Source organism: Suncus etruscus, chromosome 6, assembly GCF_024139225.1.
Source record: "Suncus etruscus isolate mSunEtr1 chromosome 6, mSunEtr1.pri.cur, whole genome shotgun sequence".
In the NCBI taxonomy this organism is placed as follows: Eukaryota; Metazoa; Chordata; class Mammalia; order Eulipotyphla; family Soricidae; genus Suncus; species Suncus etruscus.
The window spans coordinates 68,334,084-68,478,262 of NC_064853.1; the positions used below are offsets into that span (position 1 = coordinate 68,334,084).

At 35.9% G+C, this 144,179-nt stretch overlaps 1 non-coding gene across 1 annotated transcript; it reads left to right on the plus strand.

Moving 5' to 3' along the window:
- The first annotated feature begins 43,196 nt into the window (after positions 1-43,196).
- Positions 43,197-43,329, plus strand: LOC126012605 (small nucleolar RNA SNORA51). Its single transcript, XR_007497057.1, has one exon. It is a non-coding gene; the product is annotated as a small nucleolar RNA SNORA51 (small nucleolar RNA).
- The last annotated feature ends 100,850 nt before the right edge of the window (positions 43,330-144,179 follow it).

Here is a 144,179-nt window from a genome sequence, read left to right on the forward strand (position 1 = left end):
AATTCACTTTATTGAGCTTTAGGTAACCTAAGGATATAGATATATATAGTTATTTATATATTTATATCAGTGTGTGTTATTAAAATTAAATTTTTATCTTCTTTAGCAGTGGTTCAATTTTCACATTGATGCTTTGGTGAAAAGTTTCTTTTCTTTTGCCTTTTAACTATGAAATATTATCAAGATGCCTATTGTTTGCTCCAGTTTGCTTCATGGAAAGATAGGACATTTCCTGTCACTTAACACTTTCCCAATTGACTTCTTTGTAACAGCTGCCATATACTTGCTGCTTGTCTCTCAAATGCAGCAAGCTAGGCCAATCTCTTCTTTTTATATACATAGCAGCTTTATATTCTCAGGATAGTTTCTCTTCCTACATTCCTATTCCTATCTCATTGTCACTTACTTTTGATTAAATCTTGATCAGCTGAAAATTTTCAGTAATTTTTTTGTCTTAAATTTAAAATGGCACTTAAATCCAATTTATTTTTTTTTTTTTTTTTTTTTTTTTTTTTTTTTTGGTTTTTGGGCCACACCCGGTAACGCTCAGGGGTTACTCCTGGCTATGCGCTCAGAAGTCGCTCCTGGCTTGGGGGACCATATGGGACGCCGGGGGATCGAACCGCGGTCCGTCTCCTAGGCTAGCGCAGGTAAGGCAGGCACCTTACCTCCAGCGCCACCGCCCGGCCCCTAAATCCAATTTATTTATGCTGGGAAATACCATGCTCTCTGAAGCCAACTCCAGTAGGAGAAGAAAGATGTTTTTCATTTTTGTTCAATTATACAAAACTAATTATTATTTTAACTCATCTATGAATATGTTATTAAGGCATCAAATATGATTACAAGGCCAGAGTAATAGTGTAGTGGGTTAAATGCTTATTCTGCATGTGACCAAATAGATTGGGTCACTGGCATCTGCCTGGTCTGAAGTAATTCCTGAGTGCAGAGGCAGGAGTATTCTATGACTATCTATTCCTTGACTCTGACTTTGTGCACCTATCAGAGCACCTACGAGAGAAAAGTCATGAATACACTCCAGTTTACAGGAGGAATTGATATATCAGAATACTTGAGTCCAAAACTTTTGAACTCACTAGAAGCTGGAGACATTGATGGACCCTTGTGTCAAATTATCATAGAAAATGGACATTGATTCTATTCATCACTCATATGATAATGGGCTTGTTGTGGGAAATGAACATGTCTGTATAAATGTAGTCCTTTTTTAAAGTAAGGGTCGCTTGACCACAGTCAAATATTAGAAATCATATTAGACATGAGGATGCAAGCTTTGAGGACTTGTCATTTAGACTAGTAACCACATTATGTCTATGTGTTCTCTATGACTCACCTGCAAATTAAATCTAAGCAAAAAGAGTTAGGTAAAGAAAATTAGAAAGAAAATTCAAACTTCCTGGGGCTGGAGAGGTGGTGCTAGAGGTAAGGTGTCTGCCTTGCAAGCACTAGCGTAGGATGGACCACGGTTCGAACCCCCGGCGTCCCATATGGTCCCCCAAGCCAGGGGCAATTTCTGAGCGCTTAACCAGGAGTAACCCCTGAGCATCAAATGAGTGTAGCCCGAAAAACCAAAAAAGAAAGAAAGAAAGAAGAAAGAAAGAAAGAAAGAAAGAAAGAAGAAGAAAGAAGAAGAAAGAAAGAAAGAAAGAAAGAAAGAAGAAAGAAAGAAAGAAAGAAAGAAGAAAGAAAGGAAAGGAAAGAGAAAGAAAGAAGGAAGGAAGAAGGAAGAAGGAAGAAGAAAGAAAGAAAGAAAGAAAGAAAGAAAGAAAGAAAGAAAGAAAGAAAGAAAGAAAGAAAGAAAGAAAGAAAGAAAGAAAGAAAATTCAAACTTTCTATTTGTTAAGAAATCTCTATATTTCAATGAAGATGGGTTTTAAAACAAAAATAGGTGAAAAAAATTTTTATAAGTAGTTTATTATTACAGATTTGAAGCAATTTTTCTGTTCACCTGACTTACTAGCTTCCTGTTCCAGTACTCTGAGAAGTAGAAGTTGACACTGCAGATATACCTTTCATTTGGTCTTGTTTCAAGTTCCAGGATACATCACCTCTTTGGGGGTGGAGTCCAATTAGGGCTTGTCAGACATGTAAATTTTTTGACTTATTTTTTTAATTTTTTATTGAAACCATTGATTTTAAGGTGTCAATTTTAGAACATTCTTTTTCTTACAACTGTGACTGGTTTTTATTCTAATCCCAGGTTTGGATCATCTTCATCACACTTGTCATTTAACACATATAACACTAGCAGCTGAAGGGAAGTTATTAATAAGCATCCCTGCATCATTTTTAACTCAATTTCCAAAATGAACTTGACATATTTTCTTCTGATAAGATAATGTTTGTATAGAACAGAAGAAGCTTATTAAGCAAAGTATACTCTTTTTTGGGGGGTGGGTCACGCCTGGCAGCATTCAGGGCTTACTCCTGGCTCTGTGCTCAGAAATCTTTCCTGGCAGGCTTGGGGGACCATATGGGATGCTGGGATTCGAACCACTATCCTTCTGCATGAAAGGCAAATGCCCTACCTCAATGCTATCTCTCCAGCCCCCAAAAGTATACTCTTTTGTGTTAATTCATTACTTTCAATTTTATTTATGTACTTTCAGATAGTTTAATAGAAAAATTTAAGTAACTGTCAATTTAAAGAAAGAATATTTGAAAAGCATTAGAAAAACTTCATTGGATTAAAATTTTGTTTTAGATAATGTATGCCAGTATAAAATATTGTTAATTTTCTGTAAAGTGGAAACTCACTCTGACCAGATATTAACATGATCAAATATATGATACATGAGTTTGACTCTAGAAAAACACCTTTGAAAATATGAAGTAAAACTCGGGAATTTTACTTGGGTACATACAATGTGCCAAAGACTTTTTTCTTGTGGACAGAGTGGTTGAGTGCTTTAAATATAGGAGTCTGTTCATCTCTATGATAGTCTTTGATTATTCTTTTGAATGAAAATATAAATCGAAGAAATGAGGTGATTACAGAGGTAATTAATCAAATATTCTAGAAGTTATCTTTGCCTTATTGTGGTATATTTTTCCAAAACCAAACTAAAAACAAAAACAAAATAAAAACAAAACAAGGGGTTGGCTTAGAAGATGACAGGACACTGAAAGATTCTCACCATTAGTAAAATAAATTTCAAAATTCAAGATCATATTTCTTTAATTTTTCTATGAAAAAGCATTCACCATCTGATTACTATTTTAATGCATATTCACTGAGGTTTCCAAAAATCTAAAGTCCATGTCTTTTTTGGGTCATATGGAGAATAGAATTTCTTGGATTAGACCTGACATATATAATTAAGAAAAAGATAGACCCTCTCAAAGCTAAATGCAATGTTTATTTGAAAATGTCCTAAGATTAAGAACTCACCAGGAAGTTTTTATTGCTGAGCAACCCTATATAAAAAAAATAGGGCTTATAATGGAAATGCTGATGCACCATCTTAATTATTAGATTGCCATCGGGCACTAACATAATGAAGGAATTTTCTTATTTTTGCACAATGAATACTAATTGAAGTGGGAGGAACAAGTGGCCACACAGCAGCAAAATGGTGCCATCTAAAGGGGAGGAGAACAAAGCCATGTAGGTGGCATTAGAAAGAGATGAACAGGACAGGCTTTTCTGATTCTTTGGCATATAGATTTTAGCACAAAAATGAAACAAAAACCTACTTAACTACTAATATAGCAGCTTATCAGGTGGTGTTATAAATGGAGTAGAAACTATAATTTTTCTCTGAAAACCTCTTTAAACAGTGAACTTGATACAATAGGGACAGTTTGCAAAGAGGTAACATTAATTTGACATGGTGAAGGAGAAAGATGGAGAGAAAGGCAAGGAAGAAAAAAAGAGAAGAAAGGTGAGTTATTAGGTAGGAGAAGATGAAGAAAAAGAAAAAAGGAAGGAAAAAAGAAGAAAAGAGGTATAGAAATATTATTTTGTGGCAGTCATTTTGTTTTCACCTGTGTAAATTAAAACTCAGCTTTTATTCTTTGAAGATAGCCTCATTTGAAGAAGAGTAAAACATAGAGGTATAATAAATTATTCTGAACTAGTGTAGGTGACATACAACAAAGCAAATCTTGACTTCCAGGATTATGGCATTTCTATACCTTTGAGGTAATAACTGGAATAAGATGTCTGTAGAAATGAAAGTAATTTTTGCATTTATGTGACTATTTTTATATTCAGAATATTTTTATTTATTTTAAGTTTTTTTTTTTGTTTGTTTTTTGGTTTTGAGACTACATCTGGCAGTGCTCAGAGCTTTTTCCTGGCTCTGTACTCGGGAATTTTCTTGGGTTGGGGTACAAATGTAGTGACATAGATTGAACCCTGATCTGTCTGTGGAAGACAGACTCTCTTCACAGACTTTTAAAAGACTTGCCATCATTCTCCTCAAATAAGGTCAAAGTTAGAAAAATAAGACACACACACACACACACACACACACACACACACTATTTGCTCACATATAGAGTTCCCCACATACAGAGTTCCAATGAATAATAGTGTGCTATTCTAGTTTCTTTCTTCAAATGTGATTTTCAGAGTGAATCAAACTTCATGTAAGATTAGCACAACTGAGAAAATCACAACGGATATTTAGCTGGAACTTTAACAAGCACAATAGAATGAGCCCCTTTTCATAAGTCCAATAAATGTTGGTCTTCTCTGTCCTGTTATATGGAAACATGGAAAACAAATGCCACTTGGTAACCAAGGGATATAAATATATCTAGAAATAGAGTAATTTGAACTATCACCTTCATCCTGGAAACCTGGTTAGGAAGCTATATATAGCATTTTCAAAGAGGTTACACTTCTCCATGTAGCAAACCACAGAGTACTTCAGTGAAGAATATTTTCATATAATGCTTTTGTGTAATGCAGAATATGGGGAGATAGAATAATTTTGTTAATTTTAACAAACAAGTTGAGGGGCCGAAACACTAGAACTGTGGGTAGGGTGTTTGCCTTGCACATGGCCGACCCAGAATAGACCAGGATTAATCTCACATATGATTTCTCCATCCCATATGGCCTGCCAAGCAAGATTTCTTTCTTTTTCTTTTTCTTTTTCTTTCTTTCTTTCTTTCTTTCTTTCTTTCTTTCTTTCTTTCTTTCTTTCTTTCTTTCTTTCTTTCTTTCTTTCTTTCTTTCTTTCTTTCTTTCTTTCTTTCTTTCTTTCGTTCTTTCTTTCTTTCTTTCTTTCTCTCTCTCTCTCTCTTTCTTTCTTTCTTTCTTTCTTTCTTTCTCTTTCTTTCTTTCTTTCTTTCTTCTCTTTCTCTCTTCTTTATTCCTTCCTTCTTTCTTTCCTTCCTTCCTTTCTTTTTTCTTTTTTCTTTCTTTCTTTCTTTCTTTCTTTTTTTCTTTCTTTCTTTCTTTCTTTCTTTCTTTCTTTCTTTCTTTCTTTCTTTCTTTCTTTCTTTCTTTCTTTCTTTCTTCCTTCCTTCCTCTTTCGTCCTTCCTTCCTTCCTTCCTTCCTTCCTTCCTTCCTTCCTTCCTTTCTTTCTTTCTTTCTTTCTTTCTTTCTTTCTTTCTTTCTTTCTTTCTTTCTTTCTTTCTTTTCTTTCTCGCTGTTTCTTTCTTTCTTCCTTCTTTCCTTCCTTCCTCTTTCTTTCTTTCTTTCTTTCTTTCTTTCTTTCTTTCTTTCTTTCTTTCTTTCTTTCTTTCTTTCTTTCTTTCTTTCTTTCTTTCTTTCTTTCTTTCTTTCTTTCTTTCTTTCTTTCTTTCTTTCTTTCTTTCTTTCTTTCTCCTTCCTTCCTTTCTTTTTCTCTCCTTCCTTCCTTTCTTTTTCTCTCCTTCCTTCCTTCCTTCCTTCCTTCCTTCCTTCCTTCCTTCCTTCCTTCCTTCCTTCCTTCCTTCCTTCCTTCCTTCCTTCCTTCCTTCCTTTCTTCCTTCCTTCCTTTTTCTCTCCTTCCTTCCTTCTTTTTTTTTAGTGTTTTGGGCCACATCCAGTGATGCTCAGGGGTTACTCCTGGCTCTGCATTCAGAAATCACTCTTGGCTTGGGGGACCATATGGGAATCGAACCAAGGTCCATCCTGGGTCAGCCAAGCGCTAGCAAACGCTTTACCACTGCGCTACCACTTGAGCCCCAAAAATTTATAAGCACAGAACCAGGAGTAGCCCCTGAGCACTGCTGGGTGTGGGCCCCCAACAAACAACAAACAAAACCCAACCAAGTTGATATTCTACAAAAATTGAAGTGAGAATGCTCTAGTACCTTGCTAAAAATGGTCTGAAATGCTGACTCTTTGTTCTCATATTGCCTCATTTGCAGTGTAAAACTGCCAAAGAACTGGAGTTTTCACAAAAATCATCTAAGAACTGGGTAACTAGGGCAGGACTGCTTGTTTTTATGAGCAATCTGAACCAGTGGGTCTAACTGGAATGCCCCCTGTTGATAATGAAATAAAGAAAAGGAGATGACTTTTTGCTAAGTTACAGTTTTCTATAGCTAAAGCATGGAGGAGATTCAAATCAAGAGTATAAATTCTCTTTTTCTGAGTATTTTGACATATCATAGATTTCTTCCTCTTTTAATTTTTATTGATATATTATTGACATACAGCACTGCTAAATTTGAGCTCACATAAAAAATGTACATATACTGTAGAGTAATGATTGTCACAGTAAGACTGATATTTATCATCTTATATAGATAGAAAAAGAAACAATTCTATGTGATGAAAACAAAAATATTGTTTGCTTTTATACCTCTTTGAAATATATCATGCCTCAGAGACAACAGTCCTAATCATTTTCTATATTATATTCAAAGACTTCTATATTATATCCAAAGTTATATTATAAGACATGGAAGTCTCTGCCTTTTAACCACCTTCATTCAGTCTCCCTGCTATCCACTCCTGACCTGGTATACAAAAATCAATTATTTTCCTTCTGTTGTTTAGGTATACTAAAGATTACTATTCTATCTATGTAGTATAGGGGTATACTTTTATATCATAACCATTTGTTAACATCTCATGCCCTCCATCATTGTTTCAGTGACCCAATAGTCTATTGAACTGTATCTACATTTACATTTCCTTTGCTCCCATTTCCAGTAACCTCAGTTTTGTCTTTGATTTCAAGAATTTCTTTGATTTGCCTCTCCTCTTAATCTGTTCCTTTTTATACCAAATACAAGTCATTTGTTATGCTTTTCTTTTCCTTTGAATTGTTTTGCTTAGAAAGTCCCTCTCCTGGTTCATTGATTTTGTTGGAAATTGCAGAATTTTATCTCATATCATCTTAAATTATTTATCTTAAATTACCAGTATTTCATTGCATATGCAGACCAAATTTTACCTACTTATCTGTCATAATCTACTGGGTTTATCATTATGTTTGCCTAATTGTTGGATTAAATGGGTGTCACCCCATTCAGGATATGCTTATTATTAATTGATCAGAGGCACCTTTGGATGGAAACATCCTTAAGATTGGTGGCATAGACCACCTGTTCTCCACCCCAGGGTGTGGTCTGGCACTTGCTAATATAGACTTCAGGTCTCAAGGAAAAACCACTTTCAGTTTTCCACCACTATGCTATTTGCTTCTTAGGAGTGGAAGGCTTTTGTGTGGAAGTTCCTGAACCTGTTTTATTCCCTTAACCATATGTGGATTATATCCTGTACCAGCATTTAGTTCAATGCCCTGGACTTGGGGTATGATACTTTCTCTATATCTGGTGCCTGAAGCAGGGAGTCTGCTAATGACTGGCGAGATGATACTTTAGTGGCTTTTTTAAGTGGATTTCACTGACATGGATTTTTAAGTTAGTGTCAATTTGGTTCAAAATTGTGACAATATCTTGGTTTTATGGTTGAGGTTTTTGGGTTAAGGTTTTTGGTAGAGGCTCTTCCTCATGCAAATTACAACTTTCTTTATTCCAAGACAAAATAAAGCATACCTATGTAGTCATTTATTTATTGGTAGCTCTGATAGTGTTTCTCCCTGTTATTATAGTTTTAATGTATTACGAGATGCTAAAAACACAGGGCTGAATACTCTAATAACATACTAAAAGTTTCTGAAATGTTTTCAACTGTTTTTGAAGCACCTCCTAATGTTTCTAAAAGGTCTAAACAGCAGGAAAGTAGAAAAGTATGTAAAATCCAAATGGATTAAAGACCTTGATATCAGACCTGAAACCATAAGGTATATAGAACAACACGTACGTAAAACACTCCATGACATTGAGACTAAAGGCATCTTCAAGGAGGGAACTGAACTTTCCAAACAAGTGAAAGCAGGGAGTAACAGATGGGAATACATTAAGCTGAGAAGCTTCTGCACCTCAAAAGAAATAGTGCGACAAAACTATGCCTGCCCAGTGGGGCCTGACTATGAAAAATTGTGAGTGCTGCCTGTGTGTGTCTATCTACTGTCCTGTTGCATAAACCTCTTGGGAGTGGGCTGAAAAGAGACTCCAGAAAACTCACTCTCCCAGAGGCCCATTCTAGGGCAGGAATGCCAAGGAACTGCTCCATAACGTGAAAACCGTCTATAAGCAGTACTTTGCAGAAGCCAGGTCTCCTGTTTGTGACGTCAGGTTGGGAAAATCTACAAAACTACACCTGCCCAGTGGGGCCCAACTGTGAAATATTGTGAGTGCTACCTGTGTGTGTCTGTCTACTGTCCTGTCACGTGAACCTCTTGGGAGTGGGCTGAAAAGAGGCTCCAGAAGAGCACGTCCACTCCACTTGGCTACGCGGCCATGCGCTCTTTCTAAGGAAAGAACACCATTGCAACAAGAAGAAAAAATCACACTAGGAACTGTGCTGGATCACTTAAGCCAAGCATTTCTCTCTGGACTGTCTTCTCTGCTGCATGCTCGGGCCTAAGATTTGATCCTGTGTGAGGCTTCATCCACAGAGGACTCCCCTCCCTTAGAGGCAAGTCGACCCATCCAGAAAGGGTGGAGCCAGAGGCGTTTGGCTGCCTACATCATTTAGCCAATGAATAACACCACAACACGTAGAAAAACCCACAATATAAGTGTGACAATGGGGAAACAACGCAGGCCAGCATCAGACATAGAGAATGAAGATGACAATTCTGATGACCAGATAATGACCAACCAACTAATCAACCTCTCAGATAAGGACTTTAAACAAGCAATATGGAAGATGCTCAAAGAACTCCAAGAAAACATGGATCGAGTTGAACAGAACACTAATAAGAACCAAGAAAATATGAAGACAGAAATCACAAAACGCCAAACTAAAATAACATGTCAACTAACAGGCCTGAAAAAGTGAGTAAACAAAGTGATGTGGAAGATGACATAAATAACAATTCCATACAGCGGGAGAGATTGGTAAAAAAAAAAAAAAACTTAAAGCAAATGAACAGACAGTGGAAAAATTAGTCAAAGAATGGGAACAGATCAAAATAGAAGTCTATGATAAGCTCAACAGAAACAACTTAAGAATCATTGGAGTCCCAGAGACCCAGGAAGAAAATTTTCAGGAAGAATCAATGGTCAAGAACATCATTAAAGAGAAACTTCCAGAGCTAAAGAATATATGTGATCAAATCCTGCATGCTCGAAGAGTACCAACCAAAAGAGACCCAAGAAAAACCACCCCAAGACACATCCTAGTCACAATGACAAATCCCACAGATAGAGACAGAATTCTGAAAACAGCAAGATCAAAAAGGGAAATTACGTTCAAGGGAGCATCCTTGAGATTTACAGCAGACCTGTCACCAGAAACACTCAAGGCCAGAAAGCAGTGGTGGGATATTGTGATAAGACTGAATGAAATGAATGCTTCACCTAGAATACTGTACCCAGCAAAACTCACTTTCCAGTTTGACAGAAGAATACCTGGTTTCACAGACAAAAAACAGGTCAGAAACTTTACAGACTCAAAACCAGTCTTAAGAGAAAAACTGAAAGACCTAATTTAAGACAAGACTAACCAAAAGACACACCAAATTTCGATATAAAGATGGCATTAAATCCCAGGACAATTCTTTCTCTCAACGTCAATGAACTAAATGCACCAGTCAAGAGACACAGAGTGGCTAAATAGATCAAAAAACTCAATCCAACCTTCTGCTGCCTACAAGAAACGCACCTAAATAGCCAGAACAAACATAGACTCAAAATAAAAGGCTGGAGAAAAATTATTCAAGCAAACAACACCCATAAAAAAGCTGGAGTGGCCATACTAATATCAGATAATGCAAACTTTTTACTCAGGAAGGTTGTAAGGGACAAAGATGGACATTTTATATTAATCAAGGGGTATGTAGAGCAGGAAGAAATAACTCTCCTAAACATATATGCACCGAATGAGGGGCCAGCAAAATATTTAATACAACTGTTGAAAAATCTGAAAAATAATATCAATAACAACACAATAATCATGGGGGACCTCAACACGGCTTTGTCAACACTAGATAGGTCAACCAGACAGAAACCCAACAAGAATATACTAGACCTGAGGAGAGAAATGGAAGAAAGAGGCCTAGTGGATATATATATAGGACACTCCATCCCCAGAAACCTGGATACACATTCTTCTCCGATGTACATGGGACATTCTCCAGGATAGACTACATGCTGGCACATAAAACATACCTCCCTTATATCAAAAGGATAGAAATTTTGCAGGCTACCTTCACTGACACAGGCTCTGAAATTATTTGTGAATTCCAAAGGGACTCAGAAGAAAAACTTTAACACCTGGAAGTTAAACAGCCTCATACTCAATAACCAGTGGGTCCGAGATGAAATCAAGGAGGAAATCAAAAGGTTCCTGGAAACAAATAACAAAAAAGACACAAACTATCAGAAATTATGGGACACAGCAAAAGCAGTACTGCGAGGAAAATTTATAGCTTTGCAAGCACACATCAGGAAGGAAGAAGGGGCTTACCTGAGTAGCTTAATGACACAGCTAATAGAACTAGAAAGTGCTCAACAGACGGACCCAAAAATAGGGAGACAGAAGGAAATAACAAAGCTGAGAGCAGAAATCAAAGAAGTGGAAACCCAAAAAACAATCCAAAAAATCAATGAAAGCAGAAGTTGGTTCTTTGAAAAAATAAACAGAATGATAGACCAGGGAATCCAGATAGGAAAGGAAGAAGTCAAGAGCCACCCATGAGTGGGAGAAACTATTCACCCAATAGCCATCAGATAAGGGGCTAATCTCCAAAATATACAAGTCACTGACAGAAATTTACAAGAAAAAATCATCTAATCCCTTCAAAAAATGGGGAGAAGAAATGGACAGACACTTTGACAAAGAAGAAATACAAATGGCCTAAAGACATATGAAAAAATGCTCCACATCACTAATCATCAGGGAGATGCAAATCAAAACAACTATGAGGTACCACCTCACACCCCAGAGATTGGCACACATCACAAAGAATGAGAATAAACAGTGTTGGCGGGGATGTGGAGAGAAAGGAACTCTTATCCACTGTTGGTGGGAATGCCGTCTAGTTCAACCTTTATGGAAAGTGATATGGAGATTCCTCCAAAAACTGGAAATTGAGCTCCCATACGATCCAGCTATACCACTCCTAGTAATATACCCTAGGAACACAAAAATACAATACAAAAAACCCTTCCTTACACCTATATTCATTGCAGCACTATTTACCATAGCAAGACTCTGAAAACAACCCAGATGCCCTTCAACAGACGAATGGCTAAAGAAACTGTAGTACATAGACACAATGGAATATTATGCAGCTGTCAGGAGAGATTAAGTCATGAAATTTTCCTGTACATGGATGTACATGAAATATATTATGCTGAGTGAAATAAATCAGAGAGAGAGAAAAATGCAGAATGGTCTCACTCATCTATGGGTTTTAAGAAAAATGAAAGACATTCTTGCAATAATTTTTCAGACACAAAATAGAAAAGAGCTGGAAGTTCCAGCTCACCTCAGGAAGCTCACCACAAAGAGTGATGAGTTTAGTTAGAGAAATAACTACATTTTGAACTGTCCTAATAATGAGAATGTATGAGGAAAATGGAAAGCCTGTCTTGAGTAAAGGTGGGGGTCGGGGGGGGGGGAGGAGGGAGGTTTGGGACATTGGTGATGGGAATGTTGCACTGGTGATTGGTGGTGTTCTTTATATGACTGAAACCCAAATACAATCATGTATGTAATTAAGATGTTATATAAAATTAAAAAAATAGTGCCCAGAATACAAGAGCCATCCACCGTGTGGGAGAAACTGTTCACCCAATACCCATCAGATAAGGGGATAATATCCAAAATATACAGGGTACTAACAGAACTTTACAAGAAAAAAAAACATCTAATCCCATCAAAAAATGGGGAGAAGAAATGGACAGATGCTTTGATAAAAAAAAATACAAATGGCCAAAAGGCACATGAAAAATTGCTCCTCATCTCTGATTATCAGAGAGATGAAAATCAAAACAACAATAAGATACCATCTCACACCACAAAGATTGGCACTCATCACAAAAAATGAGAACAATCAGTGCTGGCAAGGATGTGGAGAGAAAGAAACTCTTATCCACTGCTGGTGGGAATGCCGTCTAGTCCAACCTCTATGGAAAGCGATATGGAGATTCCTCCAAAATCTGGAAATTGAGCTCCCATTCGACCCAGCTATTCCATTCCTAGGGATATACACTAGGAACACAAGAATACAGTACAAAAACCCCTTTCTCACACCTATATTTATTGCAGCACTATTCACAATAGCCAGGCTCTGGAAACAACCAAGATGCCCTTCAACAAATGAATGGCTAAAGAAACTGTAGTACATATACACAATGGAATATTATGAAGCTGTCAGGAGAAATGAAGTCATGAAATTTTTCTATACATGGATGTACTTGGAATCTATTATGCTGAGTGAAATAAGTCAGAGTGAGAGAGAGAGATGCAGAATAGTCTCACTCATCTATGGGTTTTAAGAAAAATAAAAGTCATTTTTGCAACAATCCTTAGTGACAATGATTGGAGGGCTGGAACTTCCAGCTCACTTCATGAAGCTCGCCACAAAGAGTTGTGAGTGCAGTTATACAAATAACTACACTGAGAACTACCATAATCATGTGAATGAATGAGGGAACTGGAAAACCTGTCTAGATTACAGGTTGGGTGGGGTGGGATGGAGGGAGATTTGGGACATTGGTGGTGAGAAATTTGCACTGGTGAAGGGGGGTGTTCTTTACATGACTGAAACCTAATCACAGTCATATATGTAATCAAGATGTTTAAATAAAGAAATAAAAGGGAAAAAAAAGAAAGTGGAAAAGTATTTCTGGTAATTACACATGGTCAAGCCAAAAGCTTTGAAGCTGATATTCCACTATCCCAATTTGTTCTAGGCCAGAAGAGCCTCTAGTTGCTTTGCCCACTAATATTGACTTGCTAATGGAAACTGATGCTCAAATTATGGCCCAATTATATGCTGAATGAGAAAGTGGATCTGTAAGATTATCACCCATGCACCCTCTACTGCAACTTTTTGAGAGTGTGAAATGGACCTGCTCCCCCGACAATGTCTAATTATTATGGATATTTGATATTAACACATAATCAGAAACAAATTTCTTCGATCAAGAAAACTATCAAACTTCTACGTTTGAGGACATAAATATGGAATAGCTTGGTTTATTTAAGACAGCCTGTTTGATTGTGGTCTTATTTCTCCATTTTTTGTTGAATACCTTGTTACTTGGAGTCATAGTAGGTTTTAAATCAACCAGGATTTCAGTACTATAGCCAAAACTTGTCTGAGAGCTTTCTAATAATCTACAGTGGAAAATGTGACTCATTGAAGGTACTAAGAGTAAAATTAATAAACTACACCATTCTGGAAGGATGATTGTAGGAGCCACATTGTCTGACAGAAAAGGGGAGTTCATAGAAATTAATAAGCAGGCAAAACTATCCTGTGCTTTTTTTTTCTCTTTTTTTCTTTTTTCTTTTCTTTTTCTTTTCTTTTCTTTTTTTTTTTTTTGAGACACTCAGTGTTTACTCCTAGCTATGCACTCAGAAATCGCTCCTGGTTTGGGGGATCATATGGGACTCCAGGGGATTGAACCACAGTTCATTCTAGGTTAGCACATGCAAGGCAAATGCCCTAACACTTGTGCCACCACACTAGCCCCTATCCTGTGCTTTTTAAAGACTGATCAAAGAACTGGCATTAAAGGTTTGAAAACGAATTGACTCAGACAGTATAGAAGGGTAGTTACACAAAGATTTTTCAGGGATATATGGAGCCATATGCCAACTTTCTGGGGAAATTGACAGAGACTGTTGTAATGCAGATTAAAGATACTGGTGCTCAACAACTCATTACAAAAACCTTAACCTTTGACAATGCCAATGAAAATTGTAATGCTATATTATGTACAATAGGCACAAAGAAAATATAATGCGATATCTACAGGCTTCTACAAATGTTGAAATTTACAATTATCCCCCCTTCCTCCCGCTACACACATTAAACAACATATGCTATTTAGATGCAAACTCCAGAGAATCAGATCAGTGGTTTCTGCCCAAGTAGACCAAGATGTACCAAAAGATTTCATTGGGTGAGAGAATATCTTTCATCCCCTTATTGTTTACCTGGCAACAGAGGAGGTGCCCCAAAGCAGTCCCAAGAGTTCAGGTCAGACACTTTAACTGTGGCTTAATGAAATATTTATGAATAAATTCCAGGATGCAATTTTTATTGCTCTATTTCACAGACCCAAACCCATGAGGCCAAGACTTAATAAATGGTCTCAATAAACTGGGTCAGGGGCCAATCCCAGGCCCCAAAATATCAGGGAATCTTTTCATCAATAATTCAGCTTTCCAGCCCAGACCCAAAGAACTCCACAGCTTAACCTCATTAAAGTCTGCCACTTAAGGAAAATGTGCCTTCAATATACCCTGCACTGAATATTTAATTATAATTTCAGCTTAGTGCCCTTACAAGATAAGATCTGGCATAACTAGGTCAATTCCTCCAGGGACTATAGGAAGGATTTTAGGAAGAAGATGTTAAATGTGCAAAGATACTTTTATTTACCTGGGAAGTATAGATTCTAATCATGTTGGAGAAATAATATTTCTTGTTTCTGTGCCTACAATTTGGACTTTTAAAAAAGGTAAAATATATCTTGAATTTGTTTAATTTCTTTTTATATCTGGAAAATCATACTGTATCAGGGAAGAAGGATTTGGAAGTACAAACCCTGAGGTCTGCTAATTTATTAAGAGCTTTTACTGTTAAGCTTAAAGAGGAAAATCTAATGTTAACCCCTGAAACACAGGGCAGGACATTTGAAGGAATGTTTGACTCTGGAGCAGAAGACTCTAATTGAATTAAAATTTTTGTGTAACTGGGTATTGCAAGATGTACTTACAGGTTAGAAGGAATAGGAGCATCTTGCCTCCAGATTTTGCTCGCAACAGCATTAGGTTTAAAAGTGCATAGAACACTAAAAATCAACAGACTATTTTATCAGCATGTATCCCCAGTTTCAATGAACCTCTAGGGATGTAATTTGGATAAGCAATAGAGGGCAGAATATCTAGCACATATATCTGGCACATACCTAGATCAATCCCTTCTCATTTCACCAGGTCAAATCTTTTGCCTTATTGCTCAATCCTTTGCAGCACACCAACTTAGGGGTTTTGCCTTTTTAATTGGGGCCACTGGGTTAAATTGCCTAGGGACCCATCCCATTCAAATGGGAGTCCAATATTCCGATCTTGACTTCCCAGTGGCCCACCAACAGCACTAAACTAGAGGTGCTTAGTAAACAAACAGCTGAGACTGGGACACATTGAAACCTTTTCTCAATGGAACTCACCTATATTTGCCTATATTTGTAAGAATCGGTAATAAGAAACTGATCAGGTAGCTGGAGACTTTTATCTGATTTAAGAGCTGTCAATGCATTCAGGGTTCCAATGGGGAAAACTACAGAAACTACAGTAGCCATCCCCAAAGACTGGCCTTTGATACTAATTGACTTAAAAGACTGTTTTTATAATACTTTCATTTACCCAAAAACAGAAAATGTTTTGCATTTTCACATCTTTCCTTAATAATAGAGACCTATGTAGAGATTTCAATGAATTATTTTACCTCAGGGCATGGCAATTCATGCACTATGTGTCAATACTTTGTTGATGCAGTTTTACATTCAGCTTGCAAAACACTTCCCAGGCATATTTGGTACACTATATGGATGACATTCTGATGGCCTGCTCTATGCATCCCCAAGAGATTTCTATTTATCAGAAAAGCTAAGGAGTCTTAATGACTTTCAAAAACTCTTAGGTGATGTAAATTGGATCTGTCTCTCTTGGGACTTCAAAATCAGAACTCAACAACTTACTTAGTACTTTGGGAAAAAAATTTGGATTTAAGTAGTCTCAGATTTTTAACTCAAAAGACCCAACAAAAATAGAATTTTTTTCATGGACCAGCTCCAAAACCCTATATTTCCAGTTTAATACCTGAAGAAAAGACGTGACTTTTAGTTTTTGCAAACCTTCATTCTCCTACAGGTGCTATAGCCCAGTTATCTCAGCCTCTAGAATGGCCTCACAGGGATGATGGTTCAATAAAATGATACTTCTGATTATCTGGCCATGCCAATATTTAAATCACCTGCTGAAGATGCAGTGCTACACAGAGATGCCTGCCACTTGTATGTGAACTATCATAATCCATAGAGACAAACAGTTGAAACACATACCATTTATACTCCCTTGAATTAAAAAAAACACATGTAGCTGGGCCAACTCTGAGGTTTACAGACAAATGAATTATGACAAATGTATATTACAGGTGTTGACTTCTTTTGGAAGAAACACTATCTCCATGATGGTGGATACATAGTCTCATCAATGACTTCTGACTAAGCTAAAGTTGTTTGCACTCCATGCTACAATGTTTTTCTATTATGGGCATTCCCCAATCCATAAAGACAGACAATGGCCCTGCCTACACTAGTAAAGCTTTTCAATCATTTTTTGCAAAGTATGATAAACCAAATATATCACTGGAATCCCTTATACTCCACAGGGACAAGCTATAGTTAAAAGAGCTCGCAGAACCCTCAAAACACAATTATTATAATATAGGAAATGGGTCATGACAGCGATGGGCATTTTTATCTTTAACATTATTTTCATTAAACTTAAATTTATCCCAAAGAAAACCCTATAGAGCTGTAGAAAGACAATTTAAATAAGATGCTTAGTACTGAAAACAATTAATTCACTATTGGTTTTAAATAGATAATGAATGGTAAACTCATTCAAGGAAAAGTATATGCTTATGTTTCCACAGATGGCAACCTTCCCAAGAAACTCTGGCACTATGTCTTGTCAGAAACAGAATTATCACAAATTTAAAACAAACAGACATTGGTGCATGATAAAACTGAAAACCTCCCCTCAGAACTATCACAGAATACTTGAAAGGATGAAAGCAGGAAGCAAAATGCTATCTCAACAGGTAACTGGGAAAATAAGCTGACACCAATGAGACAAAGACTATTGGTAGTAAAAATGACCTGTTCCAGAACCTCAGTTCTGTAGATGAGGAATTGGTACTGCTCTCACCGAATTTCCTACTTTTACTAGAACCATTACAAAGAGGACATTACCAGGTCAAGTACATTGAAAGGCAAAGTGGTAGAAGAGTTTAATAAGATTATTTAAGAAAGCCTTGTATGCAGAATCAACACTTTAAAAGACTTTAAGATGACCATTGGAAAGCTAAATAAACATTTTGCAAGACACAATCAACAAGATTGACATGAACTACTTCTATTCCTTATGGAAGTTCCTCATCAGATCTTAAAAAAATTATGATAGGAGAAATAGACATATAAAGGAAGATAGTGATTATAATTTTGATGAAAAAGACACAAAACAAGGTTGGCAGAGAAACAAGCAGTTTAATGAGTGTGTTATTGCTACATTTATCAAGGACAGCTTAAATTCATAGGTCAATACATCATCTGCCACCAAGAATCTCAGACATTTGAGATCTTTACTCATTGATCTTTGCCTTTGATTTCTACAGATAAATGCATATTGCAAGATTTTCTTAAGTGTTTTTCAAAGAACTGAGAGATAATAATAGGGCTTATTGCAGTCTTGTAACATCTCAGAGACAAAAGAGAGGAGGGCTAGAAGGTCCAGCTCACGACATGACAAAGATTGATGAGTGCTGTTCGAGAAATAACTACATTGAAAACTATCCTAACAATGTGAATGAATGAAAGTCTCGAGTACAGGAGGGGATGGGGTGGGGAAGAGGGAGATTTGGGACATTAGTGATGGGAATGTTGCACTGGTGAAGATTGGTTGTTATTTACATGACTGAAATCCAACTACAATCATATTTGTAATGGTGGTGTTTAAAGATTTTAATAAAAAATAAAAAAATAAAAAATAAAGGATTCTTTAAAAAGGAGATTTGGAAATTATCACCTGTGCTCTCAATATATTTCTTATTGGTAAGAAGTATTGCAATTGTATTTTTCATTTATCTGACACTAGGCATTTGAATTTTTAGGTACTGGTTATTATATAAATAATACTAAAATAAAATTACATATGCAGATATTTTCTCAATTACTTTTTGTATCTTTGAATAGATATCTAGAAGCAAAATTGCTACAACATACTGTTTTCCATAGTGCTGAACCAGATTACATTCGTAAGAGTAATGAATGACTGTTTTTCTTTAGGGAAGTGTCACATCTGGAGACACTCAGGAATTACTCCTGGCCACTCCAGACAGGTTCAGGGGACCATACAGGATGCCAGGATTCGAACTGGGGTCCATTCTCTATTGACTGCATGCAAGGCAAATGCCTACCTCTGTGCTATTTGCTCCAGCCCCTCTTTTTTTTTTTAACCATGGCCCTTTCAACACTTATTTTCCTTTTAGTATACTTTTAATATAATACTTTTAGTATACTTTTAGTAATACTTTTAATGCTGAGTACATTTTCATTGCCCAATAACTGGCTCTGTACATTCTTTCCAAATTTTTCTAGTCAATTAGTCTCTTCATTTTGTTTGTTTTGGTTTGGCTTTAGGTCACACCCCATGGCCTCAGGGGATACTTCTGGCTCTGTGCTCAGAAATCGCTCCTGATAGGTTTGGGCAACTATATGGGATGCCAGGGATTGAACCCTGCTCCATCCCAGGTAGACAGCATGCAAGGCAAATGCCCTACTGCTGTACTATCACTTCTTTATTTTTTGTTATTAAATTTTGTGGGTATTTCTATAATTTTGATATTAACACTGTCAGATATATAGTATATGAATATTTTATTTAATTCAATATGATATTTTTGTTTTAGGAATTCACAGTGATTTTGCTTAAAATTGTTAAGACACCAATTACAAATATACTATAGCTAATTTTCAGGTATACCTATTCCATCAACAGTGTCAATTTCTGCTCATCAATGCTCCTATTTTCCTTCTTCAGCCTTCTTCTTTGACAGGCCTATATTTAAGTTTGTTATAGTTTTGATCCAATACTTTCAATTTTTTTGTTTCTTTTGTTCAGCTATATAGATTTACTAATTCTGTACCAATGTCTCTGAGGTCCTTGCCCCCTTGTTACTTTCATTCCACCTCTTTTCTTTTTTGACACTATCATCTCTCATTTTTTTTTCTTCCCCAATCTTTTCAATGTGTGTTTTGAATGTCCTTTTGAATGAGCATTTTTGTTTTCTGGGGATAGATACCAGGAAATGAAATTGTTGGGATATATGAAAAATCTATTCTTATTCTTCTGGGAAATCTCCCCACTGTTCCATAGGCTTGAACTAGAAAACAATTTCCATCAGCAGAAGATGAGAATTCCTTTTCACCACATCACTGCAAACACAGATTTTCCCCATATTTTGATATGTGTCATTCTCACTGGTATAAAATGTTATCTCAGTGTCATATTGATTTGTTGTTGGTGATGTTTAATATATCCAGGATATCAACTCTTTATCTGATGTGTTGAATGAAAATATTTTTCTTTATTTAAATTTGGCGATTTTTTTTAAATTTTAGTCTGTTTTTATTTAGCTAAGTAGACATCCTTTAATGTATGTAACTCCATGTTTTGTGTGTGTGCATTTCCTCTTGTATGCTTGTTTCTGTTTCCTTTTACAACTGAATTAGCTCATTGAAAACATATATATATATAAAGTCCAAATTTTTATGTGTTTATGTTTTCTAAAATGCATTTTATGGAGCTTTGTCTGACTGATCTTAAGGATCAAACTTTGTGATCCACTATAAATAATAACAGAAGATCTAGCTTCATTTTCTACATGTTGTCATTCAGATTTTCCAACACCATTGGTTGGAGAGGGTTTACTTTATTTGATATACCCACTTCCTTTGTCAAAAATTAATTGATCATAGACCCTAAAATTTTTCTTTGGGTATTCAAGTTTAACACAATGCTCAGTCTTACCTTATTGAGTACCATGTTATTTGATCACTAGAACTTTATAATATAATTTAAAGTTAGATAATGACACACCTTTTTATTTTATAGTATAGTTTTGGCTATTTATTTTATTTTATGATTCAATTCAAACTCTGTAAGGGACTGTTCTAATTTCTTGAAGAATGTATCTAAATTTGTATGTGATTGCATTGAATCTATATAATAATTTAGGAAGACGGTCATTTTTACAAAATTGATTCTTTTAATCCATACTTATGAATTTTTTTATTTTTTAATTCAACTTCTTTCTAATTTTTAAGTGACATTTATACTTTGCAAAGTATAGATTTATCACATCTTTGGTTAATTTTATTCCAAGATTTCCTGAAGGTTTTTGGCACTATTTTTAGTGAGTGGAATAGACTCTTTGATTTTTTTCTTTCTGAGTTATTTATTTGCATATAGGAATGAAACTGTTTTTAATGGCTTTATAATTGGATACTTTATGTAGTGGGCTATTGTTTCTAGGGTTATTTTTGTAAATTCCTTAGGATATTCTATGTATATTAACATGCCATCTGCAAAGAGTGGTAGTTTAAGTTCTTTTAAAATTTGTATCTCTGATTTCTTTATCTTGCCTCATTGGAACTACTACTGGTTCTAATACCAGAGAAAGAATGTAGATACAGATGAGATCTTTGCCTGTGCTTGATCTCAGAGAAATGCTTTTAGTTTTATCATTGATAATGATACTGGTTGTGTGTTTGTTAAAAATCGCCAATAAAATGCTATATAATAAATGAATAGTATTTTATACTATGGTAACTATAATATAAATTTTAGGCATATATTATTCATCAAAAAATACATTTTCAAGTACTTAGGGATTATGATACTTTAACTCTATTACCCTCAATTAGTTAAGGGAAGAAACACACATATAGGAGGATTTAAAATGAGTGCCAAGATTCCCACATGGATACATGCTTGTATGATTACTTCTTAAGACTGAATCTTGTAGAACAACTATTCTTTGTACAGTTTTGCAAATTGTTTGTAAACTTGAAATTATTTAAAATGAAAATGCCATCTATGGGGCCGGGCGGTGGCGCTAAAGGTAAGCGCCTTACCTGCGCTAGCCTAGGAAGGACCGCGGTTCGTCCCATATGGTCCCCCAAGCCAGGAGCGACTTCTGAGCACATAGCCAGGAGTAACCCCTGAGCGTCACCGGGTGTGGCCCAAAAACAAAAAAAAACAAAAAAAGAAAATGCCATCTATAATATAATACATATAGAACTTACATGAACCAGACAATTATCTATACACACAAACACATACACACACAATATTTTTTAAAAGACCCAAACCCTAAATGAGGTAATGGTGTTTTAAAATAATGTTACTTCAATAAAATACTTTTTTTTATTGGAGCCACACATGGTGATAATCAGAGGTTATTCCGGGATCTGTACTCAGGAATTATTCCTGGCATGTACAAGGGACAACATGGAATGCTGAGAATCAAAAACAGGTTAACTGTATGCAAGGCAAATGCCCTCTTCACTGTGCTATAGGTCTGATCCCACTTCAACAGAATATATTTTAATCAGTTGTGGGGGGAGAGATATAATTTGGTGATAGATAGTAAAGCTTTCATGTATGAGACCTGGCTTTCATTTCTAGCACAACACAGACACACATAAGTCTGTGCACTATACCATGAGGTTCAAACGTTTAACAAAGGTAAAAAATATATTTCCAACCTTTGAGCATATTGATTTTATACACTTACCATATTCAGGACTTGAAATAAGATAAAGTCAACCAAACTTCATTGTTAAGTTTAGTCTTGTTAAAAATCCATCTAACCTCAGCAGGGAAATAGTGAGTAATTCAAAAATATTTTTCAATGAAAGTGTCAGTTTAAGATCCTCAGCATAAAACATACCTACAAAGCCTATTTGCAAAGTAAATTTACTCTGGATTCTTGATACCTATGAAAGTTTTTTCTATTATATTTACTTAAAATTACAACAGTTTACATTAGAAACAAGCTCAAACAATTAAGGTAAAAGATAAATAACTGCATACAGTTTAATTTTACAAAATGCAAACATACATCTTTCATTGTTCTATTATCTAAGTATTAAGCACCACATAATTGCACAAGGAATTTTGAAATGTCTTAAAGGCTCTAAAATTACAGAGTTGACTTTGGTGAAATTGTCTTTATTTTCCTCTATTATTATACAAATAATTGACCATACAGAATAAATATAAATCAGAATTGGATATTTCTCTAGTGGAGTTCATTTATCTTTTGCAGCTGAAGATGAGTGGCTTTTGATGACTATTAGAACTTACTAAGGCCTTTATAGGACATGAAAAAGAGCTTCACATTTCCATAATTTTAGATGTTTCAGAACAAAAAGATCTTGGAGTTTCCTGGAAGTCATGTGACATCACAACAAATTTTACTCAACACAATCTAAGTTAAAGCCATCCCAATGTGAGTGGTTCTCCAAAAGCCCGAGTTTGATATATGGGATATAGAGATCTATGTGTATAGGTTTTTCTCTGATCCAAACACAATGGTAATGACTTGCAGTCAGCTCTGCCAATTGAGAAATTTTATTTAGCCCATTGCTTTCAGAAAAAGTGAAATATCCCTTATTTAGATTAAAAGTGGAGAAATAATGAGAGTGAGTTCTTTAATCTACATCTTAGAATAAGAAGTTCATCACCCACTTACTTATCAATTCTGAAGTGAAAAGAGAAAAAAATAAAATGTTAAATTTAACACCATCATTCACAACTTTGTTCATAATACATCTAGTGAAGATGGCACATATCAAAAATGCTAAGAACAGTTTGTGTTGGCAGGGATGTGTTATAAAAGGATCTCTGATACACTGCTGGTGAGAATATTGTCTAGTTCAACTTCTATTAAAATAGTATGGAGGGTTCTCAGTAAGCTCAAATTTGAGCTGCCATATAATAATTCCATATTCTGATATCTATCCCCAAGACAGAAAAATATTCTTACAAAATGACATATGCACACAAGTGTTCTTAGCAGCACTCAAAAGAGTTAGAATAAGAGCATAATTCATAGTAGCACAATAAGAGGTGGAAGCAACCTAGATATCCACAGCAGATGAGTGCACTGATCATGATTATATGGTACATGCATATACAATAGAAAACTATATAGCTCTAAGAAATGATGGAATTGTGCAATTTGCTGTAATATAGATCTAACTGGAAGATATCATGTTAAATGAAGCCAGAAGGAAAAGGATAAATACAGTATTATATCACTTATATATGGTATTTAGAATAACTGAATGAGGGAATGCTATGGTTTAAATAGGGTCATTTAGAACTCTCTTGGCCCAAATGTACAGTGAAAAGAGGGAAAAAATGAAATGGAGGAGGAAAAGGACAAATTTGAAATAATAGGGACCAGGGTTAAAGGGAGTCAGGTATAATGGTGGTGTTAAGGAAGGATGAAACTAAATACTGTATCCAAACCACAGAGTCAACAACACTGAAATCATGAGACCCAAACTTTAACAATCAAACTTAAAAAGGTACCTACTATGATGGCAGGCTGGGTGTAGGTGGGGAAGTTTGTGATGAACTCTGGGAACATTGGTGGAAGGAGTATCACACTGGTGGTGAGATTGGTGCTGAAAATTTGCATATCTAAATTCAACTCAAAAGTTTTGTAAATCACAGTGCTTTATATAAAAATGGTAAAAATTTAAATTATAGCATCATGATTTACAAAGTTGTTCATAATAAACTAATTGTTTCAGTGTGACTTTCCCTCTACCAATATTTTTATTTTCCCACCCACCACCCCAACCTGTTCAAAAAATTTACCAAAAATAAGAATACCTTTATATGATATATTTTTATCTTTTATTTTATAGAAACCATTGTAATTTAACAAATCTTCATAGTCAGATTTTAGATTACAATGAATAAGGGTCATTCCCACCATGAATGTTGATCTCTCTCTACCAACATTCCCATGAATGCATCCTACACTACCCTTTGCCCCCTGGCCTGCAAGTATAACAGGCCCATGTTAGATTATTATAGTTTGGGTCTCTTTCTCTATTGTTGCTAAATTTTCATTGGATATTTAGTTCTGTCATTTTATTTCCTCCATCAATGCACCTGAGAACACATGGCTCCTGCCCCCATCTTTTCTTTTTATTTCTTTATAATTTTTTAGAAAATTGCAAAAATATGAAGCTAAACAAAATAATCCATGTCCTGAAGTTTTATGAAAAAGGCAGGAGCCACTATCTAAAAGACAAAAAAGGAGGATGGCAGTGTTTTGTTTTGTTTTTGTATGGGTACAGCAAAAGTCGGGGTAAATAGAAAGGAAAAAACCTTTCAGCCTTAAACTGGCTGAAATATCCCATAAAATATCCTACCATAAGATAAACTACAATCTCTGTACCTATTGAGTTCTTTAACCCCAAAATATTTCTTCATTATACCAAAGAAAAGTTCTCCTCAATCATGGTTGTCACAGTCAAGCTTCCGTAATTAGAGACTTGATTTTTGCACAGATCTTATGTTGAAGTCAGGGTATCACACAGTGTCTTTTGGTTTCATCTCACCATTAGGTGGTGAGGCAGGAAAACCTGCCCTGAACGGAAGTTTTTGTTGTTTTCAAGTTGTCAAGATGTCATATGAATCCAGTCTGGTGCAAGTAGGTGGCAGGGCAGAATTATAGTTCCCTAACAGAAGTTCAGTTCCTGGTGCTGGTGCATAAAAAGGTGCCAGTTCCAAGATGGGATCCAAGGTTTAGTCATGAATGGTTGACATCCAATCCACTGAATCCTAAGTCAAGTCACTGACAAATAATAAGGATGAAAGACCCCTCTGCAATACAACCCTTAGGAGTTTCTATCCCTATTAAATAAGAACTTCTTCCTATGCCTATAATTTCCCCCATTTTACTGTGCCTCTGCCAAAAAGGAACAATGCCACCTGATACTAGTTTTGCATATAGGGGGTAAAAATAACAAGTTAAACAATGTCTATATCATGAATTCAGAACCCAAGAGAAATGTATCTACTATAGTTGATTGTTATAAGTCCTTGAACAATGTCCTGAATTTGAATAGTATTAGAAGTTTAGGTAAGATAGTCATTTTGATGATACTTTTAATTTATGAGTATGGAATGTTCTTCCATTGCTTTAGGTTTTCTTTAATTTCTTTCTGAAGTGTTTTGGAAGTTTTCTTCAACCTCTTTTGTTTGGTTGATTCGTGGGTACTTGATAGTTTTGGACACTATTTTAAATAGGATAGACTCTTTGATCACTTTCTCCTCTGTAACATTATTTGTATAAAAAAATGTGATTATCTTCTGAGTATTGACTTTGTAGCCAGCCAATTTGTTGTATTTGTTTATTGTTTCTAGGGTCTTCTTTGCAGACTCTTTAGGGTTTTTGATGTATATCATCAAATAGAGTAAGACATGCTGTCCACTTGGTGGTTTCCAGCCTTTATGTCTTGTTTTAGTCTCTGTATGCATAGTGGTTGTTTTGTAACTCTACCTTCCAACCAAGAAGAGAAAAAGGAAAGACTTCAACAATCACATCACTGATGCTTACAACGCACTGGATGTATTTCAGTTTTATGGCCACAAAAAACTTCAAGGGATTCTGGAAACAATGCTATACTTTTGACTAGGATAGAAATGTGTGCAGATCTCTTGCGTAAAATTAACCTAATAAATCCACTGTAAGTTAAAATATGTAAAGAAAATACATAGAGAGAACATGCAGTCTAATAGCTTAAAATAAACATGTTACTTTAAATATCACACAAAATCATATAACCCAAACACATCTAACCTAATCTTAACAAAATCATAGAATCCAATACAAATTTTACTATCTCATATAAATGATTAAATACTATACTGAAATTGAAAAAGCAAAATGGCCTAATTCAAAATTTGAAGTAGTTTCTACTGAATTTATAGAGACACCTTCATAGTTAAAAAACTACATTGAAAAATTTAGTTGTAAAACCAAAGGAGTCAGGGATTGCCTACATATTGACAAATAACTAGAAGCGTATGCACCTTGGAACCAAATTCTTTGTTAGTAAGTTTAATAAATTATGATGGAGCAGACATATTTATGATGCTTTACCTTTTGGAAAGCTCTGATATTCTGATAGTAATCACCAAGGCTAATTGTCCTAGATATATATGCTAGATATAGAGTATTAGAACAGTAGTTTTCAACTGCCTTTCCAAGAACGAATGCTTATCTGAAGAAATGTCCTGCTTATTTGTAAATGATTTTGGCTGCTTAATACATAATAGTTGTTTGATACATAGTAGTCTGGATAATAAACTAATATTATAAATACTGAAACTGAAAATACTAAATGGGTTTGATTTCTATTTTAGAGGTATACAAAATAATATTATTTTTACTGATCCATTTGTGTTAGAAAGTTATATCAAATATGATATAATAAAAAAGTAATGACTTTCTATACCAAGATCTCTAGCTACTGAGGCATGATGTTATCACCCACAACTGAGCAGAAAGTTTCCCGGCACCATAAAAAGGCCTTAGGGTGTGAAAATAAGCATGTATGGAGCCTGTAGTTGTTCTCATGGCAGTATGCTTCAAGAGCGGAACACACTGTATCTTTTAGACCAAGTGAATTACCTTTCTAATTTCCCCAATAGTTACTGTACCTATGGGAAAAAAAAAAAAAGAAAAAGAAAAAGAAGCACAAAACCTTGCCATACCAGCCCTCCTCCCTTCAATTTTTACTTTTTCTTCTTATTTATTATTTTTTTCTTCTCTTTTCTATTTTTCTTTTTTTTATTTTATATTTTTTCTTTTTATTTTCTTTTGCTCTCGTGGTTATTATATGATGGTGGTTGTTTTTAGTAGCTGGGTGCTTTTGTTTTGTAGTTGCTAGGGTTATTTTTTGTTAGTTTGTTTTGTTTTAATTCTTTCTTCCTTTTCTTCTTTTAAATTGATATTTATAACCTCTAGATGGAATCCTCCCAGTTTGGGTTATTTTTTGTTGTTGTTTGGTTGGTTTTTTTCTTTTTTCTTTTTTTTTTTTTTCCCAACAGAACCACGTAACTTGAATCATCTTGTTCTGCCTCATGAATTGAGGGGAAAAAATTAGAGGGTACCCTGAACCAGGGAAGCTATCTGTGAAACATCCAAGGTTTTTTTATAACAACACCTGGAAGCAATTCTCTACCAGGGAAGACCCTACCACTGCTCTGACATCAACCTGCTCAAAAGAGACTTCCCTTAACACTCAGAAGACTTGACAACAACAACGACCTGCTTACAGGACAGGGTTCTCTGCATTGCCCTTTAATTGTGAGGTGAAATGAGAGGACGCTCTGCACCATCCTGACTGCAATGTAGGATAGGCAGATTCCAGAATCTTTAATATAAAAACATGATACCAACAACGGAGACTGTGTGAAAAATAAAACTGTATTGGCACTACAGACAATGACCTGGATTGGACAAACTAGTTTGCCTGGAGCCTAGAGTTGGTCTTATGCCAGGAAACTTCAGGGGTAGGGTTTCCTTGTATTTAGGCCAATGCTTTTCCTTTCCATGTCCCTCATATTTTGGTGGGCCTATGCAAACAATAATTGCCACTCTAACACTGTTTTTACTGTGCTCCTTTGACTCTAATCCGTAAGAAAAAGCAACCCAATTAAACTTTTAAGGTTAACTTAAAACTAATATGCATGTGCATGGAAATGTAAAAAAGTACTTTGCCTTCAATGTTTAAAAAGTTACATAAGTTTTATGGCTTTAGATTGCTTTGTGTGCTGCTAAGAAATTTTATGTACTACAATTTGGGGAATTGAGGGACAAAGTAATTGTACATGGGTTCTGTTTTCTTTTTCTTTTTTTCCCTTTATTTAAACATCTTGATTATATATATGACTGTGATTAGGTTTCAGTCATTTAAATAATACCCCCTTCACCAGTGCAACATTCCCACCATCAATGTCCCAAATCTCCCTCCATCCCACTCCACCCCCACCTGTACTCCAGACAGGCTTTTCATTCCCCTCATTCATTCAAATGATTATGGTAGTTCTCAGTGTAGTTATTTGTATAACTGCACTCACAACTCTTTGTGGCGAGCTTCATGAAGTGAGCTGGAAGTTCCAGCCCTCCTCTCATTGTCTCTGAGGATTGTTGCAAAAATGACTTTTATTTTTCTTAAAAACCATAGATGAGTGAGACTATTCTGTGTCTCTCTCTCACTTATTTCACTCAGGATGATAGATTCCATGTACATCCATGTATAGGAAATTTTCATGACTACATCTCTCCTGACGGCTGCATAATAATCCATTGTGTATATGTACTACAGTTTCTTTAGCCATTCATTTGTTGAAGGGCATCTTGGTTGTTTCCAGAGCCTGGCTATTGTGAATAGTGCTGCAATAAATATAGGTGTGAGAAAGGGGTTTTTGTATTGTATTCTTGTGTTCTTAGGGTATATCCCTACGAGTGGAATCGCTGGGTCGAATGAAAGCTCAATTTCCAAATTTTGGAGGAATCTCCATATGGCTTTCCATAGAGGTTGGACTAGACGGCATTCCCGCCAGCAGTGGATAAGAGTTTCTTTCTCTCCACATCCTTGCCAGCACTGATTGTTCTCATTCTTTGTGATGTATGCCAATATCTGTGGTGTGAGGTGGTATCTCATCATTGTTTTAATTTGCATCTCCCTGATTATTAGTGAGGAGGAGCATTTTTTCATGTGCCTTTTGGCCATTTCTATTTCTTTCTTATCAAAGTGTCTGTTCATTTCTTCTCTCCATTTTTTGATGGGATTAGATGTTTTTTCTTGTAAAGTTCTGTCAGTGCCCTGTATATTTTGGAAATTAGCCCCTTATCTGATGGGTGTTGGGTGAATAGTTTCTCCCTCTCAGTGGGAGGCTCTTGTATCCTGGGCACTATTTCTTTTGAGGTGCAGAACCTCTTCAACAAGTGGTGCTGGCAGAACTGGTTAGCCACTTGCAAAAAAGCGAACATAGACACCCCCCCCCAGTTAATATCATGTACGAAGGTAAAATCCAAATGGATTAAATACCTTGATACCAGACCTGATATCATAAGGTATATAGAACAACACGTCAGTAAAACACTCCATGACATTGAGACTAAAGACATCTTTAAGGAGGAAACTGCACATTCCAAATAAGTGAAAGCAGAAATCAACAGATGGGAATACATTAAGCTAAGAAGCTTCTGTTTTATTTTTCTTAATGTTCTTTGGCTGAAAGTTCAAAGTTAAGATATCAGCAATGGGACTACTGAGAATTCTGTTTATGGGTGATTGTCCTTCCACTGTAACTTTACCTTGTCCTCTTTTTTTGCATCTTTTTCTCATAATTAAAAATAAAAAATTAATAAAAATAAATTAGAGGGTACTAGGACCAAACAGTCATATGAACATTCAGTGGAAATAAAAAACAATCAAACTCAAACACCAAACCCAAAGTTAACAACAACAGAATCAATACCCATTCTACAACAAGCTACACATAGAGGGAAGCAGTTACACTAGCAGTCCAGGGGGCAAATGAGGGAGATATGAGATGCTTGCTGGGAACAGGGCTAGAGGGAGGACAATGCTGGTGGTGGGAAGGCCCTGATTCATTGTCACTATGTACCTTAAATATACAGTGAAAGATTCGTAATTCACTTTAATCACAATAAAAATTATTTTTTAAAAAGAGTAATGACTTTCTGTCATTACTAATATTTTTGACACTTATACATCTCCAGATTGTTTTCCTTGGCATAATCTAAAGAATAAAAAAGTTCTTAAAGAATAAAGCTGAGAGTTCTTAAAAAAATTAACTGTTACCTGGTAAGATACTCATTTTCAAGTCAGTAGAAATTTAACCAATCTCTGAGAATATAATTAATTAGTGAAGAAAATAAGTTAATCAGAGTACCCAAAATTTTATACAGAACACAGAATGCAAAGTTATCTCAGAAACCTCAGGCTGTCTCTACAAATGTTCCTGCTTTTCTTAAGGTTTCTTTGACATCTTTCTGCAAGTGACAGGAGCAGGAGAGAGTTGTTTTATCTCAGTTTTCTAAAAGTTATAGCATAATACCTCTTTTAGCCAATACATGCATTGTTCCCTCCTATTCTTTCTAATCAAAGAGAAACCACAGTGCAGTTTTCAGAAGCTTTTGTGTCTTTCTGTTTTTAAAACAGCTGTATCCTTCACTAGCTATTATAAAGATTCTACAAGCAACCAATGAGGTACGTTACAAAAAGCAGAAAGCATTGTCTATTGAAAACTGAAAAAATCCAGGTGGTATCTTTTTATCCAGGTAAATTTCTTAGACTCTTGTAGAGATGAACCTACAGCTCTGTACCAAGTAAAGGAGACATACCTAGGCAGATCCAGATGATTCATGTCCAGGAGAGAACCAGCAGGCATAAAACAAAAACAACCCAAGGTTGACAGTACAAAACATTTTATTATTAATTCATAGCTTCCCTCATTTCCTTTGATAAACACTTAACAGCTCTAATTTTCAAAAGATTTATCCTCCTTTATAAGAGTAATTGTAAAAGAATAAAATCCTACATGAAAATGGAACAAAGACAAAAAATTAATCATAGTTGTTTCAGAAGTCACTGTGCAAAATCTTTCTAGTATACTAGAATTAACCATCCGATTAATCACACGTTTTTATCTAACATTTTAGCATAGCCATAGTCCAAGTTTTTTATTCTTTTGTAACTATCACTCAATATTTTGCTTAAATCTTTCTGATCTATGTCATAACTCATCCTCTAATAATATGTCTTTTCTACTCTTATTTTCATATTCTTCTAGATCTATATGGTCATGCATATTCTAGAAAGCCACCCTTTCCTTACTACTTTTTTCATTTTTTGTGCTAGATTCAGATTCTCTCAAAGATGGGGAAGAGTTGCTTTGGTAATGAAAGGGCTCAGGGACCACCTCTACATGAGAAGTGCCTTTAGGTGACTTTAGATGTGACTTAGACCTTTAGTCAATGTTATTTTGCTATAACTGTTTTATAATGTTCAATATCAAGGGCTACTGTTGAATAAACACATTAAAAAACAAAATTTAATTTAAAAAAATTAATTTAATTTTAAAGGTTAAAACCTTTAGGTCATATTTTGCAGAAATATCTCTTGTTAACTTTAGTATAAAAAGAATCTTCATAAGCTCTGTGGGGAGGGTGTAGACAGGAAGGGAAGTAAGACATATAATGGAGGAAAGCATTTTCATATCTCTAATAGCCTCTCACAGAACAGGGATCAATGTCAGAAATGGCTCTTTCTTACATCCTGGTTGCAGCTCACTAGATAATGAATATCCTAAGAATAAGTCTGATGGATCAAAAATAGGTGACCAGCCACCGGAGAGATAGCACAGCGGTAGGACGTTTGTTTTACATGTGGCCAACCCAGGTCAGACAGTGGTTTGAATCCCAGCATTCCATAAGTTCCCCTGTGCCTGTCAGGAGTGATTTCTGAGTGCAAAGCCAGGAGCATCCCCTGAGTGCAGCTGGGTGTAACCCAAAAGACAACAATAACAACAATGAAATAGGTGACCAGTTATCCTCAAGGTAAGAATGTGGTGACTGGGTGCAGAGATTCAGTATATACTTTTATTACAGGATGAGGTCATTTTCCTTAAAGTCCCCTGAAGCAGGATGAAATATTCCATTACCCCCACAAAAAATGTAAGTATCTTAAAAAAAAAAAAGAAAAAATGCTTAGTAGCAGAAAAATATACAGATGGACACATCTTTTTTTCTTCATCAGTGATTCTGTGCTTCACTAAAGAAAATTCTATTTTGATTGCTCTGTCTTCTCTATTTTCCTTTTTTTCTGATATCTGGCATATCTGTGATCTTGTCAATGACATTATGAGTGTACATAGAGAATTTATTGTCCATGACATTGTCTACAATTTGCATCTTCTATGAGAAAAATTTTGGATGAAAGAGGGACATTCTATTGCTTCCTTTCATACTAGACTATACATGTGGCATAGAACTTTCATAATTCAAGGCCTACCTGTGGAGCATTTTGACCAGAGACATGAAGAAAGGCATAAAGTATGTTGGGTTCAAGCAACAGTTTTGAAAAAAAATAAACTCTGGATATTTCTCTAATTCTGCTGCTTATTGACTTAGACAAGAGAACATATCCTTAGTGGTAGGTGCTTGTTCCCCTTAGGTTCTTGAATAAAAAAGCAGGTAGCACAGCCACAGTCTACAGAAAGGAAGTTTGCCAATTTCTACAAATCACTGAGATTTAGGAGTATTTTGCTATCAAAACAAAGCAACTAGTAAAGAAGATAATGTAAAAATCTGTATGAGAATAAGGCTTTTATCACAGAATTAAAATCCTTGCAGGCCAACTGTTGCATACTTTCATTGTACTGTATTTTAATGCCTATGAAAGTATGGCACATGTGGCTAGCAGTTATTAAATAGGAACTATTTAAGGAAATTTAGCATAGATTGTCCTCCTATTTCTACTTCATATCTGTAGACTCCCAGAGACAAAACTGAATAAAAAGACCAAAGAACTACTTGGTAAAGAAACAGGAACTAAGAAGAGACAACATTGCAGACTTTGTAAAACAAGTAATAACATATAACCTTTTTCATTCATTGTTCATTATGTAAAATAAAATCATAGGTTATGAGGGAGGGCACAATAATCATAATAACTTCATATACACACTATGTCTTAAAAATATATGGTAGCTTTTTTCTGCTGAGCCAGCCTACAACACCAAGGACTGTAACCTCTCCAGGACCCACACCCGAAAAGCGCAGCTGTCCACTATGCTCCGTGGACGCGCTTATCTTGTAACCCCTGAATTCCATTTCTGCACATTGTAAGAGGCAATCTACAGCCTTATCAATGGAATAATTTTGCAGTACACCCCCATATTTACAGAAATCAAGATTGCTCCTCTAATAATCTATTAGAATTAGGAAACAGCTAGCTCTTACCAGGTATAGGGTTTGAGGAGGCCCCATACCGGGGCCCTTATCCCTAGCCTGAGAAGTGCTGGGAGGTTTGGCAGCCATTCTTGTCTTTTTCCCCTGACTCCAGGCCTTCCCTGGGTACCAGCTCAGATGGCCAGAAGTGGGTTCAGGTGGACTCTTAGTGTCCTCATGTTCCCCCTCCCTTCATAATCCAGAGGGGAGGTGCATGGGGAGGAGGGCGGGCAGACATCTGGCTTCCGGTTTCCTCTTTGGTTCTGGAGACCAGCTTTTGCCAGGTATAAAGTTTTGGGAGGCCCCATACCAGAGTCTTTCTCCCTAGCCTGGGGAGTGCTGGGAGGCTTGGCAGGCCCCCAGTCATCCTTGTCTTTTCCCCCTGACTTCAGGCCTTCCCTGGATGCCAGCCCAGATGGCCAGTAGTGGGTGCAGGTGGACTCTTAGTGGTCCTCAGGCCCCCCTCCCTCTGTACTCCAGCGGGGAGGTGTATGGGGAGGAGGGCGGGCAGACATCTGGCTTCCAGTTTCCTCTTTGATTCTGGAGACCAGCTTTTGCCAGGTATAGGGTTTGGGGAGGCCCCATACCAGAGCCCTTCTCCCTAACCTGGGGAGTGCTGGGAGGCTTGGCAGGCCCCCAGCCATCCTTGTCTTTTTCCCCTGACTCCAGGCCTTCCCTGGGTGCCAGCTCAGATGGCCAGAAGTGGGTTCAGGTGGACTCTTAGTGGTCTTCAGGCTCCCCCCACTCCGTACTCCAGGGGGGAGGTGCATGGGGAGGAGGGCGGGCAGACATCTGGCTTCCAGTTTCCTTTTTGATTCTGGAGACCAGCTCTTGCCAGGTATAGGGTTTTTCTCCCCTGGACTTTAGTCCTTCCCTGGGCGCTGGTCTAGGTAGACTCTATAGGGGTCAACAGGCTTTTCCCCTATCTCTCCCTACACTAATGGGAATGCGCTCTGGGAGGAGGGTGGGCCGTTCTAGCACTGGTTTATGTTGGGACAGTCAGTGGAAATTTTTTCTCCTTGTTTTCATATTGATAGTATTGTATGCATATATTCTATATATCCCTAATATTCATCTTCTATTGTGACCTTGATACTGCTCTACAAAGCTCATTTCTAATATTTTACTGCCTCAGTCCCAACCCTTACTTCCCCCCATCTTCCCATGTAGGTGCAGCTAAAGACATGAAGCTCACCACATAGAGTGATAAGTGCAGTTAGAGAAATAACTACACTGAAAACATAACATATCATATCAAAACAATGTGAATGAATGAGGGAAAAAGAAAGCCTGTCTCGAGTACAGGTGTGGGTGGGGTGGGGAGTAGGTAGATCTGGGAAATTGGTGGTGGGAATCCTGCACTGGTGAAGGGGGGTGTTCTTTACATGACTGTAATCATACAACTACAATTATATTTGTAATAAAGGTGTTTAAATAAAGATAATTAAAAAATAAAATAAAATAAAAAAAAGAAAAAAGATACGGTAGAAAATAAAGGTCTGATCTACAATGGCAAAACAAAAGTGACAAGGGCAGAGGTCAAAGTTGTTTGTGTTGATCAGTATGCTTTGGGAAGCCATACATATTAGCCTAAAACAAAACTTTAAAGGTCAGTTTTGTTCATTCTCTGACTCCTACTTGCACCTGCTTTTATGACCCTATTCAGACAAAAGAATAGCAAGAGGACTTAGGAAAAACCAATATCAAACAAGTTGTTTCCTGCTGTAAAATGAAGCCCAGGGCTGACTTTTGTTGAATTCGATCCAAAGAAAGAGCATTCTTCATAGATCTGGTTCCAAAACTTAAGCTTTCTTTTCTGTAAATTTCTCAGCAGGTACATATTCAGGAAGCTTGAGTCTTAAGAAACATTACTGAACTCCAAGATTGTATTTTTTTTTACCTAATGCAAAAAGGTATGAGCAACTTCTCTAACAGGCAATGAAAGAGAAAATAAACAAAACCAAGTCCAGAAAACAAAAAATTTCACTTTTCTAGCATAAAAGTCCATGCACCTCAATTCAGGATTGTATCTGAGATTTTCACCTGCAAAATAAGGGTGGTAACTACAATTTTATGGTATTGTTAGGCTAATTCAACACAGCTCAGAAAAATGCAAATTAATATATTTTGTACAGTTAGCCTTAAGAAGATAAAACTTTTTCTTTTTCTGTAGATCACATATTATTTGCAAAAAGATGGGTAAAAAATGGGATTATTAAGAAGTAAAATTATGCTGCTAATATTAAGTCACTATGCAAAATTTTTAATCAATAAAGAATTACTTTTATTATTTAATAGTAATTCATTTAAGGATTAGATATCTTTTTCTAACACTGCTGTTTTCTTCTGAGATCACAAGAGTCAGAAATATAGTAAGGAAGTACCAATTAAGAAACATGCAGATAAAAGGAGAATCAGTAAAGGAAAAAAAGCAATAGCTATATAAAAGTAAATGAGTGTTTTCATCACCTAACTGTGAGATGAAATAAGAAGACATTCCATCCTTTGACCTGTGCACAAAACAAGATCACTAATTACAGAAGACTGACTGCATCAATCTTGACTGAGCAGAGCTTTTGGAACCATAAAGAAAGACTCTCTCCTAGACTTCGTCTTAGGACCTGTGAAAAATCCAAGATCTCTAATTACAGAAGACTGACCTTGACTACCACAACTGAGCAGAACATTTCCTGACACCATAAAACAATCCTCAGGGTTCACTAATGAGTATGGCCTATAGTTGATCCTAGAACAGTATACTTCAAGGATAGAGAAACCCAGTATCTCTTAAGGCAAGTGAATTTCCTTTCTAATTTCCCCAGTTATTGTGCCTATGCAAACAAAACAAAAAAAACTTGATATTCCAACCCCCCCTTTTTTTAATTTGGTGTGGTTTTTAAATTTAAATTTATAGCTTCTACAAAGGGGCTCATCCCCACTTTTTTTTTTTAGCAGAACATAGAATACAAGTCAGCTTGTTCTGCCTCATAAATTGGGGGGTGGGGAGTGGATGGTACCAGTGGCAAGCAGTCTCATGAATATTGAGTGGAAATAAAAAAGACCAGCCCTAAATACCCAACCCAAAGTCAACAGCAAAAGAATCAAGAGAGCCAAACTAGAACAAACTATACACAAAAGGGACTTGTTCCACTAACAGTCCAGGGGCAAGGGAGGAGAGAGGAGAAGTATTCTGGAAATAGTGAGTGGCAGAGGAAGGTCAACACTGGTGGTAAAAATTTCCCTAATTCACTGTCACTATGTACCTAAAATATCACTGTGAAAGACTTGTAATTACATTAGACTCAATAAAAATTATATTAAAAAGGCAAATGAGTGTTTTATTTCTTTCATTGCTCAAAATATTCATTATATAGAAAAATAACAGTAAAATTAAACAACCAAAACTTCCCAGAAATTTCAGATCTTCTAACAAGATATGATTTTCTAAGTCATTTTAACTCTCATGCTTTAAAATATAGACATTATAGGATCTTGTAGAACAGGGGTGGCAAACATGCAGCTCCTGACCAAAATGAATGCAGCTCTTTGCCTCTTATCATTATTTTGTATACTGTGGCTCTTTGTCAAGTTTGGATTTTGTTATGCTGCTTCTAAGGAGGGACCTCTGAGGAGAGATCTCCGAGCCCGTAGTTCCGCCCCCAGGCTGCGTCATCCCGTCTCCCATCCCTCGGAAACAATTGCATGGGCCAGCGAGGGGAACCGTGTGTCACATATTGGGTCACATCTTGCCGTTAGTTCTTAGTGTGGAGGATGCAGCACACCCTCACCTTCACTGCAAGATTTTTACCCTCACTCAAAATGGCAAAATGCAATATGTGTTTAATAGATTATTGTTAAAATTATATGCTTTTGTGTGAGTGTTTGTCTGTTTTGGCAGGCCGCTGTGTGGTGTGGCTCTCTGAATCTCACAGTTTAAAATTTTGACTCTTTGTGTGGAAGTTCGACACCCCTGCTGTAGAATAATATCAACTTTTCACCTTAACAGTAAAACCCCTCTCCTAACGTCCTGTCTATCTTACCTGGATGGGAGGGGTCAGCGGCTGATAACAAAGGGATTGTCTCAGGGGTGAGAGAGAAGCTCAACAAGGAATAAGCAGCATGGAGAGATGAGAAACAGGATAGATGCAGGAGAAGGAAAGAGGCTGTTTAGCTTAGAAGCCACACATGGTGGTTAGGGCCTCATAATAAAGCTTCATGTCTCCTGAAATCTGATTGCTGTGGATCATTCCTCACCATTATCCTGATACCCTCCGATCCTCCAGGCCAAAGAAGCTGCAGGAGCTGGGCAGGCTAAGAAAGGCTCCATCATTCATCCACCACCATTAAGGACTATATAATTAATATTTAAGTCAACAAATTGGTGCTCGGACATGGACTTGAACTCTGGACCCTAGAAGACACCAATGAGGTTGAGATTCCTGTTCTTGTGTTTAAATTTGGCTCTATTCAGCTGGAGTGAGTCCAAAATAAGGGACCACGTGGCATCTGATCTAAATATGGCGGAAACCCCTGCTGGTGGCAGAGTGGGCAGTTTTGAAAAGGAGATTGCTGAAAGCTTGGAGCAGCTACCCAAAGGCCCAGGCACCTGACATTTCTTCTATGAAAAGTGCTTTATCTGAGAACTTCAGCCTCCCAATTTGCAGAAAGTAATAGAGGCCACTGATTGGAGAAAGACGAGAAAAAAGACTTCATTGATGTTGACTGACATCTGGATGATGACCTACAACCCCCACATAGATTCCGGCTTTGGAACTAAGGGACTTTCAGGTTAAGACCACCTTGCTTTAAACTCCCAGACACACGGTGGTGGTGACAGAGAGCTGCCTCCCTGCAGACAAGCCCCGTGCTCCAATACGAGCTGCCCTGATGAGGTACAGAGAGGTTGCAAAGCTTTCGATCAGGCAAGTGGAACCACGTGGCAGGCTGCAGAGCCTCCTGTCTTGGACTACCTGCAGGGGTCAGGGTTCTGCCTGCTGAGAAGCCAAGGAGCCAAAGCCCTGGGGTGAGCCCTCACACCCTGGGGAGTCGCCCACAGCTTATCCGTATCTGGAAAATTTAATGATGGGAAAAAAGGAGAAAAAAAGTGGTAACAGGCCAGCAAAGCCCAACAGAAGCTGATTTTTAATACCTCCTGCATTGGAACTGTTTCAGGTTAAATCTCTTAATCCGTTGCGTCATTGTCTTGCTGGTTTAAATGTGTTTTATAGTTTTCCCCAATTAATATTTTCAATTGCATAATGTTTCATGGTGTGTCTTAATGTAGTAGCCTGTTTTCAAACTGTATTTTCTTGTAATTTTGTTTAGGGAAGTTTAATGAAAGGAACTAAGGATGTTCCAGTATAAAAGTGCTTGGTTAAATAGCATTAAGAACGTTAAACTACAGGTATATTTTGCAGAAAAGTTCTATTTATGGAAAGGGCTGATTTTTTTTTTTTTTGCCTTTTGGGCCACACCCAGTGATGCTCAGGGGTTATTCCTGGCTATGTGCTCAGAAGTCGCTCCTGGTTTGGAGGACCATATGGGACGCTTGGGGATCAAACTGCGGTCAGTCCTAGGCTAGCGCTGGCAAGGCAGACACCTTACCTCTAGCGTCACTGCGCCAGCCCCAAGGGCTGATATTTTGATTATACACTTTAAACTTTGTACTTGAGAAATATTAGGTTCCCGCTTTTGGCTGGTGGAAGTCAGGAAAACAAAAGCTAACCTTGTCTTTTTTTTTTTTCAACAAAGAACCTGGATATATATACATACATACACATACACACACACACACACACACACACACACACACACATCTTACCTGGATGGGAAGAGCCTGTGGTTGATAACAAAGGGATTGCCTCAGGGATGAGAGAGGCTCAGCACAGAAGAAGCAGCATGGAGATATGAGAGATAGGATAGATGCAGGAGCAGGAAAGAGGCTGTTTAACTTAAAAGCCACACATGGAGGTTAGGGCTTTATAATAAAGCTTCATGTCTCCTGAAATCTGACTGCTCTGGATCATTTTCTCGCCGTTATCCTGATACCCTCAGACCTGCTTGCCTAAAGGACATCAAGCACTAGGCCAACTCTATGCACCAAGGACTATACAATTAATATGTAATAAAACAACAGAATATCTGATTGTTGGAATTGGTCTCATGGTTACATCATGCCCTTGTGAGATCATCAAGTTATTGTTATTTTAGAAATGAACAGGTCAATTTCCTCTGAAGTGATTGGACTGTTTAGAGTTTCTAGGTCTTCCTAGACGTAATTGAAGACGTAATTAAAAGACTCCCTAAGAACAAATGCCCAGGCCCAGATGGATTTACAGGTGAATTCTATCAAACATTTCAAGAAGACTTATTACCACTGTTCCATAGGCTTTTCAAAACCATAGAAAAAACAGGAATCCTCCCCAACTCCTTTTATGAGGCTAATATCACACTCATTCCTAAAGAAGGCAAAGACACCACCAAAAAAGAAAACTACAGACCAATCTCACTAATGAACATTGATGCAAAGATACTCAACAAAATCTTAGCAAACCGAATCCAACACCTCATCAAAAAGATCATACATCATGATCAAGTGGGATTCATCCCAGGAATGCAAGGTTGGTTCAACATACGCAAATCAATCAACATTATACACCACATCAACAACATGAAGGACAAAAACCACATGATCATATCAATCGATGCAGAGAAGGCGTTTGACAAAATCCAACATCCGTTCATGTTAAAGACACCCAGCAAAATAGGGTTAGAAGGCACCTTCCTTAAGATAGTTACAGCTATTTATGAAAAGCCTACAGCCAACATTATACTTAATGGCGAGAAACTAGAAGCATTCCCACTAAGGTCAGGAACTAGGCAAGGCTGTCCACTCTCTCCACTCTTATTCAATATAACCTTAGAAGTCCTAGCAATAGCAATCCGACAAGAGAAGGGAATCAAAGGAATTCAAGTAGGGAAAGAGGAACACAAGCTAGCAATAGCAATCCGACAAGAGAAGGGAATCAAAGGAATTCAAGTAGGGAAAGAGGAACACAAGCTAGCTCTATTTGCTGATGATATGATGATATACATCAAAAACCCTAAAGAATCCACAGAAAAACTCCTAGAAACAATCAACCAATACAGTAAAGTGGCTGGATACAAAGTCAATACACAAAAGACAGTAGCGTTTTTATATACAAACAATGAAGTTGAGGAGAGAGAGATTAAAAATACAATTCCATTTAAGATAGTATCAAAAAATATCAAATACCTAGGAATTAACCTTACAAGAGAAGTGAAAGATCTATACCAGGGAAACTTCAAAACACTTCAGAAAGAAATTGAAGACGATCTAAAGAAATGGAAGAACATCCCATCCTCATGGATAGGTAGAATTAACATAGTCAAAATGACTATTTTACCCAAATTGCTATATAGATTTAATGCAATCCCTATCCAAATGCAGACACAATTCTTTAAAGAAATAGAACAATCAATTATAAAATTCATTTGGAACCATAGAAGACCCAGGATAGCTAAACACATTCTGAAAAGTGAGAAGTTGGGAGGTATCTCCTTACCTAACTTGAAACTATACTATAAAGCCATAGTAATAAAAACAGCATGGTACTGGAACAGAGACAGGACCTCAGATCAGTGGATCAGAACAGAATTCCCAGACATAAACCCCCAGATATATAGCCAACTAATATTTGATAAAAGAGGCAAGAATATGAAATGGAACAAAGAAAGCCTATTCAACAAATGGTGTTGGTACAACTGGAAACTCATATGCACGAAAGTGAAAATCGACCCATATCTCACTCCTTATACAAAAGTCAACTCAAAATGGATCAAAGATCTGGAAATCAGACCTGAATCTATAAAGTTTATCGAGAATAAAATAGGCAGAACACTTGAAGACCTTTATATTAAAAGGGTCTTTGAGAATGGAGCACCAATGGCAAAAACGTTAGCATCAACTATAAACAAATGGGACTATATCAAACTAAAAAGCTTCTGCATGGCAAAAGAAACCCTACTTAATGCAAGAAGACAGCTAACAGAATGGGAAAAAATCTTTTCACTTGATATATCAGATAAAGGGCTGATATCTAGAACATACAAAGCGCTCAGAAACCTGAGTCCTTCAAAACCAAACGAAGCCATAAAAAAATGGGGAGATGAAATGAATAGACATTTCTCTGAGGAAGAGAGAAGGATGGCCAACAAACACATGAAAACATGCTCACCTTCACTCATCATCAGGGAGATCCAAATCAAGACAACAATGAGATACCACCTCACACCAGTGAGGTTGGCTCACATCAAAAATAATGGGAACAACCTTTGTTGGAGAGGATGTGGTATGAAAGGAACTCTCATTCATTGCTGGTGGGAATGTCCCTTGGTCCAACATCTATGGAGAAAAGTCTGGAGAGTGCTCAAAGAACTCAGAATTGAGCTGCCATTTGACCCAGCAATTGCTCTCCTAGGCATATATCCCCAAGATGGAAGGACATTCATTCCAAAATACGTATGCACCCCACTATTTATTGCAGCACTCAGTATAATAGCCAAATCTTGGAACCAACCTCGATGTCCAACAACAGATGAATGGATCATTAAGATGTGGTACATATATACAATGGAATATTACATGGCAGTTAGAAATGATACAATCACAGACTTTGCAGCAACGTGGATGGACCTAGATCATATTATGTTAAACGAAGTAAGTCAGAAGACAAAAGAAAAACACAGAATGGTAGCACTATTCTGAAACACCTAGAACACATAAAAAACAAAAAAAGGACATTGAAGAAGCATAACTGCTAGAACCACAAAGAAAGACTTCATAAACTCCATTCCCTGATCTGCACAGCCACTAAGACCTCTAGAAACAGGTCTGATTTTACCATCCAAGATAAAGTAGAAGTCTTCCACATACCACGAAAGCAGCAAGAGGAGAATAAATGATCTATTTTTTTTGACGTCTTTATTTTGGTGTGGAGATTACGGTTGATGTCTCCAATATTATTTTATTTTATTTTGTTTTGTCTTTCTCTTTCTTTTTGCACTTGAGTATGATTTGATTTCAGAACCGAGATTATTGTGTGGTGCTTGTCTTTATTGTTGTGGTGCTTATCGGTTATTTAATTCGATATTTTTTGTGTGTGTGTGTGTATTGTTGTGGTATTTTAATTACTTTTTTCACATCCTCTCTCAAACTGAGGTTGGAAGCCTCTAGACAGGACTCTGCCTATTTTCAGTATATTTGATTTTTGATTGAGAAGAGGACATATTAGGTGATGGGTATTCCCCTGATTCAATGTGAATATGTACCCAAAATACTACAGTGAAAGATATGTAAGCCATTATGGAAAAAAAATTGTGTTTTTAATCAGAAACTTTCTTTGACTTACATGTATTAATATTATATCAATTATATTATATGTTATGTTATGTCATTATATTATGTTATATTAGTTTACCTCATTATGTTAATCAATTTTGTCCTTTAAATGAATTCTTACTTAAAAAAAAAACAACTTTAGTTTGCCCTGAAGAAAAAAAAATAAAAAAATAAATAAAAGATAAAATAAGGCCTCCCAATTCTTACCACAGGCTGTGTTCTTTACACTGGCTGTATAGAAAGAGGAGGTACAGTAAAGGCACCCCATATACACCTCAACACAGGACCCTTGCCGGGTATGTATTGTGAATTGGGGGACAAAAAAAAAAAGAGATGAACAGGTCTTCTTAGAAGTAAATAATAATGACAAATGTTCTTGGTTCTTTATGCCTATTTCTGTATCATAAAGGCATCTTTGGGACTTACATATGGTAGAAAATGTGTTATTTAGAAGAAAAAGGTTAGCAAATGGGAATACCTTACTTCAGAAATCTCAGGGGAAGCCATAAACCCATCTTCATGTAAAGAAAGCAGCCACCTGCCAAGGGTGTAGCATACATGCTTTGCATGTATTGGATTAGGATTTGAGTCCCAGACCACATAAAGTTCTGTGAACTCTGTTTCCCCCAACACCCCCAGCATCAAAGCTGTGCACAGCTAGGTGTGCCCACAAACAATAGATATAGATCTAAATATAGATGATATGGATATATTTATAGTTATAGATAGAGGTATGGATATAGTTATATAGATATAGTTATATAGATAGACATAAATACATAGATTGATATAGATATATAGATTGATATATATAGATATATAGATTTATACATATTTAATAAAATTAAGTTTGTGTACTTAAATGTTAATTTTACATAATTATATTTTTTACAATTTAATAATTAAGTGAAGTTAGAATAAAACTACTTACTCAAGACTTTCTTTTTCTAGTATGTCATACAAACTACAGGTTTTTAACTTTCAACTTTATCTTAAGTTTCAACCCTTGCTTATAATCTATACACCTATCAGTGGTTATGTTTGAATGACCTATACTTGCAACAAATCCCACTGTATGTAAAAAAGACAAAAGTAAGAACTTGTGATGTTTTCTTTGTAGAGAGATAAAATGAAGTGATATCAGCCTGAAGCAAATGAATTCTACCACTCAAACTCATAGGACTTACCATAAATTGGAGAGAAGATAAAAGTTGATCTAATAATGTAGAAGGATGCACATAAAGTGAGAAAGATTTTGGTTTCACTTTTGGGTTATATGTCAGAGATATAAACTTGGTCTTTCTTTAGTTGCCTGACTTTGATTTAAGTAGTGAAATTGAACTCATGAACACTCAACTTCACACTTCATGGATTTTATCCTTTTACTTGTTATAGTAAAGTATACATATTGCTCAACAGTATAATGTCCATTACAGGCAAGAGATGATGGAGGAGGGAGAAGGGGGGTATTGGTGGTGAGAATGTTGCACTGGTAAGGGGGTGTTCTTCTTATGACTGAAACCCAACTGCAGTCATGTTTGTAATCACGGAGTTTAAATAAAGATACTTTTTATAAAAAGTTGCAAGACCATCACTATTTTCAGTCTCCAGATATATTTTATCATTCTACACTGACATTTAGTACATGCTAAATGATAATTCACCATTATTCCTATGCAAGTGTCATTCATCTTCCTGGTGTGTATGTTCAAAGGTTTATTTCTGGAACCATTATTTTACTGCTTCACTGGTACTGTGTGTCTGCTATATGCCAACAAAATGTTGTTTGAATTATTATAATTTAGTAGTATATTTTAAACTTGGAAAAATGAGGTCTCCAAATTTGTTCTTTTCAATATTTTTCATGGTATATGTAATTCTTGATATTTTACATGAATTTTAGGGTATACTTTTACTGTGGATGGCATGAGGCACACCCATCTCTGATTAGAGCTTACTCATGACTTAGTACTTAGAGATTAGCCCTGGTGGGATAACTTGTATAGTGCTGGAGATCAAATTCAGGTATTTTTCTAATAAACTGAGCATTAAAATGGCAAAACTTCCCAAAGATTTAATGCAATTCCTAGAAGGATATTTATGCCATTTTTAAAAAATAGGTCAAACACTCCTAAAATTCATATGGAACAATAAACCTTCATGAATAGCTAAAGCAATACTTGAGAAAAATAAGGTAGGAGGTATGACTTTCCTCAACTTCCAACTGTACTATAATGCAGTAATCATTAAAATAGCTTTGTACTGGAATAAAGACAGACCCTCTGACCAATGGAATAAACTTGAATACTCTGAGACTTACCCATCAGTATATAATCATTTAATTTTTGATAAAAAGGCAAGAAACTTGAAGTGGGCAAGAAAGCCTCTTCAACAAATGGTGTTAAGAAAACTGGAACTTTCACTTGCAAGTTTGTTTTACAAAGTTATAAATTGTCATAATATTACTTAGCAGATTCCTGACTATTAACCTAACTGTATATAAAGAGGTTTCAGGTCATGAGCAGGTAACTCCTCTCTTTAACAAGTTTTCAAACATACCTCAAGTTACTAATTTACTTGTGGACTTACTATAACCATAGATAAGAAGCAAAAAGTAAACTTTACACCCAATGATTGGTATAAAGAAGAATTTCAATGAAGAAAAAGGGGGTAGGGAATCTGGGTACACATTTAAAATAATATTTTATGTTTATCTTTTTCTTAGTAAAAGAAATTCTTATAAGAATTAAATAAGGCCAACCATACTTTATTAAAAAAAAAAGAAAAAAAGATGAGGCCTTTTTTCTCAATAAAAATTTATTCTAATGAATTCATCTTCATTCTCAAAGCAATGGAATAGTAATTTTCCCCCTTTGTATGGGTCAAAAGAAGAGAGATATTATGTATTTTATTTTCCATTGTTCTTAAGTTCCATCCTGCCAGATGTCACTTTTAAGAGTTGAAGACTAGTCCAGCAGGAGCAATAGTACAGCAGATAGGACATTTGCCTTGCATTAGGCAAAACTGGATAGACCTCAGGCATCCCATGTGGTACCCTGAGCCTACCAGGAATGATTTCTGAGCTCAAAGCACTGAATGTGGCCCTAAAACAAACAAAAAAAGAGTTGGGGGATTAGAAAAATAAGATAGTTCCTAATTGGGTGATCACTATTTTGATATTTATTTTCCAAATCATAGAAATATTCATCAATGAGTCTCCAACATAGAAAGAAGAGATTTACATTTTTTGAGGGGGGGGTTTGGGCCACACCCATTTGACACTCAGGGGTTACTCCTGGCTATGTGCTCAGAAATCGCCCCTGACTTGGGGGGACCATATGGGACACCGGGGGATCTAACCGCGGTCCATCCTATGCTAGCGCTTGCAAGGCAGACACCTTACCTCTAGCGCCACCTTCCCGGCCCCGAGATTTACATTTTTAATGTCACCTTTGAATTAGTCTGTAGACAAATAATTCATTGACCAATTTTCCATTTACCATTGTTTGTCTAATAATTTGATTGTAAATTTTTCTTGTGTTGAAGTTGTTTAGGCTAACTGGACATTCAATTACATTTTTTTTTTGTTTGTTTCTGGGACACACCCATTGACGCTCAGGGGTTACTTCTGGCTATGCACTCAGAAATTGCTCCTGGCTTGGGGGGAACCATATGGGATGAGGGGGGATCAAACCACGGTCTGTCCTAGGCTAGTGCTTGCAAGGCCTTACCTCTAGTACAACCGCTCCAGCCTGACATTCAAGTACATTTTAAATTGAGTCTTTCAACTTCACTCATAGTCAAAATATAATTTAAAAATTGCACAAGTATTATTACAATTTAGTCATCATATTAAACATCATATTCTATTTTAATATTATATTTGAGGTTATAAAGAGTGGCTCATATTTTAGATAAAAATGTAAAAGATAGATATAATATAAAATATTCTATAAAGAAAATGTAAACACTATTAATTGTTTTCCTTTATAGTGCACACACCTAGTTCAATGTAATTATTCAGTGACAAAATTTGAATTTGAAAGCAAGAGAGATAGTACAGTGGATAATGCACTTGCTTTCACAAGACCAACCTGAGTTCAATTCCTAGCATCCCATATAGCCCCCAAATGTCACAAGGAGCAATTGACTTCTGGGTGAAAAGCCACAAGTAATCCTTAAGCAACACTGGGTATAGGTCAAAAAGCTAAAAAGAAATATGGATTTATGCATTTTATAGAAATAAAAAATGGTTTGAAAATAAGAAATAGTTTGAAAGAGTTTTCATATTTCATCATACATTGAAATAAACAAGCATTTAATTGAAAGTTAGGAGTCCAAAATTAAAATCTCTTCCAATTTCTAATACTCAGTGCTTATTTTAACTCTAGTCAAAACAGATCATACAATAAACTAAATTTAAGAGCAAAGGGAAAAACTTAAGCTCCTCAGGAGCTCTTGGCAAGGCCGTTCTTTTCTCCAGGGTCTTTGGTTTTTGTGCACTGAGAATCCAGCCCTAAGGAGTTTCTAGACCTAGGAGCTTTAATTCAGGGTTTTTCATGGAACCTGACCCCGAGTAGTGGCAGTGGGATGAGGAGAGCCTTGGAATACCTGCAGGCAGAACCTTCCTGCTACCATACCACTGTGCTCACTCTGCCCATACCAGAGACCCACTGGGTCTCTGCTTCTATTTCTCATGCCTCCATGCCCACTCATGTCCCCTCCTGCTTCTGCAGCACACATCACCCCAATGGTTTCAGGCACCCAAGAAACCTGCTTAAGTCTAGGCAGCTTTTATGATCATGGAGGAAGGAATGAAGAGGGGAGAAGGGGCCTAAACTAGTTTAAGGGGGGACCAAAGGTGGGAATGGGTAGATGAGGGTAGACAGATGTAGGGTAGATGGATAAATGGTGAGTAGGTGAGTAGAAGGAAGGATGGTAATGGGTGGGTGGGTGGGTGAGTTAATAGAAGAAAGGAAGGATGGATAGATGGATGGATGAATGGTGGGTAAGTGGATGATGGATGAGTGGGAGATCGATGGATGGATGAATGGATGGACAAGTGGGGGGAGGATGGATAGATGAAGATAGATAGATGATGAGTGGATAAATGATGGTCGATAAATGGATGAATGCATAGATAAGTAGGGGTTTGATGGATGAATAGGTGAGTGGGTGGAATAATTGGGTGATGGAGGGATGAGTGGATTAAGGATGAATAAACAAAAATATAAGTAAAGGGAAATGTACTGAAAACAAAAACCAGCTCTCTACTTTGGAAATTGTATTGATAACTTCCTTCTAACTTGAGTTTGGGATTCTCTTAATAGTAGGGAGGACAAAGTGTGAAGTCAACTATCCTGTACTTATTTGATTTATGAAACTTTGGAGATTTGGTGGCAGATTCAAGATGATGTATTTTTGTAAAAAAAAAAAAAAATAAAGCAGAACCTACTGGAGAATTTCTGAAAGGACTTTACATAGAAGGGTCTCAAATGCCAGGAGTGGGCTTCTTAATTGTTGATACTGGTGAAGATTGAGCATGTGACTCTTAAGACTCTTAAAACATATTCAGGAAAGAACATTTGTCTCTGAAAACACAGGAAGCAGAAATGCTTGAATCTTCAGCAATCATACTGATTTCCAATGAATAATCCAGTCATTCTTAGAGCTATTCATAGAGCCAGAAATATCACTGGATGGTGAAAAATAACTCTCCTGCAGGTAGCAAAATTTACTGACTGAAGGCCTGTTGTTTGTTCCCCAAAACCTTGAGGAGAACCCAAATAAGAGAAATAGACTTGTATATTCATTCAAGACCCTTAAAAAAAGTATTTTTTCCAACTCATTATTTTCTTTCCTAATGGCATCCATAAGCTTGCCTGAAAATTAAATAGTTTGACTTTTATTTAGATAGAAGTTCCAGTGAGGTGAAAATACCTTAGAAAGCTTTATGAAAAATTCTTTGCAATTTATCCAAATACTTCTCAATGAGTCAGTTATGAATTATAAAGTTACTCAGGCATTTAGTCCCCACTTTTGCAGAGAAAGACGGTCTTCTAATAACTTCACTTGCCTTGAGAAACCCATTTCCCATCACTGGAAAATATAATGCTAACCACAATCAAAACACAAGGCATGACATAACTTCCAATTCTCCAAAACATAAATCTTCCTTTAGTCAGAGTTGGCTTCAGTGTCTTTTTAACTTCTCAAACTGCTTTTTCCTGCCCAAGGTATTCAGATGCATAGCGATAACAAAATATTTCCTTGCCAATTCTAAAATTAAAGATGTATTATTTTTTCATGGAAGAAATTATTTCTATATATCATCTTGGATTGGATTTTATGATTTTAGCAGCTGTCATTGAGTACTTATGTATTTTCAGTTTCTTAATAATAAGGTAAATTACAAGTTATATGAAGGGTCAGAAAGCTATGTCTGAGAATTGATAATTCTGACTTAATTCTGCCTGCCACGTGTGTATATGCATTAATAAAGTTTTATTGGAACAGTCATATGCATACATTATATAGTCTATAATTGTTTTCTAGTTATAATAGCAGAACTGAGTGGCTGAGAAGAGCTATATGGCCCACAAAATCTAAAATATTTACTATCTGGCCCTTTACAAAAAATGTTTGTTGACCCCTGTTGTAGGCAAAAAACCAAGTTCCTATTACCTATCAATGCCTGCTTTCCTTCTCATTCCAAGTTCAATACACATGTTTACCTATCTTTGCAGTTCTTCTTTCTATTCATCCCAGAGCTTTGGCCCATGATAGTCTAAACACAGAGCACCTGCCTCTCCCAAATGATTATTGACATTTTGCATCAGCCTTCAAATTCAATTTCTTGGTGAATCTGTAATGAAGAGAAGGATGAATCACCTGCACGTACAGCCCTGGAATTTACTGTCCACATTCCCTTTCCAAAAGGATATAAAAATATTTTTGTTTATATCCATGTCTTGGAATGCCATCTGTAATTGATATATCTTTTGATTTTTTAATTTTATTTTAATCGCAGTATAATGCACATGAAAATGTCTTGGAATTGTTATTTCTTAAGTTGAATGTCCTTTCATATTGTGGGATAGATGCAAGGTTGTGTGCTTCATGCTGTAAATACAAATCACTATTCGATGTCTTCACAGCTCTCTGATCTGTTGAATGAAGTCTGTATAGATAGTAGGCTGAGATTTGAAGAGTTTTGGCTTTGTTCAAGTTTGCAATTCCAGTTAGAAGCTGAGTCACAACCTACAGCCAGTTCTACTTCACACTTAATGTCTGTAAAGGACTGCATTCACAGTCTGCCATCTTAAGATAATGAATTATCTTAATGAAATAAAAATAATGCTTATTTTTTTAGCATATTTGTAGGAATATTTCTAAAACATATGACACATTTCTTTTCTATTTAAGTTAAATCATGCCTCTTCAAGATGATGAAATATCTCAGCTATCAAAATCCATTTAACGGTGGTATTTAAAACATTGTGAATTTACAATACACAATTGCATGTATTTTCTACTCTGGTGGACATGTTTGCTAGCCCCACAATGGGCTGGTTGCCTGGAAAACAGGCAGATAATCATTATTTGTTAATTCATTCATACTTCAAAAAATATGAAGGAACCCATCTCTCTTCCTACTAGAAAACTTCTTGTGACAACCTGGAGACCTGTTTCAGGGCACAAAAGGAAGGGATTCGGGCATCTACCCAGCAGAGTTCAGAAAGGCACTGAGTGTGAGATCAAGTAAGGGGGAAATGGTTATACTATTTGCACTAAGTGGCTCTGTAATATAAACAAAGGGCCAGTAAGTGATAATCCCAAGGAAGCTAGTTCCAACCTGTCTTGGGAAATACTTTGCAAAATGCTCTCTCTAGGGGGTAGAGCCTCCTCTGCACACAATGGAAACCTCCAGGTGGAGCTATTCAGGGAATTCACAGACTAAGCGGAGGTAGAGGGTAAGTAAATCTATTCAAATTGGAATTCCTTTAATTCTAAGTCTTTGGAAAAGCTACTCTGTAGCATTCACAGCCACAGACATTAGTCTTAATTTTTAAGACACACAGTGTTTCTTTCTTTCTTTTTCTCCCCCCCCCCTCCCGCTACCATAAACGATGGAGTGGAGTTTCCCACATTTGGGGAAATCGCAGGGCTCAGCACATTCGGAGATGAAGATATCTCCCCTGCCAGGTAAGTATACAAACCGTGTTTCTGGCAAAACTTCCCAAGGGACTGCTTTCAAACTGAAGTTTGCAGGTGTCACCCGGGGTCCTGTATTGCAGATTCTGTTTCAGTAGTTTAGGGTGGGGGTTTGAAATTCCTATTTTTTTTTTTAAACAAGCTTTGAAGTTCGGGCTATTGGCACAGAAATAATGCCCTAGTGGCAAGATTTTGAAGGGTATGTAAATTGGGAAAGAAAATAAGCAATCGCCTTTGTTTTCACACGAAAGTGAAGTTTAGCATTAGTTCCTAATTTTCGCGTCTTTGAGCCATATGATAAGTACTCAGTTCTTAGTTTCTAAGTAAGGTTACTACAAGTAATTTCTCGATGGATTTTGAAATGAAGGAGAATTATTGTTCTACGACATAAATTAAAATGATATATTTTTCTTTTTCTTTACTTTTTTTTTTTTTTTTTAGAAAGGGGGCTACACTTGCCAGTGATCAGGATTTACTCCTGGATCTGTGCTCATGGATTATTCCTAGAGGGATTGAGCCAAATGCAACTCAAGCACTCTGTCTGCTGCATAAATGCTCCAGTCTTAGAACTTCTTTCATACTTAAATTGTAGTTTTTGTTTCACATTTGCTTTGTGAGTTAAAACAAACAAACAAACAAAAAGCATCCTGGGTTATCGGACTAAAAGGAACTGAGACCAGAAGTAAAAATCTGTTCAAATGGTACATAAATTAATTAGGATTTTATGCGTATTCATGAGTCATAGATGTAAGAAGAGGAACTTACTGCACCAGGTAGGTAAGCCACAACCCTCTGAGTCAATAGTATTCAGTTTGCTGTTCTAATAATGGTAAACACCAAAGTGGACCAGACTGGGTGAAGGAGTTTCTCTCTCTCTCTCTCTCTCTCTCTCTCTCTCTCTCTCTCTCTCTCTCTCTCTCTCTCTCTCTCTCTCTTTCTCTCTCTCTCTCTCCCCCCTTGATGTTTGAACATAAGTCTAAGATCATTCAAAGGAAGCCGGAAGATTTTATGTTTCACTGTCAGGGATGTAAATAGGGCCTTGAGAAGAAAGAGAGACCAGGTCTTGACACCTGACATCTCTTCTGTTAGACTAACATAGTGAACTTACATTTCTCTATCTCATTCAGTCATCATTGGAATCAGGACTCACTGGGCTGGCAGTACTTCTGTGCAACCTAAGAAGGAGTAAGATTTTCAAATATATGAACAAGTACCACCCAGGCACCAAAAATATTGCTCACTGTTAGAAAACGATAGTGAGCAACGGGCTCACTGTCAACAGGCTGTAATTAATTTTCATGCTTTTGTCTTGCAGGTAAGAAAATGCAGCCTAGGGATTTTGCAAGAAAGTGTTGCACTAAAGAGGAAAGCATCAAAACAAGAACCTGTTCTGTTCCATCCCTAAATTAGTCAAATAAACACAACAAAATGAGGCTACTGTCCTTATTTGGCTTTACCCCAGCATACCAGTACAGGAAATAAATCTGAGAAATTTATTAGGAGTTTTTATGTTTGTATTCAAGGATGTTTTTGCATCTGTGTCTGTGTGTATGCATGCGTTATGTACAAATATGAGTGTATGTTCTGAATGAGAAAGGGAAAATACAACCATAATTTCTTGAATATTCACACATGAAACATATAATATAAAATAATGCACTAAACAATGGTTCTAGATTACAGAAACAAAAATATCAAAGAATGAGAAATTGGAGGAAACAAGCAATAAGAGGAATCCTGGAAGTTACATGGGATCAGGAACCAGGGCCTCTTGAGTACCTTTGTAGTATCTATAAATAGCTAAACCAGTAGACATAACATACAAAAACAAAAACTGCTTAAAAAAATTAGGTCCCATATGGTCACCCAAGCCAGGAGCGACTTCTGAGCACATAGCCAGGAGTAACCCCTGAGCATTATCGGGTGTGGCCCAAAGAACAAAACAAAACAAAACAAAAATTAGGTTTAAATGTGTGTGTCAAGGAGACAGAATGAGAATGTCAAGGAGACAGGGGATGAGAGGTAATCAAGGGCTATTAAATGTCTAAACCCTAGTTAATTGTTATTAACTTTGTTAACCCTAGTTAATATATCTATTAACTTTGTTAATCACTGTCTCTTCCCCCCCCCATATATATATTTAGAGTACTTAATAACCACATGTTTTAGAATGACATGGGTAAGTGAATCTATTTTTTCTATTGTAATTGTAATAACAGTCAAATACAGGTTAAGTATTCCTGTGAAACTTTATTAATTTAATTGAGAAATGCTCTAAGTATAAAAGAATTGCTAGATTTCCAAGGGTTGTTGAGGAGATGGTACTAGATTTGCAAGAGTTGCTGAACATTTTGGATTTCCAAAACTCAGTGATAAAAGAAACAGCTCAGGATGGTGGCTTCTGTTGTCTACAGCCTTTCTATGGAGGTCACTAGGTCTACCTGTGACACTACCTTATATTGTTCAGTGCTAACACTGACGGTGCTGGGAATAATCTCTAACTTTAAAACAAATGTGACCTGCTAGGGATCTTTCCCCAAAAAAGTGTGTAAGCACTACAACTGAGAACACAACCCCTGGTGTATCACAGTCCAGTGTTCTAGCACCACAACCAACTATGTGACTTCTCTGCCACTGAAATTCAACAATGGTGACCCTCTAACACTACAACAAAAATAACAAACAAAAGGGGAGGCTTTAAACAGGCAAATTAAGGATTGGGAGTTAATTATTTGGTGATGTGATATTTGTGCGATATTGTTGCACTGTATATGCTTTCATTTTATGTGGCTCTTGTGAATCAGGTTGCCAAGTTGTGATACTCTTATAAAATCAAAGGTGTTTTGTCCCACCACAGCTTCTTTAGCTAAAATTCTTATCTAAATTGAAGAGTAAGTGGATGACATTTGTTTGTTTTCTGTTGTGTGTCAAATAAGATCTAGAGCAATTTTAAACCTGAGCATCTGTTATATACAACTCTCATGTTCTCAAGGTCAGTCCCATAGATTAAGCATTCTCAAAAGACAGGTGTAATATGCTGGTATAATTATATAATGATTAATTTTGTGTATTAATTTGATTGGCCTGAGAGATGCTCAGATAACTGATATACTATTATTTCAGGATGTAGGTCTGAAAATGTTTCTGAAAGAAATTAGCATTTGACTCATACACTGAGCTAAGAGATCCATCTTTATCAATGTAAGCAGAATCATCCATCTTCTGAGATCTCACATAGAATAAAAAGGCAAAGGAAAGGTGAATTACTTGTCTCTTCTCGTTTGAATTACTAATTTCTCAAACTCTCAGATACGGGAGCTTCCCAGTATATGAGTTAATTCTTATTGTAAGTCTTATATCTAGGGGCTGGAGTGGTGGCTCAAGCTAAGACTTGTGCCTTGCGTGTGCTAGGATGGATAGTGGTTCGATTCTCAGCATACCATATGGCCGCCCAAGCCAGGAGCGATTTCTGCGCGCATAGCCAGGAGTAATCCCTGAGGGTCACTGGGTGTGGTCCAAAAATCAAACCAAACCAAACAAACAAACAAAAAAAAAACACACTTATATCTACCTATCTATTTGATCTCTATTTTATATCTAAATTTTTAGTACTCTATTCTAAGTCCACTCATGTAATGGCAAATTGCATGATTTTGTTCTTTCTTACAGCTACCTAGTTGAAGATTTTTTTTTTTGAAAATGGGGTACCCAGTCAAATTATTTTGAGATTCTCTGAAAATATTGTCTAATATATTGTGTAAATTTTTCTAGTAAGGGACATTCTGATTTTTAAAATAATAAAATTTAAATATTTTAAAGTAAGTATTTGTATTAATATTTCTGCTGCTAAATGTTTATTTCCTAGTTTTTTTAGATATCTATAAATGGAATTTTATTATTTTTAGTTTTTTTTTTTTTTTTTTTTTTTTTTTTTTTTTTGCCACACTTCTCAGTGTTCCGGGCATTCATCTGGCTCTGAACTTAGAGATCACTCCTAGTAGGAGTCACTATTAGGGGATCAGGGGTCAGAGATCACTTTTAGTGATCTGGGATCAGGTTTTATTCCTAGTGATGAGGGTGTTAGGGTCACTCATACTGGGGATCACTTTGATAATCAGTGGGTCAGGGATCACTTCTAGTGAGGATCATTCCTAGTGTTTAGGAGATCAGGGATTACTCTTCGGAGAAATCACTCCTAGTTGGGGTTGGAGCAGAGGCGCAGTGGTAGGGCATTTGCCTTGCACGTGGCTGGCCTAGGATGGACCACAGTTAGATTTCCTGATGTCCTAAATGGCCCCCCAAGCCAGGAGCAACTTGCTAGGTTGCTGAGTATTTAGTCAGCATATAGTCAGGAGTAACCCCTGAGCGTCACTAGGTGTGCCCCCTCCCCCCCTCAAAAGAAATCACTCCTAGTGATCAGGGATCATTCCTAGTGGGAACACAAGGTACCAGAAATCAAAGCTAGCTCAACCACATGCAAGACAAGTAATCTATCCCTCTGTACTATTCCTCCAGAACCTCTCATAGTTGGACTTTTTAAATATTTACCTTTAAAATTTGGTCTTAGAACTTCAGATAGCTTTGATTGACCACATTTTTTTTACTTTTATTTTACGAAGATCTTAATTTTCCAAGTCAAGATTTTATATTTCACATTGGAAACAAAAGTAGATCAATGACTTAAATCACATGCAATAGTTCTGACCAACCTTACCTACTTCTGACAGAGAAGTACCAGTAAACCAGAGTTATTGGCCCTTTAAGTAAGAGATCAGTCACCCTGGTTTTTTCTACACTTTGTGTAGAAAGTTGGGCTCTTTCTAATGGAAAATGCTATTTTATTAATGTTTTTGGGACTCATGGAAATCTAAGTGGAAGGAAGCTTTCAACATATCCCACTACCACCAATTAGCATATTTGAGACAGATGATTTTATGTCACTTTCCATTTTCACAGTTAAACGAGGAAAAGAACGTATCTACGGGTCAGACAATTGTTCATGTTCCAGAGACACATGATAGAATTTAGAATCCTTATAGAATCTCTTCCCAAATGTATTTTCTATAAAAAAGAAATTCCTCATATAATTATAGAATAATAACCCAAATTGATATATATATATATATTTTTTTTTTTTTTGGTTTTTGGGCCACACCCGGCGGTGCTCAGGGGTTACTCCTGGCTGTCTGCTCAGAAATAGCTCCTGGCAGGCACGGGGGACCATATGGGGCACCGGGATTCGAACCAACCACCTTTGGTCCTGAATCGGCTGCTTGCAAGGCAAACGCCGCTGTGCTATCTCTCTGGGCCCCCCAAATTGATATTTTAACATCTACTTAATTTATTCAATTTTCAGGTTATATTCAGTTTTACCAGTAAAGTCCTTTTTGACTATATTGAAAATGACTTCTTCAGAGAATTTTATTATTCTACACAAATTTTGGAACTGGTTTTTTTTCTAGTCTTTTGAGAAATATCATTGAAGTTTTTATGGGAATTGCATTGAATATATACAGTGCTTTGAGTAAGACAATATCAATTTTTCACACCCATGATCACTTCCAAATATCCTCTTCTATTCCTTTTACTAGTAGTGACTTACAGTTTTCAGTGTGAAAGTCTTTTAGATCCTTTGTTAAGTTGATTCCTAGTACCAACATCACTAGTTGAGCCGCTTTATGCTATTGGCACAACTCTCAACCTTAGCTGTGACAGATTCCAGTTTTATAATGGTTACATGACTGGACTGATCTCAGTGATTCTAACTGGGTTCTATGGTCTCATCTGACACCTATTCGACATAGGTATTACTGTAATGTATTGAATAGTGTGAATTGAGGAGACAATGAAATAGATCTCTTTTTTGCTTGGTCTTCTACCCCAGTCTTCACTTATGTATGATCTTGCAGAGATGAAACTTTGACAATCCCTGGGAATGCATTTTGCCCACAAGCCTTGGGCACCAATATATTTCTTTAATTCTTCCTTTTATTTTTATTTATTTATTTTTGTTGTTGCTCTTTTTGGGGGCTAAACCTGACAGGCTCAAGGGATCATATGGTATACTAGGAATAGAGCATAGATCAGCCACGTGTAAAGGAAGTGTTCCATTTGCTGCACTATAGCTCTGGCCATATTTTTTTTTGCAATTTATTTTATAGGGGCTACTTTCTTTGATACTGGTTGAAATATATGCAGCACCTAAGACTTAATTCAGATCTTCACACATGCTAAACATGTGCTCTACCTCTTGAGGAAGTTCTTGTTAGTGTTTTTAAACTATTGCCTCCTCTGAATTTTGGAGGAGGGAATGCCAAGTATCTCTCTTAAATTTTTCCTCTGCCATAAAAATCATCATTGGGATAGCAAGAAACTAAAATAAAGTAACAACTGAGTCAGGGTGAAGTGAACAAAAAGGAATTGTGACCACTTTTGAAATTCTAGTACTTTTCATTGACTTCTGACTCATATCAAACTGAAACTCCCTTCCATCCTTTCTCCAGACATCCCTACTCCTTACCAACCTCCCAAACACTGTACTTAATGCTCAATATATACCAACATATATAATGTTCATTTGCTGGTCTCATCCGCCCTCTTGTGGCCAAAACCATTCTTTTTTGGTTTTGTTTTGTTTTGTTTTTGAAATTCAGGTATTCAACAATTCCACAGGAAGAAATTTAAAATTGACAAAAAAAAATCTCTAAGAAAAATTATAAAAAACTATAAATAAAATATAATTTATACAATTTTAGTGATAAATTGTTTTCTAAAACACACTGCAGATCTTTTAATTATATTTTCACATATTTACACCTCAACATTTATTTTTAAATCTTAATTTCCAAATTGTACTTTCAGTGACTAAGCCAACTCAAACAGAAGATCATTGAGGTTTACTTCTGAGTACTGAAGGGAAGCAATTACGCTCTATTATTTTGCGTTACTTAAAGGTAAAGCAATGGACATGTGATGAACTATGATTTGATGTAAAAGTAAATGTTTTTGTCCAGTAGGAAACTATTTATTTCTTCACCTACCATGATATTTTATAAATAATTTATAAAATGTACATTGATACAGAGATTAATAAAGCCCATTAAAGTGTCCACATATTTAAGGAACTTGAAAGATAAGTCAGGTAACAGCATTATCTATTGTATGGTAGAATATTTTTCTGGAATCATCTCTGAGTTATTTCCCTCACAAGATATTTTCTATTCTCTGGGCATATCAGTCATCTGAGATGGAAGAATATCCTCAACTAAGTGCTAACTTTCCAAAGGTTTGGAGTTCAAAGAGTCAAAATGGCTTTCACCCACATGTGAACTGGAATATTCTTATTCACCTCTGTGGTTCTTTGTTTTCACAGCTGTTCAATAAAGGTAGTGAATATTTCTTATGGAGACATTTCTTGAAAAGCACAAATTTTCTGTTTGTCCCAAGGTCTTTACCTTTGAGAAGCACTAGGTTTGTCCTATTAAACGGTTTGAAAAACAAAACAAAACAAAACAACTCATTTGCATGCTCTGTGAAATTCCTGTTATTGGAAATAAAGACTCCTCACAAAGTAAGTAATTTACATATCAAAAGTGATGCTATCTCATTTTGGAACATTTTAAGTCATTCTTGTTATGTCTACATCCTACAGCTGATAAACTAAAAACTGATCAATCCCAATGGTTCATTGCTGAGAAATATTTTAAATTCACTCTAGCATTAAGAACCTGGAAATAGCCTTTACTCATATTAAAAAAAATAAGAATAAAAATAGGGGCCGGGCGGTGGCGCTGGAGGTAAGGTGCCTGCCTTACCTGCGCTAGCCTAGGAGACGGACCGCGGTTCGATCCCCCGGCGTCCCATATGGTCCCCCAAGCCAGGAGCGACTTCTGAGCGCATAGCCAGGAGTAACCCCTGCGCGTTACCGGGTGTGGCCCAAAAACCAAAAAAAAAAAAAAAAAAAAAAAAATAAGAATAAAAATAACAACAGGCCTCCAACTGGAGCCATTTGTGCTTAGGTATATATCACTGAACTAAAATTTAATGCCTAACACAATTGCATTTTCAGACCCTGACAGATATATAAAGTTTACCCAGGAATTCAACAATTACCTGGCTAGCAGCAACGAGGTATTCTATGGTTAGATCTCCTTCTAGCCTATTTCCTGTCTATAAAAGTCTTCCTTTTTGAATAACTCTTCAAAAAACCATTTTACTTGTTGTATGGAAATCTGTTCAGTTCACTCATGCTTATCTCTTGCTTTTATTTACGGTAGATTCTGGGAAACATCAGGGCTATGCTTAGGAGACCACACGAGGATCAATTCAAATTGCAGGCTTTTGCATGTAGACTTTGAGCTGGACTGCAGAGTCTTTCAATAAAACTAATTATTTCTTGAAATTTATGTAGAAGAATCTTTCTCCTTCTGAGTTCCTACTGTCAGATGATTGTATCCCTTGCCACACAGTGACATAAACTGAGCTTTGCTACTTCAGCAGCTTCTTTCCCTCTTGGTGTTTGTGGATACTCAACTAAAAACAAACCTAACATCATGGCAACATTTTTTTCCTAGACATTTTTTCCTAGGCATCCCAAGAGAATGGAAATATAGTACAGCAGATAGAGTATTTGCCTTGCACATGGCCAAGCAGGGCTCATTCCTCATCACTACATATGGTCCCCCAGTCTGCAGCCATAACAAGTCCAGAATACAGAGCCAGGAATATGCCCTAAACTATGCCAAACGTGATAAAAAACAAACATAAACCAATAAAACGAAGCATTAATTTCTTAACATGTCAACAAAGGCAAGAAAGGACCTTTGGAATTTTACCCGAGATCTCATACTCTCAGTAGAATCAAACTCCTCTGAGTTTCTCTCTTAGGAAATGAGAGGTCCAAATCAGGAATTTCATGTCACTCAAATCTTCACTGAAACCTACAGACATGAGAAATTTTATTTTAGACAACAATTTGCTAGAGGTTTACCAGAAGTCTGTTAAAGATTTGGAAAAATAAACCCCAAGAGTTAAAAGAAGAAATGAATGAGTGAAAAAGGACATAAATAGAAGGAGGAAAGCCATTTGTGAAAAAAAAATAAAAGAATCCATCAACAATTGTATCTGAATTTGACAGGGAATGATCAGTTGTGAGTCAAAGGAGTCAAGGGTATTTTGTGAGGAAATCCCTGCTTAAAGCTGATTTGCTAGTCAAAGCAAAAAGGCCCCTTTCCAGTAGACCCATTCTTTGAGTCCAGCATCGAGAATAATTTCAGATTCCCCATGAAACCAAAAAGCAATTATCTAGGATTAGCAGGAGATCAGAAACAGCTTACTCAAGTATTGTTTTCTAAACCCAGAGGCCTGGGGAAACTATTATCTGGTGATAATTCCAAGAGCCCTAAAACTGGTAACATTTGTTCCAACTGGGGAGGAGAAATATAAGACCGTGACAGAGCATACTTACCTTTAATGGTGGAACATAGTTTAAGTGAAGTTTTTCATATTTGCTTTTATTTCAGATAAATGATGAGGACCTATCGAGGAGTCCCGCCTTAGCTCTCGGGTAACTTCTCAGGACCAGGTGCAACAGAGAAAGGTTTTAGCAAACGTAGATGTGAAACAATTGATGTCTCATTATAGCTCAGAGAGATATGTTTACATCATATGGTTATGCTTCATAATGTTCTGAAAGATTGCATTGATGAAAGACAGGCAAACCTACTTGTAAAGGTAAACCTCTGAGAATCAGGTTAAGCCAGACATTTAAAGAGAAAAAGTCATTCATTTGATTATGAGTCATTCATACCCATCAAATACTAGCCCATGTATGTTTTAAGAGCTAAACATGATATGTATCATTGCAGCAACTAAAAATGATAAAGACCTAAACTAGGTGTTTTCCAGGCCATAATGAGATTCCAGTAACAGGAATAATAGTTTTACTCAAAGTATATCATTTCCATGTTACTTCCAGGGAAATTAGGATCACGCAAAATTATTTTTTATTGCATTTATTTGGTTTATAACTTGAACTCTTGAACAGAAATAGTCTTGTCTAAAATGTCCAGTAGCTGGTGAAAGGGTATTTCTTTTACGGATTGTGAGACTGTGACACCCACGTATTGAACTGACCGCCAGTTTCTCTGAATTAAGCCTAATTAGTTTCTCTCGTTCAAAAAATGACAATAATAAATCATCATATTGATTTTATGATCATTCTGTGATCATGTAAACCTTTCTATTTTGAGCGGATGATAGGGAATTGTGCCACATTTGGTCTGAGCTGATGTTTGAGGATGCATTTGAGGGTTTGGTTCTTTCTTCATACATACAAACATTGTTGTTCTACAGAGCCCCCATGTGGACATATGCTGATATAACACTCTATAAATGCTGTCAGATAATTGGGTTAGCGTGTAAACTATATAGACCATGAAGAAGAAATAAGGGACATGAATTCCGGGAAAAGATTAAATTATTGATGTCATACCCAAGTGATCTATAAAATAGGTTGAATCAATGTTAAAACAATATTTCACTTACGAATTCATAGGATCAAACATATTATATGTAGCAGATTACATACTTGTTCTAGGTTTCTACCTGGCCATGAACATATGCAGGAGGTGGAATACTCTATGACCTGCACTTTCCTGTGGTAGTCACAGCATCTCTATAGATGAGAAGAAATTGTCAATTTAATTAGTCACCTGCTTTTCTGTGGCTAAGTCTCATTTTATGTTTTTAGTGGCCATATAAGCATTACTAACATTCTTGAATTTTCTAATAACGTTGTAGTTGTTTAATAAAATGTTTGAACATTCTGATTTAGAACAAAGATTACTTTCCAAAATTTTAATAAATGTAATAAACAAATGAATGCCCAGTATTATTGCTCAGGAGACCACAAGTTCATAGCATAAAATAAAAATGTGCACAATTTCTTCTGTTGTCTGTTGATATATGAGGTCCAGTTATCAATCTCTTCTGTAACTTTCATTCTGATCCTATCAGTCCTCCTAAAATCTTAAAAGTCGTGTGTTTTTAAATCTTATTCAATTTGGAAGGATTCTCACTGAAACCTCTTGTCTGGGGGATGGGTTTTGAGCCTTCAGTGTGATTCATGCTTAGGTGAGACTGGTGGTTCCTACATCTGCCAGTCAAATTATTATGCTTTATTAGAGAGAGAGAAGATTCAGAAGCCCAGGAAGAAATGAAGCTGGTTAAAAGTTTTCTAGCAGCTGTGGAGGGCTGGAGAGATAGCACAGCGTTAGGGAATTTGCTTTGCATGAAACTGATTCAGGTGAGATGGTGGTTTGAATCCCGGCATCCCATATGGTCCCCCATGCCTGCCAGGAGTGATTTCTGAGCACAGATCTAGGTGTAACCCCTGAGCACCACCGGGTGTGACCCCAAAACAAAACAAAACAAAAAGAATAGCAAGCCCTTGGTCACAGTTCAGCATCTTGCCTTCCTAATAGATGTGCAAGCTAAATCAGGTACTGCAGTCACTAAACTGAAAGCTCATAAATGTATATAACATTTAATGAAATGGTGAAGGCTTCAAGATCTTTATATTATTCAAAATGGTAAGTTGCAATTCAATTTAATCTAATGTTAGAGATAATATCTACTAGAATATTCTCAAAATATTCAACAAATGAAGTAAAATAATCCTCAAATTGCTGTTCAGGAGAAAGTAGCCACAATCTCTGACAGCCAGTCTGCAATCTTCATTAAGGGAACAGATGTTATTATATGATAAAATAAAAGATGTGGTTACATTTAGAGAAGAGCCAGGTAAAATTAATAAAATTGGGTAGCAGAGGGATTCTCCTTAGATGGAATAATTCAAATATTTCCTTGATCATGATTTAGAAAAAATTCTCTCAAAAAATAATAAGGGATTTTTGGCATATGGACTTTTCACAACAAATCACATAACATTACTTTACACTGCTGATAATAAGAAAATAGAACTTTGCAAAAGTTTCTAATTTATCGAATTTTTTCTCCAAAAGGAAATTTAGGAAACATCTTTTGGAATCTTAGTTGGAAATCAAAGACCTAGTTGGGACTATGACTCTTCAGGAATAGACACAGTGGCACCTACTGACAAGTAATTCACATTGTAATATGATGCTGGATCAAACACATGATTTTTTTTTTATAGTTTTGAGTGGAGGTTAGGTAAGACTGTGGTTCAACATGTCAATAACTTAAGGACAAAATTTATTTGAGCATTTTTTTTTTGTGAGTTCCAGCCAGTACTTTTGCACCTTGAGATTTGTGAATTACATAGAGCCAATGAAACCTGACTCTAATCTCTATGTAGAGTGAATATTTTTCCCCACATGGTATGTACATGTAGGTAAATAAAAAGATGCATTCATTAAATTTTGATATGTCAGTTATTTGTACTTATAATAGCTTTATTAATGGACTTACTCATCTTTAAAAAATTAAATGAGGGGACAGAGCAGTGGCAAAAAAGGCAAGGCATCTGCCTTGCATGTGCTAGCCTAGGACAAACTGTGGTTCAATCCCCTGGTTTCCCATATGGACCTTAAGCCAGGGGAAATTTTTAAGTGCATAGCCAAGAGTAACCCTGAGCATCACTGGGTGTGGCCCAAAAACCAAAAAATAAAAGTTAAATGAGTATATTTTGGGAAACTTATATAGAAACAGTGCAAGGCCAGGAATAACTTCAGAGAATTTAGATACTTAATCTTTCAAGAGCGCTACAAAGTGCTATGAAAGCAGGTAACTGAGAGACTGGCAATAAATTGTGAGATGGTTTCCTGGAGGGGGGGATTGTAGTAAATTGGAAGGTGAATAGTAAACTCAGGATGCATGGTTGTCAGGCTAACCATAGCTCCTAGTTGCATTGAATATGTGGGCTTTGATGTGGGAAGAAGCTGTAGTCTTTGAGCTGGTCTTGAATGTTTCACAAGTGTCTGGCCCTGACTCAATAAGTCAAAGGTGGGACCTTTTTATTTTTGAGAAGAACCCCAGATTCAACTGATTTTGGAGAACAGATGCTAATATCTTTACTGGGAGACCACAATGAGCAGCAAAATTTCATAGCATCCTAAAAAGTTCAAGAAATGAATAGGAGACCAAATCTTGTAGTGATTTTAAAGTTCATTCTAAAATCATGGAAGTCAAAAAACAATTTTTTGGGAAAACTTCCTCAAATCTCTCTCTGTCTCTCTCTATCCCTCTCTGTCTCTGTCTCTGTCTCTGTCTGTCTCTCTCTCTCTCTCTCTCTCTCTCTCTCTCTCACACATACACACACACACACACACACATGCACGCACACATACACATACATACACAAAAGTGAATTACAGTTCAACATTTATATGGGTGAGGGTAAGCCTTATTTGTAAGCCTACGAAATAGGAATTTTATATCAATTTTCCAGGTATAAACATAGGCTGACAGGTTCTTAAACTTGATAAAGTCCAAAAATATGTGAATAGAGGGATGGGAAGATTCTGTTTCAAATTCAGAGAACTTTCTGGTCCATGAGCTGTATCCTAAGAAACAGTGGAAGATAGAACAGAAATGGGAAGAGATGGAATGAGAGAGAAGAGACGGGGAGGAAGCTGGAGAGACATGAGGTCCAGTGGGTTAGTAGAAGGAATTGAAAGAAAAGAAAAAGAAAACAAAAAGAAGGAATGGAATAGAAGAAAACTGTATTTTCCCATTTTTGATGATAATAAGTTCACTGAGATTTGCTCATATGCTGAGTGAGGCCTGGGTGCTGAAATATCTGTTATTTAAAGCTTATTTTAGTTCCCATGTTTTCTAAAGTCTCCTCTACTTGCTACTTTTTCTACGCCTGTTCACTATTTCATGACATCTTAAATCTAAAGGCCAAGCTTTGTGTAAACTTCTGCTTATTCTAGGCTTCCTTTCTTTTATATTCTCATTGCCCTAATTAGCATTCAATTGTGAATATTTATGAGGTTTCCCTTGTTTGTTTGTTTTTTATTAGTTTGATTTGGACCACACATCTTAGGAATCACTCAAAAATCACTCCTGGAAAACTCAAGGGAAATATGGAAACCTGGGGAACAAACTCAGGTTCTTCCACAGCAAGAACCTTACCTGCTATACTATTACTCTGGCCCCATCCCTTGTTTTGGTTTTGGTCTTTAATATGCTAGACATGTATCATTGCTTTAGCCAGATATTGATAGTTCCTTCAAGGTAATGTGTGGCTTTTATGTTTACTTGGCTCAGGAACACAGAAGCACTGAACTAGAGTCTGAACCACAAGTTTACACCTTCAGATACATGATTCTATGTTACTGAGTCACTCTGAGTCTCATTAAGAGAAATGGTGAGAATTACACCCTCAACTCTCAAGTGACTTACCTATAAAGGGTTTTTAATATTTAAAAGTACCCACTTTAAGATCTTTAAAACAAAGTTATTTCTTATGCCAGTATATTCTATACTATTTGTGTTTTATATTAGGAGCTTAATCAATGTCTGTGAAATGACGTATTAATTAAGACTCTTAAACTAGAAACGAAGTTCTATTTAAACTTAATTAATCACCCAGGTTTGAAGAAAAGATATATAGCTTCATGGATTAAAAACAGCTCAGAGATTTTAGACTCAAAACCAAACTTAAGAAAAGAACTGAAGGGTCTACTTTAAAGCAAGGCTGACCCAACAAACACACCAAGCTCCTACAAAAAGATGACAAAAAATTTCATGACAATTATCTCTCTCAAAGTCAATGGATTAAATTCAACAGTTAAGAAAGAGAATGACAAATGAATCAGAAAGTTAAATCCAATATTTTGATGTCTGCAAGAAAAACATCTGACTAATCGAAGCAAATACAAACTCAAAGTTAAAGGTTGAAGGACAATCCTTCAAGCAAACAACTCCCTTAAGAAGGCTGGAGGGGGCATACTAATAAGGATGACACACATTTTAGGTTTAAAAACGTTAGAAAAGGGGCATGAGTGATAGCACAGCAGTAGGGCATTTGCTTTGAATGCTCCATACCCTGAACAGTCCTGGGTTTGATTCCCAGCATCTCAAATGCCCTGAGCCTGCCAGGAATTATTTCTTAGCATAGAACCAGGAGTAATCCCTGAGGCCCTTAGGTGTGGCCCAAAAACCAAAATAATAAATAAATAAATAAATAAATAAATAAATAAAAAGATGTAAGAGACAGATAAAATTTCTTAATAATCAAGGATGTGTATACCAAGAAGAAATTATGTTCCTAAATGTATATGCACTCAAAGATGGGCCAAAAAACTTTAAACAACTGTTAATGACTTGAAGAAAGACATCAATAATAGTACAATAATAGAGGGAGACTTCAACACCACCCTGTTAACTCTTGATGAGTCAACCAGGTTAAAACTTAACAAGGACATACTGGCTTTAAAGGAAGAAAGGAAAGTGAGTGGCTTAGTAAATATATGGCTTTTCATCCCAAGAAAGCTGCATAGACACTCTGCTCCAATGTTCATGGCTATTCTCCAAGATAGACCACATGCTGGGCCATAAAATATACCACCATAAAAATCAAGAAGATAGAAATTGTAACAGATATCTTCTCAGATGAAGTGTTGAATATAGAAGTTAATTACAAATAGGCACAGAAAATAACTGAACATTAAATAACAATTAAATTTAATGACAATTTAAATTAAATTAATTGACACATGAAAATTGAATAGTTTTAAATTGAATAGCTTAAACTTAAATTAAATAGCTTTAAATTAAAGAGCAGCTAGTATGTTAGAGAGGAAATCAAAAAATTCTAGGAAAAAGGGCCAGAGAAATAGCACAGTGGTAGGGCGTTTGCCTTGCACATGGCTGATCCAGGATGAACCTTGGTTCAATCTCCAGCATCTCATATGGTCCTCTGAACCAGGAGCAATTTCTGAGTGCATAGCCAGGAGTAACCCCTGAGCATCACAAAGTGTGGCCCAAATAAACAAACAAACAAAAAATTCCAGGAAACAAATGAGATTGAAGACATAAGTTACCAGAATTTGTGGGACACAACTAAAGTGGTATTAAGAGAAAAATGTATAGCTTGACAAGCATTCATCAGGAAAAGAAGAAAAAGCCTACATAAATAACTTAATGACACAACTTAGAAAATAAAAAAGATCAACAAAATGGATTAAAGATAAAAAGAAAAAATAATAAAGCTTAGAGCAGAAATTAATAATCTTGAAACAAAATTTTTTAAAAAAATCAATGAAGTTGGTTCTTTGAGAAAATAAACCATTAGCAATACTCACAAAGAAAAGGAGAGAAAAACGTAACAAACTGAATCAGATGAAAGCAATGTTACTACAGAAATTCAAAGAGTAATCAACCAGAGATTACTTTGAGAAACTTTATGCCACAAAAACAAGAGAACCTTGAAGAAATGGATAAAATCTTGAACTCCTATAACCTCCAAAGCTTGAACCAAGATGATTTGGCATACATAAACAGATCTCTCACTATTGAGAAATTGGAACAATTATCAAAAGGTGTCTTCCAAAATGAAAGCTTAGGTCCAGATAGATTCGCTAGTGAATTCTTTCAAACTTTATATTTTTAAATAATATCTTTATTTAAACACCATGATTAAAAAATGGTTGTAATTGGGTTTCAGCTATAAAAAGAACACCGCCCCCTACATCAGTGTAACCTTCCCACCACCAATGCCCCTCCACCTCCTGCCTGTATTCGAGACAGGCATTTTATTTCTCTCACTTACTACCATTGTCATAATAGTTGTACTGGACCTACTGTAAATACTTTTCAGGCTCTTCCAGGAAGTTGAAGTAATAGAAATACTCCCAAATAGCTATGAATCCCAAACAGTTATGAATCTATGAATCTAATACCACCCTGATAACAAAAGGAGAGAGACACCACAAAATAAAGAGAAAGAGAAATACAGGCAGATGTCCATGATAACCATAGATGCAAAGATTCTCAACAAAATACTAGCAAATAGGATCCAACAGCTCATCATCATCATAACCAAATAGGATTCATTACAGAGATACAAGGATGGTTGAAATATGCATATAAATAATTAATATAATATATTGTAAAAATAAAAGAAAAACAGAAATCATATAACCATATCAATAAATGCAAAGAAATTTGACAAAATCTAACACTTATTAATGATAAAAACTCTCAACAAGATGGAATGAAAGGAACTCTCTCAATATAGTCAAGGCCATTTACTACAAGCCTATGGCAAACTTTATACTCAATGGGGGAAACTACAAGCTTTTTTTTTAAGATATGCATGAGACAAGGTTGCTTCCTTTTGCCACTTCTATTTAATAAAGTACTGGAAGTATTTGCTATAGCAATAAGAATAGTAAAAGATATCTAGAGAATCCAGATATAAAAGAAAGAAGTCAAGCTCTCACTGTTTGCAGATGACATGATACTACATTTAGAAAATGCTAAAGAGTCTACCAAAAAGCTTCTAGAAACAATAGATCTGTATTTATGGCAGACTACAAAATTAATATGCAAAAAGTTATGTGTTTTTTTATTAAAACAATGACAGAGAAGAAAGAGGCATTTAAAAAATTTATTCATAATTGTGCCTCAGTAAAACAAATTCCTGGGTGTCAACTTAAATAAGGAGATGAAAGACCTATACAAAGCAAACTGTAAGACACAAAGAAATGGAGACATATACTTTTGTTGTCTTCATGGATTGGAGTAGTATCAATTAATTGCTGGGGTAGATGTGGAGAGAAATGGACTCTTGTTCACTGCTGGTAAGAATGTCCAACCTTTTTGGAATACAACATGTCTATTTTTTTTAATGTCACTAAGCTTCTATATGCTCCAGCAGTTTAACTCTTAGGGATACACCCTAGAAACTGAAAAACACCATGCAGAAAATCTAGCTGCATTCCTATGTTCATCACAGCATTATTTACCATAGTCAGAATCTGGAAACAGTCCAAGTGCTTGAGAACAGTTGGGTGGTTAAAGAAGCTGTGGTATTCTACACAATGCAGCTGTTAAGAAAAGTGAAGTATTCAAGTTTGCTTATATATGGGTGGATATGGAGAATATTATACCAAGTGAAATAAATCAGAGGGAGAGGGAAGACATAGAATCATCTCCTCATTTGTTGAAAAATAAACAATAGCATGATAGTAATATCCAGGGACAATAGAGATGAAGATCTGGAGGACCAGTCCATGGTAGGAAGCTTGCCACAGAGTAGTGAATGCAATTAGGGTGGTGAGTGTTCCATTGTGGCCATAATAATTGGAACCAATCACTTAGTTCTCATTCAAAACTGAATGCTCAAAGATGATAACGTGATATGCATCATACCCCTTCATTAGCAACAGTGCAAACTGCACTGTCAAAAAAAGAGAGAGAGAGAGAAATAGAAAGAGAAAGAAAAGTAAAATGTCTTCCCAAAGGCAGACAGAGGAGTGTGAGTGTGAGGAAAACGGGATATTAGTGGTGGAAATGTGCACCGGCAAAAGGTGTTGTACGTTGTATGACTGAAACTCAATAATGAACAACTTTGTATCAAAAAGACTGTATTGTGAAAAATCTTGTAACCATGGTGTTTAGTAAAGTAATTAAAATTAAAATACAGGCAATAATTAAAGATAAGAGATAATAAAATGTAAAGAGGAGTACATTTTAGTGATGCTGCGTTTGAGAAAAACAGAAAGGTAGATTTGGGGGCATAAAAACTAGAATTTATTATTATTAGTAGTATTTTTGTTTGGTTTGGTTTGGTTTTGGGGTCACACCTGGCAGCGCTCAAGCATTACTCCTGGCTCTACATGCTTAGAAATCGCTCCTGGAAGGCTCGGGGGACCATATGGGATGCTGGGATTTGAACCACTGACCTTCTGCATGCAAGGTAAATGCCTTACCTCCATGCTACCTCGCCGACCCCATTTTATTAGTAGTATTATTATTTGGTTTTTGGGTCACACTCAGTGGCTCTCAGGAGTTACTCCTTGTTTTGCACTTAGAAGTCACTCCTGGCAGGCTAGGGGGACCATATGGGATGCTGGAATTTGAACCGTGATCCGTCCTGTGTTGGCCATGTGCAAGGCAACTGCCTTACTGCTGTGCTATCGCCCTGGCCCCTAGAAATTTTTTTAAAAAGATTAAGTGGAGAATATTGGGAACTTTTCTGGAGCAAAATTATTTTTTTAAATTTCAAATTATTTTATAATATATGGCATAAAATACTGATTGTCATGCATTTTAATTTTGTGCAGAACAAACTAATGATAAAACTGAAGAATTAAATTGTACAATATTCAAATGTTATTTTCTGAAATACCTTGGAAAAGTGACAATTTCTTTTCCTGAAACTAAGACCATGACCTTTCAGCTATGCTCTCCTATTTTCTGCCCTTTCATTTCTGTGTTTTTCTTTTGAAAGTGCTTTTTTTTTTTTAATGTGTGTCCCCCAAATCTTGTTCTGGACCAACCTGAAACCTAACTTCAGAAGATGCCATGATTGCAATCAATATATGTCAGTTTCTGTAGACACATTCAGAAGGGCATTTAGCCTAGAAATAATAGTGGTAAGTAGGGGTAGTGATAAACAAGGGTTGTGCCCAGAAGGCCTATATCTCTATGATCTTGTTGGTCATTGTATGATAATCAGGCATTATAGGGTAGAAAGGAATTGATCTTTCTTCACTCTAAAGTCATGCTTTTTCTGCCAGAATCCTACATCCTCAACAAATCATGCTATGTGGCAAATATCTATTGTTTTAAGGTTGTAGTCACTATTTGGCTCACTTATGTAAGGTGAGTAGAAAGAACCATGAGATATTTTTTAATGATCAATTTTCTATGTTTCCATTCTAGTTGATCCTAGATGTTGGGAAAATGTAGCACCAATTTTTTGGTAACTTTATGGCAGATGAAATAGACTGGTCATGAGCACCAACATATATCTGATTTCTCATGAGTTATTTTTGCTATTAAGGATTTTGATATACCGTATTTTCCAGTGACTTTTAAAACAAAAAAAGTCAACAGAAAATCGGGGGTCGTCTTATACGCCGAGTATATCCCGAAAAATGTTTCAATATGCCGCTAAACAAAAATTGTCTGAATATTGCCACAAAACAAATTTTCCAACTCGATCCTGCACCAATCACTGCAAGGCTGCTCGGACAGCCTCTCTAACTCAGCCAATCCAAGCAGACTTTGATGCATGCAAATTAGACAATGTTCTGGACCCGAATCTACACTGTCAAAAGCCTGCTCAGATTGGCCAGAGTCAGAGAGGAAGTCTATTACAGTATAAACTCTGAACCTTTGCTTGTTGTGATTGGCTCACTGTGGTACATGAGCACAGGAACACATACAGCACATGCAGCACAGGAACATTCTGTCTGATACAGCGAATATAAGCCTAAACCTATGTTTTAACTGTAAAATTAGGGGGTCGTCTTATACGCCGGCAAATACAGTATCTCAAATTAACCAAATATCCCCAAACAAATTTAGAAAATTCAATTGTGAACAACTGAATTTGATATTATGGTGTGATACTATAGAGAATTGAACAAAGCCTTTGTCCACTTGAGACAAAATTTGCAAATAAGCCAAGTTCCATTATGTAAAGTAAATTTTTTTTAAATTCATACAGATCTTCTGTTAAATGGGTAACATCACACCCTATCTGGATTAATGGTGCATATCAGGTTCAAGTTTTGGGGAAAATAGTCCAACATTATGTATAAATTGTATAAATGCAGAAGGGAAGTGAAAACATTCAAATTTTAATTTTTAAATCCATCCAGGTTTTTACCTTTAAGAGAAATATAATTTCTATTTAGTCAATGAGGCAGAAATGTGTACTTTTTTGACTCCACCCAACTGCCAGAAACACACAGGTTTTCCTTTTTCTTTTCTGAATCATGCATGAAAACCACACCCCAATTCTCTTGAGGGAGATAAATTACTTTGCAACCATCCATAGCACAATATTATACCAAATCCACAGCTACCTTTGATGTTAGTGAAGTTGGTGATAGCATAAAGTGGGCAGGATTTGTCTTGTTAAAATCTTAGAGATGATCTAAATACAAAGTTGTTTTTATTTTACTTTGAAGATGTTGCTCTGATAAAAGCTCATACCCCAAAATACAATAAAGTGTAAGAGTAAAATAATTTTACACCATGCACCAAAATAGAACAAATAAAATAATCTTTAAGCTGCATTATAATAAATAAAAACCCCACTTTAGATGCTTTTTAATGATAGTAGATTGAAAGGAAGCACTAATAATTATTTTAGGCACAACAATAAAAATGATCACTTTTGTTATTTATTTATTTATTTTGGAGGTGGTCATACCTAGTGGTGTTATTTCTGTCTCTGTACTCAGGGATCACTCCTGGTGGGACTCAGATCATATAAGTTGCTGATGATTAAACTCGGGTCTGCAATGTACACTATACAGTTGCTCAAGCCCAAATGATGACATTCTTTCTTTTTCTTCTTTTTGAAGGAGACCACAACCCAGTGTTTGTGTTTTCTCCTGCTTCCTCACTCTGAAATAACTCCTGGTAGTTCATGAGATGCTGAAGATTATGCCCAGGCCACCCATATGAAAAGTAAAATACTTGACCCACTGTACTATTTCTCTGGCCTCATTGATGAAATTTTTTTAAATTGAAATTTATTTTATTGAAGCCATTGTGATTTACAAAGTCCTTCATAGTTGAGTTTCAGGTATATAATGAATCAGGGCCAATTCCATTACCAGAGTCAACATCCATCTACCAATATTCCAGAGCTTATCCCACACCACCACCCTTAGCTCCCAGCCTGTCACTATAAAAGGCTCATTTAAAGTTTAAATCGTTAGAGTTAGGGTCTCTTAATTCCATTGTTGTTGACTTTGGCTTGGATATTTAGTTCAAAAAATGTTCTGTTATGAGTAAATACAAGAATGTAAATAAGGGTTCATTTTTATGTTTTGGCACTGGAGAAGCCAAGAAAGACAGATAAATTTTGAGAAGTTGGTTTAAACTAATACTTTTATTACTCAAAAGATTCAATAATTTAAAAATAACATACAATTAAAATTCTCAACCTCAATATGAACTAATATATTTAAAATTTATCAAAAGAACTAATAACTTTATACATATTTATATTATACAGTATTATACATATTTTTTTGAGAGTCTTTAACTCTCACTGTACAGCAAACTTTCTGAACTTTACATACTAAAGTTTCTCAGAGCACACTTTTTTTTTTTCTTGCAGCTACTTTTAACAGTTTGGACATTGCTTTGAGGTTAAATAAAAAATTTTAAATCCTGTCATTGGTGTTTTGTTTCCCGTAGGAGAAAATGCAGTTGGCTTGGCTCAGTCCTGACAAGGTAATGAAAGTCATTCTAATTTTTATTTAAGAAAAAGCAATTTTCATAAATGGTGTACCACTAATGGATCGCGATCATCTATAAGCCCCACAGCAAATTACTCTTAATCCAGTTTGCTGTGTTGCCTTACCTGAGGGAAATAATACCCGCCCTTCCTCTGGGCTAGCATACTGTTCACAGAGAGTTCTTCAATATATATTAATCCCATCATTTATCTTTGTCAACTGAGAACAAAAATAATTTGCAGAAGAGTAAACAGAAGCACATAGAAGAAGGGAGCTCGGCATTATTAAACGGCTGAAAGCAGGTGCTCTTGGAGCCAAGCTTATTTTTATTGCAAAACTTGAGTAATTCTCCTTCTGCATCTGTGCATAGTAAATACAAGTGAGAGGAAATCTAATATTTCAGAGGAAACTGAAATCACTTCAGCTGAGGAATGAGGGCCAGCACAAGCACTGTGACTTGCTTTATTTAATTATTTTGAAATTAGGAGATTAATGGCCTCCAAAGGGCAGAAAGAACGGAAGAGTCAGAATCAAAGGAAGCTGCTATATTATTAGAAAATGTAAACTAATAAAATGTCTTTCGGATACTCACATTTTAGGGTGAGACTTGGCTTTTTTGTTTTCTTTTCATCTGCATTGTATTGATGACTAAACTGATACTACTTAAATTATAATTAAATTTACTGCTAATACTATACTCACTAATATAGCATTTAGACCAAATGATACTAAGATTGTTATGATACTAAGATTGCCCAAATGATACTAGGATTGCTAACAAAAACTTTGTCTTTAGTCAGAAGGTGCCAGATGCCTGGTAAATATTATGAGTATTGTCCATATAAAATTGTATAGATAAGATGAAGAAGAAATTAGTGAAGAATCATTAGTGAAGCTTAGACAAATTAAAAGTACTTACACCGTATATCTGAATTAATGTTTATAAACATATTTTCTGTCAAATTTTGGGCTACCAAGATTTGGAAGCTCTGCCATGTATTCCCACAGTTCAGATAAGGGAACTAAAAACTGAAAACAATTAAAAATGTACCCATATTCACAAGGTAAATTGGGAGATTGAAAAAGAATTATAAATCCAGGTGTAACCACTCACCTACTCCAACTTGTTTACTATGAAGCTGATAGAAGGGAGGCTCAAATTGAGATTCATGGAATCTGAACAAAATGTTTTACTCATGTCTCTATAATGTTTCATATAGAAAAACACAAAACAAATACTCCTGGTTATTTTTAAAATAAATCCTGCACATACTATGATCAAGTAGATCTTGAGAAAATACTGCTTTAGTCTCACAACTACCACTTCTATATACACAGAAAAAAATCCCACATGACTTCATAAACTGGAGGCCATTTCACACTTCAAAAGTGTATTATGGTTAATTTTGGATAGAGTGAAAGTTCTTCCATCAACGAACATTGGATTCTGAAGACTTGAAATGAAAATTAGAGGAATTTTTGGAAACATACTATAGGAGGTAAAATATGGACATCAGTTTTCTTATTCCCTCTGCCATGACAACATAGAGTATGTATAGTGCATCTGGTGAGATTACAAGTTTGTGCAAACAAAACAAAACAAAACAAAACAAGGCAGAGCTTGCCTTTCCCTTGGGTACTAAGGGCAAGAACTATGGAAGGAAAAGATGTGATGTGTGAAAGGGAAGATGAGAAATGCCTGATAAATAGGTTTTCCCTACTGTTAACTTTTGAACCCATTATTAGAAATTATAATTCATAAAAAGATGATGGAATGTTATAAAGATGCTATAATGTTACTTTTATTTTACACATAACATGATAGAATTTCCAAATAATGCTACATAATGATAATGATGATATATAATTGATTGTATTCATTGTATGAATCATATGATTCATGAGTTGGTTGTAGTTGACCATTACCTGCAGATTCTGTAACATTTGAAAAATTTTCTAATATCAGAATTTTAATTTGTAATATCTGCCTTAAGAAAGCATCAAGGCTCATTCTTGGGCCACCTCCACAGTTTGTGGTGCTGCAGACTAAACCCAGTTTGAAACCTATTGAGAGAGAGAGAGAGAGAGAGAGAGAGAGAGAGAGCGAGAGAGCGAGAGAGCGAGAGAGAGAGAGAGCGAGAGAGAGAGAGAGAGAGAGAGAGAGAGAGAGAGAGAGAGAGAGAGAGAGACATTTATATATATAGAGTCCTATCTTTTGGGGAGGACCTTACCCCTCAGTGCTTAATCCTGGAACTGTGCTTAGGAATAACTCCTGGTGGGGTTGGGGGCCATATGGGGTACCAAGAATAGAACCCAAGTGAGTTGTATACAAGGCAAACTCTACCTGCTATACTATTGCTCCAGCTCTGACCTTCATTTTTTTTTATCTCTTATTCTTTGTCTTGTTCCTCTTTGCCTTTTTTTTTTTACACAAATAAGATATGCTTCTTTAAACAATACTTTCAGGCATCTATTTCTATTTCAATAATGAGGATAACAAAGCTGTTTCATAAGGAGATAAATCAATTTATCCAAAATTACATAGTCAGTGACTGACTGGAGAAAGCTTAAATCAAATCTATCTCATGGCTGTGAACTGCATGAAATGGCCTTATGAAAAATAGGATCCATATATAATTTTATTTATACCCTACATATGTATATACTTTTTGCAAGGGGAGTGATAATTTTATTTATAACACACATATGTGTATGAATTTTTTGCAGGATGGTGTCGGGACTTATTCACATCTGGAAGTTACTCTTGTCTCTAGTCAGGAAACACTTATGGTAGAGCTCAGAGGACCACATGTGGTGCTGCAGACTGAACCCAGATCAGCCACTTGAAAGTAAGCACTCTTATGCTATACTGTACTAATGTTCCAGCCCCTAGTTTTATAATAAAGCTTGAAGGTTTACTTAGATTTAACACCTCAAATCCCCTATTCATTAATCTTTTTTTTTTTTTTTTACAGATGACAGAACAACCCATCCTGAATATTTTCTTTATAGTTTTAGTTAATTCTTCTAAGAAGTATTTTCTCAGCAACTGTGGTTTTCTAGAAACTGGGAATGGAGCAGGAAAATAAGCATATAGAACATTCTAAAAATGACAATGTTATTAAATGAAGTGTTATTAATAAAAATAATTTTTATTATAGGAGAAGGATTAGCCTTACTACAGATACAAATACCACTGAATGCATAAGTTTGACTTTAGAATTTAATATTTAATTGGAGAAATAAAATTTTATTTTAGGAGACTAGAATTGTGCACTTTTATTTCTGAGGAAATATTATATTTTATTTAATATCAGAATAATTAAGAGTTATGAACTAAGTGTTTTTGCCCATGCATAAGACCTATACTTTTCTCAGTATGGACAATTTTGTTTATTTGTTTTTGGGCCACATCCAGCATTGCTCAGGGTTTACTCCAGGCACTGCACTTAGAAATCAATTGTGGTAGTCTTGGGGAACCATATAGATTTTTAAGGCTCATGCAAAGCAAATGCCCTACCTATTATACTATTGCTCCAGCAATCTCGGCATAAGAATTTTAAGCATAAATTGTTTGATATTACTGTGAGTAAGTATTAAAATCTTAGAAAATATAGTTATAACATTACACATAGTTTTACTTCCCACATTAAAATTATTGAAAATGTTAATCTATTTTTCTTGTTCAACCCATTTATTAAATAAATTTAGGGTAATTTTAAATTACAAATATCCTTCACTTATATGCACTTTAAAATGAGATTGATAAGAACTAATTGTTTAAATTCTCATTCTTATCCCCAATTTCCCATCTCCTTTCTCAAATACTACTCTGTTTTTTCACCATCTTTTCTCTGTAAAATAAAATTCACACAGAATAAAGACTAATAAAAAAAACCTATGTGAGGGGTTAGAGCAGGTTGGCCATTTGCCTTGCATGTGGCTGATCCTGGTTTGATTCCTGGCATTTGATATGATCCCAGGATCCCAACAAGAGTAATCCTGTAGTGCTGAATCATGAGTAAGCAAGGTGTGACACCAAAAGAAATAAAAACTCAATATTAAAAAAAAATAAAGAGCTATGTGAACCACTTGTTTTTATAAATGTGCATACCAGTTAGAGAGTATTTAGAAGGTAGGTAATTGCATTGCCTATGTCTGTGATAATTGTAATCCTAGGTTGAATGTCTAGAGCCATATATGGTCCCTGACCACTACCAGGTGTCACTCCAGAGCATATAGCTAGAAGTAAGTTCCGATCACAACCAGTGGGTTCCCACAAAATTAACAACTAAATAAAGTTCATTAGACTGGAAAGATAAACTACTGGAGAGATAGGAAGTAAGGTGTTTTCCTTTCATCAGTTTAATATCTGGCACTGTATATGGCTTCCTGGCCACTGTGGGTGCCACCTTCTAGGCCAGATCCTCCCCTCTAATTATGGGTTAAATAAAATCATGAACATATGTGAAACTGATTTATTAAATTTCTCTACCACCTCTAACAAAGATTGCTTTGATCATTCTATTTGTGTTGTTTTTCAATTATTCTCAGTGACTGTGTCTATTTATACTAGTTGGATGCTGACTCATCATATAATGCATGCTAATTATGCATCAGCTAATTAATTTGCAGAGAGGGTTTTTAAGTATTTTAATCTAAAGAAGGCTTATAGAACACAAATTAATCTAAAGAATAAAGGAAAATAGAATAGCTGCTACTGATAGTCAATATAGTTTACTACCAAAGACTCTCAACTTGTATCACAATAGCAACTATCTCTCTTACTTTCTATCTTAACTTCCAGGATTTAGATTTCATTTTGGCAAGATGATTACTGCTACACACAGAAAATAAAATGGGTTTTTGAATGACACAACTGAATAAAAGGTTACATCATCTCTCTTGATGTGGTTCTGCACACATAATTTTAGTTCTCTGAAAATCCAGAGTGGAATGATCCATAAAAATTAGGTTATAGACCAATAGTAATCAAGTAAATTTTTTCTATATTGGAGCACTACTGAACCCTATTCAGGAGAAATTAGTGACTGATAATAATTCACCATATCTCTTAGATCATTTTTATTTTCATAATGAAAATATGTTTGTAGTGAGTAATTTTTTCAGTGTTTCACATCCCCCAATGGAAAGAATAAAGTATTTCAGACTGACTGAAAAGTAACTGAACGGCAAACCTAGGATTAATATGGAAACTTAGGTTAAATTGTGTGCACCGTTTCTTTCTGAACAAGTAGTATTGCCCAAAACACTGAGGCATGGCATCTCCTTTCTAGTCAGTCCATTTTTTTATTTTGATTCATGTAAATCTAAGTCACTTCTTCAAATTTCTTTCAACTTCAAATTGTCACTTTTTTTTCAAATTTCTTTCAATTTTAAATTGTCAAAAAAATGCAAAAAATAGAGTCTATTATATTTCCTTTATCTAAATTCACAAATAGGTCACATTTTGTTCTATTTATACTCTTTTTTCTTTGATGTTTGAAGGGCCACTCTGGGCAAACTTTAGACACATTGATTAGTCTTGATTAGGTTTCTTCCGGCAGTGTTTAACAGATGATGTGATGCTGGAGATCAAATCTGGTCTTTCTACATGCAAGTCTAACCTTCAGAACTAGGCATAACTAGTGATCTGTATTCTCTGTCCGGCCTTAATATTATATTCAGCAATTTATTAACTATATATCACCTATAAATCCATATAAAATATATATTTATCATTTATATATCATCTATGAATCTATCTCTCCTGTCTATATACCCTGAATACCAAATACTATAATATATATTTTTCTAAGAGCAGATCATTTTCTTACATGACACCAATAGAATAAATCAAAGTAACATATTTAATATTTAAATAACATCATATAATATTATTTAGCTCACATTTCTCATTCATATTTCTCTTTGAATCTCTTTTGGTTGGTACTCTTTAGGGATGTAGGATTTGGTTGAATGCATTTGTTAAATTGGGAAGTTTCTCCTCGTTATGATGCCTGACAACATATAAGTTGCTAAAGAAATGGTGGTACATTTACACAATGAAATATTATGCAACTGTTGAAAAAATAAAGTTATGACATTTTCCTATACATGAATGGACATGGACACTATTATGCTGAATTATAAGTCATAGGGAGATAGGTAAACACATAATAGTCTCAGTCATCTGTGGGATCTAAGAAAAATAGAAGTATGATAACAATATCCAGAAACATTAGAGATAAGTGTCAGAAGGACTAACCCATGAGATGAAGCTTATCACAAAGAGTGGTAGCATAGTTAGAGAAATAACTACACTAACAACTACCATGACAATTATAGAGTGAAAAATACAATGTCAATCTTGAAGACATGCAGGTTTGGAAGAGGAGGGAAATGGGGGACATTGGTGGCAAGAAGGTTGCACTGGTGAAGAGGCTGTGTGCATTTTATGACTGAAACTCAATTATTAACATGTTTGTAACCATGGTGCTTATATAAATAAATTACTGAAAAAATAAAAGTAAAATAAATTTTGTGGGGCTCCTTTTCCTCACCTACCAATTGGGCAGAAATAAATGTCAATCTTGAAGACATGCAGGTTTGGAAGAGGAGGGAAATGGGGGACATTGGTGGCAAGAAGGTTGCACTGGTGAAGAGGCTGTGTGCATTTTATGACTGAAACTCAATTATTAACATGTTTGTAACCATGGTGCTTATATAAATAAATTACTGAAAAAATAAAAGTAAAATAAATTTTGTGGGGCTCCTTTTCCTCACCTACCAATTGGGCAGAAATAAAATAGTTTGAAAATATCCTTCAAGTGACACTGGAAAAGTAAGCATCAATTACATGTCAGAGGAAGTGTGATCATACCCCTGGAGGCACACAGGAGCCAATTTCCCCAGGTGCTTCTCAGCTTTGCATGATCTATTGCATGTTGACAGAGCTGAACATTATGAAAAGATGGACACATTGATTATATCCAATCATGTAAAAAAAGGCAGTTTGTAAATGTATATAAGTTGATTTGGGGGTGATTGTTTTGGGGCAACAACTATTGATGATCATAGTTATTTCTAGTGCTGCACTCTGGAATTATTCTTGGGGGTTGGAGGATTCAGGGGACTATATAGGATGCTGAACCAAATTCAGATAGACAAGAACTTTATTACAAACCCACTGTATTATCTCTCTAAGTTGATTATTTTCTTGTTTGTTTGTTTGTTTAAATAAAACTTTATTTAAGCACCATGATTACAAGCATGTTTGTAGTTTGGTTTCAGTCATAAACAGAATACACCCCTTCACCAGTGCAACATTCCCACCAACAATGACTCCCTCCTACTCCACCTCTGCCTGTATTCGCGACAGGCATTCTTCAGCCCTACACTTTTTCAAATATATGTAGCACAGGTAATGAATTTTGCAAAAAATATTTTGAAAAGAAACCTAATTATCTTATTCAACCTTATAATAAAACAGCATATTAATTGGCTGATGCAAAATACAAATAACTAGCCTTTGGCATGTGTCTCCTTTAAGGAAAAAGTTGATATTCATTATCTAGCAAATAAGTTTATACAGTTTTGTAAAAGACGCATGTTTATATTTTTCCCATTATAACACAATCCTTTCCTATTAATAATGCAAAGTCATATTTATGAATGGGTCTTCTAATAAACACGTTGCCTATATAATTAAAGATGTGTTCACCATAATATCCATTGATCACACTTCTGTACAGTTGGCAAAATTATTAGGTTTAAAAGTGTTTAAAATGTCACAATGAGCCCTTTAATCTTTGCAGAGGTAGTGTATATGTGGCATATTCTATACCTGTATTGAAGACAGTAAGTTTCTGTGTAGTCAAAATGCAGAGAAAAATTTTGGAGAGAATATCACTTCCCCCTTAAAGTTGGTAAAATCTAGCTTACGTTCAGCAAAAATAGTCTGTGTGTGTCTTTGTAGTCGCAAGTTTGATTGCTCTGCTAAAGATGGCAGATAGCGGCGGAGGTATAAAATATTGAAAAAAATCAGCAACTCTGTTTATGTGGAATTTATAATAAGAATTATTGTCAGATTTGTGAATTAAATTATGTGGCATAAATGTGCCTTTTATAAAAGCATTTGTGTAATTAAGCTTTGTGCATTGGGTGGTGTAAAGTAATTATTAAGACATTGGAAATTAGACAACCTTCTAAATTCAGGTCTGTAAGAGTTAAAAAATTCTCTAGGGAGAAAGAGCAACATAAGGGCACTAAACTTTCTTTGTTTATGCCTCAAGAATTTTAGAGCAAGATAACAACTCTATCACTTGTAAAAAAAAACAAACAAACAAAAAAAACCTTTTGGTGTTTTAAAATTCAAATGGACACAAAAATGTTAAAATTTAAATCTTTTATATTTATATTACAAATTATTTTTATCTTAAAAGTATATGAAAAATGTTGTGGTTAGCCATTTTAAAATAAAATTGTTAATTAATATTATAAAAGTAACTTAATTTTATAAGCAGTTTGACAACAAGTATCAAATATAATTTTGGTCTTAAGCTCTAAGTGTGGAAATGCATCAAGTGTCTTTAACTATATTTTATAATGATCTAAACATTTTGTTAATTTGGTATATAATATTTTTTTTTACAAATTATTTACTTAAAGTCATCAAAGTAGGAACAGTTGTTTGTTTTTTTTTTTTTTTTTTTTTTTTTTTTTTTTTTTTTTTTGGTTTTTGGGCCACACCCGGTAACGCTCAGGGGTTACTCCTGGCTATGTGCTCAGAAGTTGCTCCTGGCTTGGGGGACCATATGGGACACCGGGGGATCGAACCGCGGTCCGCCCAAGGCTAGCGCAGGCAAGGCAGGCACCTTACCTTTAGCGCCACCGCCCGGCCCCGAACAGTTGTTTGTTTTTAAAAGTCAGTTTTTCATACCTTTAAAAGTCATAGTTTATGCGCTTGTGTTTAATCATTGAAATTTTAACACTTTATTGCAGCTGTCTTGCTGTTCTACTGTGAAACTAATTTAAAGGAAACCTGTTTTATTTACAGCAGATGATGTCATACTTCAGAGTGGAGACTCCTTCTACAGTGCTCATTAACCATTTTACTTAAAAATTTTTAACTGCTTACTAACCATTTTACTTAATATTTTAAACTTCAAATTAGGATTGTTTTAAAAATGTTTTGTGCTAAATATCAACCTTAAAGCTTTTATTTTCAGCAAAGCTCCACTCCATCTACATTAAGTATTTCTAAAACCTGAAAAAGTTTTTCTACAAAAATTTTTTTCTTACAAACATGCTGGCTAAATATTTAAAAGCACTTGTCCAATTTTACCCGGGTCAATTTTTCTAACGTAAGTTTTGGATTGATCCTTTTATCTGCTCATGTGTGTGTTGTGATGAATGAAAGTGGCCATGAGTATAAAATGTTGTGTTTACAAAAATTCAATACAAAAATCCCCTCCTTACATCTATATTCATTGCGGCACTATTTACCATAGCAAGACTCTGGAAACAGCCAAGATACCCTTCAACAGATGAATGGCTAAAGAAACTGTGGTACATATACACAATGAAATATTATGCAGCTGTCAGGAGAGATGAAGTCATGAAATTTTCCTATACATGGATGTACATGGAATCTATTATGCTGAGTGAAATAAGTCAGAGAGAAAGAGAAAGACGCAGAATGGTCTCACTCATCTATGGGTTTTAAGAAAAATGAAAGACATTCTTGCAATAACAACTTTCAGACATGAAAGGAAAAGAGCTGGTAGTAACAGCTCACCTCATGAAGCTCATCACAAACAGGGATGAGTTTAGTTAGAGAAATAACTATGTTTCGAACTATCCTAATAATTAGAATGTATGAGAGAAATAGAAAGCCTGACTAGAGTACAGGCAAGGGTTGGGTGGGGAGGAGGAGGAGGGAGATTTGGGACATTGGTGATGGGAATGTTGCAATGGTGATGGGTGGTGTTCTTTACATACAATCATGTATGTAATAAAGTTGTTTAAATTAAAAAAAAAGAAATATTGAAAAAAATAAAATGTGTTTAGTGTTGTTTTGTTTTGTCTTTTTATTTAGTATCTCTACATTTCATGATAAAATACAATTTTCAAAGCCTTATCCATTTTTGAGATTTCAATTAATTTTTTCACAACTTGGTCAGTCTGGTCACTTAGCAGCTGACAGACTGTGGCATCCTGCAACTAAAGATCATGTGTTAAAAATTATGTATTAGGCTTGCTTTGCTTCTTCTGGGAACATGGCAGAGGGTGCAGGGGATCATAAACCCCAGATTTCTCAATGGCCATCAGGGATAAATTTTTCTTGGAGAATTTCTGAACTTTGCAATCACCCAGCTTTCTTGCCATATGTTAGTTAAGGCCATGAGAATATGGACATGTGGCTAGAGAGAGAAGCATCAAGGTTTAAGAAAATAACTAAGAAGTTTAAGAAAAATCATTAAGGTTCAGTTTAAAAGTTTTTGAAAAATTGGCGATTGTTAATTATAAAATTCTTTCAAGTCTAAAGTCTGACAGAAGTCAGTAAGCATTCCCCTGGTATTCAGAAATAATTTGTGTAATGTAAATTTATAGTGTCTTCTGCCTGTAAACCAAGGCCAGAAGACTAAGTAAACTCCTATTTTTTATATGAAGAATTAAATTTATGGAAAATTTTATTGTAAAAAGAACCTCCCAAGTAACCATTTTGCCTCCTGCCAAGCTGTTTCTTATAGACCTCCTGCAGAGGTGTCTTCATCCACCTCAAAAGAGCCTTTCACCCCTCCTGCCATATCTGCATTACCCACCCACCATTCCAGTCCTTCAACCCACCATTCCTGCCGGACCTGTTTCTGACTGACTCTGCCTAAGAGGAATGCTGGATTTGCTACTCTGACCAGCAGCCCTTGAAGAAATCGCCACCTTCAGCATGCCCACTGCTACCAACGACCCTGTTGACCTCCATGGGGAGCTGAGTTGCATCAAGACATAACTGTAAGACAGGTAATGGGTGTGGGACTTTCCTTACTCGAACCTCATATGAGCCCCCCCTGTCCAACTATTCGACTTTTACAACCAAACCATTGTTGTTACCAACTCTTCCATCTTTATTCAAGCCCCCAACTCTGCTTATTTTGCTTGCTCCACTGGACTTTCTCCCCATATTGTTACTGAAATGTTTCTTGCTTATCAGGATTATTGTGTTTTAGTTTTGTTAACGCCTACATTAACCATTAGACCTGTTGATGATTTGCTTTGGGATAAGAAGATTACTATGTTTAGACATAAGTGTGAACCTATCACTATTACTCTTGCTGTTGTTTTAGGTTTGAGTTTTGCTGGAGCAGGAACTGGTATTGCTTCTTTAATCACTTCACAAAGTCATTTTAATCACCTTACACGTGCTATTGATAGAGATGTCAAGGAACTGGAGGAAGGTTTAAAATATCTTACTGAAACTGTTGGCTCTCTTGCTGAAGTTGTACAGCAAAACTGCCGTGGTTTGGACTTAGTCTTTTTGAAAGAGGGGGCATTATGTATTGCCCTTAAGGAAGAATGTTGCTTTTTTAAAGATAAATTAGCATTGGTTGATGACAACATTAATAAGGAATGGCAAAGCCTAGAGGAAAGAGAAAGAGGCAAAGAGAACAGAGTGAATCCTGGTATCAAAATTCGTTTTTCACCTCCCCATGGCTGTCCACTCTATTAGATATCTGCTGGGGCCTTTCATAGAATTTTTGTTGCTTATTTCTTTTGACCTTGGGTATTTAGTAAATTAACAGATTTTGTTAAAACCCAGGTTGACTCTACCACCAAAAAGACAATAGCTGTCCATTACCAACGTCTGGAGGTATCAGAGCCTCTGGACGCTGACTTTATTGACCCTGCTTCTGTTGGGCTTTTAAGCCCTGAAGGACCACTTCCACAGGATGCCCTGCAGCTCAAAAAGCTAATCAGACCATCCTTGTGGTCCCGATGTAGAGCTGCCAAAGACGGGAATAGCTAGGTGCCAGGAGTCAGAGTCACACTCCCGCATACAATCAATGATTGGGCATAATGAAATTATTTCATTGTTTTGAGTGCTGATGCTGGGAATCCACTGGGTAGCCTAAGACAGATTCTCCACCCACCTTTTCTTTTACACACAGAAGGGGGACATGTCAGAGACCAATATGGAATTCAGCAGGACAAATTAGTCTTCTGTGGCCAGAGTACATAACCTAAGGCATTGGCTAGCCCCAGAGCCCAAAGAAATATCACAGTTTCCTATCAGGCATACATTCCAGGAAGTTTGTAACATCCTTGAAACTTCACTAACTATGAAGTGTTTCTGTGCTCCTTATGTATAGATGGCATGTAAAGATTACCTCTCTAATGCAGGCTGCTCTATCCTGCTCTCTCTCCACCCCCTGTAAAATCGTGCTTAAAAAGAGCCTGTACCTATCAATAAATCAGAGCCTTGACAAGCCTCGTTTTTCTTGGCCTCCTTTTTTCTCCCCATTCTCTTTTCAGGCTGGGACCCCTCTGCACCCACGAGAAACGGAGTCCTGCAGGTCAGGATGTTTATGGTACATAGTGACAATGAATGAGGGGCATTCTCACCACAGTGTTGTCCTCCCTCTACCCCTGTTCCCAGCATGTATCCTATATCTTCCTCCTTCACCCTCCAGAATACTAGTGTAACTAGTCTCTACTTTATAGCCTGTTGTAGATTGGGTATCTATTCTGTTGTCATTAACTTTGGGTTTGGTGATCATTCTTTATTTTCACTACAAGTTCATATGACTGGTCCTGGTATCATCCTTTCCCCCCCCCCCCTCAATTTATGAAGCTGAATGATTCAAGTTTTGTGATTCTGTTGGAGATAAAAGAAGAGAAAAAAGAGAGAAAAAATTGGTAGCAACTACCAAAAAGTAAAAGAAAAAAATAAATAAATAAAAAGAAATCACAAAGAATAACCACACGAGTGAAAAAGAAAGAAAAAAGTGGAAGAAAAAAGAGAAGGAAAATAATATCAAAAATAAAGAAAAAGGAGTGCTGGAATGGCAGGGTTTGGTGTTCACCCCACTTTTTTTTTGCATAGCAACAGTAAGTATTGGGGAACAAAGGAAATTTCTGTGGCCTAAGATATTCAGGGTTTCTCCACCCTTGAAGCATATCGTCATGGAAACAACCCATGGCTCCATACATACTCATTACCAAATCCCAAGTGCTTTTCTTTGGTGCCAGGAAACTTTCCTCTCAGTTGTGGATGAGAAAATCAGGCCACTGTAGCTAGTGATCTTGGTATTTGCGCAGGTCATAGGACAAGGTCTAGGATAGAGTCTTTACGGTTCTAGAGGTTTTGTTCCATCATTATTGTTGTGTTCAGTCTTCTGTAACAAGTGCTCCCTGTTTTCTTTCAGTCCTTAAGCCAAAGCCTAGGATATTATGATTCAAAAAGTATTGCTCAGTCTCTGTTGTCAAAGTTGGGCCTCTGTAATAAGAAATCTTGATTTTTGTAAGAGTTCTGGGCTACTGCCTAGGGTTGGGTTTTCCTTATTGGTCCCAAGGTAAGTTTTGCCTAGTCACGGTTGTCAAAGTCAGTTTTCTGTAGTTAGTGCTCTTATTTTGCACAGCTCAAAGGACGATACATCTTCTGATTTCCACTTAGTGTTAGGTGATGTGATAGGACAACCTGGTTTTAGGTCAAGTTGTCATTTCCTCATTGAAGGACCGAATTCTTTAAATAACAGGAGAGAGCTTGAAAAAAATTCTCACCCAGAAAATTTAAATGGGGACCAAATTTTTATTTTACCATAAATAGAGAATACAGATGCATTGTTCTAAATTATTGACTTATAAAAGCTGGAAGCTAACAAATGAGTCATTTTTATTTTTAATATAATGCCTTTATTTAGGAACCATATTGAAGCCCTTTCCACTGAACATGAAAGCTGCATGCACCTCCCTTCGGGGCACTGAAGTCCCAGCAAGGTTTTGGAATGTCCAGCCCCTCTCCACTGAACCCATGAGCCTTGTAAATCTCCCATGAGCCACTGGAATCGCGTCTGCATGAAGATAGTCTAACTTATCCCATATAGGTCTAGTCAGCTCAGACCTAACACTCAATTTTGTCAGATAATCTACAGTCCATATACAGGATAGCAAAACACTGAAGCAGCTTATAATATCCCTATCATACTTAGACAAACCATCTGGTTAGGAAAAATAAACTCCAAATTGGATATACCTTCAAGCACCTCTAATACAATCAGTACAGCAGACTACTGTATTAAACAACCCCAAAACTCAACATTCAAAACCACCAAATGCAAAAAAATATGGGTAAACTAAAGAAGACACTAGCAGCTTGGGAAATGGAAAGAAATCCTATCAAGTTTCCAAGTCCATCAAAATGCAAGAGCCCAATAGATGAGAACCAAAAGCTACAAAAAATGTCCTAGCAATGGAAATCAAGGAATCACTAGCCTGTGAAATTAAGAAATCTATAGATGAACAATTCACCCAACAAAAAGAAGAACTTTACAGAAGATAAAAGAATCCATACAATTGGAACTAAAGAAAATAAAAAACATGATAGCAAGCCATAGTAGCAGATACATAGTTAGAAGAACACATAGAGGAACTTGAAGAAAAACTACAAAACAACAATAACAGAGAAGTCAATAAGAAAGCGAGACAAAACATTGGAAAAAAAAGTTAGGTTCCTAATTAACAAAGATTCAAGAAATAACCTACAAATTGTAGGAGTACCAAAAGGGGAGAAAAAGGGTAAAAAAGAAGAACATGTAGTGAGGTAATTAATAGCAGAGAATTTTCCCACCTCTGGGAAGAGACACCTGTACCAATCCAGGAGGCAAAGAGTCCCTAATATAATAGACCCTAACAGACTGACACCAACACATATAGTAATCCAACTGAAAAAAAAAAAAACAAAGAGATAAATGAATTATTTAAAACAATAAGAGAGAAAAACCCTCAAGTACAAAGAAAGGGACAAAAGAATCAAACCAGATCTCCCATTTGAAACAATTCAAGCAAGGACACAGTGGAGTGACATATTTAAACTACTAAATGAAAGACACTTCCAACCTAGAGCCCACTATCTGGAAAAACTCTCATTCATATGGAAGGGAGAACTAAAAACATTCTTAGACAAAAAAAGAACTCACACTACTTGCACTAACCAAACTATAAATAAACTACTTAAAGATGTCTTACACAATCCAAACCCCAGAATGTAACAACAACCACTCTACAATAGCACAACAACTCTCTTTGACGATAATCTCCTTAAATGTCAACAGGCTGAATTCTCCCATTAAAAGACACAGAGTAGAGGGTTGGATCAGAAAACAAAAACCAGATATCTTCTGCCTGCAAGAAACACACCTAAAAGAATAGGACAGGCACAAGCTTAAAATTAAAGGATAAAAATCAATTATTCAAGCCAATGGAAACCAAAAAAAGCTGTGACAGTCATTCTTATATCAGACCAAATTGCATTCAACCTCAAGAAAGTGATCAGGGACCAAGAGGGTCATTACTTACTGATCAAGGGAACATTAAACCAAGAAGCACTAACTCTGATCAATATTTATGGCTGACTGTAGAGCAAGTAAAATATATAAAATTTTGCTCATAAATCTAGAGAAGTTTGCTCACAAATCTAGAGAAACATATGGAAGAAAATGTGATAGTAGTAAGTGTTGCATCAAATCACTTTGGATGGGCTTGGAGGGTGGTGGATGGAGATGAAGGGATGAGAGGCCTTTCTCCTCCAGCCCAGGCCATGTGTGTCTGCAACCCCCTCTCCAGCCAGCGGGTCAGCAGTTTTCAGGATAGCTGTGGGTAGAAAACTCACAGGCAGTCAGTCTTCCAGAGATATCATCTTTATTCAGGCCCTAGCCAACACGTGTGGCCTATTATCTTAAACCTATTTAAGCATGCTTTTCTCATCAGCTTGCCCTGAGTCTTAGCTTCTTTCAGTCATCTCTCCTCCTGCTGCCTCTATCCTCCCAAATCTCCTAATCTCCTGTCCTTCCGGCCAAACCTTTTGTAACGCCTCAAAGATCCCGCCCATAAATGGGCAGGTCTTTCTTGTAGGTAAGGTTACACAAAGAATGGGGGTTGGGCAAAGTAGGAGAGTTCAATACTCCACTATCACCACTAGACAGATCCACCAGGCAGAAAACTAGCAGACATTGGAGCCCTAAATGAGAAATTAGAGGAAATAGGACTAATGGATTTATACAGGGCTCTCCACTCAAGAAAGCAGGAAACGCATTCTTCTCAAGTGCACATGGAACCTTCTCTAGAATAGATCATGCCTTAATCTAATTTGCACAAAGTCACAAATATAAGGATTATTAGGAATACCCATCATATCATTATGCAACAGTGATCAAGATTGACTATAAAAAGAAACTGTGGAGAATATCCAACACCTGTAGATTAAACAACATGCTACTCAACAACAGCTGGATAAAAGAGGAAATCAAGGAAGAAATAAAAAAATTCTTGAGACAAATGATAATGAAGAGACAAATTGCCAAAATCTGTGATACACAAGAAAAGCAGTAATTAGGGGGAAATCATAGCAAAACAGGACTATCAGGAAAGAGGAAAAGGACAAACTCAACAAGGACACCTTAAGGAGTTGGAAAAACAGCAGCAAAGAAACCCAAACACAGCCAGATGAAAAGAAATAAAAACCAGAGCAGAAATAAATAACATAGAAACAAACAAAAAATACAAAAAATCAATGACACCAGGAGTTGGTTTTTCAAAAGAATAAACAAGATAGACAAACAGCTGGCAAGACTCACTAAAAAAGAAAAAACACCCAAATAAATAGGATCACAAATGAAAGGGGAGATGTTAAAAGAAATCCAAGACATCATGAAGGCGTACTATGAACAACTTTACTCAGTTAGGCTAGAGAACCTTGAAGAAACCAACAGATTTCTGGAAAAATATCATCTTTCAAGAATTGATAAGGAGGATATAGAAAGCCTAAAGAGTCAAATCACATCTAAGGAAAATAAAAAAATTAAGATTCTCCCCAAGAAAAAAAAGTCCATGTCCAGATGGTTTTACAGGTGAATTCTATCATTCTGAGAAGAATTATAACTACTGATCCTCAGGCTCCTCCAAAACATTAAAAAGACATTAAACATTAAACATTAAAAAGACATTAAAATCCTTCCTAACTTCTTTTACGAGGCACTTCAAGAAATATACCTCAAAAAAGTGTTTGATGATGAATGCCAATGGTAAGAGCAATAGCATCCAACCTAAATAAATGGGGCTACATCAAACTAAAAGGTTTGTTTGGCAAAAGAAACACTGCTTAAAACTAATAGACACTAAGAGAATGGAAAAAGTTTCACACTCAACATATCAGATAAAGTATTGATATCTAGGATATACAAAGCACACAGAAATGTGAGCTCCACAAAACCAAATAAAGCAATAGAAAAATGAGGAAAATGAATGGACACTTTTACAAGGGAGACCGAGAGATGGCCAAGAGGCACATGAAAACATGTTCTACATCACTCATCATTAGGTAAATCCAAATTAAGACAACAATGAGGTACCACCTCACACCAGTGAGGATGGCACACATTAAAAATAACAGGACCAAATTCTGTTGGCAGGGATGTGGTAAAAAAGGAACTCTCATCCACTGCTGGTGGGAATGCTGCCTGGTCCAACCCCTATGGAAAACAGTATGGAGGGTACTTAGGAAATTCAGAATTGAGCTGCCATATGACCTAGCAATCACACTCCTGAGAAGGAAGGATATTTATCCCAAAGTATGTATGCACTCCACTATTTATCGCAGCACTCAGCACAATAGTTAACATTTGGTAAAAAAATGTAAAATTTGGTAAAACAGTTGGTAAAAAAACCTTGATGCACAATAATAGGTGAATGGATCATGAAGATATGGTATTTATACACAATGGAATACTAAATAGCAGTTAGAAATGATACACTCATGGATTTGCAGCAACATGGATGGATCTAGAAAATATTATGTTAAACAAAGTAAGCCAGAATAAGAATAAGTACAGAATGATAGCATTTCTTTGAGGTACTTAGAGTATATACCACATTTATATATAGTACTTCATGAACAAATACAAGGGTCAAAAGGGTAGAAACTTCAAACACCATAATTATCAGCATATAACTAGGAGAAATGTTCAAATGAAGTGGAATGGGGGCAACACACAGCTGCGACTATCTATTATAACTTAAAAGAAACCAGCAACGACAGAAACAGCAGTTTAGAGTGAACAGGTATGCAACCAACCTCTAACTAAAAAGGTCTGTAATAATGTCCTAATGTATTTATCCATAGAATCAGGTGCAGAATATGATGGAAAGTATAAGACTCCACTGTAGTGATTACCAATAATATGTTTTAATGACTCAATTTTACCAGGTATAAAATAGCCCTTTAGCTTTATTTGTCCACAGTGGTCCTTGGAAACAAAAGGTAGGCACTCTAGTTTTAAACTTTGGTGTTCAATCATACTGGATACCATATTCAGAGCTTATTATGACAATGTCTCAACAAAATACTCTAATTTACCCATTTCCTTTTGTTTATGTCTTCTCTTAGGACCCAAAGCATATGATCATTCAGACCACTCAGACTTATATTACAGGTCACACTGTTATAAAACTGTTATAAAACAGTTGAACACATTTTTGTAAATTGCTACTTTTTTTTTTCTTTTGTCCCTCTCTCTTTCTCTCCCCCCCAACTTTTCATTTCCTTCTCTCCTTTATTCTTCTTCCTCAATTCAATCCATGTTAAAGAAAGCCCTTGCTGTCAGTTGCTCTTTAGGAAAGGTACCTCTATACTTCAGATGCAGTGGACGATACTACATAGGGTAGCCACATCTTACAGTCCTCACTACCACATTGCTTACTACTCTAGACGCTAAAACTGTGCTTATCGTAAAAAGCCTCAGTCACTAAATAACCCTGAAACATTTATTTAGCAAAGCCCACCCCTGTCAGTGATGAAAAGCCTTGAAAGTGGAAAACCCTCCAACACTAATGCACTGGCCCAATCTTTTTATTTAAACTTTTTTCTACCATAATTACTTATTCTTCTTTTCTCTACCTTCTTATCATTAGTTTTTCCCCTTCTTTCTCTCCTAAACTGTATCTTAGACAATTATTTGTCTTTTCTTAACTCAGTTATTTCTTAAGAGCTCAGACCCAGCCTATGAGGGTCAGGACTCCAACAACAACCTAAGAATAGATCACTAATGTCTGTTTTTATGTGGGATTGAGTTTGTAGACAGTGGACTCCTCTCTGATTGCCAAACCTAAAATGTGAACATTCCATGCCTAAAATGTACATAGCCCCTCTTATATGTTTCCCTCCTCCCCTTCAGAAATCCTTCTATCCTTTCATCCCCCAATCTTGATCTGATATCTTTCATGATTTAGCCCTCTTTACCCTCAGTTCCTAATTCATTATTTCCCTATATTAATGTGCCTATGCAAATAGAAACAATGCCACATGGTACTACTGGAGCATATGGGGGTAAAAATAACAAGCTAAACAATCCCACTAATCTGGTTCTAACATTAACCCAAGAGAAATTTATCTACTAGAATTTCCTACTAAATAGTTCCAAAAAAGAAATGAGGGAAAACTGCCTCTACAAAGGAAATAGACAATAAGAATTATATCTATTAAGGAAATACATATAAAGAAATATTTAAAGGAGATATTCATGTCCCATTTAAGTATTTTGAAATGGTCTGGGGGAGGGTGTAGAATAAAATCCAGAGCACAGCTTCAGCCTGCAACATGGTTTTGTGGAGTCCGAAAAATGGTTCCCGGCAGTCACATATCAGGAAATGTCCTCAAGGTGGGGATTTCTCAAAAACCAAATCTGATAGTGAGCAACAGTCCATAGCAAAAGGAGGTGGGAGATAAAGGGCCGCTGAGAGAGAGCAAATTATCGGCAGCAGCAGTGGCAGCTTCTTGGGTTGTGGCAAGGTGGGGTGGGAATCTATCTTTCACTTTAGGAGTTGGTTGGCAGTTGCTTGGGGTAGAGGGAAAACATTTAGGTTCCTGAGGAGTTAGGAACTGAGGGTAAAATTGGTTAAATGTGGGGGAGATAACAGATTGGGTGTGAGAAAGTGAAGAATTAAAAAGGGATATTTGGGGCCCGAGAGGTGTGTAGGACGAACTGCGGTTCGATCCCTGGCCTCCCATATGGTCCCCCCAAGCCAGGAGCAATTTCTGAGAGCATAGCCAGGAGTAACCCCTCAGCGTCAAACGAGTGTGGCCCAAAAACCAAACCAAACCAAAACAAAAAAAAAAAAAAAAAGGGATATTTAAAATGGTAAACAGAGGTGAAGAGTACAGGGTTTATATATAATAGGGGGAAGGACAATATGCAATATAGAAAGACATAATGTATATTACAGGAAGACATTATACCGACATTGAGGAGGCCAACACATACACTTATGCACACACACATTTGCAGAAACTGAGGCTTGACTTATGGGTTACAGTTGAAAAGCTTATCCAGATGGAATGGGTCAGAAAGCTTAAAAAATATAAAGCCAGCAACTCAGATGTAAAGGTTTTCCATTTTCTAAAATAACCATCATTGGTGAGGATAAATTTTACTGAAGAAAGGCTTCCTGGGTTAGACTGTGTTAAGATTTTTGCATTTAGGGACTGGAGTGGTGATTCTTTCCATGCTTCCTATGTCTTCTTTGAGTTCCTTGAACATCCTTCACATTTGTTCTCTAAAGTTTGTGTGTGTGTGTGTGTGTGTGTGTGTGTGTGTGTGTGTGTGTGTTTGAGATGCTATATAGGTGGTCAGTATTTGTTGGTTCTTCAGAGCTACTATTAATCTTTTAAGCTTGGTGCATGTCTGCAATTTTTCCCCATTGTTACCATTGTAGTGTGGGTTTTTATATGTTGTTTTTGGGTTCATTAACTAGAAGAATTGTGTGGCCATGGAGCAGAATTTAGCAGCCTCACTTGTCTCTTTGTGCTAGTCTCTGCCTCACTGCTTCTCATTGTGGAGGCATGACCATATTTGACTGGTGGATCTGGTCTCTGGGTAAGGACCAGGCTCTGAATTCTCCTGTGATGAAAGGTCTCAATCTCACTGTGTCTCATCAAGTTCCACTACCAGTGCTCCCACAATCTGTCAGTCCCCAAACTCCAACCCATCTTCCTCCCCATTTGCTATCAACTTGTAATGTGTATTACAAACTGAAGTGATTTCATCTTAGATATCATGGTTTTAGTGCTGTTACTTTAATGCTTTGGACATATAGCTATTTTTCTCTCCCACATCCCCAAAGTAGCGAAACCCTGATCCCTGTTTTTTACCTCCATTTTTTCTCTTTCTCACATTTTTCCTTCCTGTCTTGATTTTTTTCTCTTTCCCCTAGGCTCTGGGGTCAATGGTAATCTAGATCTCTTAAATCTCTAGGTAATATTTACTACATGATATTTCCTCATCTAGTTATTTCATACACTGCCAATAAGTGAGATTATCCAATATTTACCTTTCTTCTTCTGGCTAACTGCACTCAATAGAAGATCTTTTGTTTCCAACCAGGTGGCACTAAATTGCATGCTTTTATCAGTTTTGCAGCTTCATAGCATTCCATTGTGTATATATACCACATCTTAATACTTTATTTGTCATTGGACATCAACGTTGATTCCATGCCTCAGTTATTGTACAAAGTGCAGCAATGAATACTGGTATACATATGTCCCTCTGAATGAATGCTTTTAAATCCCTTGGAATAGATACCAAAATGTCAGATCACTGAGAAAATATTTTAAAGAATTTTAGTGTCCTTATATAATAAAATTAACTTTTTCTGCTTAAACTCGTCACACTTTGTTCTGACATTATAAGAGACTCATAGCAAGTCCTCAGTACTTGGTGTATACTTCTTTTCATTAGAGCTTCTACCTTTTATTGAAGTTCACAATATAGAATTATTTTAACCATTTCTTGCCTTGGTTGTTTCTTCAAAGATCCTTGATAAACATCAGCAGGAAATAGACTTTAATCCTACAATCTTGGCACAGTTGCAAGAATCTCTGCTGGTGTTCCATATCTTGAGGATTTTTTGGTTCATAGATATTGCTTTTTTTTTTTTTTTAATAAGACGACCTCACACACACCTAAACACTTTGGCTTCTTGCAGCAATATTTGAAGTACTGATACCTTAAATAAATGGCTCTGCTAATTTTTCATTTATCAGACTATAATGAGTTCAAATCTTATTTTCAGCATCCATGGAAACCATCTCTCAACACATATACAAATGTATATACAGACTAAATTTTGTTTGACACAATTACATAAATTCAGTTGGAGAGGCAGTAGGGACCTTATTTATTTACTTTTTACTGAACGTGTCCTCTCCATTTGAAAATTCAAATACCACACACTGACAGAGGGCATAGTTAAAAATTGACAGATTTAAATTTTGTTTAAACAGGAAAAAAACAGAAAAGAATATTATGAGAATGAAAACACAGAAAACTTAAATGTTGGCATTTGGAGGAAGGAAAGTATTAAATGCTCAAGAGCTCTATGTTGGAGGATGTTGAGTGGCAGGACTGTGCTTGCCTAGAGGAAAAGATCACATACAGAGGGCCCTGGGACAAGAACTAACAGTTACTAAGACCACCCATATGTATTGTGGTTGGAATTGTGGGAAACACTTAAAGGTACCTGCTGAGTTCCATACAAATTATAAAGGGTCAGTAATTGGAATTGGGGGCTGATAACAACAGATATAAAGGACTAGTAATTCATTTCTATCAAACTTATTTTTGGAAGAATGAGAGAGCATTTGAGAACTATTTCTTCCATTTAAATCATAGCTGTGAAAACATAGATATGCTGTTTATCTCATGCTTTATGGGCAAATAGTCACAGTCACTATACAAAGGCGCACAAATGATTCTCATGAGAAAAATTCTGATACAAACTTTTAAAATAGTTAAAGAACCATTTTGGAAATCTTTATTTTAATGAATATTTTTCAACAGATATATATATATAATCATTTTCTGATTTGATTTGAAATTATAAACATATGCTAGTCATTACTAACCACTTCTAACATTGTATTAAAAATTTTAATCCTGTATCTATTGTAGGAACTCCTTTAATCCCTCAATTTAGTCCAGTTATTTGCTTTAATTTGAGGCTGTATCAAGTGGTACTCAGGGCTTACTCTACGCTCTGTACTCAGGGATCCCCCTTGGCAGAACTCAAGGGACCATATAAAATATCAGGGACTGAACCTAGATTGACCACATCTAAGACATGCATTCTACCTCCTGTATTAGGTTTCCTAAATATTTTGGCACATTCACCAAGTAGTGCTCAGTGAGTCTGGGTGCCATGCCAGTTTAGTGTTGGGAGCCACTGTGCCCACACTCAGCAATTTGAGAATTTACCAGGTCCTCTGCACTCCAGTCCTTGGAGTCAATTCCTTGATTCAGTCTAACACATATATTGTTCATTTTTGGTTTGTGGCCACTCATGGAGCAACTTCTGTTCAGGGATAGGACCTGGTAGGCTCAGGGGTCATATGAAGTGTCATGGATCAAATCCAGGTAAGCTTCATGGAAGGAAAGCTTATGAGTCCATCTTCAGCATTTTTACCTGTGATACTTGTCTAATTTGAACTCTGGAGAGGTTAAGAATAACAGGTTACACAAAAAAAACCTACTCTTATTAAGTGATAGAAATCAAGGCATCAAGAGTTGGAGCCCCCAAGCCAGGTAACCCTAGAAAACAGGAGGAAGAATGAACAGACTCAAAATTCTCTAGTCCAGACCTTTTTTTTTTTTTACCTTCTACAAGCAAACTCCCCTCAGTGCTTGGGTTCCTGAAAATTTTTATTTAATTAAGAAACCTGGTTCATAAATTATTGTTAGTTGAGTTTTTGGCATATAGCATTTCAATATTAATCCCACCACTAGTGCTTTTTGTGCTTCTTTTGAATAGTTGCCAAGGATAAATATACCAATTAAATAATTAGTTGATTAACAGTGAACGGGATTCACTTATTTCTAACAAACTGGATGTATAGTCTAATAAGAGATAGGAAATAGATAAAAAAAATTTATAATTTAAAAAGTGAATAAAATTGAGGATAAGCATTAAGCGTTAATATTTTGAAAATTTTATTTTATATACCTAAGTATATGTGCTTAGGGTTTAGATTTTGAAATATTTTTGATTTTTTTCCTTGTTTCTGGCTTGGCCCTAAAGAGCTGTAATATATAAAAATACCACTAGGTGGCGAACTAATCTCAGTAGTTTATCAGAAAGCTTTGTTTTGCTAGTTCAACACTCAACTCGATAGATAGTCTTTTCTGTAGGTGTTGAATCAACCTTCCAACCAGTAGTGGAATGTTGTCATCACATTTCCACCAAACTAGACTGATTCCACATTTTTGGGTTTTGTTTTTTGCCATTCTAACTGATGTGAGTTGATTGGTTGATACGGATTTCCCTCATAATAAATGATGATGAACACTTTTCCATATGTATATTGACCATTGGTCTGTCTTATTAAGAGAAATTCCATTTTCTCTCCTCGTTTTCTGAAAACAGTATGGAGATTTCTCAGTAAAGTAAAAACAACAACAACAACAAAATAGAGTTGTTGTATAACCCAGTAATTCTACTTCTTGGTGTCAACCCCCAGGACACAAACACATTTTTTCAAAAGGTCATATGCACACCGGTATTTATTACACCATTTAATCCTATATAACCTATGTGTACAACTACAGATGAATGAACTACAGATAATGATGATAAGGTATACACACACACACAAACACACTCACACACAAAATACTACTCAGCAGAAATGATGAAGTTATACAATTTACTGCAATTTAGATGGAACTGGAGTATATCACATCGGGCAAAGTAAGTCATCAAAAAAAGACAAATACCAAATAATATTACTTAATTTGGTGTGTAGAACAAGGCAAGGTGGTTCAATATATTAAAAGAGGGATATCTTAATTACCTCAATCTCTGGATTATAGAATTCAGGACATGATGGAAATATAAAACATGGTGGGGAGTAAAAAGAGACAGAGAAGGTAACTAGCAAGAGGCCTCAGCTACATTGGCAAGATACCACTGTAGAGTAATTATATATCTGAACTGCAGAACTAACAAAATTAAGAGCAGGAGATCCAAACTACAACAACCAAATTTAAAAAATGTGCTTATCAAAAAGGCAGGCTGGGTGGAAAACTCAAGACATAGGTGGAAGAGAGTTGACACTGGTGATTGGTATGTATGAAAATCATGAATAATTTTGTAAGTCGCAATGCCTTAATAAAAATTAAAAAACTAAACAAAATAAAATAAAATAATTTTTAATAAAAAAGAAATCAACTCAATTTGCTTTCTGTATTTGAAGAGAATAGTTGGTTTGTGAACATCTGTCAAGCCATATATTCTGAGTTGACACCATGAAGCCTGTTTCCATGCAAAAGATTTCTTCTTCCTCATTTTCTGCTTCAAAACTTAGTAGTACAAATATTTAATTGCTTCAATAAAAAGAGGGGCAACCCTTATGCACTGATAACACCAGGTGGCATTATTCCTTGTTTGCATGGGCACATTAAAATGGAAAATACTATACATACAAATAAGTTCTCATCTAATAGAGATAGGAACACACAAATCTTGTGGTGCAATGGAACCTTACACCCTGAACATTGACATGATGACCTGGCACAGGCCTCAGAGGTTTGGGCATTTTCCAGTCACCCCTGAACCAGGGAAGCCATCTATGAAACATCCAAAGTTGTCTATAACATCATCTGGAAGCAATCTTCTACCAGGGAAGACCCTACTGCTGCTCTGACATCCATTTACTCAAAAGAGTCTTCCCTTAACACTGAGAAGATTTAAACAAAAACAACGACCTGCATACTGGACAGTGCTTTCTGCATTGTCCTTTAATTGTGAGTTGAAATTAGGCACCGCTCCACACCATCCTGACTTCGTAGAATATACATACATACATACATATATATATGTATGTATACATATATATATATATATAGTGTAGGATATACAGCTTCCAGGATCTTCAATACAGAATCATGATACCAAAAACAGAGACTGTGAAAAATATAACTGTATGGGCACTACAGACAATGACCTGGATTGGACAAATTAGTTTGCCTGGTGCCTAGAAATGGTCTTATGCCAGGAAACTTCAAAGGGTAGGGTCTCCTTGTACTTAGGCCAAAGTTTTTCCTTTCCCTGACCCCCATACTTTGGTAGGCCCATGCAAACGATAATTGCCACTCTAACATTGTTTTTACAGTGCTCATTTGACTCTAAACCTTTAAGAAACCACTAGTAAAAAATATCTGGAACTGCAAAAAAAAATGGTTTACATTAGTGTTAACATATATGCTTTTAGTTACACTAGCATTTTGGGAGATAAAGGAGGGAGATAGGGATATATGCTTGGGAACAGGGATGAAGGGAGGACAACACTGGTGGTAGAAAGGCCCTCATTTATTGTCACTGTGTACCTTAAATATCACTGTGTAAGATTTGTAATTTACTTTGGCTACAATAAAAAATCAAATAAAAAAAATAAAAAGAGGGGCAAATGATTACTGTTAGCTCAATAGACCTGCTAGTCTTTAAGTCTCTTAATGGTATTTCATTTCTATTTCCTGAAGGAAGAGAAAAAGTAAAATAAATCACCTAAAATTGTTTCTACTTTTCATTGTGTGCATGCACACATATATATGTGCATATGAATATAAAAAAGGAGCGAAGAATGGTCATGCTAAGTTCTATCTTTATCATTTACATTAAGTGTAATGTTAGTTTTAAATCATTAGTAATTTGAGTTATAAAAGATAATCTGAGCCTGAATTTTTAATACATTAAAAATAAACTAAAGTTTTTATATCTGATTAGAACAGCAGGATATACTATCTTGCCCACTGCAGTTTATCCTTTTCTTTATTTTTTTAAAAATGAATTTATTAGAAGAAAATGCATCATAATTGACATAACTAATCATAATACATTCATTCAGGATGACAAGAAGCAAAGTTATCAAAAATATAAAGAAAATAGGAGACCTAAGATAAAATAAAAATAAAGAATTGGAAAAAGAAAAGGAAAGTTCATTAGCAGATATATTCGTGACAATTATTGTACACCAATAAAGTTGTTAATACAATAGCAGAAACTTTAGTGTTTTTTTTTTTCAGGCAGTAGATGGACTAGATTGGAAGAAAGATGTGTGTGTGTGTGTGTGTGTGTGTGTGTGTGTGTGTGTGTGTGTGGCAAATGTTGTTTGCATAGGCAAACAAAATATGGAAGAAATTGGAAGGAGAAACCTTTAGCCTAAAACAGGGAAACCTCATCCCTGAAGTGTTTTGGCATAAGACCAACTCCGGACTCCAAACCTACTGGGTTGTGGCCCCCTTCGACATTCTCTGTGGTCCCAGAAACAGTTCTTCACCATTATAGTTGTTGCTGTTGGGTTTCTGTAGAACCTGGTTTCTGTACAGGTCCTATGTTGAAGGTGTATGGTGTCTTCTGGTTTAGTCTCACTATTAGGCAGCAATGCAATTTATCCTTTCCTTTAGAAAATATCTGGTGATGGGTGGTGTTCTTTACATGACTGAAACCTAAACACAATCATGTATGTAATCAAGGTGTTTAAATAAAAAAAAAAGAAAATATCAGTTAAAAATACTTTGTTTTACCTCATATGTCTATGTCTTTCTACAAATTGAGAAAAGAAAAAAAATTGGATGGGGCCCAAAGGCCTAGTGGTCTCAGGTGCATTGGTGGAAAAAAAAAAAAGTCAGATCTAAATAAGCAAGCCAAAGTCAATGACAATAGAATCAAGAGACTCAAACTTTAACAATATAAACATAAAATGGACTTGTTACTGGTAGCCCGGGGGCTAAAGGTGGAGGTATGAGATGCAAGCTGGAAACTATGGTGGAGAGAGGTCAACACTGATAGTGGGAATGGCCCTAATTCACTGTCACTATATGCTTGAAATACAACTATGAAGGATTTGTAATTCACAATGGTCTCAATATAATAAAATTAAAGAAAAATATCAGTTAATGTCAAGTACAGCAATATTCTTATTTTTCTCTACACTATTTAACTAGTTGGATTATCTATTTTAAAATTTAATTTATTAATTATTTTTTGATATTGGCTATAGTTGTCAAGTTTCAGGGCTTACTCCTCATTCTGCTCTCAGGAATCATTTCTCTCTCTTCTCTCTGTCTCTCTCTCTCTGTCTCTGTCTGTCTCTCTCTTTCTCTTTCACTTGCTTTTTTGGGCTACTACCTGTGCCACTCAGGGATTACTCCTGGGTATGTGCTCAGAAATCGCTCCTGACTGGAGGACCATATGGGACCCTGGGGGGGATCAAACCAAGGTTGTCCTAGGTCAGCTGCCTGCAAGGCAAACGCCTTACCGCTCTGCTATCTTCCAGCCCCTCTCAGGAATCATTTCTGATAGATTTCTGGGAACCATGTGTTGCTGGTTATTGCATCTTGGTTGGGGTACGTGCAAGCAAGTCTTTATGAACTGTACTATCTCTCTGCCCTAACAAAGTCAACTATTTTTTTTTATTTGGGAACAGACTAGCATCTGGTTCTGCACTCCTGGCAGTGGTTGGGAACTTTATAGGATGCTGGGGATCGAGTCCCAGTTGGCCACATGAAAGGGAAATGCCATGCTAACTGTACTATTTCTCTAGGCCCAAAGCTAAATTTTATTTTATTTATTTTATTTTTGGAGGGGCCACACCCTTAAATTCTCAGGGGTTACTCTTGGTTCTGCTCTCAGAAATTGCTCCTGGCAGGCACAAGGGGCCATATGGGATGCTGGGAATTGAACCCATGTCTCTCCTGGGTCAGCTGTGTGCAAGCCAAACTTCCTACCACTGCGCTATCTCTCGACCCCCAACGCTGAATTTTAAATGCTAATTGATGTTTAATCAAATTTTAAAATAGTAGAAATAATACTTTATAGAGTAGAGTTCATCTCCAAAGCAAACTACCTGCATGTTTTCAGAGTATTTTGCTCCTTTCTCTTATTTCCCTTAGTGATGACATATGAGTCACTTAAGTAAATGTTTCTCAAATATTCATTGGTATGCCTCTATCCCCTCCTAGAAAGGCATCAGAATGGGAACTAGAACTTGTAGATTAGCCACAAATTAATGAGCTATTTGTCAAGAATATATATTTAAACAATTTCTTAGTCACTTCAGCTAGATTTCTCTCTTTGGGCTCTAGAGGGCAGTATTCAAAGTGATATCAAAAGTTCTGTAGTGGTTGATGTTTACACTCACCACCGTCACTGAGCAACTCTAGAGTTAGAAAATAAATGAACAGAAAAGATCTGACAAATTCTCATTTTTTCTTCACAATTAGGTAATTATAAATTGACCAAATAGTTTTTTAATTTACTACTTGAAATATAATGAAAAATTTTAACAAATTTTCACATGAATCATAACAAAATCCTTTTTACCTTTTTCAGTGGTCCTCAAACTATGGCCTGCGGGCCACATATTGTATTTGTATCTGTTTTGTTTCTTCATTGCAAAATAAGATATATGCAGTGTGCATAAGAATTTGTTCATAAGTTTTGTTTTTACTATAGTCAGACCCTCCAATGGTCTGAGGGATAGTGAACTGGCCCCCTGTTTAAAAAGTTTGAGGACCCCAGAAACACACATATAAATGAAAATCTCAATACCATTCACAAATGGCTTATAATTCAACTCCAACTTCTTAGTTTCTCAGGGAGCATTGAGGACAATGAAAAAACACTTTCACTTAAAATAAGTGAAGTCAAGATTAGTTATGCAAGCCATAAAGCTATCATAATAGAGACTTATGAAATTCATTCTTGTTAGGCTCCAAACTCCCTGTATACAGTCCTTAGAATTGGGAGCAGACAATAAGACACAGGTAAATCGTTAAAAACATGTAGAGCCTAGTAGAATTTATCCAGGGTGAGATATTTGTAAATCTGCTATTTGAATTATCATTATGAAAATTACTTGAATACAAATTTTTATGTAGCAATTACTTCTTGTGAGGTGTATGCCTTCTGTGTACACCACTATCCAGTGCACAAAGAGTTTTCAAGAATTTCTTTGTGCTTAGGGAGTCACAAGTATTTTCAGGATCTTTTTCAAGAGAACTGTCTCAAATACTCAAAACTATTCAACAAGAGCAGCTCTCCCTTCTTAAATTTTGTATATAAAACTCAGATAACTGGAGATTATTTTTTTTGACAGAGAATCAAATAAGAAAGGATAATCTAATTACAAGACAAACTAAATATCCATTTTCTCAAGCCTCATGCAAATCTGTATTTTATACACAGAAATATATTTAAATACATATATATTCACATGTTATCACTTCTCAGTCTCACCTGTAGTGATTGCTTTGAGTATCTCTTGTCTGGATTAAAAAAAATCTTGAATATAGACTAGATTATTTTATTCTCTGTTGTGTTTACCTTTTTGATGAATATATGATATATAATTTTAATAAGCAACTTAATTTTCCCTCATTAAACTCATGTACTTTTATTGTTATTTGCAATTTTCCCTTTTCTGCTCTACTTTTAGTTTCACTTGTGACTGTCATTTGTCTAAATAGTTATGGATGATACAAAGCCACAGCAAAAAACAGAAGGAAAGTATATGTGAATAATCTATCAAATATGTCTGCATTAAACTTGCATAGAGAAGGTCATTTGGAAAAAGTCCTGAAATCTACAACATAGTTAAAAGAATTAATAAGGGTCTGGATCAATAGCACAGCAGAGAGGGTGTTTGCCTTGTATGTAGCTGGCCTGAGTTAAAACATGGTACTTCATGCTTGTCAGGAGTAACCCTGAGTAGAGCAGATGTGTCCACAAAACAACATAAATAAATCAATAAAAACCTAATAAATCATTTGTTTTTCATCATAAGTTCATAAATTGGTATTATTTTTAACTTTAAACAGTTTTTATTATACAAAAGTTTTGAAATTGGGTGTTATTAATCCTATCATTTTCAAATGACAAATCTAAACTACATATTAATGAAATATGTTGTACTGATATTAAGCAAAACAATTTATCTTTTACCCAAGGCATACTGTTCAAATATTTTTTTCAAATATTTTTTAAATTCGAATTTTGTATAATTCTTATTTTTACTTTGTAGGGATATGGCCTATGGAAATAATTTTCAAAATAAAAATTCTAATTTTTAGTTTGCTCCAATACATTTGATACATTCCTATATAAATGTAAAAATTAAATTCAGTCATTTCAACATGTCCCTCTTCCTTTGTATCTATTAGTTCTCTTCTTTAGTCTCTCTTCCTTTATATCTCCATATCCTTATTCACCTGAGATTTATTTTTTCCCTTAATGGTTTAAGTTAAGGGCGATATCTCTTTGTCTCTATCTCTCTATCTCTTTCCGTCTGTCTCTCAATCTTTCTTATATTCTTATTCACTTGAGAATTTATTTTCCCTTCAAAGGTTTAAAGTCTCTAATGAGGGGAACTGATATTGATCTGTTCCTTCTCTGAGATTCCCGTCCCAGTTAAGGAGACAGTGTCCGTAAATAGTATATTAAAGCTTACACTATGGAACTGGATTTGTTTTCTTCTCTTTTCAAGGCTCCTTTTATTTCCAATGCCTCTGCAGCCACTTCTTCAGCCCAGATTCCATTTATCTGTGTAACATTTGGAGACTACAGGGAAACTTAGCTAAGACCTAAACCATTCCTGAGTTCATAGTCTCCCTTACTCTGTTTGTGATACCTCATATTAGTCACAATATAACCCACTAGAAACTTCAAGGATATAGAGAATTTGGAAATAAAGATAGACCATCCTCATGAAAGACTGCTTGGGAATCTACAAGTCTTCCTACCTATTACTCCTCTCACTTTGTTAGACATCATTTGGGACACTTTTAGTACCTTCATGGAAAAAAATCTTTAATTCCTACACAATTGGGGAGTTCAGGAAGGAAAACTTTGCTTGGGCAAAAGGGCAGATAGGGATCCAGGAAAACAACAAGTCCTTGAGAACTTTAATATGTGACTGAATCATTTTTAAGGAAAGAGTCATCTGCACGGTGCTGGTTTTGTTTTCCTCCCTGTAAGAAAGATCCCTAAAAGAGGCTAAGGTGGAAAAATAATACCTAAGAGGAAATCTGCTGTTACAATTCCCAGTTGCAGAGACAAACACAGTTCCTCTAAGAATGACTGGACAGAAAACTTGGGAGAGCACAGGGAAAGAGAGAAAGACAGACAGAAATTCAGAACTGAAGCCAAGAGATAGAACGGCAAACTAACAAGGTCACAGAGAGAGGACTGTTGTTATGAGAGTCCTGAAGCAGCATATGGAAGTGAGAGCATGGAAACTGCAGAGAAGTAGGAAAATCCTGAGAGCAATAGCTGCTTCTGACTCTCAGAGAGCTTTGTGGGCCCAAAGACTGCCAGAGAACAAAAAGACTGCTGGAGAAAACAGTTGGAATGTTTGTAGCTCCAATGGAGAATGTTCGATTTCTTTTCATTGCCAGTCTTTCCCTTTGGCTGCTTTGACTCCCAGGCCCTGAGATTCCCAAGTCTGCTCCACAAGTGCAGAAAACATAGCGAGGTCCACTAGGGCCCCAAATGTTTGGATCCCGGAGCCTGACAACTGACTTTGAGTCCACAAGATTTGGCAGAATGGGTCTATAGGAGCCCTGCTAATTTTGGACCATTCTGTTTGGATCATTAAAAAGCACAATTAAAATAGATATGATTTGTTCTTAACTAATCCAGGCAATTAAATGGATACTGAAGTAATTGTTTAAATAATTTTAAGGAATTGCTGGAGATACACAGTTACAAAATTGTTTCTGATAGAGTTTCATTCATATAATGTTGAACAGCTTTCATCAGTGCACATTTCCCACCACCAGTGTCCCACTTCTCTACTGCTCTCTCCTCTACCCTCTGTTCTGCCTGGCACACCCATTGTTTACCTCTAAAGAAGACATATTTTTCTCCCTCTCTCTTCCTTTCTCTATGGAAAAACAACATTGACATTCCACGAAAATTTAAAAATTAAGCTCCCATATTACCCAGCAATACCATTCCTGGGAATAAACCTTAGAAGCCACAACACATAGTGCAGAAAAGGCCTCTGCATTCCTATGTTTATTGCAGCTCTAATCACAATATCCAGAATCTGGAAAAAACCAAGTGTCCTAGAAGAGATGAATGGCTAAAGAAACTGTGGTATAGGGGCCAGAGAGATAGCACAGAAATAGAGCATTTGCGGGTGACTCGGGAGACACCTGGTTTGATTACTGGCATCCCATATGGTTCCCTAGCCTGCCAGAGTGATTTTTGAGTGCAGAGCCAGGAGTGACCCCTGAGCTCTTCTGTGTATGGCCCAGTAACCAACCAATCAATCAATGAATCAGTCAATCAATAAAGTTTAAAAAAAAACTCTGGTATTTTGGAGTAGTATGCATCTGTTAGGAAAGATGAAGCCATGAAATTTGCTTAAACATGAATGGTTATGTATATTATTATGCTTAGTGTTATGAATTAATTTTTTAAGTAAAAATAGCTTGAAATTTTATCATTGAATTTATAACATGCAGACTTTGCACTAAATTTCATATTTTTTAAAATTTTTTATTGTGGTTAAAGTGAATTACAATTCTTTCACAGTAATATTTGAGGCACATAGTGAAAATGAATGAGGGGCATTCCCACCAGTGTTGTCCTCCCTCTATCCCTGTTCCCAGAATGCATCCCATATCTTCCTCTTTTACTCCCATAATGCTAGCACAACTATCCCCCCCGCCCCCCCGCACGGCTTGTTGTACATTGGGTATCGATTCTGTTGTCGTTGACTTTGGATTTGGTATTTATGCCTGATCAATTTTTATTTCCACCAAATGAACATACAACTGTCTGGTCTTGGTATCATCCATTTTACCCCCTCAAATTATGGAGCTCAGTAAGGTGATTTGAGTAGTGTTGTTCTGTTGGATATAAAAGAAAAAATATGGGAGAAGAAAAGAAAAAAAAAGAAAAAAGTAAAAAAGAACAAAAGAAGGAAAAAATAAAAACTAGGTGTTATAAATATCCATTTCTAAGAAGAAAGGGAATGAAGAAGGAAAAGGTAACAAAACTAAACCAGAGAAAAGCCAAAACCTACAGACCAGAAACTTCTTTAAAAAGTGAGTTTCTTCTTCTTCTTCTTCTTCTTCTTCTTCTTCTTCTTCTTCTTCTTCTTCTTCTTCTTCTTCTTCTTCTTCTTCTTCTTCTTCTTCTTCTTCTTCTTCTTCTTCTTCTTCTTCTTCTTCTTCTTCTTCTTCTTCTTCACATAGACATGGTAAATATTGGGGAAATTAGAACGGAAATTCCCTTAGCCTAGGAGATACATGATTTCTCTGCCCCTGATGCATACTGCCATGGAAACAACTTCAGGCTTCATATCCACTCATTTGCACACCCCACGGTCTTTTTGTGGTGCCAGGAATCTTTTCTTTCAGAAGTGGGTGATGACATCCACCTCTGTAGCTGGAGATCTTGTTATTTGCGTAGGTCATAGGGCGAAGGCTAGGAAAGAGGTTTTTTTTTTTTTTTTTTTTTTAACAGTTCTAGGAGTTCTGTTTCATCACTGTTGTTGCAACCAGTCTTCTGTAATTAGTGGTCTTGTTTTTTGCTCAGATCCTAGGACAGAACGTAGGATATATTCTTTCAGCATTGTTCCGGAAGTTCTGCTCTGTCACAGTTGTCGAAGTTAGACCACTGGGTTTAGAGATCTTGGTTTTTGTATGAATTCTAGACCGAGGTCTAAGCTAGGAACGTCCTCATTGGTCCCTTAATAGGTTCTGTCCAGTCCATGTTTTCAAAGCCAGTCTTCTGTAGATAGCGACTTTGGTTTTTGCTTAGGGCAAAGGATGATATGTCTCCTGATAGCATCATACAGTTAAGTGATGAGATAGGGTAGCCCTCTTTTAGCTCAAGTTGTTGTTGTTTCCTCATGTCAGGATGTCATGTTAAAACTGATGCAAGTTGGTGCCGGGATGGTATTTGGAGTTTCCCCAGGAGGAGTTTGGTTCCTGGAGCTGTTGCTGGGACCTGTGCCAGTTCCAGATCTGGGATCTGGGGTTCTGGGTTGGATGGTTGCTGTCCAATCACATGGAGTCTAAGTTGCGTCCACATGACACATGTTCAGGATGTGAGATGTCCCTGTATTATAAAAAAAAGTATGGGTTTCTTATCCCTAGTAGATAAGAGCTTGTTTCTGTGCATAAGACTTCCCTTTATTTAGAGTGCCTATGCAAAAGGGAATGGTGACATATTATGTTGCTGGTGGTAAATCTCATGTTTTAAATTGATTCTGATTAAGGAACTTTGATTTTCAAAGTTATTTGTGATAATTTTAAGCATAAAATGGTCCAACAACAATCTTATTGCCTCCATCAACTTTACTTCACGAATGTCCCTAGGTTTCTTCTTAAACTTAGCCTTTCTCTTTGACAAATATTTTTCAATTTGTTTGTTTCGTTTGTGTGTATTGTTAAAGTTATAGTTAGAGTTATGGGTTAGTGTTAGGTTTAGTTTTAGGGTTAAAGCTAGGGTTACGATTAGATTTTAGGTTTGGATTTAGGATTAGGTTTATGGTTAGGGTTTGGTTTGGGTTTAGGGTTAAGGTTAGGATTAGGGTTAAGGGTATGAATATAGTTAGGGTTAGGCTTTGGGTCAGGGTTAGGGTTATGGAGAGGGTTAAGCTTAGGGTTATGATTAGACTTAGTGCTATGGATAGAGTTAGTACTAGGGTTTAGCTTAGAGTTACAATGAATGGATTAGTGTTATGGTTATTGTTAGTGTTTTTATAATTTTTTTATTTTTTAATTAATATCTCTATTTAAACATCTTGATTACAAACATGATTGTAGTTGGGTTTCAGTCATGTAAAGAATACCCCCCTTCACCAGTGCAACATTCCCATCACCTATGTCCCAAATCTCCCTCCTCTCCACCCTACCTCTGCCTGTACTGTAGACAGGCTTTCTACTTCCCTCATTCATTCACATTGTTATGATAGTTCTCAATGTAGTTATTTTTCTTTTTTTTTTGAGAATTTTTTATTTTTATTTTTACCACAGTGGATTAAAAATCTTTCACAGTAATATTTTAGGTGCATAGTAACATTAAATCACCACCAATGTTGTCCTCACCTGTTCCCAGTATGCATTCTTTATCCCCCTCTTTTGCCCCCGGGCTGCTAGTATAAGTGATCCCCTCTGTGTCTAGCTTGTTGTAGATTGGGTATTGATTCTGTTGTTGTTGACTATGGATTTGGTATTTAGTCTGATTATTTTTTATTTCTACTTGATTTTCATATGACTGCTTGGTCTTGGTACCCTTCCTTATTTCTCCTCCAATTTGTGAGGTAGAACAAAGTGGTTCAAATTATGTGGTTCTGTTAGAAGGAAAGAAGAAAAAAAGGGGGGCAAAAATCAAACAAGCAAAAAATGGGAGGAGTCCTTCTAGAGCCTATAAATGTCAATTTAAGAGAAGAAAGGGGAAAAGGAAGAAAAACATAACAAGAATACAAAAAAGGAAAAAACAAAAACAAACAACCCGAAAAGCACCACAACAATAAGCACTGCAGCAATAAAGACAACAACCAAACAATAACCATGGTCCTGAGATAAAAACAAGACAGAGCTCAAAACAAACAAACAACTGCATCAACAACAACATCAACAACAAAGCAACAACAATGGGGCTGGAGAGATAGCATGGAGGTAAAGCGTTCCTCTTGCATGCAGAAGGATGGTGGTTTGAATCCCGGCATCTCATATGATTCCTCGAGCCTCCCAGGAGTGATTTCCGAGTGTAGAGCCAGGAGTAACCCCTGAGTGCTACCGAGTGTGACCCCAAAACCAAAAAAATAAAAAAGCAACAACAATAACAAAAAATTAATTTGTTATATTTTTTTTTGCATAAGCATAGTAAATATTGGGGAGTTCAGAAAGGGAGTTCCCTTGGCTTAAGAAATACAGGGTTTCTCAACCCTTGAAGTATATACTGTCATGGGAATAACCACAATGTAGTCATTTTTCTAACTGTACTCATCTCTCTTTGTGGTGAGCTTCCTGTCATGAGCTGGATCTTCCAGCCGTCTTCTCTTTTGTCTCTGAGAATTATTGCAAAATTGTCTTTTATCTTTCTTAAAACCCATTTATGAGTGAGACTATTCTGTGTCTATCTCTCTCCCTATGACTTATTTCACTCATCATAATAGATTCCATGCACATCCATGTATAGGAAAATTTCATGACTTCATCTCTCCCGACAGCTGCATAATATTCCATTGTGTATATGTACCACCGTTTCTTTAGCCATCTTGTTTGTTTACAGAGCCTGGCTACGTAAATAGTGCTGCAATGAACATAGGTGTGAGGAAGGGATTTTTGTATTGTATTTTTGTGTTCCTAGGGTATATGCCTAGGAGTAGTATAGCTGGATCATATGGGAACTCAATTTCCAGTTTTTGAAGAAATTTCTTTTAGTTTTTGTCCATTGAGGATAATATTTCCCATTCTTGTGGTAGATGGACTTAACTGATTGAGAAATGTTCCTTTCATTTCCATCTTACTGTTGGAACTTATCAAATGCTTTCTCTGCGTCTATTGATATGATCATGTTATTTTAATTTTTTGTTGTTGTTGATGTTGTGTATTATGTTGATAGATTTATGGATGTTAAACAATCTTTGCATTCCTGGAATGAAACCTACTTTATCTTAGTGAATGATCTTCTTGACGAGGCATTGGATCCTATTTCCCAGGATTTTGTTGAGGATCTTTGCATCTGTGTTCATCAGGGATATTGGTTTGTAATTTTCTTTTTTGGCAGCATCTCTGTCTGGTTTTAGTATCAAGGTAATGTTGGCTTCATAAAAGCAATTTGGAAGTGTTCCCATTTTTTCAATTTCATGAAAGTGCCTGGCCAGGATTGGTAGTTCCTCTTGAAAGGTTTGAAAGGATTCATTAGTGAATCCATCTGGGCCTGAGCTTTTGTTTTTGGGCAGGCATTTGTTTACCATTTTAATTTCTTCAATAGTGATGGGGGTGTTTAGATATGCTATGTCTTCCTTATTCAACCTTGGAAGGTTATAAGAGTCCAAGAATTTATCCATTTCTTCCAGGTTCTCATGTTTAGTGGCACAGAGTTTCTCAAAGTAGTCTTTGATTACCCTTTGAATCTCTGAATTATCTGTAGTGATCCCCCTTTTCATTTTCTATTAATAATATATTTTTATTTTAAACATAGTGGCTTACATATCATTGACAATAATATTTTAGGTAGATATTAACATAAATTCAGGGAAATTCCCATCACCGAATTGTCCTCCCTCCACCTCCGTTCCCGTCCTGCCTCCCATAACCTCTTCCCTCACCCTTGGGGCTGCTAGCATAAGTGGTCCTCTCTGTGCCCAGCTTACTACTTAGTGATCCTACACCTGTTTGATCTTGGTACCTCCCTTGTTTACCCCTCTAATTGGGAGGCTGGGCTAGATAGTTTAAGTTATGTGCTTTTGTTTGAAGAAAGGAAAAGTAATAAACAGGTAAAAATCAAAAACGTCGAAAATGGGCGGAGTCCTTCTAGAGGCTCTCATCCTTGGTTTGAGAGACAAAGGGGAAAATAATATGGGTTATCAAGTTTCCCTCTCTTTCTTTGTGAATTTTGCCAATGGTCTAACAATCTTGATTATTTTTTCAACAGCTTTCATTGATTTTTTGGATTGTTTTTTGGGTTTCCATTTTATTGATTTCTGCTTTAAGCTTTATTTCCTTATGTCTCCCTATTTATGGTTCCCTTTATTGATTATTTTCTAATTTTATGAGCTGTGTCATTAAGCTATTCTGGTATGTCCCTTCTTTCTTCCTGATGTGTGCTTGCAAGGCTATAAAATTTCCTCTCAGTACCACTTTTGCTGTATCCCATAGATTCTGATAGTTTGTGTCTTCATTGTCATTTGTTTTCAGGAAAGTTTTGATTTACTCTTTGATTTTCATCTAGAACCCACTGTTGATCAGTAGTAGGCTGTTTAATTTCCAGTTGTTAAAGTTTTTCTTCTGTGTCCCTTTGTAGTTCACATCTAATTTCAGAGCCATGTGGTCAGTGAAGGTAGCCTGCAAAATTTCTATTCTTTTGAGTTTATGGAGGTATGTTTTATGTGCCAGCATATTGTCTATCTTAGAGAATGACTCATGTGCATTGGAGAAGAAAGTGTATCCAGGTTTCTGGGGATGGTGTGTTCTATATATGTCTACTAATCCTCTTTCGTGTATATGGTTGCCCAGTAGTCTCAACACCACTTGTTGAAGAGACTTTTCTTTCTCCATTTGGCATTTTTGCCACTTTATTATAGATTAAGTTGTTATATTTCTGGTGTTCATTTCTGAAGACTCAAGTCTATTGTATTGAATAGGAGTGATAAAGGGAAGCCTTGTCTTGTGCCAGGTTTTAGAAAAAAGGCATTAAATTTTTTCCCATTGAGCATAATATTTGCAATGGGCTTGATGTAAATGGCCTTGAAAATATTGAGAAAAGTTTCTTCCATTCTCATTTGTTAAGAGTTTTTTTAATCATGAATGGGTGTTGAGCCTTATCAAATGCTTTCTCAGCATCTCTTGATATGATTATATTGTATATTAGAGTGATTGACTTGCACATGTTAAACCATCCTGCAGCTCTCTAAAGAATCATATTTGGTCATGGTGTATGACCTTCTTGTTGAGACATTGAATCCTGTATGCTAGAATTTTGTTGAGGATCTTTGCATCTGTGTTCATCAAGATATTGGCCTCTAGTTCTCTTTTTTTGTGGCATCTGTCTGCTTTTGGTATCAGAGTATTGTTAGCTTCTTTAAAATTATTTGGGAGGGGGCCAGAGCAGTGGCGCAGGGTGTAAGGTATCTGCCTTGCTCGCACAAGCCTAGGACAGACCACAGTTTGATCCCCTGGTGTCCCAGGTGGTCTCCCAAGTTAGGAAAGATTTCTGAGCACATAGCCAGGAGTAACCCTTGAACGTCACCGGTGTGGCCCCTCAAACCCTAAAAAATATTTGGAAGTATTTCTATTTCTTCAATTGCCCAGAAAAGCCTAAAAACGATTGAAAGTAGGTCCTCTTGAAAGATTTGAAATAATTTTCTAGTGAATTTATCTGAGCATGGACTTTTGTTTTCAGAAGACTTTTAATTACAATTTTGATTTCCTCAATAGTGATAGGTCTGCTCAGATTTTCCAGATAATCTTGGTTTAACCTTGGGAGATTGAGTCCAAGAATTTATCTATTTTTTCCAGGTTTTTCTTGTTTTGTTGAATAGAGTTTTTCAAAGTAATCTCTTTAATTTTCTGTAGTGTCTGCAGTAATCTCTTGTCATTTCTAATTCATTTTATTATGCTTTTCTCTTTTCCTTTCTTTGTGAGTTTGACTAATGATTCATGGATCTTGTTTATTATTTTGAATAACCAACTCTTGCTTTCATTAGTCTTTAGGATTGTCCTTTGGATTTCTTACTCATTGATTTCTGCTCTGATCTCTATTATTTCCTTCCATTTGCCAATTTTTGGCTCATTTTGTTGTTCTTTTTCTCAATTATTTAATATGAGCCATTAAATTATTTCTCTAGGACCCTTCTTCCTTCCTGGTGAATGCTTGTAAAACTATAAAATTTTCTCCTAATACCACCTTTTCTGTGTCCCACAAATTCTTATAATTTGTGTCTTCATTCTTATTAATTTTCAGGAATCTTTTTTGTCCCTTTAATTTAGTCTCTGACCCACTTGTTTTCAGTAATAAGTGGTTTAATTTCTAGTTGTAAAGTTTTTCTCTATGTATTTTTATAATTCATCTATAATTTTAGTGCATGATGATCTGAGAAGGTAGTTCCTTATGATTTATATTCTCTTGATTTTATGGAGGTATGTTTTATGACCCAGTGTGTGGTCTATCTTGGAGAATGACCCATTTAAATTGGAGAATAATGTGTATCTATTTTTGAAGGATGTTGAACTCTCTCTCTCTCTCTCTCTCTATATATATATATATGTGTGTGTGTGTGTGTGTGGTATATATATACATATATATATGCATATATGTATGTGTGTGTGATAAAAAAAAGAGGTCCCATCCAATACTGGTGGGACTGTTCCAACCCCTCAGTAAACTTAGAATTGAGTTGCCCTATGGTCTAACATTTAACTTTTGGGTCTCTACCCCCAAGATTTAAAAACATTTTTTTCAAAAGTATATATGCACACTATTATTTATTGTTGTACTTAAACTTACTACAAAAGCTAAGATATGAAATCAACCTATGTGTCCAATGGCAGGTGAATGGATTATGAAGAATTTTTGTATATATACAGAATGAAATACTATGTAACTGCAAAGAACAATAAAATCATGCAATTTGCTGCAGCCTGGCTGAAACTGGAAGATGTGTTGAATGAAGTAAGCCTGAAGACAAAGGACAAACACAGCTCTATATCTGTGGTATATAGAATAGCTAAATGAGGAAATATAATGTAGTAAAAGGGGATGTCTAGATCATCCTTGACCCCAAAGCAGAACAGAGAAGGAAAATAATCTGCATATTTAGTTTCTCTACCTATCACAATCTTTTCTGCTTAGAAACTCATTTAAAAATAGTTTTTATTAGTTACTTATACAAGTGTATGGAAATTATATCCTTATTTTTATCTTATTTTTTAATATTTTGTTTTTTGGGCCACATCTGGTGACGCTCCAGGGTTACTCCTGGCTATGCACTCAGAAATCACTCCTGGCTTGGGAGAACCATATGGGACACTGGAAGATCAAACCGGCCATCCGTTCTAGGCTAGCATGTGCAAGGCAGATGCCCTGTCTTTTGCGCCACTGCTCCAACCACTATATTCTTATTTTATTAAAATTTTTATTATATCTTTGATTGAATTACTGTGAGATGCATAGTTGCTCATGATTGATTTTTGTCCATACAATATCCCAACACCCATCCCTTTATTAGTGTACATTTCCTGCACTAGTTTCCTGATCTAATTTTCCTCCCACCCTCCCCCACCTCTGCCTACTTCTGATGCAGATATTTTTCTTCTCTCTCTTTTACTTCCTCTATCTCTTTCACACACATATTCTCTCTTCCTTTATTTTTGTAGGTACTATGGTTTGTAATATTGTTATTAAATGATTATTCTGCATTTTATTTTATTTTATTATTATTTTTTTTGGTGGTTTTTGGGTCACACCCAGCAGTGCTCAGTGGTTATTTCTGGCTCCAGGCTCAGAAATTGCTCCTGGCAGGCACGGAGGACCATATGGGACGCCGGGATTCGAACCAATGACCTCCTGCATGAAAGGCAAACGCCTTACCTCCATGCTATCTCTCCGGCCCCATCATTTTATTTTTTTTAAAGAGATATCCATATTGCTTTCCATAGAGGTTGAACAAGATAGCATTCCCACCAACAGTGAATGGGGTTCCTTTTTCACCAAAACATGGCAAAAAAGGTTGTTCCAAGACTTTTTGATATTTGTCATTATCACTGAAATAAAATGATATCTCAATTTTGTTTTGATTTACAGTTTCCTAATTATGAACGATGCTAAGTACTTTTTCATATGCCTGTCAGCTATATGCATATCTTCTTTGAAAACATGTCTGTTCATTTCTACTCCCCATTTTTGGATTGGGTCACTGTACTTTTGGTATGTGTATGTGTTGTTTTTAAGTTTTTGAGTGATTTGTAGATCTTGGATATTAGCCATTCATTTTCTTCCATTCTTTCCTGTGTTCTTTGATTATAGCTTGAGTTTCTTTTGCTGTGCAGGAACTTTTTAATTTGATGAAGTCCTTTCAAATTTTGTTTTTGATGTCCTTTTGTGGTCTTTTCATTAAAGATACCTCTGTAGCAAATTTTCTTGGGAGTTCTGCTGATATTTTCAATGTTGTTATAGATTATGGTATAATCTGTAATACACTGAATTTAGTTTTGTGCATGGTTTGAGGCACATGTGTAATTTTATTTTTATTTTATTTTTAAAACATGTGAGCATACATCTTTCACAACACAAGCAAAAGTGTCTAAAATAAAATAAAGAAAAAATAAGAGAAGAATTATAATTAAAGTATCAAATTCAAGGCAGAACTGACAGTAGGGGAGAATTTATAGAACTAGCTTCAAAATAAAGAAAAATATAAAATGTATCATACCAATTATATAAATTCCAACATTAAATATAAGCCAAATTACATATAGTTATAAATAATCATTAGTTTAGAAAAGAATTTAACTTCTTAGAAACTATGAAATGCTAGTTGCTCTTATACCTCTGTTATGAGTGCCCTCAGATATTTTCCTAAAATATTTATGACAACTCATAAATCAAGCATTTTGCTGAAATCAGGCATTCATTTGTTAATAGATAAAGTAACTAATTTTAATCAGTCCTCTCTGGGCAGGGATAGAGAGGCAGGGTATAACTTGTTCTTTTTTAATGTTTTCTACCCTCAATCCAATAAGAATACTCTTTAAAGTAAGTTCTTCGAACAGGGTTTATTTTCTAAAGGGTCATCCCATAATATAATGTATTACAGGATTAGAACAGCTGGATTTAGCAGCACTTCCTCTCTTTCATGTCAGACTTGATTTAGCATTAATACATAGAATTTTCCTAACAGTCTGACCACCTTATGAGGCCTAAGTACAGGTGCAAAACAGATATTCCCAGGACTATGAGTTAGTCTTCAAGCATAGTACAATGAAGTTTCATAGACTGTTGCCTTTCTCAATGAAGAAATCACTAGGGAGGAGGAAGGATGGACAAGTGTGGCCAAATTTTCAGGGCTGAGTGCAAATTTCCCTCATTTATATAATGGAAAATAAATATCTGTCTGGAAAAAGAAGGTGACTGTATATACAGGTGTCTACTTGGCTATCCCTTATTTTATTTATTCTCTTGAAGGGAAACCTACGTAGAATGACAGATGTGCCTTTGGTCCCATTGGCCATACCCACTGTAAAAATATATGTTCCCATGAAAAAGATGGAGAGAAAGAAAGAAGAAGTTGTCCTTGAATCCCAGTGGATTTCAATCATAGGACCTTAGAAGCATGGTCAAAGTTCCCAGATGACTTGCTTAGCTACATTGGTCTTGGGTGATCTTTCCAAAGACAAAGGATTATAGCATCATCATAATTTTAATAGTTTACCTTTTACTTAAATCCAATAATCAATGAACTAGAGTTTGAACCCAGATATTACACAGCATAATTTGTAGTGTCATAATTTTATCTGATTTACATTATTATTCTATCTAACTAAGTGACCATACTTGGGAAAGCTATACAATTTATCCAATATTCAGTTTCTTAATCTGTAGAACACTAGCAACTGATTTTATCTGAAGATTAAATAAAATGATAACTGTAAGCACATAGCAAATAATTGTTGTGGAGTGTAGAGGTATACAAAATTTCCTTTAGGGGGCTAGCTCATTATATAACCCTCATCTCTATCCACTTGGATATACAAAATTTAATAGCTGGTAGGTATTTTGAGGATTTGACCAAATTTTCTTCAGCTAGCATGGTAGTAATTCCAAGATGACCTAATGTCTTTGATAGAGAACATGAACATGGATAATTTTAAGTATTTTCTTAAAAGTTTACTTAAGACTATTGTAATTTCAAATCCCTTACTTACTTGAGACTTTCACTAAAACATGTCTGCTGGCAATATAGCATGACATGTATATATTTTCCTTTAATGCTTTCTCGGTTGTTCTTCATTCACTCACTCAGTATCCATCAAGAAACACTGGAACATATTACTAATGCTTAGGATACAACTTTGGAAACTAAAAGACAGAAATTTCTGATGCCACAGAAACAATAACAAGATATAATAGTATAATGCCCCGTGCTTCTAAGTGTCACTGAAATAAATAAATGAACAAACAAACCAAGAAAAACATGGGAAGAGTTAGGAAAATGGAAGTTGCAATTTTAGATAGAAATTTCAGAAAATTTCTTTCTTAATAGGGTATCTTATGGTTCAGATAGCAATACAATGTGGGATCCTATATTTGGGTTTCTATGCTGAGACTAGGGAAGACAGAAGTTTTTTTTTTTTAATCAGGAATGAGATGAAACTGCAGTTTCATCTAAAAAAACAGCATCACATAGCACTAAAAGGGGCTCTTAATGATAGAAGCAAAAATATAATTGGCTATATGAACCATTAATTAGAATTAATGATGTACATTTATGGGGTAGTGAAGAAAAAGTATCCTTTAAATTTTACTTTGCTTCACAATGAGCTTTTATTAGAGGAAACAACACCTAAAATGTCTGTTGTAGGAATATTCTGGAATATATTATTCTTCGGCTTCCCTTTGAAAAAGAATTGGTGATCCCAAGGAGCTAGCATGAGTGCACTGAGAAATAGCAATTTCACACTAAAATTTATTTCTTGATTTAAAAGGGAATACGGGATTAAACCATATAGTGGGCATTAATTTTTAGGGAAAAAATTGGCCACAGATCAAAGAAGACCTTTTTCTTCTTTCCAGAGCCTAAATTAATCAGTAGTTTCTATTTATGAGACTGAATTAAAAAAAAAACCTCAAAATTCTAATAAACAACAGTCAAAATCAAAATGCTCTTATTACTCAGTCCTCCAATAGAAAGGTCTTCCAATAGGCGTAATTTCAAAGGAGTGAGCAGATCTGAGCTGCACTAAATTTCTTTGTATCTTAAGATAAATGCTATGCTCATTTTGTTGCATTAGTTCTTGCAGGAGCAATAGCTCAGGAAAATGAATGTAGTTCAGTGGTCAAGGATTATGTGTGAGTCATCAATGTTTGAGGCCCTGAATTTAACAATCAATTTCAGGGAAGTGATAGAAAATAGAAGAGAGGAGAAGAAAGGAGTGTAGAGTTGAGGAGGAGATTAAAAAGAGGGGTGACAAGAGAAAAGACAGAGACAGAGAGATGTAAACTTCCAGGCACTACCTACACTTTCTGTGTCCTAAGTAGTTCTGGGAAGGGATCTTTCCATTAGAGCACTCCAAGTCAAAGATTATTCTGTGGTTAAAAAGCTCCAAAACTTTGTGATAAATTGTGTTCTGGAAAGGTCTGTCCCTGCTTCACTTTGCTCTGTTAATTACAGTTCAATGAAGCTCTTCTGTTCACTGGAGAAAAGTTTTATCCTGCAAATAATTAAGAGGACTCTGTGAACTTTTAGACTATAGTCATACATTTGACAAAGTATTTGATGTATTTAAAATTTAAAGAGAAGCAGGTAATATCTGGTAAAATTATTTCTATGAAAAACTAATTGAGAGCCTATGCACAAAACACACTATTGATGGGTGAGTAGCGACACATATAGAGAACTCCAGCATCTAGTAATGTGGCCTATGGATATGATCATATATCTTTAGATAGACACGAACTCAAATAAAAATATAATGGCGTTTCTCTCATATTATATAATTGTGAAATAAGTTATGATAGTATTGCAAAGCAAAAATTAGTGTTACACAAGTGATAATTTTAAAAACTGACAGGCATTATTTGTGATTATGATTATGTTAGTTAGTTGTGATTTCTATTTGAAATAAATTTTCACATCTGAGGCTCCAAAACTAATGGTATATTAATGGTATACTAACTTTGCTGTTAGCAAAATTAAAGTCATGAAATTTGCTTATATATGAATAGATATGGAGAGTTATGTGAGTGAAATGAATCAGAGGGTGAGAGATAGACATAGAATGATTAAAATCGTATAAGGGATATAAAAAAACATTAGTATGATAATAATATCCTGAGACAAGGTTCTAAAGGGCCAAACCATGATAGAAAGCTTGACACAAATAGCAAGGGAGTGCATTTAAGACAGAGAAGGGACCACTATGAAATGAGAATTGGAAATAATTACTCTGGACAAGAACTAAGTACTGAAAGTAATAGGCTTGATACCTCTTTGGTAACATTATTGCAAAACACAGTATCTAAAAGGGAAAAAAGAAGAAAGAGAGAGAGGAGGGAGGGAAAGACAGAGAGAAACAGAGCGAGTCATCCAAAGGCAGGCAGTTGGGAATGAGGGAGGGAAATGGAAACATTGGTGGTGGGAAATGTGTAATGGTGAAGGAGTTGTACATTGTTTGACTGGAATTCAATCAGAAACAACATTGTATCTGAAAATAAAAACTAAAAATGTCTTATGAACAAAGTTGTAAGCACAATCTTTAAATAAAGTAATTAAAAAATAGGCCAGAGCAATAGCACTGTGGGTAGGACATTTGCCTTGCTCATGGCCTACTCAGGTTCAACTCAGCATTTCATATGGTCCCCCAAGCCTGCCAGGAGTTATTTCTGAGCACAGAGCTAGAAGCAACCCCTGAGCACTACCGGGTATGGCCAACACCCCAAAATAATAAACATAAAAATAACATGGTCATAAATTTTTTTCTTTAAAGAACTCTTCTTTATGCTCTTTGCTATCTCTATTATTATTATTATTATTATTATTATTATTATTATTATTATTATTATTTGTGTGTGTGTATGTTTGTGTGATTGTGTTTGGGTCAGCTGCATGCAACTCAAGTGCTTTACCCACTATAGTATCTTTCCAGGACCTATAGATCCTTAAAAAGACTTTAAACATGGAAGCCACACATTTGACTTTACTATTTATCAACCTTCAGAGAAGAGTTAGTTGGGCTAGAAGTATGTTGCTCTACATTGACCTCAGCAAGTTCACTTTATCTGTTAGTGGATTCTGTGGGAGCTTATACATAGAAAGTGTATCAGGAAATGCAATGTGCCTCAAATCATATCTTATGAAGAATTAAAATGTTAAACTTAGATAAGTTATGTGCAAGGCAAGAAACATATCAACTATTGTTTTGGCCTTAAAAATAAACTATTGAAGAAATATTGATACCAATGTTCACAGCCAATTGTCAAAATGAGGAAGAAACTATGTGTTTATAAGTGAATAGGTAGTTAAGAAATGTAAATAGAAATATATACAATAAAATCTTATTTAGTTTTAAAAATGAAGATTATGACATAAAGTATGTGTATGGACCTTGAATATATCAAGTTAAAGAAAATAAATTTGTAATAAAAATATAAATAATAAAATATTCCATTTATGTGAAGTACTTAAAATAGAAGCAACAGAAAAGTGTTTTTCAGAGACTGGGGGAAAAGAATGAGTTTTTGCTTCATTGGCATAATATGAAATCAATATGAAAAATAGATTTTAAATATGAAATTTATCCATTGAATCAGTTAGAATTGTTGTGACAGTACTTTTTTTTTTTTTTTTGGATTTTTGGGCCTACCGGCAATGCTCAGGGGTTATTCATGGCTATGTGTCAGAAATCGCCCCTGGCTCTGGGGACCATATGAGACACCAAGTCTAACCCAAGTCCGTCCTAGGTCAGCCACTTGCAAGGCAAATGCCTTACCGTTGAGCCACCACTCTGTCCCCTGTATATACTTTTTAAATTTTATTTGTTTATTTATCAGTGTCAGCCAGAGCTGTGTCAGGAGGCCACTCCTGTGTGGTTGTATCCAGGAGAACAGCTAGCAATGATCATGGTGGTCTGAGGGATAGAACTCTGCTGTTATCATGCTAGCTTTGTGCCTTTTGCTTGATATCTCTCTCTAATCCTGTATGTTTATTCTTATATATATTTAATCAAAATTAAATTACAAATTAAATTTACTTTCTTGATGATTTTGTAAAGTCTTCATATTTTTAATGCGCCACTTTCTTGAACCTGATACCACATGCCAAATCTGATAAGACAGTAATTTTAACATTAGTTTACTTCGAAGTTATGCACAAGGCTAAACAAGGTATTGAGAACTTTCTTACCTAGAAGAATGATGATAAAATCACTCTGAGAAATATTTTCCCATCAGATTTTCTTACTTCTAATACAAAAATATTGTATTTTAAATCATTTTTCTAGTTAAAGCATTGTGATTTACATAGTCATCATAGTTAATTTTATTTCTTTATTTTTGGCTACACCCAGTGGCACTCAGGGGTTACTTCTGGCTCTGTGCTCAGAAATCACTCCTGTCTCGGGGGATCATATGTGATGCCGAGGATTGAACATGCATCTATCCTGGGCCAGCCACATACAAGGCAAGTGTCCTACCACTGTGCTACCATTCCGCCCCATAGTTAAGTTTTAGACATATAATGTTTCAGAACCAATCTCACCACAGGTATCAACCTACCTCCACCAATGTTTACTTTAACACCCACCCTAACCTCCAGTCTGCTAGCACCTTTTTAAGTTTAAATGTTAAAGTTTGGGTCTTATGATTTTATTGTTGTTGGCTCTATGGTTTAAATATTTAGTATTGTCCTTCCTTTACATCACCAATGCACCTAAGTCCACTTGGCTCCTGTCCTCTGTAGTTTCACATCTGTCTTTCTCCACCTTCACTCAATTTCTTGCCTTCTCCCAAGCCGCCTATTGTTTGCAGCTGTGCTTTTGCACTATGGAAGTCAACCTGGAAACCTCTACCTGGAAATATACACCCATTTAACAGTTACAAGGTTGATTTCCTCTTATCAAGATCTTTCCTAGTTTCACTTTTTCCATTCTGTTCTTTGCTGCCTATAGTGAGTTTCTTTCCCACTTTCCCTCCCCAATACTCCTTGTCCTGTTGTATTGAAGATACCATTTTTTTCACCCTGAGTTTTTCCTTAGCTATTTCCTATAGAACTGCTATATATGTATATATAAACTTTAAACTCATAATATATATATATATATGTATATATATATATATATCACAACTGCTGGGCAAAGAACTATTTAACTAATCTCACATCAGGACCCCTAGGTTACCCTCTTTCCTGCCTGCATAACAATCTGCTCTTCCTAAGATACCTCTGTTAAAGAGTATGCGTTTAAAGAAATGCTGAATTATTACCAGTATTATGGTGCTTATGTATCTTTTAGTTTCAAAGCTTTTAGTGTAACTTCCATGAATACTTAATTCATGACTAGTATATTTTACCATATATACTCTAGTGTGCCAGTGGTCTTGGGTACACTTGCCTTTGTTGAGGACTAGTTTATCAGGAGCTTTACAAATAGTATAGCAACTTACAAGAGTCCTTCCTAGTATAAAATTTCTTCAAAAGCCTTATCACATTCCCGTTGGATTCTGTACATTTCTAAAGTCTAAATAAGGATCACACTGATGATTTTCTGAGTTCCCTTTGCTCTCATATCCATTCTAGCCTGTCATTGCTTTATATTTACAATTGTATCTATTTTCAGAAACAATAGACAGAAACTTCCTTCTACTTTGCTCTCCTAGTTAGCTGGAGAGACAATACTCTGTGAGTTAGGCTGCTTGAGTACTCAAATGGTTGTCTTTTCTCCTTGAAATGGTCATCTCAGGTTGAAGTGTGTTTCATTGTCAAGGGGAGCAAGGAAAAGAGAGAGACATTCTTTATGTATGACTCCTCTTTGCCACACCAGAGAAACTTTCTCTTAATGAGCTCTGCATAACCAAGTGACCAATGCTATCTAGCTGACTGACTGAAGTTATGTAGTCACCCAAGCCATTGCCTGGACTCTGTGGAGCACATGCATATTTTCTCTGACTTGCACTCCTTTGTCTTTTGTTGATTAGATTTGGGAAGAGTCATAATTACTGTGACAGAAATGTGTTCAACTGTGGAAATCCTGTCCTTAGAAGAATCTGGCGTAACCTCCTGTAGTCAATCAACGGCTTCAAAGAAAGCAACTAGGGGCATCTAAAGTGACAACAGTTGCCTGACAAATTGCCATTTCAAATCCCTTTGAACTAGAAGAGTGAACTTAATAGCTTTCAGCCACTGATTGTTATTCTTTAAACGAGGCTTTTCTTCTCCTCTTTTCGGTCATCTGCTGAACCCTGCTTCTGCAGCCTTGTCGATTGTTCTTGCCCACAGTTTAAGTTAAAATTGAGATATTTCATACTGTTTAGAGGCTGCCATTTGAATTTTGCCTTCCACTGGTCAAGTCAATCATGGTGCTGGAAGAAGTCCAAGAAAGTCATCACTACCAGCAGGAATTTCAGGCAGCAGCTGAGATAGAACCAAATACACTCTGTTCAACAGGCCATATTAAATTAACAGCAGATACAGAAGCCTGGCGTCTAAAGCCAATATCTCACCACACGATGGAGCACCAGCAGAGATGGAGCATAGTTCTGTGCCAGCCACTTGATTCAAACCCCAAACCTGTCAACTAAAGTTGCAAGAATTGCACAAAAAGGCAGCCAGTGACTATTTTAACTGAAATTAAATAATATGTAAAATCACTTTAATTTTTTTTATTTTATTAAAACCATTGTGATTTACAAAGTCCTTCATAGTTGGGTTTCAGACATACAATAAGTCAGTGACAATACCACCGCCAGTGTCCACCTCCCTCCACCAAAGTTCCCTTGTGCATCTCATATAACTACTGCCCCACTGCTCCCCAGCCTGCCAGTCTAACAGGCTGCTTTAAGTTTAGTCTCTTAGTCTCTTGATTCCATTGTTGTTGCCTTTGGCTTAGATATTTGGTTCTGTCCTTTTCTAACGCTACTAATGTATCTGAGACTATGGGCTCCTGGCCCCCTTCCTTTCATATTTGTATTTCTCCCTTTTCACTCAGTTTCTTTCATTCTCCTTGCTATACTCTGGGGCCAAGGGTGCTTCAAGTCAACTCTTATTTAGACCATTGCATTTCTTCATGCAGTTATTTTAAATACCACATATAAGTTATATCATTCTGTATTTATCTGTCTTCTTCTGTTTACTTCATTTTACATAATATCTTCTAGTTCCATCCATATTGCTGCAAATTGCATGATTTCATTATACCTTACAGCTATGTAGTATTCCACTGTATATATGTACCACATCTTCATGATCAACTTGTCTGTTGTTGGACTTCTAGGTTGATTCCAAATTCTGGCTAGTGTATTGAGTGCTTCACAGAATTGTGGTGTGCATACATCTCTTTGGATAGTGTTCTTATGCTGTGGAGATAGACACCTAAAAGAGAGATTACTGGGTTTTATGACAACTCAATTTTGAGTTTAACAAGAACTATCCATACCATTTTCTATAGGGGTTGGATTACTTTATGGAAACATTTCCATCAGAAGAGATTGTTATCATTATTTTAATATGCCATCCTCACTGGTGTAAGATACCTCATTGTTGTCTTGATTTGGATTTTCCTAATGCTATAAAATAAATTTTCCACATCAGTAGACAATATCAGTAAATATATCAGTATGGAATGTTTGATGGCTACATTGGTTCATTGATTATTGTACTATATGTGGAGCAAAAATGGTTACCATAATTCTAACTTTTTCTATTAGTCAAGGTTGTTTTGAAGTAATTTTTTGATTTTTAGTCTGTTTTGTTTTTCTTTTTTATTCATTATTTTAAAGGAGGGAAGTTCACTCCTGGAAATGCTCAGAGCTGGCTTTCTGGGCTCAGAGACAACTCCTAGTGGGCTTGGAGAAATAAGAGGCTCTGGGGTTCAAATCTGGGTTGACCACATACAAGGCAAATACCCTACACATTTTAATATTTCTCCAGCCTCCTGGATTGTTTTCATTTGTTTATTTAGGTGCAAAATTTAGAAGTAAATAAACTAAATAATTTGACCCTGGGCACATTATTTATATATTTTCCTGATCTAATCTGAGTAATTAATACAATTAATATAAACTGACTAAAGGCTCTTGGTTCTTTTCACACTCTTTCCTGCAGTGGTTCATCTTATGATGAAAGGACATCTTATGATGCTCATACACCCATTCTCTACTCCCATCTGCTAATCACTGGGCATTTGTTAACCTTCCATCTAATGGTGCATCTTCTGATGATGTTCTTTATTCTTTTACCCATTGACATTCTTCTATATGATATTGTAAGCTGTCAAATAAGCAATATATTTAATGTGACCAGACAAGAAGGAAATGTTAGTAATTGGAATCACTAATAGAATTTCTCTGAAGTGATATAAAGAGATTCTGGAGAGGATGATAATGTTAATCAAATTTAGCTTTTTAATGTTTTTGTTCATTTCTGGAGACATTGATCTGCGGAAGCATTATAGCAAGCCCCACAGAAAATAGCAAAAGGCTTTCCGAGGAATCTAGAACAGCAAGCAACAGCATCTGCTTCTAGTTCTTCTTTGGAAATTTCCTAACATCTTGCTTTTCATTGGCCTTCAGATATATGGAGAATTGAGTAGAGGTTAAGCATGCTGCTTATGTGAGGAATTAGAGAGAAAGGAACTAAAAGGAATAACTAATTTTATTTATTTATTTATTTATTATAATTTTTAAAATTGCGAAACATTTAAAACTCATAGTTGAGATTTAGACATACAATGTTTCAGCAGCAATCTCACCACCGGTGTAAACCTTCATCTAGCAATATACCCAGAGTACACTTTTTTTAATAATTTATTTAAACACCTTGATTACATACATGATTGTGTTTGGGTTTCAGTCATGTAAAGAACACCACCCATCACCAGTGCAACGTTCCCATCACCAATGTCCCAAATATTCCTCCTCCCCACCCGACCCCCGCCTGTACTCTACACAGGCTTTCCATTTCCCTCATACATTTTCTAGAGTACACTTAATAATTCCCCCAACCCTAGCCTACCATCTTAGCAGACATCCCTTTAAGATTTGTGTTTAAAGTTTGAGTCTTGTGATTTTAGTGTTGTTGAGTCCCTGGTTTGTACATATAGTTTTATTCTCTCTTAATTCCTCCAAATATACCTGAATCTTCTTGACTCTGACCCCCATTATTTCATATCTGTCTTTCTCCTCCTTGACTCTATTTCTTTTTTTTTTCACACTATATTCTGGAACCAAGAGTGTTCAACAGAACTTCCACATAAACCATCATATTCCCTCATGCAGTTTTTCTAAATACCACATTAAAGTGTCATCTTATTGTATTTATCCTTTTTCTTGTGACTTACTTCTGTTAACATAATCTTCCAGTTTTATCTATGGTACAGCAAATTGCAAGAATCCTTATAGCTATGTAATATTCAATTGTATATTAATACCACAACTTTATGATCACTTATCTCTTTTTGTACATCTAGCTTAATTCCAGCTCTTAGCTGGAATTGAACTGAATGCTGAATAGAAATGGCACAGATATGTCCTTTTTTTTTTTTTAATTTTTTATTTGTAATTATGAGAACAAGGATGCAAAGAAAGAGGACAAGGTAAAGTTACAGTGGAAGGACAATACATAACATAATTCTCAGAAGTCCCCTTGCTGATATCCCAACTTTGAAATTTCATCCAAAGAACATTAAGATTGTAACACACTATAATATTTCTTAATAGCACACAAGGCAATCTAAAGCCATAAAACTTACATAACTCCTTAAACATTACAGGCATAGCATTTTTTTTTACATTTCCATATTCATGCATATTAGCTTAAGTTGACCTCAAATCTTAACTGGGTTCTTTTTAAGGATTAGAGTCAAAGGAGCACAGCAAAAATGGTGTTAGAGTGGCAATTGTTGTTTGCATAGGCCCACCAAAATATGAGGGGAATGGAAAGAAATAACCTTGGCCTAAATACAAAAAGACCCGACCCCTGAAGGTTCCTGGCACAAGACCAACTCTAGGCTCCAGGCAAGCTAGATTGTCCAATCCAAGACATTGTCTGTAGTGCCAACACACTTATATTTTTCACACAGTCTCTGTTGTTGGTATCAAGCTTCTGTATTTAAGATCCTGGAATCTGTATATCCAACATTGAAGTCAGGATGTGGAGCGTCCTCTGGTTTCACCTTACAATCAAAGGGCAATGCAGGGAGCCCTGTCCTGTAAGCAATGTCCTTTTGAATAAACGTTTTCTTGTCCTGGGGATAGGAAGTGGTCATATGACAGTTCTATTCCAAATATACTGAGAATCCCCCATACTATCTTCCATAGGCATTAAACCAGACAACATTCCCATCAGTAGTGATAGGAGTTACCTTTTCACCATATCCCAGCCAATACAGACTATTACCAGTATTTTTCATATTTTCCATTCTCACTGGTATAAGATAGATATCTCATTGTCATCTTAATTTATATTTCCAAAAATATAAGTGATGACCAATATTTTCTTCATGTTCCTATTGGCCATCTATTGAATTCCTTGGAAAGGATCATTCCTCTCCCCATTTATTGATAGGATTTTTAGATTTTGTGTGGTTAATCTTTGTGAATACTTTTTCTAACCTGCATATGAACCCTTTATCTGATGTGTTCATTGCAAATATTTTCTCTATTTTTACATAAAGACCATTGAGACTATATAAGAATATATACACACATGCATACACCACAGAGAAGAGCAACTAGGAGCATATATGTGCACATATGTGTACATATGTGTATATACATACATGGATATAAATAAAGAGAGAACAACTAGGAGTGATTAGCACTTCATACCTCTCTTAGTCATAGCACTACCTCAGAGCACTGAATGCCATAGTCTAATTTCTTACTCCTTAAGGATCAAGCCCATTTTCCAATAATAGCTAATTTTTCATGACTGCAATTAATAACATTTTTAGTAATTTTGTGGTACCCATTCATGATATTGTCAGGAGTAATGGCAATTTCTGACAATTATGTCATCAAAGAGCGTCATACACTTTTATTCTTGTTACATGGCCTATAAGGGTGATACTTTGACTCTGTTCTTTTCTTAATTTTATCTCTTAACTACAAAGTAGAGAAGGTAGATGAATAGTTACAGACCAAGAATCATAGTTGACTCTGACATGGAATTTCTAGAGTACTTTGAGAGTGTTTCTAACAATTTTTGAGAAGCGTGACCATGGGAAATGATTGGATCTGTTTAAATGGTGGCTAAATGGTTGATATAAACAGCAATTGGAATTCCTTTTGGTCCATCTGCAGAGAATAATTTGAGGGTTTTTGTTTGCCTTTTGTAAAGTGAACCACATGATAACCCTGGATGTTTATTATTTGTGACAGGCACACACTCAAGATTTGTTAGAAATATGTATAAATATATGTGCATAGAACATGCTTTTTATCTTATCTATTTTCAACAAACTCTATTATCTAGGGTTGATATTCCATTTTGTAGAAAACTCAAAATGTATGTAATTGAATGCACTTTATATTAAATCCCATACTTTTCTCAACACATTTTTCTGATATTTCTGGACTGGCTGAGAATTATAACTCACCTTAGAGAACTTTGATCCAAACAGAACATATATTTGTCCTTTAGAAGTAAGCAATAGAAGTAAGTCTCAGTCCAAACTGGCTTAAATACAGACATTAATGTGTTGATTTAAAAAATAAGATGATGATGGTCTTCAATAAGTGCCAGATTTTCAATTGAACATTAAAATGTAACTCTCCATCTCTTAGCCCTCCTGCCCTTAACTTTCATTATGTCCTTAATTAGGTTCTTTTTTTTTTTTTTTTTGGTTTTTGGGCCACACCCGGCAGTGCTCAGAGGTTATTCCTGGCTGTCTGCTCAGAAATAGCTCCTGGCAGGCACGGGGGACTATATGGGTCACCGGGATTCAAACCAACCACCTTTGGTCCTGGATTGGCTGCTTGCAAGGCAAACGCCGCTGTGCTATATCTCCGGGCCCCTTAATTCGGTTCTTGACAAAGGTGGGTAATAAGAAAGTATGGATAATTTATCATATAATTTATTTCTATTATTTTCTGCCCAAGAAAGAGAAATTAGAAATTAGAAATATACACTATACACAAAAAGTGTACAATAGCCTGAAAATACTGTTTTTGTTTTTTTTAATATAATTTTTATTTTGATCATAGTGGCTTACATATTGTTGACAATAATATTTTAGGTACATATTTACATAAAATCAGGGGGGATTCCCATCCCCAAATTGTCCTCCCTACACCTCCGTTTTTGTCTTACCTCCCATTTCCTCTTCCCTCACCCCCAGGGCGGCTAGAATATGTGGTCCCCTCTCTATCTAACCTACTACTTAGTAGTCTTGCACCTGTTTGGTCTTGATGCCTCCCTTATTTTCCCCTCTAACTGGAGGCAGGACTAGCTAGTTCAAGTTGCGTGGTTTTGCCTGAAAAAGAGAAAAGTAATAAACTGGGGTAAGAGTCTAATACCCCAAAAATGGGCGGAATCCTTCTAGAGGCTCTCATCATCGATTTGGGAGATGAAGGAGAAAAAGAAGGTGAAACAATCCACCAGTACCAAAAGAAGTGTCAAATATTCAGTGAGGACTCCAGCTATATCGATAAGCACCACAAAAAACAAAACAAAACAAACAAAAAACAAACAAAAACAAACAAACAAAAAATACGCCCTGGTCTTGAAATAAGAAACATGGCATAGCACATAACGAAAGAAAAGAAAGGGAGAGAAAAAAATAAGTATAACTGGGGACAACAATTTCAATAATCACACCCAAACAGAGAAATCGATCAAATAGATAGGTAAATAATAATAATAATAATAATAATAATAATAAATGAAGGTAAAAAATATATATATAAAAAATAACCAAGGTTTTGTGCTTTTTGTATTTTTGTTTTTTCCCTCCTGCCCTGGCACAGTAAATATTGGGGTCATTCGAAAAGGAAGAAAATACTGTTGTTTTTATACAAAATAAAATAATTATTTCTTATGATATCACCTTTGTTCTGATATTATGTTTTTCCATCTTCCTTATATTGAATCACAGTGAGATATACAGTTACAAAGTTGTTTAAAATTTAGTTACAATCCCACAATGTTTGAGCACTCATCCCTTCTCCAGTGTCTAATTCCTGCCACCGAAGTCCCTCATTTGCCTCTACTCATCCCCCTCCCCCCAACTGCCTCTATGGCAAACTTTATTTTTTATTTTAATCTTTTCTCCTTTCAGGTACTATTGTTTAAAATACTGTTACTAAAAATGTTCCATGCATATTAATTTATTTTTTCTCAGCAGCAGAGGAACACTGCTCAACTGTTAGAAAAACCAAAGACATATAATTTACTTCTACATCGATTGACATGGAGATTATTATGCTGAGTGAAGTGAGTTAAAGAGAAATAATGGTATGAAAATCATATCCAAAGATATCAGAAATGAAATCTATGAGAACACATCTATAGTATGAAGATTGCAATGAGGGTGGAAAGAGTGCAGCTGAGATAAAGAAGGAATCACTATGAAAGTAATAGTGGAAAATAACGGGACAAACTCTAGTTACTGTTACTTCTTGAGCAAAAATCTACTCTTTTTACTAATGTAAGAATAAGATTTGTTTTGTCTTCAGTGAGTTTCTACTTTATCTACATGTGTTTTTCTAAACAAATAACAAGAAGATAGCATGTCATAGTATTCAGGGGGTAAATATTCAATAAATATTCTCATAAGAAAACCTTAATGCTGCCTAGTAAAACACTAGTGTGTTTGCTTTTGTTAGATCACAGTGTTCTAGGAGGTTAAATAATTTTACATATCAACTGTTTTCTTCCCTAATTAAGGACTTTACTTCCCAATGTTGATCTAAATTTGTTAACATGACATTATTTTAACTAGTTATCCTTGATATATTTCTTTTTTTCCAATTCAATGGCTTCCTGTCTGACTTATATTGATTGTCTCCTCAGCAGAATCCACTGTGAGCCTGGAATCAAAAAGGTAATTTTGCGAAGAGCTCAAATGTAAATTCTCAAAGGTGAAAAACATATAGGGAAAAAAAATAAAAGGAAAAATCCAAACTACTAAGTGACCTCTACCTTTGAGCAATTCAGAGCTCTCTGAAGCAATTCAAAGTAACCTCAAAATCAGAGAGCAGAATTTGTGAGCTAGACATTAGATTGTGAACACTGAAGGCTAAGCAGTGACAATGGAGCCCGATTTTTCAAAGGAATGAAATAATGGGTCCCATGTAAGAGTGCTACATAAACTTGCTTGGGGCACAACACTTCTTAAATGAAGTTAAATGCAATAGAATCTCTGGTAACTAAATCTAAAGGGGAATTCCAGGAAAGCTTCCTAGAGACATCAACATCAGAACTGAGAACACAATATATACTGAACATTGTAGTGGTGAGGAAAGTTAGTATCTAAAACAGAAAACCTCTATTCCCTCCCCTTTCAAATATCTTCTCTTTTCAAATTATATTATGTATGTGTCATATATGTGTATGCATGTATATATATGTATGTGATTGTAATTCATATGCAAATATATGTTCCATCATGTTGTATTTTATTAAATTACTAACTTCAATTATTACCTATTGTTGAATTTAAACTGATATCCAAAATGTACACCAAACATGGGGTATGAAAGATTTGATAACAAATAAAAGTGAATTTAGAGTTTGTTCTAATCTGACTTAAGCTACTTGGAGAAAAAGTTATTTTATGTGAAAATTCTCAATTCCTTTTACAATCCTCACAATTTCCAAGGATGTTGGGTACATGATTGCAGAGCTCCTTGTAGATTACCAATTTAGGAATTTACATATGCCCAGGGGTACATATGTCAAGTCTAGAAGAAGGTAGAGTGGGTACAGTTGTTGAATCAGACATGGGAATACAGAAACCTATTTTAGAAATGTATTCTTGACTTGGCCCTATGTTACAGAAGAGAACTTTTAACAATCATCTATACATAAATTCCCCCCCAAAAAAATCTGGAAAGATTTTTTTATTGAATTATGTACCAACTTCAGTGACTTCATCTTTTTTGAACCTTCATAGGTCCTTCCTCACCATTGATTTGATACCAGAGAATTTCTCAATAAATAGAAAGATGTTGTGGGTGTAGATCTACAAGGACTATGTAAGTATTACTTAGGAGCAAACTATGAGTATATGAAGATTGCCCACTTGGGGGAAAAGCCTACTAAAATACTTTGTAGATATTACTTACTAAACTTCTTTTCTTCCTTTACCCCCACTTTGACACTCACTTTTTGTTTATTTATTTTAAATAAATTTATTTTAGAAACTGTGGTTTACGGAATTCTCATAAGATAGATATTTCCAGAATGCAATATTTCAATAGCATCCCACCACAAATTTACCATTTCTTCCACTCCTGTCACTGATTTTCCAACCTCTCAGAAGCTTGCCCCTTTGTACCTATAAGTAAATAATTTAATATTGCTTGTTCCAATTGATTGTAATGGAATTATTGAAGAAAGTATGCCCTGGATATACAGTTGGCAGGTGCAACCATCTATAATTCTTGTATGTTAAGAGGCCCGTGATACATAAAATCTCAATATGGTATCAAAAACAACAAAGTTTCTCTAATATTAGGGCAGGGATAAATTGATTTTATAAAAGTACTAAATGACCAGCCTAGTTTCATGGTCTTCATCTGTCCCTTAGTAGTCTGGGTTATAAATTGGTTTAGTTCATGCATTTTTAAGTTGAATTACACTAAAATATATAATTTATGGGACATATATTGATAGTATTAATATAAATGCAAACCATACTGTGCTGCTTTGAGAAACTCAGATAGATGAGAACTCTTGAAGAAACTTTATCACCCCAAAACATGGTAGAGACTCCCAAACCAAGATTTCTTTGTCTGCAATATTCTTTTTTGGGGGTGGGGGTCACACCCGGCAGTGCTCAGGTGTTACTCCTGGCTCTATGCTCAGAAATCGCCCCTGGCAGGCACAGGGGACCATATGGGATGCCAGGATTCAAACCACCATCTTTCTGCATGAAAGGCAAACACCTTACCTCCGTGCTATTTCTCCAGCCCCTATCTGCAATGTTTTTCTGGTTGAGTTTATGTTCTTTTCAAGTATGAGGAGGTTAAAAATACCAGGAAAATTACATTCTAGGATACAGTCCTCAAAAATAAGTCAGCAAAGTTGATACATATATTGTATCAAGGCTCATTGTTCTTTAGATATAGTTTTCTGCCTTTTTTTTTCAATAAACCCCAACTAGTAAAACTAACTAATCACTTCACCATTTATAGGAATTTTTTTTCTCTTCCCCATATACCTCTAGTGGTTGTCCAAGTTCTCTTCAAGGTAATCAAAATTCCTTAACAGACATTAAAATCTTTTCTCAGGGGTCTGATTTTTTTTTAATATCAGTCAAGTTGCCTTGGAAATGTTATGGAGAACTGGGAAGTCCTCTCCAATAGTGAATTCTACCCATTCAAGAATAAGCATAGAAAATGTCTGAGTGATAATGCTATTGCAGTTTAGCAAGTACCAGAAATTGGAAGTCACCACAGCTTACAATAAAAAGAGCGAGTACATGTGAGGTTATGAAGCAAAAACATTCTTTTTCTTTTCTTTTCTTTTCTTTTTTTTTTAAATCTAAGAGTTTTTTTTTATTGGACATGGTCATTTTTTTTTGCAATATGTTTATTTAGTTTCTCAGCAACATTTGTTGAAGAGTTAATCCTTTTACCACTGTGTATATATATATATGTATATATATATGTATGTATGTATATATATATATATATATATATATATAAATTTTTTTTTTACATTCTTGACTTACTTGGGAAGTCACAATCCTGGATACTCACTCAATCTGTACAATGGATATAGGAAGACAAATAACCTCAAAACATTTCTTTGTTTGCCCAGTCACACTCCAATCTACTCTTATTTCAGATATAAATTTTATTTTAGAAAAATAACTAGAAAACAGCGTTATTAAGGATATATTCCTTCAGGAGCCCTTTAGAGAACTGTTTAGCAGCACAAGCAGGAGAAAAGGACAAAAAGGGAGGGCTCCCCTTCAGAGAACCTGTTTTTAATTTAAGTTCCATTGAGTGGTAAGTCTTTATTGACTGAAATTCTCAGAGAGAGTTTGACAGGGTGGGTGGCTCCTTTTAGGCAAAACTGAGTCTAGAAAAGTAAGAAAAAGAAACCTGGGGCCAGGAGAGGGTAAATAAGGAGCCATCTCCAAATGGAAAACTTGACTTTAAAAAACTAAATAATGGGGCCAGAGAAATGTCTCAGAGGACTAGAATATAGGCTTTACATACACAAACTTCAGATTCAATCTTGGCACCTCTTGGTTCCCTGTGCATTACTGGCAGGTGATCTCCTAACACTAATGGGTATGACCCCAAATGTTAACAAATTTTAAAATAAAATTATCCCCCCAAAATATAAATTTATGAGCTAAATGAATTTATTATCATAGGGACAGAGAATACAGTCTCTTTTAAGAGATGTTGGTGTGCAGGATGGTTAAAAATGACTTCATGCTATTCTTTTTGGATTGGTTCTCTTTCATGAAGGAAATACAACTATGCTTGTCCAGATCTTACCACAGTGGATTTAATAGCCTTGAGTCAAGGTGAAGAATTTATACAATATTCAAAAAGAAACTTCTTGGATTTATTCAGGTGCATGCCAGATGTTATACTGGCATTGGTTCTACAAGGAGTGACTCAGAAATCAACTGCAGACCCTGGAATCCCACACGCCTTTCCACAGTTAACCCTTATGAGACCACAAATACTCACCATCAGGCAAACCACAATTAACAGGAACTGATAGTCCTAAGAGTTATGTAGTCGGTAAAATGTATAGAGTGCCCAAATCACAACAGATATTTGAAAAAGTAGTTGTTTTCCTTGCATCCCCAGCATACCATATAGTTCTCTGAGCACAGCCAGCAATAATTCTTGAGTGCTGAGCCAGAAGCAATCCTGAATAACACTAGATATAACCTTAAAACAAAAACAAAAAAAGAAAAACAAAGCCTCAGAGAAAAATTCAGAAACTGCAAAGTAAACGTGAATTTTATTAAATACCTTAAAACCCACTTATCTTTTAGGCATAGATATACTTAAGAAATATCTAAAATTAAAATAATTTATATATTTATTGATAATAGCTAAATGAATTGTGGATGTATTTTAATCATTACACAGTTATTAAATAAACTAGGCCTATTTATTTTGACATGGATAATTTTCTAAAATATGTTGAAATATAAAACAAGTAATAAAATTTTCATATAACATAGCACCCAATTCCTGTAATTATAAAATGTAACCTCATTAAATATTATTTTATAGACCCATACATGTACAGTTTTATTATTTAATTCAGAAATATGTTAACCAAATTCAGAATAGAGTCTGCCATTGGTGAAGAAGTCAATGCTTTAGAGATAATGCATTGTATAGATTTTTTTGACTATATCTGGAATTACTCTTGGTAGGATTTGGGGACCATATGAGATGCTGAATATAAACATGGGTTGACCAAGTGCAAGGCAAAGGCTATAATAATTTTCTAGCTTTGCATTTATACAAAGAAGTTACGAAGCAAGTAATATTCTATTTAAAATACAATCATTTGAGGGGCTGGAGTGGTGTCACAGGGATAGGGCATTTGCTTTGCATGTGGTTGACCCCGGCATCCCATGTGGTCTCCCAAGCCAGGAGCGATTTCTGAGCTCATAGCCAGGAGTAAACCCTCAGTGTCACTGGGTGTGGCTCCTAAACAAAACAAAAAACAAACAAACAAAAAACAACAGAAAAACAACTGTTTGGAAACATTTATCAATAAACATAATACATTTGACAATTTGACAAGTTTTAAAATTACAAAGTATATTTGATATAACAAAAAGATAAACAATGGGCATAATATTAATATAAATACAAAATATTGTAATAAAATATCTTTATTTTTTATATTTTATTTAAACACCCTGATTACATACATGATTGTGTTTGGATTTCAGTCATGTAAAGAACACCACCCATCACCAGTGTAACGTTCCCATCACCAATGTCCCAAATCTCCCTCCTCTCCACCTGACCCCTGCCTGTACTCTAGACAGGCTTTCCATTTCCCTCATACATTCTCATTATTAGGACAGTTCAAAATGTAGTTATTTCTCTAACTAAACTCATCACTCTTTGGGGTGAGCTTCCTGAGGTGAGCTGGAACTTCCAGCTCTTTTCTCTTTTGTGTCTGAAAATTATTATTGTAAGAATGTCTTTCATTTTTCTTAAAACCCATAGATGAGTGAGACCATTCTGCATTTTTCTCTCTCTCTCTCTGAGTTATTTCACTCAGCATAATAGATTCCGTGTACATCCATGTATAGGAAAATTTCATGACTTCATCTCTCCTGACAGCTGCATAATATTCCATTGTGTATATGTACCACAGTTTCTTTAGCCATTCGTCTGTTGAAGGGCATCTTGGCTGTTTCCAGAGTCTTGCTATGGTAAATAGTGCTGCAATGAATATAGGTGTAAGGAAGGGATTTTTGTATTGTATTTTTGTGTTCCTAGGGTATATTCCTAGGAGTGGTATAGCTGGATCGTATGGGAGCTCGATTTCCAGTTTTTGGAGGAATCTCCATATCGCTTTCCATAAAGGTTGAACTAGGCGACATTTTCACCAGCAGTGGATAAGAGTTCCTTTCTCTCCACATCCCCGCCAACACTGTTTATTCTCATTCTTTGTGATGTATGCCATTCTCTGGGGTGTGAGGTGGTACCTCATCATTGTTTTGATTTGCATCTCCCTGATGTTTAGTGATGTGGAGCAGTTTTTCATGTGTCTTTTGGCCATTTGTATTTCTTCTTTGTCAAAGTGTCTGTCCATTTCTTCTCCCCAGTTTTTGATGGGATTAGATGATTTTTCTTGTAAATTTCTATCAGTGCCTTGTACATTTTGGAGATTAGCCCCTTATCTGATGGGTATTGGGTGAATAGTTTCTCCCACTCAGTGAGTGGCTCTTGTATCCTGGGCACTATTTCCTTTGAGGTGCAGAAGCTTCTCAGCTTAATATATTCCCATCTGTTAATCTCTGCTTTCACTTGCTTGTGTGCAGTTTCCTCCTTGAATATGCCTGTAGTCTCAATGTTCTGGAGTGTTTGCCTATGTGTTGTTCTATATATCTTATGGTTTTGGGTCTGATATTGAGGTCTTTAATCCATTTGGATTTTACCTTCGTACATGATGTTAGCTAGGGGTCTAAGTTCAATTTTTTACAAGTGGCTAGCCAGTTGTGCCAACACCACTGGTTGAAGAGGCTTTCTTTGCTCCATTTAGGATTTCTTGCTCCATTATCAAAAATTAGGTGATTGTATGTCTGGGGAACATTCTCTGAGTATTCAAGCCTATTCCACTGATCTGAGGGCCTGTTTTTATTCCAAAACCATGCTGTTTTGATAACTACTGCTTTGTAGTAAAATTTAAATTTGGAGAAAGTAGTTCCTCCCCTATTCTTTTCCCCAATGATTGCTTTAGCTATTCTAGGGTGTTTATTGTTCCAAACGAATTTCAAAAGTGCCTAATCGACTTCTTTGAAGAATGTCATGGGTATCTTTAGAGGGATCACATTAAATCTGTATAATGCTTTGGGAAATATTGCCATTTTGATGATGTTAATCCTGCCAATCCATGAGTAGGGTATGTGTTTCCATTTCCACGTGTCCTCTCTTATTTCTTGGAGCAGAGTTTTATAGTTTTCTTTGTATAGGTCCTTCAAATTTTTAGTCAAGTTGATTCCAAGATATTTGGAATTTCCAAGAGTTTGTGTGGCACTATTGTGAATGGGGTTGTTTTCTTAATATCCATTTCTTCCTTATTACTATTGTTGTATAGAAAGGTCATTGATTTTTGTTTGTTAATTTTGTAGCTTACCACCTTGCTATATAAGTCTATTGTTTCTAGAAGCTTTTTGTTAGAGTCTTTAGGGTTTTCTAAGTAGAATATCATGTCATCTGCAAACAGTGATAGCTTGACTTCTTCCTTTCCTATCTGGATTCCCTTGATATCTTTTTCTTGCCTAATCGCTATAGCGAGTACTTCCAGTGCTATGTATGAATAGGAGTGGTGAGAGTGGACAGCCTTGTCTTGTGCCAGAATTTAGAGGGAAGGCTTTTAGTTTTTCTCCATTGAGGATAATATTTGCCACTGGCTTGCGGTAGATGGCCTTAACTATATTGAGAAAGGTTTCTTTCATTCCCATCTTGCTGAGAGTTTTGATCAAGAATGGGTGTTGGACCTTATTAAATGCTTTCTCTGCATCTATTGATATGATCATGTGATTTTTATTTTTCTTGTTGTTGATGTTATCTATGATGTTGATAGATTTACGGATGTTAAACCATCCTTGCATGCCTGGGATGAAACCTACTTGATCGTAGTGGATGATCTTCTTAACGAGGTATTGAATCCTATTTGCCAGGATTTTGTTGAGGATCTTTGCATCTGCATTCATCAGCAATATTGGTCTGTAATTTTCTTTTTTTGTAGCATCTCTGTCTGGTTTAGGTATCAAGGTGATGTTGTTGGCTTCATAAAAGCTATTTGGAAGTGTTTCTCTTTGTTCAATTTCATGAAAAAGTCTTGCCAGAATTGGTAGTAATTCCTCTTGGAAAGTTTGAAAGAATTCATTAGTGAATCCATCTGGGCCTGGGCTTTTGTTTTTGGGGAAACATTTGATTAACATTTTAATTTTATTAATAGTGATGGGGGTGTTTTGACATGCTACATCCTCCTCCTTCAACCGTGGAAGATTATAAGAGTCCAAGAATTTATCCATTTCTTCCAGGTTCTCATTTTTAGTGGCGTAGAGTTTCTCAAAGTAGTTTCTGATTACCCTTTGAATCTCTGCCATATCAGTAGTGATCTCTCCTTTTTCATTCTAATATGAATTATCAAGTTTCTCTCTCTCTCTCTCTCTCTCTCTCTCTCTTTGTTAGTTTTGCCAGTGGTCTATCAATCTTGTTTATTTTTTTCAAAGAATCAACTTCTGCTTTTGTTGATCTTTAGGATTGTTTTTTGGGTTTCCACTTCGTTGATTTCTGCTCTCAGCTTTGTTATTTTCTTCTGTCTCCCTATTTTTGGGTCCTTTTGTTGAGCACTTTCTAATTCTATGAGCTTTGTCATCAAGCTATTCAGGTAGGCCCCTTCTTTCTTCCTGATGTGTGCTTGCAAAGCTATAATTTTTCTCTCAGTACTGCTTTTGCTGTGTCCCATAAGTTCTGATAGCTTGTGTCTTTATTGTCATTTGTTTCTAGGAACCTTTTGATTTCCTCCTTGATTTCATCTCAGACCCACTGGTTATTCAGTATGAGGCTGTTTAACTTCCAGGAGTTAAAATTTTTCTTCAGTGTCCCTTTGGAATTCACAAATAATTTCACAGTCTTGTGGTCAGTGAAGGTAGCCTGCAAAATTTCTATCCTCTTGATATTATGGAGGTATGTTTTATGTGCCAGCATTAGTCAATCCTGGAGAATGTCCCATGTACATTGGAGAAGAATGTGTATCCAGGTTTCTGGGGATGGAGTGTCCTATATATATATCCACTAGGCCTCTTTCTTCCATTTCTCTCCTCAGGTCTAGTATATTCTTGTTCAGTTTCAGTTTCTGGTTGACCTATCCAGTGTTGACAAAGCCGTGTTGAGGTCCCCCACAATTATTGTGTTGTTATTGATATTATTTTTTAGTTTTGTCAACAGTTGTATTAAATATTTTGCTGGACCCTCTTTTGGTGCATATATGTTTAGGAGAGTTATTTCTTCCTGCTCTACATACCCTTTGATTAATATAAAATGTCCATCTTTGTCCCTTACAACCTTCCTGAGTATAAAGTATGCATTCTCTCATATTAGTATGGCCACTCCAGTTTTTGTTTTGTTTTGTTTTTTGTTTGTTTGTTTTTGGGCCACACCCAGCATTGCTCAGGGGTTACTCCTGGCTGTCTGCTCAGAAATAACTCCTGGCAGGCACGGGGGACCATATAGGACACCGGGATTCGAACCAACCACCTTTGGTCCTGGATCGGCTGCTTGCAAGGCAAACGCTGCTATACTATCTCTCTGGGCCCACTCCAGCTTTTTTATGGATGTTGTTTGCTTGAATAATTTTTCTCCAGCCTTTTATTTTGAATCTATGTTTGTTCTGACTATTCAGGTGCGTTTCTTGTAGGCAGCAGAATGTTGGATTGAGTGTTTTGATCCATTTAGCCACTCTGTGCCTCTTAACTGGTACATTTAGTCCATTGATATTGAAAGAAAGAATTGTCCTGGGATTTAATGCTATCTTTATATCGAAATTTGGTGTGTCTTTTGATTAGTCTTGTCTTATGTTAGGTCTTTCAGTTTTTCTCCTTATTCTTTTTGTTTGTTTTTTGATCACACACAGTAGCACTCAGGAGTTACTGCTGGCTCTGTGCACAACTGGCAGGCTCAGAAGACCTTACAGGGGTGTTTGGAATCAATCTTGGGTCTGACACTTGCAGGGCTAATGCCCTGTCACTGTTCTTTTGTTCTACCTTTTTATTCTTTGTTCATGCTTTGAGATGACGCCAAGTGATGCCTGGAGTGCTCTCTGTGGCCCCCAAAGGGAAAAATCTTAAATAAAGTAAATTATAATTTATTTACATATCCTGTTCTCACATTTATTTACATTATTTTTTACATCTATTTACATTTTTGTTTTGTTGGCAAAGATTTTGTCAATGTTTTCTTCAATAGCATGTGTTTTATTTATTTTCATAGGTCCCTTTAGCATAAGTTTATATAAGTATCATAAATTGAATAATTGAAAACAAACTGTGATATTTAATCCTAACATATTATATGCTTTCTATTATCCTTTTTGCTTACTTATTTAAGAGATATAACCATAATCTTTATCCAATTAGAAATTTATAGACATTTAAGTAAGGTGAGCAACATTTTTGCTCTAAAGTTCCTGATAATATGCAGACTTTTTGGGCTAGGGGGTCTCTTTTACAACTAAATATGCCCTAATAATGGGAAAATAGTCATAAACAAAATGTAATGCATGGATATGACTGTGTGTCAAAATAACTTTATTTACAAAAACACCTACTGGCTAGTTTTGTGAAAGATCACATAACTGTCACCTCTGATTTAGGATACAGGTGCCTGAAGAATTTTATAAATCATCCTGGAGAACATTTTAGATCATGTTCTTCAAAAAAAAAAAAAAAGAACAAAATAAGTTATACTTCATGTTCTTTTATTTTTTATATTTATGAAAAAGAGCTTTGATTACTCAAAAAGGGTGGAATGAAGCATATTTTGGTGTTTATTTTATTTTAAGCATATTTTTACCCATAAAATTAGACTTTGAGAATAGAAAATACCTCGTTAAGCCAGGATGTCTTTAGGAGAAATAAAAAAGAGAATATTAGGGGCCGGTGAGGTGTCCCATATGGTCCCCCCAAGCCAGGGGCAATTTCTGAGTGCTTAGCCAGGAGTAACCCCTGAGCATCAAATGGGTGTGGACCGAAAAATCAAAAAAAAAAGAGAGAGATAATATTAAATATTAATATATGTTAGGAAAATTATAAGTCAAAAACTTAGGTGTAAATAACTTTGTAAAAAATAACGATTTAATAAAAAAACAAATTAATAAAAAACTAGAAGTCCAGACAAAAGCTGATAAAAAAAGTGAAATCAAAATTCTGTCAGAAAATCATAAATCAGAGGCCGGGCGGTGGCGCTAGAGGTAAGGTGCCTGCCTTGCCTGCGCTAGCCTTGGACGGACCGTGGTTCGATCCCCCGGCATCCCATATGGTCCCCCAAGCCAGGAGCAACTTCTGAGCGCATAGCCAGGAGTAACCCCTGAGCGTTACCGGGTGTGGCCCAAAAACCAAAAAAAAAAAAAAAAAAAAAGAAAAGAAAAGAAAATGATAAATCAGAAGCAATTAATTTTAAATTACCTGAAAGACAAAACTACCTAGATGCAAATGTATCTTTCACATTGGACAGAATGTAATATTACTTGAAAAGGCCCTATCTAGGTGTAAAAGCATCTAGCATATTGATCAAAATGTTAATCTTACTTGAGAAACACCTTTACAGAATGGCTTTTTCTGAATAAGGTTTTGTTAGGTCCTGCCTTTATCCAAAACAAAGGCATTCCCAATTTCCTTTTTCCTTTTTACCTCTCCCTTTGATATAGAAAAGTTCACCTGGCTGGGGCCGGTGAGGTGGCACTAGAGGCAAGGTGTCTGCCTTGCAAGTGCCAGCCAAGGAAGGACTGGGGTTTGATCCCCCCTGGCGTCCCATATGGTCCCCCCAGGCCAGGGGTAATTTTTTAGCTCTTAGCCAGGAGTAACCCCTGAGCATCAAACGGGTGTGCCCCCCCAAAAAAAAGAAAAATTCACCTGGATCTCACTTGACCTTCCACCTCCTGATGAATTTGTACTGGTTTAATAAAAAAAAAAGGTCAATTTGTCTTGGCATGC